Genomic DNA, 144,179 nt, shown 5'->3' with positions numbered 1-144,179 from the left:
AAACAGACAAGACCAATTAGTGCCTCCACAACAGTGATTACTGCCAGAGCAACACACACTTTCTGGCCCTGTCATCCATCTCACGCTCAAAATCACATGTGGCATTTTCACTGATGATTTTTATTGGGTCGCTTACCCAGCTCCATCTGTAAAGTGTACTCTTGTATGTCCACATGGCTGCTGGAGTGCTGTGAAGCAGGCTGCTTAGAATGATTATTGTCCCTTGCCAACAATGACTGAGCAATCAGAGCATGTACTTTTTCTGTGATTGTGAGCGACAACATAAAATCTAGGGCACAGAGGAACTTAATGTCCAAGAAGCGAAAATAACTTTTTAACTTTTCTCTCACAAAACACACAACAACGAAAAATGGTTATGTTAAAGGGACACTCCACCCAAAAATAAAACTTCTGTCATGCATTACTCAACCTCAAGTTGTTCTAAACCTGTGTACATTTATGTGTTCTGTTGAACACAGCGATATTTAGAAGAATATTAGTAACTGATATTTCTGGGGTAGTCAAAAAATGGTGGTCAAAGGTGGCCCAGAACTGTTTGTTTTTCTAAATTCTTCAAAATATCTTCTTTTGTGTTTAACAGAACCAAAAATATACAATACTTTTTCCTACTATAGTAGTTAGGGGTGTAACAATACACTCAGCTCACGATTCGGTACATATCTCGATGCTGGGCTCACGATACGATACACATCTCGATATTTTGAACAAAATTCAAAAATGAAACTGAAATTCAAATAACATTTATTTTCAAAATATTAACAATTTCAGTCATTTATTTTGTTGCACATACAACTTAATAAAGAATTTTCACATTTTAAGGCTTAACTGAAATTAGAATTAAGATCAGTGTAAATTTTGACAGCAAATTTTGATTTAGTTTTAGTCATAGTCTTTTGACTAAAATGCAATTTAGTTTTAGTCATCCCAACTTATCATAGTTTTAGTCTATTTTTAGTCGGCGGAATCTACATTATATTAGTCTACTAAAATCTATCTGGATAAACTCATTCAATTGGTGTAATTAAATGTTCCATACAAAGATTTAACTGTTTCGACATAATTTACTTTACCTTGGAATTAAATTAAACCAGGTCATTACCTTTATTTTTCAGAAAAGTTGAGTAACTACTAGATATTTATACTAGATTTTTTTAGCATGTCATTCGATCTTTTAATATACAGTATACGACTCACTTGCATATCACGTTATGCAGCAGCTCACGTTAGCGGATAAATTAACATTGGCATTTAAAAACGTTTGTGCTGCCTTTGTAATGAGTTTCTGGGTGACTCGCCTGCAGTCACACTTCAAGATTGCTGTGTTTTAACGGCGATTGTGAAGGAAAATATGACTCTTTGTAAACCACTTGGAGACACAGATTGTGTCTTGTGCTTCTCTCTCTACCGCATATGTGAGATAAGCACATGTGATGCGCTGGCGCAGAGTAGGTAGCGTCTTGACCACTGAACGAATAGAATTAAACATATCGTAAAATATCCCCATCTCTCTACGATGCGCATCGTAACATTTTTGCATCGCGAAATATCGTAATATGAAGTATCGTTACACCCCTAATAGTAGTCAATGGTGCCCCAGAAATCTCATTTGCTAACATTTTTCCAAATATCTTTCATTGTGTACCAAAAATGTATACAGGTTTGGAACAACTTGAGGTTGAGCAAATCATGACAGAATTTTCATTTCACTATCCCTTTAACTGCGAAAAACTGTGAAAAACTGTATGTTACGCATGGGTTTCCATAGTTTGGTTAGTAAATTGTCACGTCCATAACAGTATTGTAACATACAAAACGGTCCATATTTCTCCATTCCGCCATTCCATAAATGGGCACATGAAAATTAAAATAACTATTTTGTGGTCTATCAAGAGCCATCGATACCAGTACTTATCAATACTGTTATCGATACTACGCTCTATAATTTAATGCAAAAAGACATGATGTGAAAAGATGTTAAACATTTTAAGTTTCTTTATTACAGATGAGCTTTAGAACTGCAGTTTACAAATGCTTCTGAGCAAACAAAAAATGCCTCATAACAAAACGTGTGTGTGTTCCTTAGCATACCACCTATGGCACTTAGCATGTGCATAGGAGCACATCATTTACATCCCTATGGTTATTTGGCTAGTAGACCATATTTATTTTTTCCTTTCTGGTTTTAGGTCTACATACATTTAAGTACTATTTTCTAAGCAAGTAATATTTTTTAATTATATGTACTATTTTTATAATTTTAATAGCACATAAACTTCAATTTACTAAAGTAAGTAAATATACTCCGTGGCCGAATGATTAAAAACAATGTTATAACTTGTTCGCAAACAAAGGACTTTTATTTTGACGGGTTGCCGCAAAGGGATGTTTGACGGAAGCTTCCTCATTGTGAAACGCGGACGCTGAAAGCTCTACATGCCACTCTTTCGCTCATAAACACGCAAAACAAGCAGATTACAAATACATCGCGGAAATCATATGGCCCTAGCTATCACACATACGTCAAGCAAACTTCGGCCATTCGGACATCATTCAGGGATGGAAAATGACAGGCAGCCGCAGCAGCAGCCTCTAATTTGCCATTTAACACACGAATACACAGATAAAACAACGCAAGTATCGATAACAGTATCGTTTGTCATGAAGCTTATCGACACTCTGGTATCGACCCAATTATGTACCGGTCCAAAAAAGTACTGCTTCTCGGTACCCATCCCTACCTTTGGGTTTGGGTTTTATTGCTTTTGGTTTGTACATTTTAATTCACAGAAATCCAAGTATGTATGCAACTTTTTGTCACATCCACAAGATATACATTTTTTTAGTTCTTTTAAAATAGAAAACCTGTGCATAGACTGATATTTTCCGATGTCTGGACTCCTCATCTGGGGTTTAGAAAAATATAAAGAGATCTATTGGTTCAATATATTGGTAATGAAGAGATTCTCATTTGTGTTTAAGAGTGTATTTTGTAGAATATAATAGTAAATTAATAAATGTAAAGCTACAAATGTGAAAAGTGGAGACTGCCGAGGACATGACATCAAACCCAGGCTAAGTTAAATCAAACAACCGTAAAATGTTTACTATATTTAAAACAAAGCAACATAAATTCACAAAATAAATTTAAGACTTTTGAGAACAAGCAAATCAAGAGAAATTCTGAGCTTATTCCGTGACCTTAAGGTCTGTAAACTATACAAGGTTTTGACACGCCAGTCACAGATTTATTGCAAATAATGACTTTTCATAAACTGAATTACCTCAGGGATGAAAAACCATTCAGCCATTATAGCAGCCTGAATTACAGGACTAATAAAAATAAAAGCTTAATAGTAGCTGAAATGATGGTATTGACGGATTCCTTGGGAATAGTCCAGTAAAAATAACAGTAAAAAATCACATTAGTTTAGGAAACTCCAATGAAAGAGAGGGTTTCCTAAAATAGATTGTGTCCAAAATTTACTTATATTCTTGCAGAAACCATATAAATAACAATTTTAATTTTTATGCTAACAAAAACACATTTCTTGCCCACATTTCTACTTGAACTCATAAGAGCCTTACAATTTTAAAGCTAAAAAATTAAACAAGACAGTAATGTTATGGAACAGTTGCTTGTGTATTAAATACAAACACATCTGTCCCTTGAGGGAGTACACAGTCTGTATTTAAAAAATATTCGTAGATAATGAGTCATGCACTAGCAAGTCAACCTTAATCGTTCTGTTGTTCAGTCTTCAGTCATAAACTTATACATCAATGACTCTGCTCAGAGTGGAATGGATCCTCAAGCACTGGAAAAAGTGCAGCAAAAAGATAATACATGAAGTCCTGGACAACGTATTCAGAATGATTAGTAAACTGCAATGTAGTATATAAGGCTGTAATCTAATACAAATCTGAATTATTTATAATTATTTTAGAGGTTGTGTATTTATTCTCAAGTTGAAAGCGTTGTAAAAACTGTCGCACACTTTTCTGTTTTCTCTGGGGTTTAAGTACCCACAAAACATCGCCCACACAAGTAAATTCCATATTCCCTTTCTTGATATACAAACAGCTCAATGTGTCTCACACGAACACATCTGTGTCCATAAAATTTTTATACTCTCCATATTCGTCCGCCAAACATGGGAGATATGCACAGTTAAGGGCCACGTTACGATCCAGAAACATGCAGTAAATATAGATAACAAGTCCTGGATGCCCAGCACTACAGAGTAATATTCATTCAAATAAAACATAAAAACAGCAGAAACATCCAGAATGTTTCTCTGAATAAAGCTATCCTAATTTAATTGTGCTGTTAACCCTCATATAATCTTAAAACTGGGAGGTGACAGAATATGTATCTGCATCATAAGTGTTCTGTACAAATTTGATGGCTAGACCCCTTACCATAAAAATAGTACATTTGTAAAGTAGTTTTTGTCAAACATTTTAATAGCTAGGATACGCAAATTTCCTGAATACATTTGAGTGACCTTGCAAAGAAAGCTAGCTAAACACTTTTAAGCATATATAGGCTACCCATTATTGTTGTGGGGAAAATATTAAGCTTTATATAAAGACAACATGCTGTTTTCTAAGGACAACGGTTGCGGTAAGAACAAAACTATATACAAATTAGCAAATTTGTTACTGTTCTTAAAGTTAAAAACTATGGCTGGCTGCAGAACACAAATGTTTTGATTAGAGATCATAAAAATGACAGTCAAACTGAATCATGTTAACTTAAAGGACTGATCGGATGAGCACTTTCAACAAGTTGGTATGATTTATTACGGTCTTCGTGAAATGTCTGGAACATATTTTGCTTAAAAACACTCAATGGCTGTGTAAACAAAACCCTTTTTGCCTCGTCCGGCGTGTCAACACAACACACGTGTAGTACTCTCAGTTCAATGGTTTAGCTAAATTATGTTTCCTGAACTCCTTTTCTCACCTGCAGATCTCAGCGGAATTACGTGGATTTTAGCGTTTGTCGTTGACAAGTTATAACGTTACACACGCAACGTAAGAGCATAGTTTGCTGTGACAGATTTTTCAGCCTAAACACGAATTATTTGAGATGTTTAAAATGAAACTAACCCCAGTGTTCGCCCCTGTTCATTAGCAAAACAAACAGCTTGCCGCAGCTAAACATATTAACGCACATGATGTATTAACATACATACAGCTAAACTCCAAGTGTCCATCTGCACTTATATACACAGTAAGTTTAACACTGGCTTTGAATGTTCTATTTAGCCCGTGACTGACTTAGCTCCCTTCGCTATCATATGCTAACGTTATTCTCCTATATATACAGTACATTTACGTCAATTCAGACTGTTGATAAATATTACTTACATCGGCAGCTTTGTCTCGTCCAGTAGGTCTCGATCCTTCTTGAGGAACAACTATGAAGCTAATCCTGCTTGTACCGACCCAGGTTGATAAAGCACTCCGGCTTGAAGTGATTCGCGCAAACAAGCAGGTTTTTATTTATGGTTTCTGAGGGATTTCCACTAAAATAAAATAAATCCACTCTTGTCTCTTCCGAAGTTACGACTCTGTGCAGCGACTACATTGCATGTTGTCCACGAACTTTAGACATGGCATCACGTACACCACTGTCACTTGTGAATACAACAATGTGGCGGCAGCGCCGGGTGGAACTGTGTAAATTAAGGGGCGGTAATATTATAATAAGATCCTGTTTTTTTTTCGTCACAACAGGAGCGAAATCTGAACGGCTCGATTTTTCAAACGCTTGCAGGGAAAGGCTCATCAAAACAAAGTTACTGGGATCTTGTTTTTCACGTTTTCTGTGTTGCTAGATGCACCATGGGACCCGATTATAGCACTTAAAGACAGAAAATGTGGGAATTTCATTCGATGACTCCTTTAAAATGACTACAAATCCCATTCTGAAATGATTTAGGCCAAAACAGAACAGAATTGAACTACTAAAATAAAAACATTATAAAATAAAAACGTTTGCATTTATCAGAGCAATGATAAGATTATGGACAGTAGCTGGCATGTAACATTGCATTGTTGTATCACACCAGGACAATAAAAACATGCTGTTAAATTACATCTGATTACCCATCAACTTCTTCGGAAAAAAATATTTGAAGTGTAATTGGATTTTATAGTTTGGCTCCTGTCCCATTTGTGTACATGGTGAGGAAGGGGTTTATGAGCTGTACTGCAGCCAGCCACCAGGGGACGACCAAAGAGCTGAGGCACCCCTGATCGCACAACAAACTAGAACAGGAAAAAACACTTTGCCTAACTGCACTGGAATTTTAATACACTAGAGGGAGCCATGTTACAAGCATCATTAATCAATCTGACAAAAAACTTTTTCAACAATATTCCAGTTGTAAATAAATGAATTGCTTTTGCCATCAGTGTACTTTGATACATTTTAAAATCATAGAATAACTCATTTGTGAATTTAAACATCGATGTTGGCTTGTTGACACGTATAGCAGTAACTACAATGTGATTTGTACAGACTTTAAATGACCATTTATTTCATCCCATCGGAAAAACACCAAAGCTTTAGCAGTTTAACCAACCTTACGTATGTTGAATTTGGCTGAAAAGTTGCACAGAAGCCTGTCATCCGATGTGATGGTGTGCTGCAGCAGCAGGAGGTAGGCCTACATGCTGCCTTCCCTGACCAAGTCGAAGGTGGAAAACCACAAGTTGAAATATCTAACTTCCAACCTTAAAGCGTTTCAGTCCAGCTACATACCCTGTGGTGTATGTAAGTTTATAGCTAAATTGGTGAAAGCGTAGTCTTCATTGATGCAAAACAAGTCTTATTTACATATTCCCGTGTAAAAAAAATATGTTTACTCATAAGTTGGTGGTCATCATCTTGGAAACCACATCAAATGCAATGTCTGAGCTGATCGATCTGCCTTGACTCAGATCTAGTTGTATTAGTTATTAACGAGTGAAGGAATTGCAGGTTGTCCAAAACGAATAATTAGACATTTATCCACGTGTGTAACCATGTACATCACGTTACAGAAGAGCTGCATCCACCGCACATGTGGTGAAATTGCACTCTGGGTTATAGTTCACCATAAAAAGCTGGCTAGTCTTCATAAATCTCCCTCATTTGTATATTTAAGATAACTTTTTTCTATAAAACAGTGAACTTTTAGAGTGCCCTATGTTTTTTATATTGTTTCTATTCCGTGAACATGAAAACCAGTAACAGTGTCCTAGGGTTAAAGAAATTATAGTGTCTAATTTTTTGTGTGTGGTCATTATGGCCTTGGGAGAATCAATCCAGAGATAAGCTGTCTATCATGTAAAAGCACTTTGTGATCATGGAGAAAAACAGGAGCACCGACCAACATAGCTCGTGTCTAACATGGTGAGTCACGTGGTTAGAAATCTTTTCTTTTAATTTCCATTACCCCAAGAAAACATTATTCATGGTCTTATCAGGGCAAATGACAAATTTATAAAATGTGAACTATCCTTCTGTGCCCTTGACAAAGATACTATAGTTTAAAAACATTACGTAGTGTCAGGGGAAATACTTTGTGGTGATTGATTGAATCAGAACGTTTTAGCAGTATTTACCTCTTTTTGACTTTTACAGTTATCATTGATAAATCAATAATTACACAAATGCAGGCAAATACAACATTGTTTTTTACTTGGGTGCTCTATTCTTGTTTTTTGTGAACTTACACATGCTACTAATGCCAAATAAGTGCTGTACATCATGCTAGGCTTATGTGAAAGGGAAGTACATAAGTCAATTAGACAGTTATCTGAATTTAAATGCAGTTTACTTTGTGTAGTGTGACGATTGCTGGGTTGTTTTACATTTCTTTAGGCTAACAGTCATTCAAATGTGTTGATCCCATCCTTTTTGACGTCTTTACAGCAATTACAGCATACAGCTAAAGTTCATAAGTGTTCCAAAAGAGACAATTCTGAACTAAAGATCTTGTGATTTATTGTTTTTCTGTGATTTTTGGTTCGCTACTTTCTTTCTGAGTAGAAGCTGGTTTCTTTTACTCGCGTGAAAAAATCAAACGTGGGGAAAAGTGTGTTTTTAATGGTTAAAGTTTAATGCTAAAAAACTCATTTGCATCTAAATACAAAGTTTTGTAGCAGATGAGTAAACATTTCCTATTAGTAATAAACACAGATCTTGCTCTGAAAATACAAAAAGTCAAAGAATGAATGAATGCATATGATGGTACAAGCATTCAAAAAATGAACACTTCAGCTCGTTTAAAACGAGAAAAATACAATAAAACGTGTATATGAAATATGCTTGTTTGAATCACGGTCTGTAAGTAAGGTCTGTAAATAAGATGAGCTCCCAACAGGATCAGTGGAGTATCATTTTAGACCACATGGGGGCATTTAACATCTTGTGAAACATGAGGCTCGCTTGCGTACATAAAGGTTTGTTTGTCTAGACTTGTTGAGATTTTAGTTCAGCCTGTAACATAATGTTCTTCGAGCTCCTGTTTAAACAACCTGGAATATCGTGACGTTACTTTGGTGGGAAAAACTACTTTATCGCGCTATCATGGGAACGAGCATCAGCAACAAAGGGATATTTGTACGCTAATGTTCTCTGGCCGAACTAGAGGGCGTCACTTTAGTGCTGGAGCTCCATCCAATCAGCTAGCTGCCTGACCCTTCAATCACGTGAGAACAAACAGATCACGCTTTCTTCTGACCAATCAAATTCGCCGGGATCGTACGTTCATACATATATAAATTAGGCTGACAACAGAAAATCGTAGTCAGAGAATGAAAAAAACACACACACATATTAATCTATCAAGTAACTGGACTTCCCAGTTTGTGATAATACATTTTAAGTTTCTTTGGTGTCCAGGTACGTAACGTTGGCTTTCTTAATTTTTAATTCTGTCGTTTGTGTCTATTGTTCGAGCGAGTTTTTGTCGTTTATAGTCGTCTGATACAACATGTCATTGTTCTGTTTACGGCCTTTCACATTTTAAACGAGACTGGCTTGTTCTTTGACGAGTATTGTTAGTGGATACTTTAAATTGTGATGTGATATTGCCTCGTTGTAACCATGGATGCCGTCTATCAGTGTAACCACGGTTGCACAGATGCTCGGGGGCTACTTTGTGTGATTTCTATTTGTAAAACCGCGATAACACGATATGACCCTCTGATATGAGTGGTCTGTACTGATAGAAGTTATACTGATCTAACGACCTTTGGGAGTTCACAATTGAACGTGAAAAGAATCCCGTAGCACGTGGTTTGATCTAATCAATGTTGTTTTTTACTAACGTTAGTCGGCAACTAAGGGAATAAACCGAATCCGTTGTGATCAGATCATCGCCGTCACATTGCTCTTTTTTTCTCTCCCCATTTTAGCTTTTTTCCTCGCTTTAGCTTTCAACGTGTAATACTAATACTTACGTAATCTCGTCGAAGGAGGCGCAGTGTTTAAATGCCCACATTACGCGGGAGAGCCTGTTGTTGACGGAGCTGTATCTGTTTATTTTTCCTCAGGTGTTTTATAGTAATAATAAAAATGGCCACGTCTGCCAGTGCTCAGTTGAGTAAAGTGGTAAAACGGCAGTATATGGAACTGCCTCAGGGAGATAATGTACAAGCCATGTATATCTGGATAGATGGTACCGGAGAAGGACTGCGCTGCAAGACCAGAACGCTGGATTTTGAGCCTAAGAGCATTGAAGGTGAGCAAGACAAAGCATTGACATTCTACAATGTAGTAACAGAGTCTTGGATTTGAGTTTTACATTTTTTTTATTCAGATCTTCCTGAATGGAACTTTGATGGTTCCAGCACCTACCAGTCTGAAGGTTCCAACAGCGACATGTATCTCATTCCCTCAGCCATATTTAGGGATCCTTTCCGCAAAGACCCCAACAAACTGGTCTTGTGTGAAGTGCTTAAATACAACCGGAAGCCCGCTGGTATGTTTTTGTATCGCTTATGTTTGACAGAAGGTGGTTTGTTTGAAAGCTCACTCATTCCTGACTTTTAATGCAGAAACCAACCATCGTCAAACATGTAAGAAGGTCATGGAAATGGAAACCCATCAAAGCCCTTGGTTTGGCATGGAGCAGGAGTACACTATCCTGGGCACTGATGGTCATCCGTTTGGTTGGCCCTCCAATGGCTTTCCTGGTCCCCAAGGTAAGAATGTGTCCATTTTATGTTGCGCATTCTAATGAAACTCGTCAGCTCTGGTTCATAGTGTGTTCATTTCTTAACTGTAGGACCTTATTACTGTGGAGTTGGTGCAGACAAGGCTTATGGCAGAGACATTGTGGAAGCACACTATAGAGCCTGTCTGTATGCTGGTGTTATGATCTGTGGAACTAATGCTGAAGTCATGCCAGCTCAGGTAAGCTTGGTTCTATTCTACTCAACTTTGGTGCACACACTAGAATCAACTGTTAAATGTATCTACTCCTTTTAAAATGTATCTAATTTTTGTACATTTTTTCTTTGCAGTGGGAATTCCAGGTTGGCCCCTGTGAAGGCATAAACATGGGAGATCATTTGTGGGTAGCTCGTTTTATCTTGCACAGAGTCTGCGAGGACTTTGGTGTGGTAGCTTCATTTGACCCCAAGCCGATCACTGGTAACTGGAATGGTGCTGGTTGCCACACTAACTTTAGCACCAAGGAAATGCGGGAAGATGGTGGGCTGAAGTGAGTACGAATATAGTTTTGAATGAGTAGCCAGTAAAATCACAGGCATTTTATGGATGTGGCTTTATTGCTTGATGCATTATGTATATTTAATTGATTGTTGATTGACATTTGTTTCTCTATAACTAGGTGCATTGAGGAGTGTATTGAAAAGCTTGGAAAGAGACACAACTATCACATCCGTGCTTATGATCCTAAGGGAGGCCTGGACAATGCTCGCAGACTTACCGGTCGCCATGAAACATCCAGCATTCATGAGTTCTCTGCAGGTGTGGCCAACCGTGGCGCTAGTATTCGCATCCCACGATCTGTGGGACAAGAGAAGAAGGGCTACTTTGAGGACCGCCGCCCGTCTGCCAACTGTGACCCCTATGCTGTCACTGAGGCCCTGATTCGCACATGTTTGCTTGATGAAGAGGGTGATGAACCTGTGGAATACTAGATCTCTCTTCTCTAGGACTGAATTTACCTCCCCTTCTGTCATACTCTTCACTCCCTACCCTAATCCCTTCCCCCAATCCCCCCTCTTTTTTTTGGCCATAAAGCCGAATAAGTACTGTATTGTTTTTCTATCAGGGTGGTTCTAACCTGGCATTTTAATATTGCTGAAGTTGACTGGTTAACTTAACATTTTAAGAGTTAATCTGGTTTTACAGGGGGTTAACATGATCTTACAGGTGGACATTGTGTTGCAGGGCAGGTTTTGCCCCTTTTTTCTGTTGGGGAGTGGATGTTTGAACATTAAGTGTTTTTAAAAACTCTGATCTTGTGGACCTACCTTTCTGTTTGTCAAACTGACTGAAATGCATGAGTCAAATTGCACACTAGGAGCCCAAGACTGCCAAGGTTAGAGAACATGTCATTTCTTAAAAACCAATGGCAAGTTTTCGTTTACTTGAATATTCAAGTATGTAATGTTTCATTGTTACTTAATTGGCAGTGTATTAAATGGCAATTTTGATTGTACACTCTGTTCATGTTGTGCGGTACACTTCAGCTGCGGTCCAATAACTGTCCTGTTTTTATACTTGTTGCTCTGTTATTTGTCAACTACTAAGACATAATGGCACCAGTTTTGGTGAAAATCTGAAGTTGCTATAAAAATTTGACTTAAAACATTTTTTACCACAAACTCTGTGTCCTTTTTTTTGTTAATGGTGTGCCTGTGCAATTATTCTAGCTTTTTCTCTACCTTTTGACCTAGCTATACCCAAGTCATTGTTTACAATACGATTAAAGGCAACGCTGTGTGTTTGAGTAAATATTAGTGAACGTAACTCACTCGAACGTCAGGTTTTGCCTGTCGTAATTTGACCGCATGAATACCTCTAGTTTGTGTTGTGGCTCAGTAGTTGCATAACTGAATCGAGCTTCGCAATATCGAATTGTAAGCAAACTGCGATGTAATGACGTGGTCTTACTGTTGAGGATACCCGTTGACTTAAGTTGCCCCGCGCTCAAAAATAACATGCAAGTTTCTTGTAGGCTACTCGTTATGTCTCCGTGCCACTTGTAAGCTAAGTCATAGAGGTTATCTGCTACAAAACGCGCTTATGTAAATCTTTAAACTACGTTGAAGTAAAAAAAACATAATATATTGCATTGCCACTTCGACAAACATCATATTCAAAAAAGCAATCGATTTATCTAGATTAATATGCGTTATATAGTTAATTAACCGTTTTTCTTCATAAGGGAGTGAACAGTTGCGAGTGAAAAATTGCGTTTTCCTCAACATAAATAGTTTTTGTACAAAACATTTCATAACGACACGGCTGCAATAATGCAGAGTGTGCAGCTCAAACATGCATCATCGATATCCTTACATAGACTTCGTAGTTATCTCGTGCTGCGAGACTTACGCACATAAACACGCAGTCATCCAACTCGGATAACATTCACCAACACTGAGGGTACACGTTCTTGGCTCTCAGACGGGAACAAAGGGGCGTCTCTATTTCGTTCTATGAATTGTAACATCCAAGCCTTCTGGGACAAAAATATTTACTTCATAATATGCTTCCTTGTGAGTTGGGGGCAGGGTTAACAAGTTAGTTGTGAGACCTTTTACCTACATTCCCATGCCAGACTTCAAAAAAAGTCGTAACGACGTGTTCAAAGTCACGGATTGGTTCCCAAAACGACTTCCGACCGATCACAAAATAGAACGCTGTTTCTATACAGCCCTCGGGAAAAAAAGAGGTTGCTGGGTGGTGATAGGTTACTTTATCAATCACAACGAAAACAAAACGACTTACTGGCTAACATCTAAATAAATTCATAGAAACAGACAAACAGTGTGGTCCGCAAGATGCTGCTGTTATAAAGTGATTTTATCAACACGTAAAAGTCATCGTTTTTAATCTATACTTTTCATGTTTTTAGCACATTTTGAGTTTGGAACATCTCGAGGAGAGTAGTGGGGTCACTTCTCACAGTGAAGACTGTAAACATTGCCCAAACTTGACTTATGTCACAATTACAAAGTTGCCAAAGCATTTCTTTTTAGAGTAATCATTCTATCTAACTCAAATCATCTGGTATGATTTATCCTAAGAAGAAGTTACATGAAAATGTGTTGCAATAAAAGACACAACAATGTCAGCAAAGTAATTAGGTTAGATGTTAACAGGTGGTGTATATGATCAGCATTGTGCGAGCAATCTTTGTCAAATTTGCAAGCTAAGACAAAAGGGCTCCAGAAAAGCACTCTATTCCACTGCTTATTTCCATTTGAACAGTCTTTAAATAATTCAGAGCATTTTAAATGAGCTCAATATATAACTGAGGTGTTAATAACAACAGGCTTGATAAAAATTGTTTCCAGTTGAGGCAAATAATAATAATACAGTATGTATCGCCTTAAATCATGTAAAGAGATAAACTTTAAGGGATGGTTCACCCTAATATGAAAATTTTGTCATCATTTACCCACCTTCGAGTTGTTCCAAATCTGTATACATTTATTTGTTCTGATCAGGGCTGGACTGGGAAGAAAAATCCACCCTGGCATTTTTAGGCCCGCATTGGCCCTCCACCGAATCTGTCGATGGGGGGGGGGGGGTTGTGGGGGTTGGGGTGCATGCATACGTGTCTTTTGTATTCGCGTTGCGTGCATTCGCATTTATAATACGTCCAGCGGCCAACGCGTCCGTTACGGCCCCATACGTTAGCGGCCAACGCCTTCGTTCCGGCCCCATACGTTAGCGCCCGGTACACCAGATGGCCCGCCGCCCCTGGTTCTGATGAACGCAGAGAAAGATATTTGGGAAGAATGCTTATAACCAAACAGATCTCGCCCCCCATTGACTACCCCCCATATCTTTCTCTGTGTTCATCAGAACAAAGAAATTTATACAGATTTGGAACAACTCGAAGGTGATGAAATGATGACACAATTTTCATTTTTGGGTGAACTATCCCTTTCAGGCAGCTAAACCACTTTTTACTTGCTTCAAAAACAGAAATTTGAAAATGATTCCCAATTTATCTTTCTGCCTGCTGTCTAATGCTGACTCCTTATACAGAACCATGTACTGCAGTGGTCACCAACCTTTTTGAGCCTAAGATCCCCGACGTCAGAATTGTTGAAAGGCAAGATCTACCATTCAAAAAGTTGAAAATAAAAACAGCCCAGATTGAACCTCCTGCTTGAGGCCTTTTATTTAGTCTATAATTGTGGGTCTATTTGAATTACCTGAAATTCTTTGTTCCACTTTTCAGATGCAACTAAGCAAACTCTGTAACATGTAGAGTTGCCACTTTCAGTGTGCCATAACGAGGTGAAAAACACCAATTCAAACACCAGTTCAAGGACTTTAATTCATACATGACAGCTTGACATTAAAACGAGGTTTAGAATAAGTTTAACCAGACCCTAATTATTTAGGTATTTACTGTATAAAGATTTGTTCTTTATGATGCATTTATTTAGTTTACTTTTATTAAGTAAATACATCATATAGATGGAAATGTTATAAATAGGCCCTAATAATAACAACAACGTTAATTATTTATTTTAAATCATTTATCTATTTACTTTTACCCGTCTAATAATGTCTTGGTAATAAGTATCTGTTTCACAAAATAGCTAAAGGTATGGAATGGGCTATCATATTAGGCTAATTGAAAACATAAATAGGATGTTTAGCAGATGTCATCTCCCGCATTAGATAGTACTGGTGCAGTTTACCATCACTGACAGACCCGCGGATCATTCACTATTACAACTTTGTGAATAGACCGATGTTGTCTTTCAGACAAACTCAACATTAAAATGCGCCGCTTTCTCACCATATCCCGTTGCTCACACTCGTAAGTTACATTCGCTGAAGACAGAGAGCCGCGACTCCAGATACGCGGACAGTATGAAACCGCGGCGCTTGCTTGCGCATCCAGTGTAAAAGCACAAAAACGCCAACGAACAAGTGACATTTTTATGTCATATGAATAAACTGTTTTTAAGCGTAATGCACCGCAACAGTATAGTGACCTCCAAATGACAGTTACCCCAGTGCATGCGCGAGTCTCATTTTGCGTTTGATCACTGACCACCGACATTAGAAACACTGAAGAGCGATCACGCGCAGTCGCGCATCACAATGAAATGTGATTAATGATAACGGTCGCATTAAAAACTCACGCAGGCCAGGGAATCATTATTTATACAGCCATGAAAAGATTAATGCAGAACTTAAAAACATACAACCACTGAATGAAGAGAAACAGAGATGCGCTTGCAAAACTGGACATTGTTCAGGCACAATATATTTGTCTCTCCATTTTCCTATTAGCCTACTTTCGGGGATCGACAAGTAACGTCTCAAAGATCGACCAGTCGATCGCGATCGACGGGTTGGCGACCACTGATGTACTGTAATGCTACATGCATTTTATAGATGAGAGCCCATGTCAATTACCTATTTAGTGCTATAGGAACGTCTTGGTTACAGATGTAACCTCAGTTCCCTGATGGAGGGAACGAGACGTTGTGTCGAGCCGACAGATGGGGTTCGTCCCTGAGAACCAATCGCTTCCGACTTCTTAGAAAAGGCCAATGAAATTTGCATGCCGGACTCCGCCCCCGGATATCCGGGAATAAAAGGGAGACGGCGTGCCTCATTCATTCACCTTAGTTCTGAGGAGCCTGAGATCTCTCACGACTGCTGCAGTGGGCAGCACGAAATTGTAACCTACCAGTGGGTAGGTAGGGGGTCCCAGAGCTTTACTTGAAAGGTGGGAAGGCCCCTGCCTTCGGCCTCACGGGCGGCGACCTTGTTTCTCTAACAACGAGAAGCCGCCTGGTACCGTAAGGCCACTGGGTAAGCGCTACTTCCTCAAGCGGGGGATGCGCTACAGAGACCACTTCCTACCGGAGGGAGGAGTTTAGTGGAGATACCAACATGGTCTCACCGATGGGGGAGAACTCATGGGAAGAATGTGCGGACTGAAGGAGTTAACCGCGAGGTGGAGGTCCACCTAGGGAAGGTCATGGGTTACCAAGGTGGGAACCAATCATGAAGATACATCAGATGGAACCGCCCTGCTGGGGGGTTACAACATCCGGTAGCACTAGGTCCGGTTAGAGATATGTTGTGGATAACTCAGTTGGTACCCAGCCTAAGGGGCAGGGCTGCTCTGCCCAGCCCGCCCGCAGGAGGTGCTTGCTTAGTGATGGATGGAGTGCCTGTTCTTCACCCAGTGGGGGAAGAAGGGAGGCTAGTTAGTATGCTGACCCCCTTAGGAGAAAGGGGGGAAGGTACTGTCATAGGCGTACACCCTACCGGCCGCCAGTCTTGCCTGATGCCTGCAAGACTCGAGCCGATACCGGTTTTACGCGGAAGCTGTAGGACCTCGCGAAGGTGATGGGTGTAGCCCAACCCGCAGCTCTGCAGATGTCTGCCCTGAGAGGCGCCTCGAGCCAGTGCCCACGAGGAGGATGTACTCCGTGTGGAGAGAGCTCTCAACCATCTTAGGACAGGTACGCCGTAGTGACGGCGTCCATGATCCAGTGCGCCAATCTCTGTTTGAGACAGCCCTCCCTGCTGATCTCCAAAACAGACAAAGAGCTGCTCAGAGCTCCTGTGGCTCTGCGTGTGGTCCAAGAAAATGCGCGTACTGGACACAACACGGATGGGGTTGGGTCTTCCTCCCCGGTGGGGAGCGCCTGTAAGTTCACCACCTGGTGTAGGGGGAGTGGTGGGAACTTTGGGCACGTAGCCGGGCCGGGATATCAGGGTAGCGTGAGAATCACCGGGCCCGAGTTCTAGGCAATCTGTGGACACGGAGAATGTTTTTAGGTCCGCTACCCTCTTGAGAGCCATCCGGAGAGCCGTCTTCATCATGAGGTGAGAAAGAGCGGCATCTCCGAGGGGCTCCAGGACCGCATCAAGGTCGCAAGAGGGTACGGAGCACGGGTGAGGCAGTGCCTTCCCGCACCCCTTAGGAACCAATTGATCAGGTTGTGCTGTCCTAGAGACTTACCAGCAACTGGGTCGTGATGAGCGGCAATAGCGGCTACATACACATTCAGTGTGGAAGTCTCTGGAAGGACAGCACGTTCCCAATCGAGCAACTCCGCGGGTCTTCTCTTCGAGAAGAGCACCAGGATGAGAAGAGGCACCACTTACAGGCGTATAGCCGCCTAGTGGCCAGGGCCCTAGCCTGAGTGATGGTCCTAACCGCCGCAGGGGATAGGCCACTCAGGATCTCCTCATCTCGTCCAGGGGCCAGACATGGAGGTTCCAGAAGTCTGGCCTGGGATGCCATAACGTGCCGTTCCCCTGGGAAAGCAGGTCCTTCGTCAGGGAAATCGGCCGGGGGGAGCTGTTGTCAAGAGCATTAGCTCCGAGAACCAAGTCCGGTTGGGCCAGTATGGCGCAACTAGTACACTTGATGCTCCTCTTCCCTGACCTTGCACAGGGTCTGTGCAATGAGGCTCACTGGGGTGAAGGCGTACTTCCGCTTGTCCCACGGCCAGCTGTGCGCTAGAGCATCCGTGCCGAGGGGGGCCTCGGATGGGAGTACCCTAGCGGGCAATGGGTGGTGTCCAGGGAGGTGAACAGGTCTACCTGAGCCCGCCCGAACTGTACCCAATGAGCTGGACTGCACGGGGGTGGAGTCGCCACTCTCCTCGAGGCGATAACTGACGAGAGAGCGCACGGCTGTCTGGTTCAGGTCGCCTGGGATATGTGTGGCTCGCAGGGATCTGCTCACCTGCGGACTCCACAGGAGGAGGCGTCGGGCGAGTCGTGTTAGCTGCCGTGAGCGAACGCCACCCTGATGGTTGATATACGCTATGGCAGTTGTGCTGTCCGACCGGACCAGCACGTGCTTGTCCTGCACGAGAGGTTGTAGCCCCTTCAGTGCAAGTAGCACATCCAACAACTCTAGGCAGTTGATATGCCTGCGCTGCACACGGCACCCCAACCTTGCAGGGAGGCGTCTGTCGTCACCACGACGCACCTCGTGACCTGCCCGAGAGGGACCCCCATCCGTAGAAAGGTCATTGAAGACCAAGGGGTTAGGGTGCGTCGGCAGACATGCGTAATCACCATCCGCCTGCTGCCGGTGTGCCACGCTCTCCAGGGAACTCGACTCTGTAGCCAGTGTTGGAGCGGTCTCATGTGCATCAACCCGAGGGGTATCACCACCGCCGAGGATGCCATGTGCCCAGGAGCCTCTGAATTTCAGGGGTACCGCTGACTGCTTGAAATATTCCAGGCAGTTCAACACTGACTGAGCGCTTTCTGTAGGCAGTCGCATTGTAATGGAGTTGCTCTGCACAGGGGAGAGCTCGCTCTTTTCTCGGTTGACCTGTGGTCCCAATCGATCTAGGTGCCGAAGCACTAGGTCCCTGTGTGTACATAACAGGTCTCGCGAGTGTGTCAAATGAGCCAGTCGTCGAGATAGTTTAGAACCCGCACACCTCTCTCCCGCAGTTTAGAACCCGCACATGTCTCGAAGAGGACCAGGGCTGCTGGGAAGCAGACGGTGCACGGGATCTCGGCGGCCAGAGGGCGGTTGAGTCGCGCCTGGGGAGGATATACTTGATATCCTCTGTCTGCTCCTTTACTGTCGAGAACTGTGGCTCGACCGTATCACCAAACAGCCCCCCCTTGCGAGATGGGTGCGTCGAGAAAGCGGACTTTCTCGGCATTACTCATCTGTGCAAGGTTCAGCCAGAGGTGTCTCTCCTGGACCACAGTGTGGACATCGCCCGACCCAGGGCCCGCGCGGTCACCTTGGTCACCCGTAGAGCGAGGTCGGTGATGGCGCGGAGTTCCTGCATAAGCGCTGGGTCGGTCTTACCCTCGTGGAGCTCTCTCAGCACATTGGCCTGATGGACCTGCAAGATGGCCATAGCGTGGAGAGAGGGGACAGCTTGGCACGCAGCAGAGTAAGCTCTCGACACCTCAGATGCCGAAAAGCCTACGTGCTTTGGACGGGAGTCTAGGTCGAGCCCCTGGGGACATTTACGTATCCTCTAGCTGCCCCACCATCGAGGGAAGAAAGGGCGATGGAACTAGTTGCCATGTACGCGCCAAAGGGGGGCGTTCGAGGTCGTACTAAGTTCCTCATGCACTTCCGGGGGCAAGTGCGGCTTGGAGCCACTCTCAAGCCCAAGGTACCGTGTATCCAGCCGCGAGCGTTGGGAGAGGCAGTGCGGTGCACCGACGTCCGCTTCTTCCTGAGCTCGATCCCCCGAGGGAGGGAGCTTCAAGGAATCGTCGGAGTCTGATGCCAGTAAGTCACCCTCCGATGCTGCAACAGACATCTCATCATCACGTACCATTTCCGATACATGGTTGAGGAACAAGACGGTGGGACCGTCTCATGGGGAACGTCAGACAAGCGAGACGAGGTGCGAACGGTCCGCGAGCCAGTGGCTGACGGATTAGCGCTCACAGTAATCCTCATATCACCCTCGCTGCTCGCCGTAGCGGGCGGCAGGGCCGTAGTCCTGCCGTCACGGAACGGGAAGCAGACGAGGTGGTGGCTGAGTCCCGTGGGAACACAGCCTCCCGTGACGCAATGTCTGAATCGTCAACCGCCCGCAGTGCGGGCAGGACGTATCCACAACATCTGCCCCAGCATACTGGAAGCAGACATCGTGTCCGTCCCCCTCCTCGATGAGTGTGTTGCACCCACGAGAACAGCGGGACATGCTACGCTGAAGAAATTTGCTCTTTTAGAGAAAAAACTCGAACACTTCTGGAACCGTCGAGATGCCCAGGGGAAGTCGCCGCAGGAAGGGACAGTCCGCTGCACCACGTCGTAGAACCGGCAGTCTTGTAGTTGCTATTTGTAGCAAAGTCTGTTGATCATGAGCGAAGGCTCCGAAGAACAAAAGGTGAATGAATGAGGCATACCGTCTCCCTTTTATACCCGGATATCCGGGGGCGGAGTCCGGCATGCAAATTTCATTCACCAATTTCATTGGCCTTTCCTAAGAAGTCGGAAGCGATTGGTCCTCAGGGACGAACCCCATCTGTCGGCTTGACACAACGTCGAGAGACCGACAGAAAGGGAACAACATTAGCATAAGATTATTAGCAGTAAGAGTCACTTTACTGAATATCCTTTTCATATGACCCACATCTTTCACAACATTACGTATGACCCTCACATAACATGCTCTCTGAGACGCGCCACTCACTGATGGCTTGGAGAAGAGGGATGATTCTCAGTTGCCATGACGACTACCAGAATCCTCAGGCTCGACCGAGTTGGTTCTAGTGTGGGGAGGAAAACATGGTTATGTAATCATAAAGGGGAAACAATCAGCAGGTACAGCAATCAAAGCAATGAAATTGACCCCAAGCTCCAGAATACTCTTTATTGTGCTAAACAGGTAGTTGTTATCAATGGGATTACCCAATTCTTTAAACAATGCATTTGTTTTATTACACAGTACAATGTGATGCTTTATTGCAAAATAGTTTGGTTGGCAGCAGCTGGCATCAGAACATGGTTTTTGTATAAGAGTATTGGTATTAACCCTTGACAGAATCAGGACATACATTTTTTATTATTATTGTGTGTTCCTTGTGCCATATTTAACAGTCATCATGCTATTAACATGTATGATGGTCACAAGTGTTTTGCAGTATCTGTGCATTCGTAAGTTTAAGTAAATAGATGTAATAAATATGCAAGGCCACAGGCTGAATAAAAAAAGGGGGAAATGATATATGCTGCAGACTACTGACTAGGTTTGCAGACTGGTTGAGACCAGCTCTGTGACTACATGGCTGCGTATAATCCAGTGAAAAGGCAGCGTGAAATTATGAGCGGTAGGGGGGGGTTCTTCTGCTGCAGCTCCTCTTTGGCTGAGGGTTCCTGCTGTATGACTGAGCAGAAACTTTAAGATGTCATTTATAGCATTGACGAGGATGCCTTGGAGGTCTAAATTGGTTTGGTAAACATAGATGAACATTCACGTGCACTCATTACATGTAATGCTGACACATGGAGAAACACAGGCTTCTATGCATCTGTATATCTTAAAGTAAAAATATTTGTTTATTGACTTGAGTGCTAAAACCTATTACAATTTAATATAACACTCAATGGCTTACAGAATAAAAAATATTGCCATTGATAAAAAAGGGTATGCATGCTTGTGGAAGTCTAAAACATGTCCATTACTTTCCCATGCCAAACCCCTACAAAGCCCATGAGCCTGGGGACTTCCATGACTATAGCTGTGTGAAAAGTACAAGCTGCTGGAACAACACCCCAGAGGCAGGAGCAACTGTTGAAATGGCTCATGGGACATAAATGCCCACAGCCACCCAACCAGCTGCTAGCATCTTTAATTACAGCACTGGCTGCTGGTGCCAGTAATGATGGAGAAACATTGGGTGACTTTCCTGTGGGTGCCACAGGGCACAAAAGTCATAGTTTATGGTAAGCATTAAGCAACATCATAAAACTCTACATCCTTCTGGCATACAGGTATAGCATGCTACTCTTACTATTTCTGTAGTATATAGTGTGCATACTGTTCGCATGATTTAATAATGACCTTCTAAATTTGTGAAAATGTGCATTACATAACAGAGCTTATTGCACTGTATAATCAATTAATGATTTATTTTCCGAATGATTACTTAAACAAATGCAGTATTATCCATGATTTTAATGGAGTGCCAAGTGTGTTTACAAATAGATTAAAAACAATAAATAAAAGTTTATATTTCCAAGATATTCCAAGTGGTCATGGTCATGTGACAAATGAAATGTAGCATACTAACAATAGTATACTGTATGGGTCAATGATGTGGCACATTTTTTGTGTCCATATGGTTTAATTAAATGTAAAATAAATAAATTGCATAAAATGTGAGATAATTTGACATTTTTAGGGTACGGTCAGGTATTCTTAGGAATACATGTCAAATGGTTATTATAAAAATGAGTATTACATTTTTTATTTGAAATCAAGGCCATATGTGCTTAAATAGGTGTCCATTCAAGGCTGTCAAATTCGATTTTAAATTGAAATGTCAAATGGTGTAACCAGACACAAAAATTGTCACGTCATTGACCCATATACTACACATACACATAAGTGCTACATATACACTATACTATGTAGTAAGATTGTATTCACTTCAGCAGTCAGGCTTATTTGTAGCATTTGTGCTGTGATTAGTTTAGTCATCAGACTCTCACCTGCTATTTGCTTATGCTCAGGCCTCTATATGACATTCACTCTTATGCATCACCAATGTGAGCTGTTGTAATTTAACAACAGTTGTACTTTCAATGTGCATTATTCATTCATAGCACAACTGAAAACCATTGAAACAGCCATGTCAAAATAACACAGTTTTCGTTTTACTACTTTCACACTTCTTTGTTGCAGAGGTCAAGAAGGGTAGTTTATTCCCGGAGGCAATTTAAGGTATACATTCAAATAATCTGAAAAAAAAACTATGCGAGGCCGTCAAATGGATGACCTTTGACCTGTGGCGAATCAGGACCAGTGAGGCTAATCCTGCACGGATCATCAAGGTAATCAATTGTTTTGATTTACAGATCACTGAGTCATAAGCATGTCTTCTAATAATGTTTGAGGGGGCTAAAATACCAAATCCATAAAGGTAAAACATTGGACCTCCTGGCTTCTGCTTTGACTATGTGGAGGTTTTGTTCAAACAGGGTAGTAATTCAATGCTTTTATAAAAACAAGCATGTGTCTTTCACCTGAGCAAAAAAATAGCAATCAAGTAAACAGGCCTTGACAAAACACTGGTTGTGACTGGTTCTTGTTTAGGAACGTGGGTGTAAAGCTGTGTCTAAGCATGTCAAGGGCCAGACGCTTTGGTTGCAAGACTACAGAAAAATACTGGCACTGAGGAACCAGGCATTTCCTGCCTATCACATGTCAGTCTCAGAGGCCAGCTCCTCCCTCTTTGGTGGAACAGGCCTTTAACAAAACACTGCACAGTCAGAGTCTCCAGAGCCCCTCCCTTTTCCAGAGTTTCCTCAGAGAGAGGTGTATTGTTTTTGCTTGCCATGGTGAACAAAATGTTCTGTCCGTGAAAGCAGCACAGCAGACTAACAACAAACAATAGACAACACAAGAAGAAGAGGGCGGTGTAAATGTATAAAAAGGGGAGTTATATTATATAATTATTATCATATAATCAATGATCAATTCACTGCATAAAGATACTACATGTGCACCAAGTAGTAAAAACAGCAAAGCACATTTAGCATCTGGTTAAATCTTTTATTTTCGATTGCTGGTTGTTTACCTCAGAATCAGAAAGAGCTTTATTACCAAGTATGTTTACACACACAAGGAATTTGACTTGGTGAGAAGAGCTTCTAGTGCAGAAGAAAGTGTACACATGGTGCAAACATAGTGCAAACATACAGTAGATGAAAAAGATGAAATATAACACTAAGATAGAAAGTAGATATATAACTCCCCTTTTTATACATTTACACCACCCTCTTCAATCCTGTGTGGGAACACTCCTTCTAAGCAGAGCACTAACAAAAACCATGCGTGCGAACAATTTTGCATAGGAATTTGGTTACAGAAAAACAATCAGAGGACCAGTGTGTTCTCTTTTTTTTCAAGCAACAGTCTGACCTAAGATCTTACTCTTTTTCTCAAACTCATACATTTTTCAATGTAAAGCGCCTTTAAAAGCGTGTGTCATTTAATGCTGATTTTCAATTATTTGTATTATTTTAGTAGTGTAAATCAGTATAAAACATACAGAACATTACGTCTCTATACGTAGAATCTATTGTGACTCCTATTCCAATAAGATCCATGCTTTGTTTGTGTTAAGAAGAATTAGTTGGTCGCCAGGTTACAATAATCTCCGTGTGGTGGTACATCTTTAACCCTTGAGAAGGAACACATCAGCTGTGTTGCCATGATACGTGGATATATCTTGCTGTACAAATAGACTGAATGTAACAGGGGTAATAACATATGATGTTCCTAAAAAGGAATATAGCTGCTCTTGTTATTTTGATGCATGTATATTTCATATAAATTAATTTGGCAACGTTATTTGATTCACATAATTTTATATTAAAATACTAATAATTTCTGTAATACTCTCTATGGACCCAGATGGTGATGATGACCTAATTCAGAATTATACATAAAGATGAATTTGAATTTCTTCTTAAGAAAATGTAGGTGGTGCTTAGCCGTGGGAAAACCCAATAGGGTCCAGTGGGTGGTTGCATGCCACTGCAGTGTGGTTAAATTGATTAGAGAGAATTTTAGGGCATTACTTTACTTAACTTTTGGGCCAAGTGGTTCACCTAACTCAATTTACTGAGTAATGTCACATGTCGCTCAACTTCATTGAGTAATGTCACATGTCTCTAAAGTTTTAAAGACAAATCAACCAGTTATGATGAATGAAAACAAGACGTCAGGAATGCAATTAATAGAAGAAAATTTACTGAAGAAAAATAGTTAATCCAGTACAGTCCAATAATCCATCAGAAGTCAGCTCCAGCACTCTCAAGGAGTTCCACAGGCAGACCTGCCTTACATCCAAAATGCAGTAGTATTTAAGATAACAGAGTCAACTAACTACGTCATTACTTGGGTAAATCAAGCTCACATAATTGGTTATCAATAGCTAAACAAGAACAGTATGCTCTCAAACACTTCTGGAGTCATGAGACAGGACATATGTCCTCAACACTACACAATTTCAACTGCTACTAGATTATTAATGATAATCTTAAACCTATAATTTAATTTACTAATTTTTTTTTTTTTAGCCTAGTTGTGTAAGCACTGTCGAACTTGTGCAGAGGCTGCAGCTTTTGCCAGAGGGGAACTGGAATCCCCCGGTTGGGCCTGGGTTCTCCTGAGTTTTTTTTTCTTCATTGGAGTTTTGGGTTCCTCGCCACCATTTCCATACTGTTTTGCACTGTTTGCCTGGCCAGGGAGGCTGCTTTATTTATTTTAAAGTTTTACTTAATTAATATTACATATAGGAATTTATAGTCCATTTAATATTTGAACTGTGTTTCTCTCTCCCTTATCTCTCCCTTATGATTAATAATTTATTAATATTTGTCAAAACCACATAAAAGTATTTATATTTGAAGTAAGGTGAAGCCACGGCACCCGGCAACAAGCACACAGATTACCCAACTAGGGATTTAAATCCACCCAATTTAACTTTTATTGAACTTTTATTGAACAGAACAAAGCGATAGTTAGGTAACTGTTTCAACAGTTTGCTGAATTCACCTTCACTAATACAGCATCATGCGCAGACACTCACCAAACATCATAAGACCTCTTAACAGATAACATGCAAAAACAACAGCATACAGTAAATAAAGCTAGCAAACACTAAAACAGTAATTATCTTTAATAATATTTACCACATAATTATACATGCTACAATACATGCTGGGAACTTTCAACCCCTTGCTTAAAGTTGTTTGTTCAGACAAACACAGTTTGTATAAGAGATGTCCAGAAGGCAGGCAGAGACATGGGCAGAGATGGTGGGGTCATCTGACTGAAAAGAGAAATAAAGCTGCGTGTCATCTGCATAAAAATGGTAAGAGAACCCCGCATGTGCCTTAATAATTGGACCCAGGGAGGTGGTATATAGAAAAGAGGAGAGGAGCAAGAACTGATCCCTGAGGAACTCCAGTTGTCAGCTGGTGAGATCTGGATGTCTCGCCTCTCCAGGATACCTTAAAGGATCTGCCTGTGAGATAAGAGTCAAACCAGTTGAGTGCAGTTCCAGAGATGCCCAGTTTAGAGAGACTGGACAGCAGGATCTGGTGGTTCACAGTGTCAAATGCAGCAGAGACATCAAGCAGAATAAGCACAGATGACAAGGATTTAGCCCTTGCCTGCCATAGGTTTTCGACGACAGACAGGAGAGCGGTCTCCTTAGAATGTCCTTTCTTGAAGCCGGATTGTTGACTGTCCAGAAGGTCGTGCTGTGAGAGATAGACAGAGAGTTGGTTAAATACTACCCTTTCGGGGGCCTTGGAAAGGAAAGGCAGGAGTGAGATTGGTCTGTAGTTGCTGACCACTGAGGGGTCGAGTGTTGGTTTCTTGAGTAAGGTGTTACCAGGGCTTGTTTAAATGAGGTGGGGACAGTACCAGTGGTGATGGAGGTGTTCATAATGTGTGTGAGTTGAGGCAGTAGAGACGAAGAGATAGCCTGTAGGAGATGGGAAGGGATCGGGTCGAGGGGACAAGTGGTAGGCCGGGTGGAAAGGAGCATTTTGGAGACATCAGTCTCCGAAAGGGGAGAGAAAGAAGGGAGTTGAGGAAAGCAAGGGGTAAGAGAGAGATCACACTGCAAAAAATGACTTTCTTGCTTAGTCTTTTTTTCTTGTTTTCCAGTAAAAATGTCAAAAAAATTCTTGAATCAAGATCAATTTTCTTGATCAGCAAAATGCCCTAAGAAAATAAGTCTTGTTTTTAGTCAAAACAAGCAAAAAAATCTGCAATTGAGTTACTAAGAAAAAGGTAAACCTTAATTCAAGATTATTTTCCTTACCCCATTGGCAGATTTTTTGCTTGTTTTAAACACAAATTCACTGAAATGTCATATTTTTTAAACAACAACCAGACTTATTTTCTTAGGGCATTTTGCTCATCAAGAAAATGAATCTTGATTCAAGAATTTTTTTACATTTTTACTGGAAAATAAGAAAAAAAGACTAAGAAAGAAAGTCATTTTTTGCAGTGCAGGGATGCGTTGAGCAGAGAATTGTTTGCTGATGGTCTCCACTTCCTCAGTGAATACAAGGTTGAACCACAATAAAAATCTAGGCGGGTCTCAACCACTTAATTAAGTAGAAGGGAAAAATATTTATTCTAGGAAATTATGACAAAATAGGAAGTTCTCAGTTGTCTGTATTGGTAGAGAATTACTCACATTGAACAGACCAGCTGGGTGCTCACTGGGGCGTATAGAACTACGCAAATGGGTCTTTTGACCACAGTAGGAAGGCATTCCTTCTCTGACTCACCTCTGACTCTCTCTTCTGTAGGTCAGATTCCTAGAAGTTGCATAAGCGCTGATCCTTTATCCACAGTTTAGAACAGGGTTTCTACTGAATTTCTGGTTTTGGAAATTACGGTCATGTCTACCAACAAGTTGCAACTACAGATTGTCTTCTCACATAAGGACGACTTCTGTAAACTTGTTTACCTATTTAAGCCAAGACTGTTCAGAGGAAGAAAAGCAAGGTAAGGGAAATTGAAAACACTCCTACAGACCGTTGGCTGAACGTCAAATGCATATGACACACACGCATATGGAAACACTTGAGGATTTCTGAAGTCGAGCTGATTTTCGGGAGATATGCGTGTCTTATTCTTTAACGATCCACCTGGAAACAAAGCGAAACTGCGATTGGTTGCTTTACATGTCAATCAGATCCTTGGCCAGTCTTTAAACTGAAGGTCTAGCTACAGGCTAAGGTCTGTGTGATGTTTTTAATAGTGGCCTCTGCTGATGAGACATTGAGATGACAAGAAATAATGTGTTAGATACTGTATTTGTTTAATGTAGCACTGACATGGTAACAAGTCACACCTGTCCAGCAGATAAAGTTACTGTATACAGGCAATAGTTTCACCCCGTTGGTAGTCAGCAGTAGGACAGGATTATCATGATTAAATGATAAGGTAAAATGACATCACTGCAAATCTGGGTTTATGCCAGTTGAGGTATTTATACAACATATGATGTCATGAAAGTCAGTATTGAACAGTTCAACTGTCTCTGAAATCACAAGAAATCACTTGGTGAAGCATTTCATTTTATTGCTGATTTGTGTATGACATCTAATAATTATTATTATTTTATGTTATTAAATGTTTATTATTATTATATATATTTATTTGATTTAAATAATTACTTCACATTTATTTGTTATGAAACTAGAATTTTTGATACAGTGATGATGAAGTGTTTGTCCCATATTATTGACATGTTTTTATTTGGTTGAAAGGCCTTGTGGAGCAATGTTCTAAATCTGCTCAAGTAAAGACGGCATTTTGTTTTCTAAGACAAAATCAAGCTCAGAGGTTGAAATTAAGTAAATTCCCATGTTTCACGTGCCGTGACTCAATAAACAGTGAATCCCTCTGGCCAGCATGCATGACACACACATCTCCAGACAGTGTCAAGAGAGAGAGAGACTTTAAACATTATTCCATGAAATCTCTAGTGGACTCTACAAAGACACAAGGGTTGTAATTTTCAATGTTTTTTTATCTATTCTTTTTGACAAACTGTAGCCAATTTGTGACATTGAAAGCGAAGACAAATTTTCAAACACATGTTTCTTTTTGTATATTGTGGGGATGTTCTCATATGTTTTCCATTGACATAATAACTTTCATACTGTACAAACTGTGTATTCTATCTCATAACCCTCACCCTACCGCTAAACCTAACCCAAACCAAAACCGAAGCCATTTTGTCTTTTTACATTTTCAAATAAGCATACTTTGGGACCGCATGCCTTATACGATTAGGACTTTTACCAGTAGGCTATAGAATTTTCCATAGAAACCTCCCACAATGTATAGAAACCTGCGTGCACGCACGCACACAAATTTACTTTGACCAAGGCTGTGATACAGAAGGTACAGAAGCACTAGCTCACATATAAGAGTACTGACCTCATTCTCGCACTCTAAATAACAGCTAAAAAATAAAATTTTGTGACCTGAAACTCAGTAATAAATACACCCTGTCTACAACGGATGCGACCGCAGCGAGGCGACACAACACACGGCTTGTTCTAATGGGATTGTTGCGTCACGCCGCATCCAGTGTGGACAAAATGTTAAATTATAATGGGTTCTAATGCGTTCTATTTTCTTTTGTCGCATCGCGTCCAGTGTAGACAAACTGTTATGCTACTGTACAGTCATGTCCCCCTGCCCTTACCCTTCCCTCTAGTGATTACAATTTGAAGGGCGCCAGTAAAGCTGTGTCTTGTGCCTGCTGCTTTGTTCTAATCCTTGGAAATCCTTTATTTTCCTCAGAACAGAGTGGGTGAATTTAAATCTGATATACGCATCTAAATGACACACAACAAAACAGGCTGAAAAGGGCATAGACGGAACACACTGCAGACAAACTGTTGCGTCCCGAAGACTGTGCTCGAATCAGTGGTTTAATCCTGAGCAAGTAATCAAGAAACAGTGATGCATGAAAGACAGGGAGTGACGCAAATGTATAGAAGTTTTATGTTGAACTTGCGTCTTTTTTTCAGTAAACTGATTAAGATGAACATAAAAAAACACGGAGGCCCCAAATTTATGTCCCTCCATTTAATTTTTTACACACGTGGAAAATGTTTGGAGGAAATTCTTCAGAGATCTGTTTTCTGTTAACCATCTATTACAGTAATTATAAGAATCTAGAATATAAAAATAAGAATCACCAGGCAGGCCGGCAAGGTCTATTTACCATTCATGAGTGAAACAAGCATGCACATTTATTGTCTCAGTATAAAAACTACTAGAAAGAAAATCTGTCTGTTTTGTACTGTAAGTATCTGTGGCACAGATCAGAAACCCTTTTTTTTTTTAAATCTTACATTTTTTAGCACTAAATATACTGTATGTGCAAGAGTTTCTATCACATTCAGAATGAAACAAAGTTCATGAAATGACATTTTAATCAGCGTACGTGTCAGATGAACAAAATCTTTTATATAAAGGGAGAGGGCATGACGTCAGTGTTGGTACTTAAGGTTAGTGAAGTAAATATTCAGAGATTACTTCAAATAAAGAAACTCAAATAAAGGACTCTAATCCACCACACAGATGTTATCCCGCTTGTACTTGAAAAAAGCTTTGTGACAAACACACATTAACCATGTGTTTTTAACCACATACAGATAAAATGGTACTACGGCCATATAAAAACAGCAGGCACTTTTAACAGGGAAATTATATAATAAATCAAGCATTAGAGTTACCTGTTTGGTTTTTGACTTATTAGCAAAAAATCTATTGCTAAAATGGTTCTGCATGTAACAGCATTACGCAGGAGGTCAAGAAATCATTAACCCAAAAGACTTTAGAATGATTTGTCACTCAATTTCCCTGAACTGTCATGCAATTTATCCAAACTGTTGTAATTATTTAATTGTCCTTGGAAAGTGATGTTGAGACAATTCTGATGCATGTGGTTAACGTGATGCCACTAAGTGTGATTCCTTATCAGTCTGGGCTCCAGGACGGAGAGAAAGTCTTATAATAAACTCATAACCGCTTTATGCTCTTTCTCTGAGCTCAAAGTTCTGCTGTGCTCTGCTTCTGAGCTGTGACTCAGCTCGAAAAACATCCGTCATCGGTCAGCTGAAGATGTGATAAAATGCTAAAATGTAATTTAAGGTATGATGGTGCTCAAAGCTTTCCTTAATACAAAGCTTTACCCTTAATTCCTTATTTTAATTGAATGTTGATAAAGTAATATGATTTGTGTAGAAAATAGTGTGGTAAAATTGTCAGCTTCTGCAAATGCTTTTGATTTAAGTATGCACTTTCCAACCATGCAAAATCACCACTTCAGGATCAGTTGCACCTATTACATTGCTTGTTAACCTCTAACCTCTCCTAACCTTTAAGTATTTTATAAGAATTGTATCATTTTGCTTTGTGTAATGTACATTTTTAGTACAGGTACATTATAAGCACTCAATGTGAGTCCACTTTGCATATAACTTGCAGCAAATACATAAATTAGTCTGGGTGTGTCCCCAAAAAAGGACAATTCTGTTGGAAATGTCTGCTGCCATCAGCACAGGAAAAGGCAGAAATGCTGAAGCTCAGCATCAGTTCAAAGTCTTTTGTCCTAGCTGAGGAAGCAATAAGTTCCAATGTCAGGCATTCAGAAATAAGGTCACCTAGACAGCAACACATTTTTTCAAGTGAAAAAGACTTTCTGAGATGGAAACACTTTCATTATTTTTGTTTGCAAAATATTTTATGAGTGATCCTTGCACATGGATTACAGCAGTACGCCGTGTCTTCCTGATTACTGCGATGACTATGTTTTACAACAGTTTTATCATCAAAGCTGCCATTTACCACAAGACAGCTGCATGGCCTGAAAGTGCACAGCAGCCATGAGCTTTGTGTATTTTGAGTCAGGCCCAACTATGTACTCTTAGCCAGGAGTTTGTGATTATCAGTGTGATTTTTGGGGGCTTAATCAGACTGTTAGAGGATCAAGTCATGTTCCCGTACGCAGTGAAAAGTAAAAGGTTAGATAAACATGGATTGCCTTATTAAATATTGCCAGATAAGAAACTTTTGTTAGCAGATAAGTGATGTGATTATTAACTATGTCAGTATATACGAATTTATGAGGAAATCATACAATTTATTTCATGGAGAAATGATAAAAAATTATTAACTTGTTTTTTAACATATTGAAAGCTTATATAAGCCATTCTAACTGTTTAGTAGGTTCATTTCAAGGTTTACAGGTTGTGTTTTAAAGCCAAATGCTTTAAAAATCACTGTCCTTCAGGAATCATTGGCTCATGTGGATATCTTTGTGAAATAAACTCTAATGTTGTACACGACTTGCTGTGTGTTCATCTTAAAGGGATAGTAGCCCAAAAATAAAGATTCAGTCATCATTTACTCACCTTTGAGTTGTTCCAAATCTGTATAAATTTCTGTGTTCTGGTGAACACAGTCTGAGAAAGATATTTGGAAGAATGCTTATAACCAAAGTTCTTTGACCCCATTGACTACCATAGTAGAAAAAATAGATAGTACATTTTCTAAATAAACTGTCAGTAATGCTTTCGTGGCAAACCGCGGAACTCGGCACTAGGGTGATGACACTTTAAGTACTAATGAATCTAACCAACCCCCATGACTCTAAGATGTTCTGATACAGAGATATAGGTCTTGCTAAATGGTTGCTAGGCTAATGTGTTTGGTTGCTATGGGCGTGGCTTGGCATCTGCCAACTGATGATGCTTCAAGCCACAAGTGAAACAAACCAACTCCCATGTATCTACGATGTTCCTATGCATAGATATAGGTGTAGCTAAATGGCTGCTAGGCTAACCTGTTTGGTTGCTATGGGCGTGGCTTGGCATCTGCAATTGATAATACTCTAAGCTATGAGTGAAACGAACCAACCCCGTGTCTCTATGATGTTCTGATGCAGAGATATAGGTGTAGCTAAATGCTGCTAGGCTAACCTGTTTGGTTGCTATGGGCGTGGCTTGGCATCTGCAATTGATAATACTCTAACCTGTGAGTGAAACGAACCAAGTCCCGTGTCTCTACGATGTTCTGATGCAGAGATATAGGTTTTGCTAAACGGTTGCTAGGCTAACCTGTTTGGTTGCTATGGGCGTGGCTTGGTATATGCCATTGATGATTCTCTAAGCTATGAGTGAAACGAACCAACTCCTGTGTCTCTACGATGTTCTTATGCAGAGATATAGGTTTTGCTAAATGCTTGCTAGGCTAACCTGTTTGGTTGCTATGGGCGTGGCTTGGTATATGCCAATTGATGATGCTCTAAGCTATGAGTGAAACGAACCAGCCCCAGTGTCTCTATGATGTTCTGATGCAGAGATATACATATTGCTAATCGGTTGCTAGGCTAACATGTTTGGTTGCTATGAGCGTGGCTTGGCATCTGCACTTGATAATACTCTAAGCTATGAGTGAAACGAACCAACCTCCGTGTCTCTATGATGTTCTAATGCAGAGATACATATTGCTAATCGGTTGCTAGGCTAACATGTTTGGTTGCTATGGGCGTGGCTTGGCATCTGCACTTGATAATACTCTAAGCTATGAGTGAAACAGACCAACCCCCGTGTCTCTATGATGTTCTGATGCAGAGATATAGGTGTAGCTAAATGGTTGCTAGGCTAACCTGTTTGGTTGCTATGGGCGTGGCTTGGCATTTGCAATTGATAATACTCTAAGCTATGAATGAAACGAACCAACTCCCGTGTCTCTATGACGTTCTGATGTAGAGATAAAGGTATTGCTAAACGGTTGCTAGGCTAACCTGTTTGGTTGCTATGGGCGTGGCTTAGCATCTGCTATTTGATGATACTCGTCTAAGCTATGAGTGAAACGAACCAACCCCCGTGTCTCTACGATGTTCTGATGCAGAGATATAGGTATTAGGGTTGCACGGTTTACCGGTGCTACGGTAGCATCGCGATGCTAAAGCTTCAAAATATCCGCGATGCCTCTCTATTTTTGAAACGGTAGTATCGCAGTACCGTTAATGTTGCATATGCGCATCAATATTTATTTAACCACTTACATCTGCCTTTTTGCGGTGTTTATCTCCAAAATGAATGTGTGTTTTGAATGTCTTGGACGAGTTAATGATTCAAATTGGCGATTTGAACGAGTTGGTTAAATGATTCACTAACTCAGTGGAAAATTGACGCCACCTACTGGCCATTTTAGTTCTGCATTTAAAGTAAACCTAATATTTCCATTTATAAAGACTGCTGTATCAATTAACTTTGTCCAACATTTGAATTAGTTCCTACGTGAAAAATGATCTAGTGTACTTTAGTATTTACTACAGTAAACTACTAAAACTCATAGATACTAGTGTTTTTGAGTCTTATCAGAGTAAATATTTAAGTATACTACAGTATTTATAGTATTTACAAATGACTAAATGTAAATGTATTTGCTACAATTTATCCAATTACTACAGTTAATACAACAACATATTCTAGTGCAAAGTATAATACAGTTTACTATAGTAAATACAAAATGTTTCATCTAAATCTGTGTTTTTTTAATTATATGGCACAGCATCGTGATACTACTTGGTATCGAGATACTTCAGCTGGTATAGTATCGTAAGACATGTTTATGGTACCATGACAACCCTAATAGGTATTGCTAAATGGTTGCTAGGCTAACCTGTTTTGTTGCTATGGGCGTGGCATCGAAGCTTCATGATGATTCTGGGACACTGATTGGTTGCCTGAGTAAAACAAGCCCACCCCCTTGTCTCTACGACTGTGTTGCAAAGATATCCACCTGGACTTTTTATAATGGGAGTCTATGGGATCGGTTGCTAGGTTGCTGTAAATGGTTGCTATGGGCGTGGCTTAATAACTTAACGTAACGTAAAAAACAACTCACATAATGATCATGTGACACTGATTGGTAGCCTGAGCAAAATGAGCCCACCCCCTTGTCTCTAAGTGGTTGTACTGCGAAGATATTCAACACGGGACGGTTTTACGCCTTATATGGGCATGCTTCCTGTCAATGGGAAAATTTGGGTGGCTCTTACACCCCAGGGGTACAACTTACACCCCAATGTAATGTATGTTCTTATAGAGCCTGATAGCCTCTTCAAATGTGGTAACCCGCACGTTTCTACGAAATCAAAGTTTGGCGCAATGTTAAGTCAATGTTTTTTTTGGGGTGTTTTTTCGCCCCCCCTATCGAGCACCCCTCACCCGATCGCTTCCAAAAGTCATGGTACACCATTTCGCAATGGGCCGCTCGATTTGATGTATACATTCATGGGTCTAATGCGAAAAAAAATCGGTATCTAGGTTTTGAATGGGAGTCAATGGGCCATTATAAGTATACGGGACATTTTGGGTGGCTCTTACACCCCAGGGGTGCAAGTTACACCCATTGTGAGTGATGTTCTTACAGAGCCTGATAGCCTCTTGAAATGGTGTATCATCCAAATGTTTCTACGATGTCCTCGGTCGGAGCTACGACCCCTCAAAGTTGGGCGCAATGTTAAGTCTATGGGATTTTTCGGGTGGTTTTTCGCCCCCCTATCGCCCCCCCCCCACCCGATCGCTTATAAAAGTCATAGCACACCATTCCCGAATAGGCCGGTCGATTTGATGTATTCATTCATGGGTCTACGCCAAAAGCTGCGGGACAAGTAGCGTGCCAAACTTTTGGCGGAACAAGAATAAGAAGTGTTTGAATAACAATAGTAATGCTTTTTCAAAGCATCACTAATTACTTTATATTGTTTTGTTCAGTTGAACACAAAAGAAGATATTTTGAAGAATGTAGTACAGCAAACAGTTCTGGGGAACTATTGCCTAACATTGTCATTTTTCCTGCTATGGTAGTCAATGGGGTCCAAGAACTCTTTAGTTACAAGCATTCGTCCAAATATCGTTCTCTGCCTTCAACCAAGCAAATACGTTTATACAGGGTAGAGAGTGAGTAATTCATGACAGAATTTTCATTTTTGGGTGTGCTATCCCTTTAAACTATAGAAATATTGAAACACTACAGAACCACACTTTAACTTACCGGCATACTAAATAGACAGGAACATTTGATGTTTATGTCAATCTTTATAAACAAATAGATCTGGATCATTTAGTTACTAAACATTTTTGTGAAAATGTTTTAGAAGACTGAGAGCTTTATAACTGGTTTCTGAAGGGAGATGAGAGCTTGGCATGAAAATGAGATGAGATGTGGGATAATTGTTGTGTAAGAGGAAGGTCTTTCACTCCCCACACAGACCATGAAACAAGCATCTTTGTTTCTTTTTGACATTTACTCTGTGGTCATTCCCTTGAGTTTAACGGCCTCTCTTTCTCATTATTCCCATTGAGACGTATCTGTTGTGTACATGGCACCATGACAGCTTTTCCTTACAGACCTCTCTACCCGTGGTAGCAGGATACCCAGTCTAGACCTTTTCCTTTCCTATTATCTTCACCTGCTTCTCACAAAATGTGCCAGTCTTTTTGTCCTCAAATCTACCAGCTGGATAAACTGGAACATTTACCTTTTACCCTAAGTAGGCATCTATTCTGTGGGAACTCTGTGAGGTATCCAGTGCTTTGCTTGTGGTCAGGGGTACTAGAGCGGTCAAAGAGTAACCTTGTATAAAATAGGAATTGTGCTCCGGACGGCTCCTTATTTAAATGCTGGCAGGCCACTGGCTTTTCCATGTTATTCAAGCCCGGTACATGCAAGCTGATGAGGCCATCACTATTCCCAGTGAGGACATATCAAAAGACCTTCATCCTGTTCTCCACTTGTTGTTGATCAGGCTGACCGGTCTTCATTATAATTCTAGTTCAGTGTGAACAATGATCATTTCATAACTCAGAGTTTGTCTTAAAGCCATTTGGATTTAGTCCATGAATAAGCTCTGTGCCAGGGTCTGTTGTGTTGAGAGTACACAAACCCTTCTCAGTTAAAACTGGGCCTTTGTTTTTAGTTGCTCTATTTTCATTTAGCCTCAATCTGAACAGAACTGACATAAATCAATATCCTTTCATAAAATAACTATTAAAGGGATAGTTCACCACAAAAAAATTCTCTTCTCTTATTTATTCACCCTCATGTCATTCAAAACCTATATATGACTCTTTTTTTCTGTGAAATACAAAAAAAGATATTATGAGAAATGTCTCAGTGGTTTTGTGTTTATTCAATGGAAGTCAATGGGGAGCCCAGTGTTGTTTGGTCACCAATGTTCAAAATGTCCTTTTTTGTGTTATGCAGAAGAAAGTCAGTCAAACAGGTTTGGAATGACATGAGGGTAAGTACAGTATATGATGAAAAACGTAGTTGTGGGTGATCCATTCCTTTTAACCTAAATCTTTTATAAAGAACTCAAAATGAACGGTTTGATGCTTTAGGCACAAAGCAGCTTTTAACCTCACCTGTAACCAGCGCACCAAATGTCAACGTTCCTGAAGATGACCATGATAAGGTAGGCTTAATTATATTGCTCACATGAACATTAAATGGAGCTAATTTCGATCTTCAAATATCCGGTCTGAGGTCCAGCTCTTCTAACCCAAGCTCTCCTTTAAACAGAGACTAGATTTACTCTGCTTCAGACGAATTACGTTCAATGGTCAAATCACGGGGTGTGGTGCCTGACTGCTGAAGTCAATGTCACGGAATGCCATTATGGGTGAGATTTCCAAGATGACTGTGACACCATAAAAAGCCATTCAGATGCTTATTGTGTTGTGCTTTGATAATTAGTCCTTCCGACATTAGTCTCTGTTATGTAAGATAGTGCTTGTTCATTCACATAAGACTTAGTTTGCGCAAGACCCCTTGAATTTCAAAAGCCGCATTATCAAGACACGCTACAGCCTGTTCGACACTTGAAACATTGAAAGTCCTGCTCATTCGCATGTGCTAGCTTGCCAAGAAGGCAAGTGTAAAATCAAATGATGCTGAATGTGTGCAAATGCACAGCTTGAAAATAAAGATGTGTGCTGGAAGCTTAACTGTGATCTTACATTTTATAAATGTTTTAGAAAGCAACAGTGACCCCCAGATAGTCACTGATAAACATGTGTTTGATTGACAGGGGTATTCAAAATGCTGAGAATTTATATTTAAATGGAGAGAGTTCACCCAAAGATAGAAATTCTTGTCATAATTTATTCACTCTCATGTCATTACCTTTCTAATCTAATGTCCTTCTATGCATCACAAAAGAAGAAGGTTTTGAAGGACATGAGGGTAAGTGATGAAAGAATTTCACTTTTTTGGCAAACTATTAAAGGATGGTCACTCTGTCATGTTTACTCAATTAAATGTACAGTATCTGTACCATAATGTTTTCACTTTATTGTGTAGAATAACCTTCTTTAAGTTAACTATAATGTAAGCTTTTGTCGTAGCTTTTAAAATTGAGTGATGAAATGACATTTTTTATGCTTTGTTGTCTTGATGCTTTATTTCACAAATTGTGTAATTCAGATGAATCACTAATTTTAAAAAGTGATGCCAGTTGTTGAAGTGACATCATATCCTAAAACTGATGTCACCTAAAATTGAATTGCATAAACTTGAGTTGCAGCTAGTTTCATTGTTTGATACCTGAGGTTTATGTGTTCAAACCATGGATGTACATGTTTAATAACATACTGTATATCACATTCAAAATACGTATTCAAGCATCATTTAGTAGAGTAATGACACTATAGTTCCTGTTTTGATTACATTTGTACAAACATGTGTACCTTCAACACATTCTCACTCTCGACTCGTCACATTTACGCTCGGTCAGCGCCCTTCGGCGTCACTTTTTTTTGAACGCGCAGGGTACTCCTTTGGCGTCGTTTTTCGACGTGAAGGGCACGCGAATTTCACCGTCATTATGAAAATGTATATTAGATATAATTTTCAATGATGATGTTTCGGGGTTTAATTTAAGTTTAATGGCCAGGACAATTTCGTTTACATGACACTATTCTGACAGTTTGAGCAAGTAATGTAACAGTTTATTTATCGTAATATAAAACACATAATACAAGCAGTCACAATGTCGTTCAAAAATACAGATATTCCAATTGTACCAACGCGAAACGATCGATTTGTATGAGGAACAGAACAGATCCGAAAGCGATCACCGTCCGCAAAAAAATCTCAAATCCAGTTAAGAACGACGTTCAAATATTAGGCTTGTTTGAGATGCACCGTCCTTGCCTCGCCTGAAAAGAAGACGAGAGTATGCGGCTGCAGTAAGGGGAGGAGTGAAAACAGCGCAGGCAAGACGGACACTTCCCAAATCGCGCTGTCGAGTCGACTGGAAACGTCAGCAATGGAATAGATCGCGTTCACGTTTTTTATCGCATTTTTCTTGGGCCAACTGAGTTTAAAAGTGAGAAATGTTCTAAATCGTAGACAAACTCTCAACCATGTCAAGGCTGAACGAAAGATTTTAGACATGTTCTTTGACAAACGAATGCTAAAACTTAGAACCTCCTATTTCAAGTTTCCAGTTTATCCCCCCCCCAAAAAAATACATTTCAAAATTGTATGTGATATTTATCCTTCTGGGGAGTTCCTATATTGTGTAAATTCTGTAACTCATTTCCAGAAAACACAGACCCTGTATTTTGGAGCATATTTTTCTTTAATTCCTGGACAAAAGTGCAATAATTGTGGTTAAATGAGTAAAATGTTGTGAATTTAACATGTCGTTTATAAAAAATGTAATATGGAAACTGTGAAGAAGGAGGTCAAACTTTTTTTTAATATTAATAACTTACTTTTATTAGCTAAGAATTTAATTCCCAAATGTATTTTTTTAATTGTTTGTAGTATTTAAGAATTATTTGGGACAATATTTTAAAATGCTGTCAAAAGCAAATAATAAAAAGCTGGAATTTTGTTAGACTTATTCTATAATATAAATTATATTTCTTGTTTTTAATTTATTAATATGGATGGATTGAACATTTTGGGTTTTTTTCTTTCTTTTTTGTCTTTGTTGTTTGGTTTGTATTATCTTTTATATTTTTTTCTCATCTGTTTTTGAATGTAAACTGTATACCATCTTGTTTTGTAATGTTTTGTTATACTTTAATAAAAAAGCGCTTTTTATCGCAGATGAAATCTATGCAATTGAATTGCCACTGCTTTTACATCAAGGTGGTTATGAGGACTATATATTTCACATAGGTGTGTTTTTTCCACATATAAATCTCAACCTACTTCAGTTAATGGATTTATTAATGGAACCTTAAGAAAAAATATATCAGCTGACATTCTCGCCCAATGAACATTTAAGCTGTGTCGTCAGCAAGTTGTATCCCATCGTGCTTTTCATCAGCGCAGTCGGTGGAGACCAACTGCGTCCGACTGAAGAATCCGATACAGCCGCCTGGCCGTCGCGAGAGTTTTTTGACACACGTCAGCATGACATCAGAGCAAGGCGAGCGTAACTCGGACACATTTCTTACCGGCATGCATCTCGCGCTGATCACCGGTGATCGGTTCTGCGCAGAATTTGGCCATCTCAAGCGAGCCTATTGCCTCCAGAGGAAGTTACGTCAGCTTCGATGCCATTGGCTCTCCCGTGTCTCGTGTCCGATCGCGTCATTTCTTTGGCTTTGAACGTGAAACGGTATTGGCTCCCGCAACCGACTGCATCTAGCTGTTCCGGTTTATCTTTTGAATAGGAACCGACTTCATGTATTCACGGACACGCACGGCATCTTCATGTAAAGTTATCGTACGGCTTTGGTGCAAAATGGTCTTCGAAACGAGCTGTTTGTTATATTTTGTAATGCTTTTGGTCAGTTTGTGCAATACATACCTGTGACTGTACTTTTATTCGCGTGTTGTGTTTTATCTGGCTGAGAAGTGGTTAGGGTTAGGTTTAGGGTGAGGTTGGGGTTAGGTGCTACAAAATATTAAAACCATAAATAATTACGAAATGCTAATAATTGCACGCATCTCGGTCTGGAGCATTTAGAAAACAGCAACGCAGTTCTCTGTTCGTCGAAAAACGACGCCAAAAGGGGTACCCCGCGCGTTCAAAAGTGACGCCGAGGGGCGCTGACCGAGCGTAAATATGTGACGAGTCGGGAGTGAGAACGAATTAGACGGCTCTGTTTAAAAAGTAAACAGGACCTGTCTGTGAAGGGCAGTTATATAAGCCTCTTACACTGAACTCACCAAACAACTCAGTTATGGGATAATTTTGCGAAATGTACCAGTTTGTAGATTTGGCACTGGCACAGAAGTGTCAGTCAAACAAGAAGAATCCAGACTGGCTTTGTGTTGCAAAGCTGCAGCGTTCAGCCCTAAGAATGAATAAATTCAGCATCAGCCCTTTTTCTTTGAAACAAAAGATTACTTTGGACTTTATTTGAAATGACAAATGAAATGAAAACAGCTGTGAATGACATGGTATTGTTAGGAGATACTTCAATTACATTTACAATGTTGCTTTTATTTTGAAGCGTAATACAGATTTGTAATACAGAGCAATCTTGTGTCAGGCCTGTGTTAATCTTTTGGATGTACTTTCCTAAAAACAACAGGATAAGCTTTCACAGTCATTGTATGAGGATCTGTATTGAGTATTTCTTTGTGTATAGGCCTACATCATGTCTGTTGCGCAGTTACATAATGCTGTAGTTTTGAGTAACAGATTACCTCTATAAATAATTGTAATCAGCATTTTTGTGTTGTTTACTGTAAACATATAAGAACATTTTTTAAATAAATTCTTCACTGTCACAGTATTCAGCCTTCACACCGGTTAATCTCATACACCTGTTCACATTCAACACTTCATGAAGTTCTTAGTATAAGCTCAGCTCAGCTCACACACTCTTTCTTTGTCTAGATTTCTTTATTAGTCCCACTGTAAAACTCCAACTCTTTTCATTGTGGATTGAAAAGAGTTGGAGTTCAGGTGATGTTCTTACCATCACCTGAAAAAGTGTGCATCTGTGAAGTTATACCTACCAGTTGCATGTTTGTTCACTCACATTTTAGTACTAGCTTACTTAAGTTATTTGAGCTTCTAAAATCAATGTCTGTGCCAAAAATATCTATTTTAAACATGTATCTCACATCTAAGCATGCTTTGTAAGGAATAATGAAGAGTGGCTCTGTGAACGATGACATCACTCTCACACTCTTTGAATCACATGGCAAGAAAGATGTTTGGCACAGGGACAGTGACACGCTCACCAGGCACAACGACATCATCATGTACTGATGCTTTGCTTCCTGTGCAATCAGACAAGCTCTAGCTGAGCAAGAATAACCACAGCTTGATAATTAACATGATAACGTCTGTACTGATTTCACGCTGACCTTTGACTTTTCTGTGTCATCTTCTTCAGCGACATTTTGGTCTGGATAACCGAATCGGAGCCCCCTGCTATTCATCGAGCTGTCTGTGAAGAGATAACAGATCAATTATGTATAGCCAATGCCACTCTGTACAGGTACAGGACAAAACAGGGCAATGCTCCATCACACAAGTAAATGTTTTGCATTAAGACACATTTTGAATGTACATATTAATTACAGTCATATCTACTTATACCTGAATTATTTGAAAACCAAAGCTAAAAAAACGTTGAACCACCATATTTAGAAAGTTAAAAAATCTTGAATAGTGAAATACTGTGAGCTGGGTCATCTCTTTTGTATATGTGCTATTATGTCAGTGCTATTGATTGTTTTGAAGTATTGACAAAGTAAATGGTTATGTGATGTGATGTCACAGGTCAAAAGATAATACCAACATGGCAGATATGCCGTTGTTGCATTCCAGACTCCTCCGATTTTTACGACCTCAATTCGGTGCTGTTTTAATGTCAATAAATACTTTTATTGTAATTAAAGATGTTATTTCCAGGTTTGAGGTGTAAAATGTCCTAAATCTGTGGTGTTTGGAATGCAGCATTAATCCAAGTATACTTATACTGCACACCTGCAGCATCACAAATCCCATAATTCAGTTTGTATTTATTACACACAAAACAACCCCAAGCTGTGCCTTTAATTGGCTCTAAAAAGTATTTGATCATTATCTGATTTTGGTTTCACAACTTTCCACTCTTTTTTCAACCCAATAGGAAGTCAAAGTAAGTAGCTCAATGAAAGGATTAGAAACTCCCAGCAAGAGCTGAACGCGACAGGATAGGGTGACCCGTAACACCCCATGACATCACGCCATCCCTCAGGAAACTTTATATGAAAGGCTATTGTGAACACTAAACCTGAAAAGTCTCTGCAGACCCTGTTGTTCTGTTGCACAAGAGAGTGCTAGAAATCTAAGCGGGTGAACCAGACCTGTGTTGTATGAAGGCAAGGGTGTCTCAGTCAACAAATCCAGGAGGTATTGTTTTGAGCTGCAGCATGAATCAAGAGTTTAGTTATCAAATGAAGGTATTTGAAAAGGAAGAACATTGCTGTCTGATTTGATACAATAAGCTCAATTCAAGTGGATGACTGGGTAATATGCAGTATTTTGAGCTGAATAAAAGTTTATTCATGAAATGTCAAACTTGGGGAGGACCTGTTTACAGCTTTTCTTTGACAAACAGTTTTAACAGGCCGCATTCTCACAAAGGAGTCAAACAATGTTGCAGATATTTTTTCAAGGAGTGACTTTAATGACTTTCGCCTCCAAGTATTATAGAGGGAAATAGTATTATGGGCTCTTGGATTAAAGCTTTAAATGGTTAACCCTAATTTTTGTTGGGGTCATTGGGTTGATGTTTATTTTGTAAATATTATGTGTTTATGCTTTAAACAAATCTGTAGTACAATGCCCAGTTCTGTGTAAAATTAGGACATGCTCTGTTGCCTAGCAACAGTAAGGTTGTCCATGTGACAGTTTTGTGGGCTGTCTTTTGCTGTTAAGAGCTAGACGTTCAGACGTTTTGATTATTTCACTTCTGTAGACAGACACCATCTGCACAACATGTATAGTTATCTGCCACTAAATACAAGTTAAGATATCATTTTATTTCACTGAAAACACAAATGACATGCCACTAATATAAAATGTGGTGTATGTGTATCCAGATTGTTACACTGATATTCAAAGAAAACTGATTTCTCCCACAGTCAACTATGAGACTTTTATCAAGAAAAGAGCTGTCCACCTATCATTTTCTCAATGAGTTATTCACATTTTTAAGACCGAGAGAAATGTTTCTTTCCAAACACAATGTTATGTAACACATTAAAGGTCCAGTGTATGACATTTACCAGCATCTAGCGGTGAGCTTGCGAATTGCAACCAACGGCTCACTCCACCTATCCCACTATGGTGGCTGACACAGAACTAAGATGTCGTCATGTTTTCAATTCTTTGCCGGAGGAGATAACGTATTTACGAAACACGCTATGTAGAGCAGTTTGTGCGTTTAGGGCTGCTGTGGAAACAACACGGCGAATTCCATTCAAAGGGGACACGCGGTGTATGTAAATAGAAATAGCTTATTCTAAGGTTATAAAACATAATGCTTCATTATGTAAGGTTTTTATACACATCTGAAGACATAGTTATGTATATTATATTGCATTTCTGTCAGTAGACCCTCCAAAAATTACACATTGGACCTTTACATTTCAATTTTTACAAGGTTGCAACAACTCATGTGCTATCAGAAAAAAATCAAGGAATATTCAAGGAAGAGCGATGTGCATTTCTCCTGTCAGTAAAATGTCGACTGAATTATTTGAAAGAAGCATTGTGCCCGAGTCACAAGGCGTCAAGAGTTTAACTGTCAACAGCTACACACATAAATCACATCACTTTAAAGCAGTGCCTTCACTCTCTCTCTGGGAGGCCTGGAACAGGCAGGCGCGTCCAAAGCCCTCTGAAACTTGTGGTCTTGTAAAAGACCCTTAACTGAGTTATGTGCCAAGCGCAAAGGGGCTGTTTGTGCTGCCTGTTTTCACCCAGTACATTTACTTAATGACTTGAACAATCTGCTTTTACGGGGGATGCAGATCAGAACCAAAGATTGGTGGGCCAATGTGACTAGAGCCGCCCGTGTAGGCTCAGAGAGTCCACCACCATGGGGACACAAGGGGGAACATAATGAGAAAGCTGTCCCCGGAGGTCCCTGTCCACATAAAGGCATGATTATTCCCCCTCTTGGCAAGGGCCGCTAATGGCAGGGCTGGTCAGACACTGGACTCAGTGTCTTATTAGACAAGCTTCTCTCTCCTATTGGTCCCAGCGTTGGGCTTGTTTGTTTTTTGGAAGCACTGTGGGAAAGTGATTTAAGTGTAAAGCATCCGCTTTTATTTCTTTCTGAGTCATCCTTTAGAAAAGAGTGAGAGAGTGAGATGATGGTATGCCACTGTAATGAAAGGAGACATGCCAGTCTCTCCATGCCCTGTGCTGCAAAGAGCTATTCTTTTAAGAGCTGCACAAGCTTACCAGCACTGTTCAAAGTGGCATTCATTCAGACTTTAACCATTAGCAATAAAAAAGACGCACCACATTGTTTGGTCTGTGCGCCTTTCACTGATATTTTATTACAGAGCCCATCAAATCATCATTTATTTAAGTGGCTCCCATACACACCTGTTGCATCTTGATGAACTAAAGGAGGCTATTATGGGCTTGTCGCATGCTGTTTAGGCTTTACTGTTGGAACAATTGTGAAGGACGTGCTTTTTAAGTGCCAAGCAGGTGAATTCAGGAACTTTTTGCAGAAAGACTCCCCATGCATATCTGTAACAACCAGAGAGAAACGGTGCATGTTAACACAGCAAAGCAGTATTATGATCAACAACATACAGTATTGTCGTTTAAATGGGTAGATGTGTCTGCATTTAGATTAATGCATATTCTTAGAAGATAATATAAGCCCAGAATCATCTTTGCAAAATGCAGTTGTGAACCAGTCTGATGCGGTCACTATTATGAACGCTGCATCATTTCTAATCTGGTTTTGTGGTAGAGACTTCTAGTGGTGAACAATAGTAATGCAACTTGTTTACCATTCCCATTCAATTAAATCTGCCAAACTATCCTGGTGAATGAAGAGCCATTGCTTTATTAAGTTTGTGAGCTAAATATTAAGTGAAACAACACCATTCAACGTACGTATTGCAGCCACGATGTTTTCATTCAATGTTTTTAAGTGCTCTGGCAGTTACGCAGGGTCACTGAACCGAGTACAAAGAAAATACACAAGCTTGTTCCGTTCAAGTGAACTAAAGTTCAAATGATAACTGGGAACATGCCAAATGCATTTACATAAGCGACAACATACCATTACAGAATCTATTTTTGGTTGTACCTACATTGACCTGTTTGAAGAGTCAAAGTTACAGTTAAAGGGGTGGTGCAACGGTGTGTCATGCATTCTGACTTCTTTACAATGTTAAACGTGCTGTCTTCTCATGCTTAACATGGTCAACTTGTTAAAAAAGAGTTGGGCGTATTACGTAGTATTTCTGTGCTCGATACACTCCCCCAGCAATCGTTTCGTAACAATTTTTCTTAGTCCCTTATTAGACAATTCTCCCGGAAAAGCACGCGGCAGCAAGTAGAGCAGGAGAAGGAGCATGCGCAGACGTCACTTTCACTTGTGTGCAAGAGAGAGAGAGAGAGCATACGTTCGTGAAGTTCAGGTGTTTGTTTGTTCACTGCATTTGGGTGATGAATGTTATATAAACGGTGGATATAACGCTGGATTTGGAGATTGTTTGAAACTGATATATGGAGCCGTCCCAGCGCTAAAAGATGCCGGACATGAACCGCATGCGGTGAGTGAAACTGATGTCTGTGTTTTGTTGGCAATGGGTGCGCACGTGCTTTAGTTCAGCCTACCCCTCCCCCCCGCACCCCCCCCGTCCCCCGCACGCGCCGTATGCTTTCGGAAATAATCGTACAGCTGTATCTATCTTTCATAAATGTGATCAAACTAAATACTCTTCGAAGATACGAAGTATGCAATACTACTCTATAGGTACTCAAGATTAATATGAGATTGGCAGAAACCGCGTGTGTTAGGGCCACTTTAAGACAAAAAAAGCCGTGTTTTTTCCTAGAAAAGTAATTACGCCAACATCTACACAACATAAAACATTTTTATATTAGTAAAATGAAATTTCATCAATAGCTTTGGCGACTCAGGGGAAATCCCTTTTGTATGCGTGCGAACGATCAGCAGCCACATTTCAAGCTCAAAAGGTGTGCAGTCGACCCCACTACACCAGCGGTATTTCTAAATGCCTGTGCGCATGCGCTGATTCGTATTGAGGGTGTCTGAATAGAAGCTTATGCAACAGTATGGGTAATTTGTATACACCGTGCTTACTTTTGGTTGGAGGGAGGTCAGTGCTGTTAGTTGCTCTTTGTTAAATCTAGTTTGTATTCCTTATGACTTGGGTGAGCAAAACACACCTTAAACACATTAAACACTTTATATGAAATTCCCCCACTCTCTCTCTTTCTTTTGTGATACCCCTTAACACCACCCATCAGTGTTTCCCAGCAACAGAAGGCTGTGAACTGTAATTTCTGGAGCATTCAGTGGAACATAACTATACCTACAATTTGCACAACTTTGACAAACAGGATATCAAATGCAGCGTGCCAGTTGCATATTGATCTCAAGCAAACATTGAAGTTGTCTCACATTTGCACAAAGGAAAGAAAACATATGGATGATTATATGGATGATTTGAATGTGAATGTTTCACACACATCTCTTGATGCACTGCAAAAAATGACTTTCTTTCTTTCCCGTAAAAATGTCAAAAAATTCTTGAATCAAGATCCATTTTCTTGATGAGCAAAATGCCCTAAGAAAAGAAGTCTTGTTTTTAGTCAAAAAATACGAAATTTCAGTGAATTTGTGCTTAAAACAAGCAAAAAAATCTGCCAATGGGGTAAGAAAAATAATCTTGAATTAAGGTTTACCTTTTTCTTAGTCACTCAATTCAAGATTATTTTTCTTACCCCATTGGAAGATTTTTGTTGCTTGTTTTAAGCACAATTTCACTGAAATTTCATATTTTTTTACTAAAAACAAGACTTATTTTCTTAGGTCAGTTTGCTCATCAAGAAAATACATCTTGATTCAAGAATTCTTAGACATTTTTACTGGAAAACAAGAAAAAAAGTGTGTTTTGCAGTGTGTTAGTTCACTGTAGATGCACCTTGATTCACTGGCATTTGAAATTTATTTTTTTTTCATACTGAGAAAACATCAAATGGGAGTATTGCAAAGATATATAGCTAACAGAGCACTGAGAGCAGGACCTATTTATCATAAAACAACAGGAAAGAAGATAAGGAGTCACATTGTTTTCCAAAGGCATCAGGTGCTCTGTTCCGCTTTGACTGAGGCCGTTCTCATGTGATGTATGTGAGAGCTGTACTCTGGTCTTTTCTCCATAGAACTGGGTTGAATTCGACCACGGTTACATAACAGCTGTCTGCTTGCATAGGTCTCTTGCAGCTCGTCTTTTCTTAATCTCTTCTGCCTGATTACTCACTCCCTTTCTTTATATACGCCCCTCCCTGACTCACTCAAGCTGGGGAGACAGAGGTTGCTTACACACAAGCAGACTATACACACACAACGCACATGCTAGCAGCCGCCATGGTCTGGTTCTGAGCGGATTGAGAGGGCTGAGGACCCTGTTTGTCCCCCAGCAGAGCAAGAGGATTTGAAACATGAGAATCATGCCATACTGTCACACAATCATCCAGAAACACACATCGGCCTACACGCAGTGTATTTGCATCAAGGGAGATTTTAGGGCTTTAAAAAAACAATTGGAACAATTACATTTTGTAATTTACTTGATGTTGCATTAAAGAAATGTTCGAAGTCCAAGTTAGTTGTGACACAGCGTCCAAACATTTAGACTCATCCCACTCTTCATTAATATTCTGCATGTGTAATTATGAGCCTGCTGCATCCCAAATCAGTAACACCATAGAGGCAAGACCATAATATTATTTATTGGTTGATACTAATACATGACCGAAGCAGTAAAAATAAGTGTGTTGTGCTCTATTTGGCAATGTACAGGATGATCAGGCTCTGTTGATTTAATAAAATGCACATACATTGTATATACATGTACATCTCACACCTTTCGCCCTTCAGATATTGTTTATGAATAAATACATTTACAAAATTCTACATAAAATGTACTTTTTTTAAAAATCTAAAAACCTAAAAGTCTAAAACCATGCTAAGGTCTCAAAATCTAATTTGACATAACTTTACTTAGGCAATTTTAAAGATATCAAGGTTCTTTATGCAGGATGATTTTATTTTAAAAACAGACTTAAGCAGGGTTTTCACGCACTGGGTCACATGCAGTCAATGAAGTGATTGTCACGTACATACATTTATTGCTCTTTTCATTGTCTTTGAAATTGCAGCTGCTTAGTCATCGTAGGTCAGGACAGTGGACCTCTGCATTCCACAACATAGCTACATTACTCAGGTACATTTCACCAGCACAGTTTACCGTGAAACCTGCTGTCCCCCTCAAACAGTAACTCATTGTATATTCAGCGTAGGTTATGTATGACAGCGTGAAATGTGACTAGTCATATTTTATTCTTTCATCTGCATTGCAATACGACAGTAACCCTGACATGTGGCAAACATCTGCATCAGCACATGACCACTTTCTAAAAGAGCTCATGCTGCGTATTGTGCTCTATTATAAATATTTGCTAAGAGAATGTGTGAGGACGGACACAAAACTTTACAACAGGATGTTGGTTACGTGTTTCAGAGATTCACAGGAACTTAAAATGACCCAGTATATTTAACTGACCCTGTGTCACTCTGGAATTTTGTCTGGTTTCAGAATTGTGTAGATTTCACACTGCAACACTTCAAAGAGAAGAAGACACTTATCTCAGCTGTCCACTCTGGAACTTAGTCTGGTTTCAGTGGACAGCTGAGATAAGTGTCTTCTTCTCTTTGAAGTGTTGCAGTGTGAAATACACAGCTGCAGTGCATGCGAAAACTAGAGCATTGTCAGGTGACTTTTACACAGAGGTACTTACACTTGCACGTCAAGAGAAATCACTGTTTGCTATTGGTTCATTGATGAGATCATTTGACATTAGAGAGCAGTTTGTTACATCATAAGGTAATACAATGGGTGAGGGAAAACAGAGATTAATGCATGAGTAATCTTTGAATTAATCTAAATGACCTTTCTAGTATTTAGAGTACTGCCCTGGTATATCTGGGTAAAGATATGCGGGTTTACCCACAGAGGTTTTTTTTATCCAAATGTGTAATACTGAGATAAGGGCTCTCTCCATGTTTTCTCCATGTGTGTGTACAGCTGCTACAATTAATGTTGTAAAAAATATGGTTAAATACTTATTTCACTGAAGAGTATAGCGGTCTCAGCCTGACAATCTTTAGATTTATCTGTATGGAAATAAACATATAGGCTAATCCAAGTATTTTGGCTTTATTTGTAGCAAAACCATAGTAACCACAAATCTACTATGATCTCACCACAGTATAACCAAAGTTTAACCATGGTGTTTGTAGTAAAACTATGGTAATGCAAACGGTATTAATCTGCCAAAAACATGGTTTCTACACTTTTACTATTATAAAACCATGTTGACAGATCACCTAATATTCAAATAAAGTTGTAATTATGACTTTCACATTTCAATGAATTCGTTTTGTAAGTCAGAACAAATAGCCTAGATAATGATAATTCATCTACAGTAAATTATTCTTTTTGTCTCTGATGACAAGATTCAGTTTGTCAATTAATGCAAACTACAGGAAAGTAGACATACTTATTCTTAATTGATATGGTTTAATATGGTAATTTAATTTTAAATAAGACACTGTAGCCCATGGACTTGTTATACTAATATCTTCAGTAGGCTAACTATTCAATGGATTTGATGGAATGGAGTTTATTCTAAAAATAATTCACACCTTATAAATTAGAAAATGATTCTTTACTTTGTTGCTATCAAGTAATTTAACAGACTATAAAACACATTACTACTGACAAGAAAAACTGACCTAAACTGAAATAAACCAGTCAAAACCAAGCGATGTGTGAGTTTAGGTGAAGGCATAACAAATGTGCGTCTAGTACCATCTAGTGACGATAACGCGCCACAACATGAAAAGCAAAACGCTTGAAAGAAGCAGAAGCATGAATAAGAAATGCACAGAAAAATTGTAGAGTGTATTACTACAGGCTCTGTAAAAATATTAGTTATGAATTCATCAAATTTAAATATAAAATGACTGTTAGTTATTACTAGTAGTTACATTTTAGACCTGCAATTTTATAAAAAGCCAAATGGGGGTGCTGTTAACCAATGAATTCTACTACAGAACACAACAGTAAAATCCGCTTCTTTTTACTTGTTTTAAATCTCAAGACTCCTAAAACTACATTTAATATTTTCAATGTACCATATACTATAATTTCAATGTGTAGAGTGTTTTTAGAATCCTGCTGTATGATCGGTTCTTTTTCTGATGTTCTTTAAATTCAAGGATCTGTTTTTGAGATGTTACAAATATTCAGTTCTTTCTAATATTAGTTTGGAAGTAAAGTATATACAAAATATAAAACTCAACATATAACACAGCTTTAGAAAAAAGTTTGGTTCCTCCTGTAGTTCTTTGTCTATAAAAGTGTCTCTGTAATGAAAGCTCTATCCAAAACCCTATAGCAAGTAGAGAGACAAAGCAGGCATCCCCATTATATGCCGCTTTTTGTAGGAACTTTTTAGCAACAATGTGAATAAGTATTTATAAACTTGCTTTTAATGTATATCCTGGCATGCCAAATACTTTTTTTAGTCATTTTATATTCTAAAAATAAATTGTCGTAAACTGTAGAGCAGTGGTTCCCAACGCTGGTCCTCGCCACATCCCCCCAGAATGTTTTCCTATATAGAACACCTGATTCAAATCATCAGCTGGTTGGTGTGTTAACAAACTAACCAACATTCGGAGCGGATCTGACGAAAGAGTATATACTTGCAGTAAAAGAACAAAGAGAAATTGTCAAAAAATACAAAGGATGCAGTCAAAATGTGTGGACACAATTCGGTATGTATAATTATAATGTTTACAAAAAAATGTTGTAACTATGTTGTTTCAGTGACAACAAGTCATAGGCCTACATCATTTATAATCAACATGGCCAGATTAATAACCAGATTAATAACAATGCTTTAATCAAACCTTATCATGCTGAATTTCTCTCTCCATTTAAATACCACTTAAATACTTATAAGAACACACATGACAGAAAAATAAACATTACAACATCTCTCTAGGTGCAGTAAAACCACATGACCAAATGTTCTCATTGGACATTTGTATAGCCCTCACTGGTTTGATCCTGAGATCACAGTCATTAAGGCAGAATTCAATTCCTTCAGCTCTGGTACAGCAGATGTGTAAATGCCAAATACTGTAGCAGCGTACAAACAGAGGTGGAAAGAATTATTCCACAGAGTCTGACATTGAGTCTGTAAAAATACCGATGTCTCCAGGCTCCACTGTCCAACATATCTTCTTTCCTAATACTTCATACACGGAAACCTCTCTTTACAAACAATGAAATGTTCTTTTTTCCGTGGCAACATTGCACTGTTTGTAAGCATGCAGTTCATGTTGCACATTGTTCAGTATTAAACAAATATGAAGGCATTTGACAGAATAAATATACTGCACTACATCACAGAGATACATAATAACATTTAAATCACTACAGTGACAGAATAACAAAGGAAACACTACATAATTATATCATTAAACTATCACATTAAGCCGTTTGCTAGTTTTTAGATGATGAAAGTGATAACTGAAGTCAAACTTTAGAGAAGTATAAGTTTAAGTTATCTCTTTTACAAAGAATAATTTAATCATATTCCTTTTCTCAGTGGTATAAGGTAATTGAATGATGTTTTTTTGAGTGTGCTTGCAATTCTGACAGTATCAAAGGCAGTCACTGTTAGCTGAACTCAAGATCAACGTAAGAACTCAAGAACTCAATCAACGTAAGGAAAATTGTTTTACGGTTTGTATTGAACCATCAGCACAGTGATGGAGGGCACGTTTAAGAACAGTGCTGGTTCTTGCTTTCATAGGCCAAAGTAAAAAATTGGGAAACAATAAGATAGAAAAAAAGGAACCATAGCATATTCTAATGTTGTCACAATATTACCAGAAGACTAGCACTGGCATGCACAATGCCTGAAAGACAACAGAACATAGATACTGGGGTGAAACAGCCTTTGGCAATTATAAGAAAAAGGGAGATATTGGATTACTTGGCAGAATTATTAAACAATTCAGTTTTTTAAAGATTAATAAGCTGTCAATTCATTAATGACAAAACTCTAAACAATAAAACAAAATGCAACAATAATTTAATTTAAGGATTCATTTAACTTGGATACGCTGATATGCACCTGCACATTTGCTGACAATTGTGTGTTTTTCCAGACAGATCATAATATAATGATTTTTCATGTGGAAATTGAGTTGTTTTTATTCTGCCCTTCACTGAACTCAAACACAACTATGGCACTGCTTAACAACAACAACAAATTTTTAAGAGTCTTGTGAAAAGAAAATCAAAATTGGCAGAGCTTTTACACAGTGTCACGGCTTATTTGAGCATTCAAAGACAACAAAATCAAAGCACTTGGCCATAGACTATCACCATAATGGCCTGTCCACACCGGGACGATACTCGCATGCGTTTGTCGTCGACGTTTAACACCTCATGACTAAACAAAGAGCGCCAATGTGAGTGTGCGCACCGACGCGCAAAATGCCAGGCGTAAAAGTGTCTTTTTTTAAACGCCTAATGCTGGCTGCACACCAAAAGCTAACAATCATGTTCCACGCTCTTTATTACTCGCGGGAAAAGTTTGTTATTTTCACGTGAGTCACGCGATGAGACAAACATTTTCAACCTTCGCGGAACACGAGATTGACGTGCCGCGAGTTCGTGTCTTTGCATTGACTTTGTATGTAATTTACTAGCGCAAAACGCTTAATTCGCATTTGGTGTGAACCCGCTATAAGGCTCGTTTTCTTTGTTTTAAAAACTGGCTGACCAATGAGATTGCCGCTTTTGTTCACGTGCCTGGAGCTGCTGAAGTTACAGTAAAACACGATTTGGTGGAGCTCACGCACAAAACGGTCTTTCCAAGCACACATTGACGAAGAGGAAGCAAGATGAATTCTTCTTCTGTGTGGCAAGTGAGTGTCAGAAGCATAAAGTTGCGCAGCGCCAACGCAGCGCCAAGAAAGAGTGTTTCTGTTTTTCATTAAGCGCCATCTATGTCAGGGAGTGAATTTGCACGTTCACTTGGCTCATCGCCAGTGAAAACGAACGTTGAAAAACGTCTCGAAATACGCTAGCGATAAACGCGTGCGATTATCATCCCGGTGTGTACGAGCTCTTAAACATACGAATTCCAGCCAAGCAGGCTACATATTAAGAAGAAAACATACAACATTTTAATTTCCGACAGTTTAACAGCTGAATTCAGTTTTGATAAAACACTATAGACAGCACATACAGCAACACTCAGTGTAATGTCTCTCTGCTGAGCTACTGGTTCTGTTTTTTAGGCTCATCTCCAAAGCCATTTTTACACAACAGCTGATTCTATCTCTTTGGAGCGCAGTAACTGTGAATGCTCTGAGTAACAGTGGCACAGTAAGAATATGTGGAACACGCCACAGTGATTCACCTTTCAAAGATGTCTCTCTGTCGCTACGAGAGCACAAGACGATGCAAAGCTCTTCACATGCTTGTCACATAGTCAATTTTATGTCATGGCCATCACAGAAGCCTGAGACCAACCCATTGAAACAATGTCAACATTTCCATGTTTTTGCACCTCGTGCCAACCGTGATAATCAACTAAATTCTTTTCATCTGAAGACATATTTAAACGTAATGCCAGTGCTTCAGTGCTTCTCAGGAGGTCAGCCTTAAGCGTCACCCTTAAGTGGCGACGCAATCTGAAGGCAAGGTGAGCCGGACCGCCCCTCCACCTCCTGTTGAAGCAGAAAATGCTGCCAAAGTTGAGTTGGGTCCATTGGCTTCCATAGTAAAGAGCTTGCAGGATCTTGCAGGAGGAACATACTCCGGGGCAGGAACGGTTGGATTGGCAGTAGTGGCCGGAGCCTCTCTCTCTGGGCTGGAGGAGTGGGAGGAGCAGGGGGAGTTGGTGGGGCTGAGCTGCACGGCCGTAGTGTCCTGAATCGTATGCTCGCTGGTCTCGATCTCAAACGCCGCACCTCCACCCAACCCACCTCCTCCTCGGCCCATGAATCCCAAACCGCCACCTCCTTTAGCCCGACGAGAACTTTGAGGAGGAGGCAACCGACTGCAAATGCAACAAGCCCCAAAGAATGAGAACGCCACCAGCAACAGTATAGGTCCAATGATAATCGGAGGATTGCTTGAGGGCACGAGCGTGCTAAAAGCGAAGGCGCCCACTAAGGTGATGTTGATGCCCGCCAACATAATGCACAATCCACATGCACAGCAGAGGGCCGGAGAGGGCAGACCCTGAGGACGTGATTTCCTCTTCTTGCGGCTCTGGGTGTCCTTTTTGGGCACCGATGTGCCAGAACTCTGTTCACTGCAAACCATATCAACAAGGGCGCTGTCACAACCCCAGTCACACCTGGTGTGTCCTCATCAGCAAACTGTCTTCATGCAGAGTGCTTGCTTCACACTCAATAGGGAGCTACCTGTAGTGCAAAAAGAATGACACTTTTAAAGTCAAGTATGAGGTATGAAACAATATTTCTTTTGCACCAATGGCTCATTACTTACTCAGAAAAAAATTATGATTTTACACAGTTTAGCATTCTTCATATGCTAAAGGCACTAAAGCTTTTCAATTCAGCATGTAATAACCAAGGTCCCACTTCACTTATACACCATACACTTAGAAAGCTAATCATTTAACAACATCTCATTTGTTTCAATTACATACTGTCTGTAAAAATATTACAGAAGCCGCTCGAAGGCTCGTTTTATGAGACGCTAAAGCGACCATTAAAAAGGCTCGAGCTACGATTAACGTCAGCTTACCTAATGAAAACCTGAAGACATGTAGTGATGCTCGGCGTCAAAGGACGAGTCTTGCCGCTAAATCGACGTCCAGAAGAAAGGACACAGACTTGACAAAGGTCTCCCGTTACGCACGAAACGCGTCGTCTCTGTTAACCCAACGCCGTCTTGATAAACACGACACAATGAGGTACAGCGTCTTTCACACGGGTTCCGCTGTCATCTTCCACAGCTGCTCGACTCAGCGCTTCACATCGCGTGTTGTACAACGCTCCTGTCAATCAATACACGTAGTCTTTCGTGGTCCACACGTTGCGCGTGAGTCACGGCGGCATGATTTCTGACTTCTCGTTTTTAAACAGAACAAAAGAGATGAGCATTAGGCGGAGTGTGAGGCGCACCGCTGTCTTTTGTTCAGTAGTGTTTGTAAATCTCTGTAACAGGTTGCACGGGAGGCTGTGTGTTGTAGATAAGTGCAGAAGCACCAGTTAAACACGGTGGGAATAAACTGGGTGGGAATAGCAAAAGTGTAACGTTAGGCATGAGTTCAATGAGTAAGTTTGGAGGAGGGACTCTTTCAGCATCATTACTGTGAGGAGTGTGGACAGCTCCCGGTGCTGAAGCTCACTTTTTCATAGTAGGCCAAACTACTACTTTACATGGACATAGCCGAAGCCAATAAACAGTTAAAGCCTTTAGGGACTGTTGCCATGGTAACCACCATTTCCGTCAATCTATAGACGGTTTCATTTTAACAACATAAACAAAGGTTACTGCGCATGCGCACTTTTTTGACCCCAACTTAACTTCCGGTACACATTCACTAACAATAGAGTGCGTGTAGATTATTTATGAAAACAATCAAAAGAAACCGAGAAGAACCGTTACTTGGCTAAACTTGTCTCTCCAATATTTTGAATTTAGACTCAGATACCAAGCTCAACAACTAGATGTCAATGTTGTACCATACGGTTTGTTTAAATGTGACCAAATTACAGGACCCATTCAACAAATTGTTTATTTACATTTACATTTACGCAATTATCCAAAGCGACTTACATTGCATTATACTAAACAATTGTTTCTAAGTATGTGCAATCCCTGGGATCGAACCATTGAGCCACAGGAAAGCAATACAATGTTTATTTAATAAAATGAACATACAACACAATTCAACAAATCGTTTATTTAATACAATTATTATACACACTGTAAAAAATCCAACTTGCAAAATGTTCTCCCTACAAAGATAAATAAATAACTTGAACATAGAATTATTGTTTTGCATGTACTAAACAAAATGAGCATAAACATGTTTCTAACAAAGATTATTTTGTTGACTGGACTTAGATTCTCAAGTTTTGTGACCAAAATGTGTCAGAAAGTTTGCCCAATTTACAAAACAGAGTATTCTGAACAAACAATATTGCAAGAGTTTGAAAGTTCCCAAGAACTTGCCAAGTTCCTAAGTTTTTGGACAAAAAACACTTCAGAAGCAAATATGGACACTTCAGAAGGTTTCAGAAGGACAGCAACGATATGTAAAATATGCAATAGCGTGTGATATTAGTTAAATACATATAAACATTAAATAATATGAAATGTAATTTCAAATAAATAAAAACTGAAACTGGAAGTGCTTCTGGACCATGTTGCAAAGTGGTCTATAGTGAGTGCAAAATAAATCTTCTTGGTGTACTTTAGACCGGTTCCCAAAGTAGGGATCGTGAAACCCCCCCCCCCCCCGACAATATTAACAATATTAATAACTGCATTAAGTTAGGTGCAGCAAGTCATTTACAGAACAAAGTTAAACATTCCCATATGTGCACGCAGATTCTTTTTCAGGCTTTAAGTTTAGGATATTTTTATTTGTCGAAGCGGAGGAGGGCAGAAAAGCGCCGCAGTCAGAAAGGCTATCGTCCTCAGGTATGAAAAGAGGCCGACGTTTATAAAGAGGACATCCATCAGCACTTGAATCTGTTTGATGAAATTTGACCATCTAGTAATAGTTTATGGTTTATGTATAACAATAAGTAAAGTAATGAGTAAATAACTATAAAATAATATTATGTTAGACTGTGTACTTTTGTGTCATTATGCACATGCTTGGATAGACCTAATAAGTGCATGTGCGCAACGTTTGTATAATTTAACCACCTCCGAGGATAGTGGGGGTCTCGAGTCACTGGCACTGTTATTTTGGGGGTCACGGCCTGAAGAGTTTGGGAACCCCTGCTTTAGACAATCATGCTATTCACTGTAATATCACCCACGTATTATGACTTTTAGGGTTACACAGTTCACTGTGGGTTTAGATTAATCTTTTTATTTAACTGTACAAGATTTGGTGAATGATTTCTTTCACTGTCTAAAAAATCTTAAATGTTTCTTCAGATCATTGCTGTGATGGGAGACACAGAGTACAATGGTGCATAATTCAGTCGTTAGTGCACGTCAGAGAACTTAGCAACGGAAGACAGCGCCTCTCTGTCACCAAGCAGGGACAGAGACTGCATATTCAGTCTTTTATTGTGTCAGTGATGGTCTGTGTGGGATGTACAATGAATGTGTGCTGTGCACGCTTCATGTTCTTTCGTGACAATCTGAGTCACTTCTAGATGGAGCTGCAGAAAGGTGAAAGTGAGTAAAGCTATAGTAAAGCTGTAGTCGTAATCATGTCAGTGTGAAGGTTATATAACCTTTCTATATATATATTAGATATATTTTGTGTTTTGTGTCAGCATTATAAATGTTCCCACTTAGATATTTCTCAATGTAATGTTCTCAGTTTAGGTCTCAAATTTTAAGGCATTTTAAGACCAATTTTCATATGAATTTTCAAATTACATTTAATACAAAGACAGAGTCAATTCAACAACAAATATAGATTACATAAAGAACATGGTATGTAGGTCATAAGCATTTGTCTGTGACTGGTCCCTTATTTTCCTTTAGTGAGCTTTTAAGCTTGAAATTTAAACTGTACAAAAGTATATATTTGTAAATGTTAAAATAATGACCTTAGGTGTAGGTGAAGGTGTAGCCTTATGTAGTTCGTTTGATTCAAACATGTTGAAAACATTTTGGATTTGAATAAAACCAGTTCATCAGAGGATACCTACATTGTTAATCTGCATCAAAACATTTCTGAAGTGTAGTTTCTTTCCTTTCGTCATGCATTGTTTTAATATTACAGCAGACACCATGTCTGATTACACAGTGAAATCAAATAGGATACTGTCATGAACTGTAAGCAGAGTTCAGTCTCGCTTATGGTGAAATAAATACTGTTTGCTCTTTAATGACATGAAGTTGGATTCGAGCATTATGAGGGGTCTTGATCAGAAGATTTAAACTTTCGCCTGCCCAGAATATCTGGAATATCTGTAGAAGGCCTAAGAGAAGTAAGAAAAAAGGTGGTCATCTATTAAGTAGTGTGTGTGTGAGTAAATGCTTTTTAGTTTCACAGTGTAAGTTGAATAGAAAGCGCCATGTCTGGCTCTCTTGCAACATAAAATGACAATATGAGTGAAGGCAGTGGTGTAAGTCACCATGGCAACCACATCCGCAGCAACTTCTTTGTTGGTTTGAGACCAACAAGCTCATAATGGGAAGAGGTCAAGACCTTCCCTTTAAATTCTTTAAATAGAGGCGTATTCACTGCAGTAAGCAGAAAAGAGATTGCATATTACGGATGCACAACATAATCTGAAGCAAACTCTTATACCCTTTCAATAAACATAAAATGTCATAGAGAGCAACAATGAAAATTATGTCCTGGACGTGATTGGATCCTGGCATAGAATACAATGTAACCTCAATAGAGGAGCAAAAAACCTTTGTTGAAGAAAATGGAAACCCCAATCCATCCATACCTCTAGCAAGCCACAAATACATGGGCTGTTTGGCACTGATGACTGCTAGAGGAATTAAATGCCTCTCGGGCCCTAGCGAGATTGCCATATTGAAAGAGGGAATATATTGTCGCAAATGTAATGAAGGGTGTGTGTGTGTGTGTGTGTGCGCGTGTGTGTGCGTGTGTGTGTGTGTGTGTGTGTGTGTGTGTGCGTTCATGTTTGTATATCCCGGTGGGGACCTAAACCTGAATGCACACCAACTCAATGGGGACTTGTGTCACCGTGGGGACCAAAATTGAGGTCCCCATGGGCAAAAAAGCTTATAAATTGTACAGAACAATATTTTTTTTAATCTAAAAATGCAAAAAGTTGCAGTTACAGTCTGTACAGTATACAACTCATTACGCCTATGGACTGGCATGTAATAAACCAGACATGTGCGTGTGTGTGTGTGTGTGTGTGTGTGTGTGTGTGTGCGTGCGTGCATGCGTGCGTGCGCACGCATGCATGCATGTAAAATTATGCATATATGATTGATTAAAAAATTGTTGACACAGGTCAAAAACTGTACCGATTAATTTAATTCCTCGAGTGTTTAAACAGTGTTCAGTTTTACATTAACTTATGCTGTTGTTAAACATGAATGCAGTTTTTTAATGGATTTTTAGGCTGTGAATGAATGTCCCACCCATCATCCTGTGAGCCCTCAGCTGCTGTAGGGATGGTCTCCACAAACGTCCCCATCCGGCTCTTTGAACGCTCTACGTTCAGATGGCTTTGAGTCCCTAAAAAGAGTGACAGAGAAAAAAGCCATAAACTGTTGTTTGTACTCGACACATTCTCTCTGTTGTCTGGTTACATGATGCTCTTTATGACTGCTGTGTGCTTTGAGGGCAGTAAAAAATTAGGTCATAATCATGCTTATTATTGTTTTTCACAGCCAAGCCACATGTTCACATTTCTAAGAGTGAATAGACAGAGGGGGCAAAAAAAATCTGGAATTAAATTTTAAGAGAAAGGGAAATTAAGAGAAAATGTGTGCCACAAACTTATGGAGCTCATGCTGTCATTAAAGAAACACATGCTTAGTAACACTGAAAATGAAACTTTTCACTTAAATTCAACGATGACAACATCATTTTTAATGGGAAAAGTTTTGGAAAAAGACTAAAATAAGACCATTTGAACTAGTTTGGTTCAATAATATACAGCCAGTGAAAAGATAAAGAGACCAAAATAAGTTTTTTTTTTCTGAATTTACTCATTATAAGTATATGTTTATGAAAACGATCATTTTCGTTTCATTCAGTTAACTCGTAACAATATTTCTCGCAAATTCCAAATGAAAATATTGTTGCTGTCCTTCTGAAACCTTGTATCTCCATATTTTGTGATTTTAATTTCTTGCCATAAATCATTATTATTAGTCACTCTTTATGTTTGTCACTTGGTTTCAAAAATATCTAACCAATTAACTTTTTAAATGATTAAATACTGTGTTGTGAGGTCTTTTTCATTTCCTGAAAAACAGTGCATTTGGACATTCAAGGTTTTGGAAGGACGTTGACGATATGTTTTTATTTGCATTTACAAACCCGATTCCAAAAAAGTTGGGACACTACAAATTGTGAATAAAAAAGGAATGCAATAATTTACGAATCTCATAAACTTATATTTTATTCACAATAGAATATAGATAACATATCAAATGTTGAAAGTGAGACATTTTGAAATGTCATGCCAAATATTGGCTCATTTTGGATTTCATGAGAGCTACACATTCCAAAAAAGTTGGGACAGGTAGCAAAAAGAGGCCGGAAAAGTTAAATGTACATATAAGGAACAGCTGGAGGACCAATTTGCAACTTATTAGGTCAATTGGCAACATGATTGGGTATAAAAAGAGCCTCTCAGAGTGGCAGTGTCTCTCAGAAGTCAAGATGGGCAGAGGATCACCAATTCCCCCAACGCTGCGGCGAAAAATAGTGGAGCAATATCAGAAAGGAGTTTCTCAGAGAAAAATTGCAAAGAGTTTGAAGTTATCATCATCTACAGTGCATAATATCATCCAAAGATTCAGAGAATCTGGAACAATCTCTGTGCGTAAGGGTCAAGGCCGGAAAACCATACTGGATGCCCGTGATCTTCGGGCCCTTAGACGGCACTGCATCACATACAGGAATGCTACTGTAATGGAAATCACAACATGGGCTCAGGAATACTTCCAGAAAACATTGTCGGTGAACACAATCCACCGTGCCATTTGCCGTTGCCGGCTAAAACTCTATAGGTCAAAAAAGAAGCCATATCTAAACATGATCCAGAAGCGCAGGCGTTTTCTCTGGGCCAAGGCTCATTTAAAATGGACTGTGGCAAAGTGGAAAACTGTTCTGTGGTCAGACGAATCAAAATTTGAAGTTCTTTTTGGAAAACTGGGAAGCCATGTCATCCGGACTAAAGAGGACAAGGACAACCCAAGTTGTTATCAGCGCTCAGTTCAGAAGCCTGCATCTCTGATGGTATGGGGTTGCATGAGTGCGTGTGGCATGGGCAGCTTACACATCTGGAAAGGAACCATCAATGCTGAAAGGTATATCCAAGTTCTAGAACAACATATGCTCCCATCCAGACGTCGTCTCTTTCAGGGAAGACCTTGCATTTTCCAACATGACAATGCCAGACCACATACTGCATCAATTACAACATCATGGCTGCGTAGAAGAAGGATCCGGGTACTGAAATGGCCAGCCTGCAGTCCAGATCTTTCACCCATAGAAAACATTTGGCGCATCATAAAGAGGAAGATGCGACAAAGAAGACCTAAGACAGTCGAGCAACTAGAAGCCTGTATTAGACAAGAATGGGACAACATTCCTATTCCTAAACTTGAGCAACTTGTCTCCTCAGTCCCCACACGTTTGCAGACTGTTATAAAAAGAAGAGGGGATGCCACACAGTGGTAAACATGGCCTTGTCCCAACTTTTTTGAGATGTGTTGATGCCATGAAATTTAAAATCAACTTATTTTTCCCTTAAAATGATACATTCTCTCAGTTTAAACATTTGATATGTCATCTATGTTGTATTCTGAATAAAATATTGAAATTAGAAACTTCCACATCATTGCATTCTGTTTTTATTCACAATTTGTACAGTGTCCAAACTTTTTTGGAATCGGGTTTGTATTTCCCAGAAAGCAAAACAGGACAAACTGGTCAAAAATATCATAAAAAGATGCATTGTTTGCAGATCTTGAACAAAAATAAGAATGCAATAAGCTTGACTTTTTCACAACTTTCATACATCTTTGCATTCTCTCAGTTGGGTAACTTTATGTCATTGCTGAGGTTTGTTTCAGTTAAAACTCAACAGACAGGCCTGAAATGGCCACAATACATGTACAAAGAAGTGCTATTTTAAGGCAAACCTGGAGTGGTCTCTTAATTATTTCCATGGTTGTAGAAGTGTCATCATCAATGATGTCATTCAGGTAGCTGAAGTGACTTCTGTGAAAACCTATTTAATTTTTAGATAGTTCATTTGCATTTCCAGCAACAATACAATACCCATTTCACGTTAAATTACCTAATGGAAGTGCTCTACTTCGATTACAGCTCAAGATTTTATCACAGCCTCATGTCTTAAATCAGGAATGGCACCGTGTAAATGTGAAGCAAAATACATCTCCACACTGACCCTGAGAAACTATGGCCAATTTAAAATGGTGTCATAGGACATCAGTCTACCACTGTCAGACTCTAGCTGGAGGGAGTGTTTGAGTGGGTTTGTGTGTGCTTATCCACGTGGAACAGCCACTTACCTTCTCGTGTGAGTGTAGCCACAGGCTGTTCTGGGGCTGGATTTGAATTTGTAGCCATTGGGTGCACTCTGAAGTTGCCTGAGAAAATGAGATGTTGTCCTATTAGTCCTATTAAGTGGTGTGACATTGTCTCAAGAGCAAACAAATATCATGTTACACAAAACAACCAAGACTGTATAACTGCTTATTTAGTGAGATTTTATGTAGCATTTAAATGTATCAATACCATGGTACAGTTATTAAATGCTTTGATCTGCTGATGGGTGTCGAGTCATTTTTCATAATGACACAGCTATGAGGTGGTTTATATCCTATTGACCATATTTTATCATTTCCCCTTCATGTAGCCATACAGTCTAAATAGTAAAACATTAACTCACAAAATGACAAGAACTGGTTACATTTATGCCATTGTGCTATTGTACTGAATATGTGAATATCAAAATTTGATAGGCACTTGTAAAAATATTATTAAATAATACAAAATATTATAATTGTAATAAAAACATATTCTGATTTCACCCACACCAAGACACTGAGAGGACACTTGGTTCTCACCTATATTGGGTAGTATGTGATGGAAATTAAACCAAGCTCTTATAAACGGGTAGACTGAAATGAGAAGGCCTGCAGAATATACACAGAGAAAAACAGTTAAGAAAAAACAGTCAACTCAGAATATGCACTGAACTGCCCACTTCGTGTTGTCAGGGAAATATTCAGCTCCAATCTTATAAACTGCACTTTCTCTCTGCTCAATGGATCCCTGAGCTAGAGCTACACACAAGAGCTAAAGACATGCCCCATGCATATTGCATTACACTGCAAACAGATGAACAGCAACTTTAGCTTCATAATAGGAACGTAGCACTGAACAGAGCGCTGATAAGCACTGAATTGTAGCAAAAGGCTTGTTCCTTTCAAGCACTGATGAACACTGAGAATTAATTCTTTCTGATTCCTGTTTGTGCTCAATTACATTCTCGCCATCCACTTTGATTTAACGTGCTTTCCCAAAGACACAGTGGAAACATCTATTAAGTCCGGGCTAATGAAGGCATGCATTCGATTTCTTTCTTTCAGTTTATCTTTTTGTTTTGAGACGTCTGAGGCTGGTTAGGAGACAGCCGTTGACTGCAGGGGCTGTGCTGGATTTTGATTACACACCTACTTGTCATGCTGCGAATCAATTCCCATTTGAAAAGGACAAGGCACCTCTTCTGGCTTTGTGTTTTGGCCAATTTCTGTTAAAAGAGGCCGCTGCCTAGCATGATTGCTGCATGCTGAGGGCTTTTTCATCATGTGACTTGTTTGTGTACCCTCTTCTTTCGTCATTTTTGTCCTCCAGTCTGCTTAACGCTTCCTTTTCTAACTCAAGCCCGATCCATCTCTGTGGTGAAGGTTCTGCAATCGATCTGTTCTGTTTGGCAGGAGAGCAGTTCACACACCAATAAAGAGCTCTACAATGTGTGTGCATCCATGCCAGCAATACAGGATCTCACAAAGATCTCCCTTTCTTTCACGCACACATAGCATAAAATGAGACGGTGTGTATTTAAAGAAATACGTGCCAGACAGACTGATCGTCTGCTAGTGAGACTGAAGAACGTGTGCCTTCAAGATTTCACACATCACTCATAAGGACCTGTGCTGATAATTTCTAGCAGTTAACAACAGATCAAAGGCTAGTGGTGTGTTGTGCAGCTCTATTGTGACAGGGTCTTGTGTAGATTACATACCCACTATCGTGAGCTGGTGGTTTGGATTACAGACTTGGATCAAATGATAGATGTGTCCGTTTTGAACCTCAACCTGAACGACTATGATACGTCATTTAAAATAGCAACCATTGCATTTCCAACAGCCCTCCTTCAAAGTGTGTGTTTTAGTTTCATGAGTGTGTAATGGGAAAGTGCTGATATGAGGCTGATGGAGTGTTAAAAATGCATGATTATGCAAAATAGCCATGCCTGTGGAACGGTGAGGAAATCAGTCAGTGTCTACAAATGGAAAACTGCATGCAAAACCTTAAAAAAACAGAATAAAATAACTTTTGCATACATTTAACATATGATGTGACATTTACCTTTTGGTAGCCTATATACATTTTAAACATACTGTACCAGCAAATACCACGACACCTGAGCATTAAAGAACAGACTTATTGCTAAATACCCGGGTGAACAACTAAATGTACTGTGTTCTATATAGACTGCTGCATGTCCTAAATATTAAGGTTGTAACCACAGATTTAGTATCTAAGCGGATCTAATAATGTAAAAGAATCACCTAAAAATGTTTTCATCATTAACTAATGCCATTTAAAACCCATGTGTTCTTTCAAAAGTCGTTTGTATAATAAATTTGAGTATTTAGTATAGTAGAATGTTCGAGTTGCTCTTTTTCATAAAATAAAATGTCAAGCAAGATTTCTAAGACAATATTTCAAATAAAATAATGTTTCAAGCTGTTCACACAAAGCTATGATACTGCATTGCTTCAGAAGTCTTGACAGCCCAAGTCCTCATCTACATTCATTAGATAAAAGAGAGCAATAAAATAAAATGTAATGATAACAAATTGTAAGAATTAACCATTGATACTCCTATAGGTTGAACATCTAAATGAGAAATGGTACTTACCAAGTCCGCCTGCCCCCAGAAAGATGCCCCCCACAGCATCTGCATCACAGTCCTTTGACACGCCAATGATGATGCAACCTGCTACTATGCTGAGCAGAGCCGAACCCACCCGTAGCCCATGGTACTCCCCAATACTGACCACGTTCATTCGGCAGGTGGAACCCCCACCTGCCCAGTCTGGCCGTCACACACACCTTTCTGAAACCTGTATTCACACAGAGTGCACGATCAGTGTCGAGAGCACGAGAGCTGAATGGAACTTTCACCGTTAGTGAGATGGGTTAACAGAGCCTCTGCTTTCTCCTCAAGGGTCTTCATACATCTTTAAACACAGGCCTCTGGTTACCTTGCTGGATTCATGCTCTTCCCCTTCAACGTAATTTGGGTCTGATTGAAGGTGACTATTCATTTCATTCGGAAGGCCAAGTCAAGCATACCTTACTACTGGAGTGTATGTCATTCTAGAGGCAGAATTACCAACCATGCATGTGCATGGGATCCCATGTGAGACACAAACACTAGGGATCCTCTTTGTTATGTGTTAAGACAAAAGTTACTGCATAAAAGTTATACGTTTGATTTGGTTTCTAGGAGCCGCTTAAGGTAAGAATGAATGATTACGTAAGAGAAAGAAATGTTAAATTTAGAATGTTTTTAATTGAAATGAGACAATCTCAATGATGTTTGCGGTCGGCAAATGCGACCTCCGGAGGATGCAGCCTTTGAATTTACTTCAGTAAGTTGTAGCCTAGTACATGTGCTAGTAAAAAATATTACAACAATTTTGTAGACTGTAAAAGAACAAAATGCACTTGTACAGACAGTGCTTGTTTATGTTAACATAGGTGTACATTATGCCTTATTTTTATGATTTTTTCCTGTAAGGTTAAAAAACTGTGGGCTATTATACAGGTTGGAATTTTATTATAGTTTATGAGGAATAATATAGTGTACTGAAGTTGTTTTTCATCTGGAGATGAAAACACAGAATCCAGAAAAATTAAAACAGAAGAATAAACGTAGGCTAATTAGAGAAAAAATATATTTCATAGGGCCCCATATTAGTAACAACTTGACACAGAACATTTGCTATTTCTCATCTGAAATACTAATTCTAACATAAAAACCAAACACATGTTTTCAAGTGCAGCCTACGCAAGAGTCAGAGTGTCACCGCGGGGACAAAGAAAATCTTAAAAATAAAAACAGGTTGCATAACAAGGGTTGAGGTCATTGTCAGACACTGTGAGGCTGCTTGCTCTATGAATGAAGCTATGGTTTTCATCTAGAACACGTTTTCTGTGTAATGAAAAAGCAAGGCTATAAATAAAGGGCCATGGGTAGAGTTACCAAAAGCATCATTTGACTTTGTTATCAATACAAAAACGGGAAGCCTACGAGTTCAATGGCATGCATTCTTGCTGCTAGTAGCTTAAGCTGGTAAATGATCATGGTGTGGCGAGGGGGGCGTGGTTCAGCGAGGTCCGCAGCGGGAGAGAGAGCGGGAGACGAGCGGTGAGTAAGTGGGTCAAGTACAAATTATAAACACCTGTGTCTCGTGCCAGGGTGGCGTGGAGAGACCGCATATAAAGACCGCGAGTCCAGAGTGACGGTGAGAGAGATGGACTGCTTACGGGCCTTAGTTAGGACGCAACGATCTTGCTGTGAAGCTATCGAAGGACAGTGTTTTATGTTTTCGATTGGAAAGGGCGCTGACTGAGCAACCGCCTATAATTTGATTACTTGAGTGTTTCTTTAGAACTTGAATAAAGCCCGTAACAGTCCAGCCAACCTCGTCCTCTTCCTTCCAGACTACTGATCTCGTTACACATGGTAATATACAGATCTTGCAAAATTTGATTTCTAAGTGGTCTAAACTGATCACCATCAGTACACAATCTCAATAAGATATTTAACATTGGGCCATGCAGACAACATAAATCTTAGAAATAAAAAGGTCACTTTCTTTGTTTAATCTCTTTGATCAAATCTACAAACTGTGCTAATACCTTATTAAACATGCTCTGCGAGATTTTCACAAGGGTCCCTTAACTGTAATTGCTGGCAGATGAGCTTCCATTTTGACTGTTTTGACTTGTAGCTCGAAGGGACTGTGTAATGAATCCTCCGCCGTCAGGACCCAAGACCATCCACAAAGGCCGCGAGTTGCCATAGAGATGGCATGGCAACGGAAGGAGCCCGGGGTGAACGGGATTAACACCAGAGAGTTGGGTAACAAATGACGTTAATGGGTGAATACGAAGTGACACATTTCCTGTTTGTGTACTGGGCCCTTCAATGCCATACAGAGGCTATAAGCATAAGGTTCCATTTGAAATGTATGGTTCCTGATACAGTAACAAGGAGGATCTGATGTAACAACAATTACATTAAGTTAGATAACTCAAATGAAACACAATGGTGGCCCTTCTGTTATGTGAATTCAACGGGCCCAGTTCTACCGTTTATTTCGTCATCTAAACAAAAATAAGTGAGTATAATTAAGTCAGAGTCCCAGACAAAACATCAACAAGGCATCTCATTAAAATTAAATAACAATCTTGATCTAAGATGGCAGTTGGAAGGAACAAAGGAAGAAAAGAATAAAATACAGAGATGGAAAAAGTCCTGCTGCATGTTACAGATTTGGCTGGTTTGGAATAACAATTCATTTCACACATTGCCACATGGCCATTATGCTTATATAAATGTTCATTGTTGTTGATTTGAAATGTGTTCAAATTATGTTTTTAGTAATTATTTTGAAGATGCTGTGTGTAATTTTTTGGAGGATCTATTGACAGAAATGCAATATAATATACATAACAATGTGTTTAGAGGTGTATAAAGACCTTACATAATAAAGTGTTTTTATTTCCTTAGAATGAGCTATTTCTATCTACATACACCGCGGGTCCGCTTGCATGGAATTCACCATGTTGTTTCTACAGTAGCCAAAAATGGACAAACTGCTCTACAGAGTGCGTTTCATAAAAACATTATCTCCTTCAGCAAAGGAGCTAAAATGTGACGACATCTTTGTCCTGTGTCAGCCACATAGTGCTTGGAAAGTGAGGGGTGGAGTGAGCCATTGGTTGCAATTCACTGTTAGATACCGCTTAATTTAATACACCGGACCTTTAATTGTAAAATGCAATGAAAGTAGGCATTGAATACTATGGTTAAAATCTACTAAATGTTTCATATTTAAATCTTTCTAACAAAAAGCTTTTCTCATGCTTCCTAAATCTGGGTGTAAACTTCAACCTTGTTTTTATTCTGTTGATTGTTGGAGATGTGGAGTAATGACCTCCCCAGCATCTCCATCCTCTTCAGTAATCACCTCACATCATCATTGCTGTCAGTCAAACCCTCATGAAGATATACACTATATAGACCAAACCTTATGCTCTTTTTACCCCAAAACAATAATCTTCCGTAAACAAACTAATTTCAAGAAATATTATTGAGTGCTTGATGTACTTGTAGATAGATTTATCTGCTTGTCACGTTTGTTGTACTATAGCATTGCTATGGATATATAAGATTATAAGGTCGTGGGTTGCTTAAAACGGTGTACCCCAAATGCACTGTAAGTTTATTTAGATATAAGTGGCAACACTTGTTGAAATTGAATTTTCTTAATGACTTAAGTGTAAATGATCAATATTTTTAATGAATTGAAATTGAATTATTGAGAGCCGGATATTTTCTACAAGCTGAAAATATTTCCAATGTGTCAAAATCATTAAATGCCCACAACTGCAATTAATATTACTGTCATGGAGGAAATAGGTATCCTGTCAATGAAAATCTGTAGACAGACTATTGCAAAAACATTGGCTCATATGCTCTTTAGACGCTCTGATGACAGAGGGGGATACAGAAGCGCGTTGATAAATATACAGTGTGAGCTGCCATTACTAAAGAGCTTACAGCCCGACAATAATTAGCCTGTTGGACCCGAGGCACGTAATTGCGACATCCATTTAAATCTGTGATATTGATGAGCTACTCTGACCTGCTGCAGAAGAGGTTGGCCTTTGTTTCCTCGGGTTATAAGTCTACTCAGGCAATGCTACCAGAGGTGTACTCAATTACCACAGAGGTTGAGCTACCTGCTCTGTATCCATATCACGGGTCTGCACAGCTGTTCCTTAGGAGGATGAAATCGTGAGAGACAATGAGATTGTGTGAAGCTGAGTGACAAAGCTTTTCATTGTTTTTTATAAATAAAGAAGACATTGCTAAATATAGCTGTAAGCAGCAATGAGATGAACAGATGTATCAGAATTTTAAAAACTTATACACAATGTACTTATATGTAATGTAACTGGCATTTTAACAATTTACAAAAAAATTTTAACATATATATAGTTCAAGCTCCATATATATGTAACTTATAAAATATAGACATATTGGTGAACTTACCACAATGGATACATTTGTATATCTTCACACATTCTCTTTTCAATACTATACTATATCATTTTAATTTCAATTTCATGTGATGGTTTCAATTTCAAACACTCAACTCAACTTTATTTATATAGCGCTTTTTAAAAATGTCTAGTAAAAATGACAAAGCAGCTGTACATGAAACATATTGACTATAAGCAAAACAATTAAAGTTGTACCTGTAAAAACAAGAAAAATGTGAAAACACAGAAGACAGACATACCCACATGCAAAACACTCCACGCACACAATATGCACACGTACTAACACACATAGACATAGACACACACACGGACGCGCAGACACACGGACGCGCACGCACACAGACAAGTACGCACACACACAGACACGCACGCACAGTGAGAGCACACATTGAAGATAAAAGTCAAATATAACAGACTATAAATTCCTATATGCAATATTAATTAAGTAAAACTTTAAAATTCTAATTCTAAAGCAGCCCCCCGGCCAGGCAAATAGTGGAAAAAAAACAGTAGCCTATGCAAACGGTGGCGAGGAACCCAAAACCCTAATCGAGAAAAAAAAGAACACCTCAAAACCTGTTGGGAATTAGTATTATGTTTGTGATTTCGGTCATATTTTTGTAATAGCTTGGTAATGGTTTATAAAAAAAACATGCAAACACAATAAAACCACAATAAGTTACATCAAGGTTGAACTGCATGCTTACAATAAAGTTTTTTTCCCCGTTAATGTCAGGTCAGGCCAGATTGTCACATTTTTATTGGGAATTGTTGTCACAAATGTTTTGTATAGTTTGATAATCACAATCACAGTTACCGAAACATTTACCTCACAAAAAAAGATTTAAAAGTAGTACACATACAATAAAATCATAGAAAATATCTTTATATGACTGTCCAACCGATTGTGATTGTGATGCCTTGTTCTCTGTTCCCTCTGTTGTTCTCTTGTTCTTTGTTCCCTATCACTCCCCAGACTGTAGTTAGGCTGTACGATAAATCATATAACCTCCACAAAACAATAAGTGGAATAATCTAACTTGCATGATAAACTTTTCTTTCATATTTATACATGACATTTTAATTACTTAGTTTAGAATTTCAGTAGGCATATTTCTTCTATTCATGGTTTAATAGCTCTTTTGTTGAAGAACAGCGACATCTTCTGGCACAAGACAAAAAAGCAGCAATGCTACACAGGAGTGCCACTTAAACTCAAAAAGTAGAAGCACGCGTTTTTTCAATAACGCTCATAAATATGTGAAAGTTTTCTCCGCAGAAACATGTATTTTCTATCTGACTTAAAAGATTGCCTGCTACAAACTAACACGTTTCTTTATTTCCGTATTAACAAAGTGACAGTGCAAATCTACAATAGATGGAAGAATCCATTCCTTCCGGGCTTCCGGATCACACCGTTTCCTGCGTCATGACGCACGGTTGATCAGGTAGGAATTTGGTGTTACGCTCAAGTTATTGTGAATCTGTTTGGTTGAAAATGTATTAATTTTATGTTTTGTGTTCATTTCCTGTATGTTGATTCTATTCCTGTTGATTGTTTTACAAAGTTATGAGGTGAAAGTGTCTGTTAAGTTTAAAAGGATAATAATGTGACTTTGGTGCACTTGTAACTGTGTTGTCTTGTTGTGTAGTTTAGTTCAGTTCGTAAACTTCTAGTGTTTCAGTGGTGTGACTTTTGACTTTTTTTGGCTTGCCTATAGGTGAACAGAGAGTTTAAAGTTGTGCTCTGTTGCAGATTTGCACATGATGTCAGTGACTTGAAACACCCATACTTGCATAAATATTTAAGGATATTTCAGCTTTGCATATTTGATGTTTTAGATTTATCATATTGCAAGCAAGTGTTTGAATTGATATTTAAAAGATTACACATGTGATTTCTGCCCATACTCAGTCTGCTGACTCTGCTGTTTATTGTAGTTGTTGTTTCTTAGTACAAAACATGCATATTTATTTTCAGATTGTCCTTGCTTTAAAACTGGTTGATTCATAGCATTTTTCATTACACATTAGTTTTCAATATGTTTCATATTTCTTAATGATTTAATTGTGGGAGTCACACTCTGATATTGCGTGATTGAGTGAGATGTGCTTTAAGTTCTCTATGACTAGGTGCTTTTCATTAATTTGTTGCTTTTATTTTATTCATATTTATATAATTGTATTAACGTATTTAGGCATATACATAAAGGGTGACTATATTAATAATGATGATTTATTGCAAAAAAATAAAAATCACCAAATGAGGAGATACGAGGTTTCAAAGCGTGTTGGCACCCATTGCCAACAAACACAGACATATGACTCAGTTTCACTTACTGCGTGCGGTTCATGTTCGGCATCTTTTAGCGCTGGGACCGCTCCATCTATCAGTTTCAAACGATCTCCAAATACAGCGTTATATCCACCTTTTGTATTACATCCATCACGAAAATGCCGTGAACAAACAAACACACCAACTTCTCTCACTATTGCAAAAGTAACGAGCTGCAGCTGCAGGCCCACAGCGCAGCCAATCTTGACACAGTGCAGACAATCTTGATGGTAAGCAGGCCTTCCTATCGCTCGTCGGTTGACACATGGGTGGGCTATTTCTTTCACCTTGGCGTGGGCGTGCTTTTCCGGGAGAAATGTCCAATAAGGGACTAAGAAAAGTTGTTAAAAACTGGATTTTCATGTTCGAAAAAACTTTCCGAAACCTATACGAATGCTGCGGGAATGTATCGAGCGCAGAAATACTGTCATTTGTCCACTTCGTTTTTTGACAAGTTGACCATGTCAAGCATGAGAAGACAGCACGTTTAACATTGTGTCAGAATGCATGAAACACCGTTGCATACGTGTTTTTAATTGTTTGTAAGGTTCCTTTATTTTCATAGTGTTAAAAGTTACTAGGCGTGAAATATTTTCAAAAGATAAAATACTGATGTTTGACTACCAACGCCCTCAAATCAACTTCTGAAAGAGAGCCAACAGTCCAGTTTCACTGCTTTTCAGAGGGGGCTATTGTCTCTTACCCTGCACATTATCAGCTACAGCAATTTAAAGAAATGTCCTTCTTGTATATTTAGCCCGCCTCATACTAAATTCACTCCAAAGTGGAATACAGCATTTATTTTATTTTCAGAATCTGCCGATGTGTGTTTATTCCAAAGCCAGCTGTTTGCACATGAATGAATCGGCTGATCAGCAGTCTTCATGATAAGCATCTCACAGTCAACACAGGCGTAACTGTGGTGAAAGTCTGTTTGGGTCCTACAAATATGTCTGTTTGAGCAAAATTCCAAGTTGTATAAATTGAGTTTTCATAGTCACGAGGGCTGCGACAGGAAACATAGGTTTATTTAGTGAAGTAATGAATGAAATGGGAGACAGCTGATTTTTTAAATTCAATTACATGGCCTATTAAATTTGGTCTAAAATGTGAGAATTTCCGTATTTTGCTGTGTTTGTTTGCCTTAAACCTCAATATTAAATAATGATTAAATCTTTTTTTAATTAAAATTACACTCCTAAAGGCTAAAAACGTATCAACATTTTCTCATTTCTTTTAACATACAAGATTGGATTAATCCTTAGATGGGCAGTTCTGCTGTATTAGGCTACAATAAACATACATCGTTTGTGTTGTTTGACAACTTTTTTTATGTTGTCTGAATAAATGGCCACTTTTCTCTAAAGATGTAGTTACAGTAATCTACCAGCAGGTGTTAACTGTCTAAACTTTGACAATTAGTAAAATCTATAGGATGGCAGTCAATTCAATTAATCAGCCCATTAATCTGATTCATAGGTATATAAACATGCATCGGATTTAAAGTCATAAACATAATTGAAGTGATGAAAAAGGAAACAAGGTCAAAGTTTACGAAATCATACCAAAACGTCTAGTCATGTCTTGGTTAGTCAGGTGTTGGAAAAAAAACAAACAAAAGCAAACGTATAATCCTCAGGCAAGGTGATGGTGTTAATAAGGAATGTAACATGAGGGTTTGGGAGTGTGGCTGAAGAAGACACATCACACATGGCCAGGTGTGGTAAACAATTGAGTAAACTCTTCCGAATATACTGATTTCCCTATGTCAAATATTTCTGGCTTAAGGGGCCTATGAAATCAAGAGTCCAAGCTTTCAGAAATACATCAACACAGAAACGTTAACGTTAAATAGTATCTTCATTTGTTCCTGTTTACTGTCCCAACAGCTTATTGTGTAAAGATGTTCAAGATCTATAATGTAAATAAATATATACAGTATATAATATATAGAGAGAGAGTTCTTCAAGTCTTCAAAAAGCTACAGAAAGGTGTGATGATATAGAAGATGTCATGTTGAAAATTGTATAAACCGTAAATAAACCCTAACCTAACTGCATTCAAAATCATTTTTCATTTAAATGTGATTGACGTTATTTAGGGTTTGGATACAGCACTTCGTGTATAACTTATGGAACTTTTTGTGTCAGAGAAATATGGCAAGAGTTGAGACATCCCACACATGTCAGGATTTTTGACATTCCTCCCCTCCTCCCGAACTGCTACAAGAGTGAGTCAGTTTGACGGATCCCACACCCTATCCTCAACGTATGATGAACGGGTCAAACCAGTGCTACAGGAATCCAGTGAAACTAACGTAGTGTCCCCGCAGAGAACAAGCACCACATGGTAGCTGATCACTGGAGGACTTTGATATATTATGTCAGTGTGCTTTTGGTGGTGTGATTTATACACATCTCATTGTGATACAACACATAACTTGACAGATAACTTGACAGATGAATAAAAATAGATATTCCTTTATTTAGATATTCAGTTATATATCTGTAGCCACTCTTTTCTGAGTCACATGTATCTTCCCATACTGTATTTGAATCTTTTGCTTTATTCCCAACCAGTGAAACTTTAAATTAGATTTTTTTAGAAATGATAATTGTATTGTATTGATACTGTATCTTGTCTATATTTGATCTGTTTTTTGTTCTCTCACTGGATAAGGCTCGCGCCCATATTCGTGACCCTAGGGAAACAAAAGGCTTTTTCATTGTCGAGCAGTCGCCGCTCAATTCTCGCCTACTTCCACGGCATAATGAAAACCACACTAGGTTCAGAACCAATCGCTGACCAGCTTCACTCTCAAGAGCCAATCGTTGAGCTTTGAGGCAGGTTTCAGAGGGCGGTTTCTGACACATGAATGCAGGTTGCAATCCTGAAACCAGGTGGGTGTTGCCTCTCTTTAGAATGAGCCTCTCCTCAGTTTTATATTGGGCAGCGAGTGACACTTTTCAATGCGGCTTGTCACTGCCTTGCCAAAGCTCTCACTGGAATATATTCTTCCATCCTCTATAACCAATGGAACACAGCTGTGATCAAGGAGAACTGGCTTACTGAGGGAGAAGAAAAAGTTTAGGGACAGTTTTATTTGGTCCGTTCTTCATTCGTTTGCCCCTGTGGGGCAGTATCCTGATCATTTTGTTTATTCATTTGTTTGTGCCTGGAGTGGCTGTATAAAAGAGTCGAAGGATAGACAACAGGTAAGGTTTAACCATAACCTTGTCAGCTCAAGCTATAGCTCTATTTAGGCTTGATGTGTTAGAAAGGGTGAATACATTTTTGTGTTTGTTTTAATGGTTGCTTTTTCTGTGTGTAACTTTTTGTGATTCATTTGCGTTAATGTTTTCATAGCAGTTCCTGTCTAGTCACTTAATCTGATTCTGTGATGGGATGGTGAGATATCTGCCTTTTTCCACCTCACCAGTTTAACTGGCTCTGAACTGTTGAACTATTAGTCATTGGAGGCCTTGTAGTACCAGAGGAGGCAACAGAACAGTTTCATCACTTCCTCACGAGCAATTTTGTGTTTTTGCTCAGCTGATAAGATCATTTGTAATGTGGTGAAATATAGTAAGTTCATGTTTTGAAGGTGCATCGCATGAGATCTATAGGCAGATAGGCGGTAAAGCATCTTTTGTCGTCGTATCTCATTGTGTGTCTGTCAAACATTGACTGACACACAGAAAGCTTTGGAGAAGGACATATCTTTATAATTCTATTATGTTTGTGTGGCTGATGCCATATGTGTCTATGAGCATGGTAACACCTTTATTCATATTAGTCAATTGACTTTAATAAGCTGCTCATTTGGGGTTTGCGTTGATCATTCACACACAAACCAAAAAAAAAAGGTTGTAAAAGGCCTTCTTCTCAACAACTGTGTCTGAAATTGGAGCAAAATGTTTATTTTATTTTATTCATATTATAGCAATTTTATTTTTAGGGAACATACTAACCTTGAATGAATTTGGGTCTGGTTGCAACATCGACATTGTTTAATGTGTAGTGTCACTCAGGTACAGCTTCACTTGGCCAGCTGTTTCATGTTTGCTTTCCTGGGCTGTCATTGTTGACTTTGTAACAAAACGCACTGTTTTGTTACCAAAAGCACATCAGTCCATGCCTAGTTTGTACTGGCTGTATTGCCATTGTCAGCTTGTTTTATCACATTTATCTCTGTTCTCCAGTTTATTAGTTGTCTGAAGATAAAGACAAGATGTTGTCGGAGGTGGTTTCAAACATCTTGACGTTCTACGACTACCTTCTGAAAAGAACAGGTGAGAGTTGTTTCATGGTTTTCGATGATTATGAAAAGAAATCACTGATATAACAATTTTCTTGATAACAGTGTTGGGTGCATAAAAACTATTTACCTCAAAAAGAACAATCTCTTTTTTTTGGGTGTCGTACTGCAGTTCAGGCGCTATTGAATGAAATCTAACAGAATCTACTGTTAAGAGCACCATGGAACTGTAAGAATTATGTCATCATGTTGGTTGATCGGTTTTCTGTGATTTCCTTCAGATGCCAGAGTTCGGGATTATCCTCTAATGCAGAGTCCCATTCAGATGACGTTCATCTTGTTGGGATATGTGTTCTTAGTTCTATATGCAGGACCGCGATACATGACCAATCGCAAACCCTTCCGCCTCAACACAGCCATGGTTTTCTACAATTTCTTAATGGTTTCCTATAATGCCTACGTTGTTTATGAGGTGGGTTACTGTATTATGTATTATTATTATTTTTTACATTAGACTAAACTTATTGGACTTCATGACAATAGTTTCAAAAATAAATTTCTCAGAATTGTTCTGAAAATGAATAGATTTAGCATACAAATCTTTTGAGACATATTCTGACAAATATTTTCGGAAATGAGGTTGGAACAAACAGTCTCCGTTGTGTCACTTTTAGATCAGCCTGACATGTGCTTTTGTTACAGTTCTTGATGTCTGGCTGGGCAACAACATACAGTTGGAGATGTGACCTCTGTGACCCCTCCAGCAGCCCTCAAGCTCTCAGAGTAAGGCCAAATCCCAATTCTATTTTCTACCCCTTCCCCTTGCCCCTTGAAACAAAGTGGCAAGGGGAAGGGTTACAAATTTTCCACTAAGAAATGGGACACCACTACTACAGTGGTATACGTCATCATACGTCGTTGCTAGCTCCTAACGTTACGTAAGAGGACATGCGCCGATGCACCATAAAAATGGTATATGACATAAAAATATATTTTATAATATCGTGCAATCAGTGCTGTCCGCTAGCAAACTTTTTTTGCGAACGTTAAAAGAACATCACCGTAAATACAAACACAAGATTGAATGTAACATACATAAAATGAAAAATTGTCATAAAAATCCTTATTAATGGCAAAAATTACTTACATTTGGGTCTGCTTGCTCGAGTGAGCGGCCATGTTGGAAATTTCTCTTAGCCCTTCGTTTGAAGTGAGGTCCTGAAAAATCTTTGTTTGAAGGGCTATCTGGCCCTTCTGCTTACCCCTACTCCTCCAACCAAAAGAGAATTGAGACACCACTACCTCTTCACGTGAACGTGCCAAACGGGAGGGGTAGGGGAAAGTGTAGGGGTAAGGGGTAGAATTGGGATTGGGCCTAAATTTCGTTCATTCATGTCCTTCTCTGATTCTCAGAAGTACTCATCAATTATGCAAGTAATGATTTAAAGGAGTAGTTCACTTTCAAAAGGAAAATTCTGTCATCATTTACTCGCCGTCTTGTCATTTCAAACCTGCATGAATTTCTTTCTTCACAAAAGAAGATATTTCAAAGAATGTTGTTAACAGCCCCCCATTCACTTGCATTGGTTTTTTGTCCGTACAATAGAAGCGAATGGGGGGGGGCTGTGCTGTCCTGTTACCAACATATTTCAAAATATCTTCTTTTGTGCTCTGCAGAAGAAAGAAAGTCATACAGGTTTGAAATGACAAGAGGGCGTGTAAATGATTGCAGAATTTTCATTTTGAAGGGGAACTACTCCTTTAATTGTTGATTTTTCATTAAAAAATATTTGTAATTGTGTCCTCAGATGGTTCGAGCTGCCTGGTTGTTCTATTTTTCAAAATATGTTGAGCTGCTTGACACGGTAAATAACTTTTTTGTTGTTGTTTGTTATTTGGTCTATGGTGTACACTGTTTTAAAGCAGTTGATTTCTTACCCGAGTTGATGAGAGCTGTGCCTGTGATGCAGGTGTTCTTTGTGTTGAGAAAGAAGCAGAGTCAGGTGACGTTCCTGCATGTATTCCATCATTCTATCTTGCCCTGGACTTGGTGGTGGGGCATCACTCTTACTCCTGGTGAGTCACTTATTTCTGCTTGCAGAGTTACAGTAGCGTCTACAACATTTGTGAACTTTTCTTTAACATGATGTTAAAGGGTAAGTTCATTCCAAAATCAAATTTTGATGTTAAACATGTTTTAAGACCTCCCGGCATCTTCGGAGCACAAATAAAGATATTTAGGTGACATCCGAGAGATTTCCGGGCCTCCTCATAGACATAATGGTTATAGTTGTTGTCAAGGTCCAAAAAAGTAGAAAAGACATCGTTAAATTGGTCCATCTGCTCATAGTGGCTCAATTGAATTTTTTGGAAGCAAAAAGAATGCTTTATGTGTGAAAAACAAACCAAAATAACGACTTTAATCGATATATTCTCCTCTGTCATGTCAGTCTGTGGTGCGCGTTCACGAGAGCACTTCCACGCATGCTGTTGGACTTTTGAGGCAGTCCTGCATGTTCAAAAATTTGCAAGAGACGTTTCTCCAAATTATATAGAAGTTTTATTATCAGATGTAAAAAGGTAACAAAGCTTTNTGGAAAGTTACTGTGGCAGACGAAGTGAGACAGGATGGGTGGGGGTTGGAACCATAAATTATCTAGATACACAAACACACACACACACAAAGAGTGTTTTTCACATAAAAATGTTATGAATCAATCCACTGCATATGTTTTAAGTATAATCATGAGTTGTGATGTGTTTTAATGAATCATAGGATTAAGAAACAACGCTACATAATTAAAAGCATAGATGATTGAGTGTTTTCTTTTTACTAAAAGAATGTTAAGAATGTTGGTATGTTGTCCGGCCACAAGAAACTGTTTCTAGGAGACCACTCCCCAAAAGAAACTGTCCTGGAGAACATTCCTCAGGACTGGCGACTGACCACAGGATATACGTTTTGAATTTTATTTTCAGGAACTAAGAAAAAGGACTTCACGGTGATTGGTGGAAAGGGAGCAGCACTCCTTAAAAGGCAAGGAGGAGTCAGAAGATCGAGCGACGTCACATACTAATAAATATGGGTGTTTTTGAATAATTTGGGTTGTTGGCTTGTGGTGGAGGAGGAGATCGTCTGACAACCCAAGGTCCAAAAAAGTAGAAAAGACATCGTTAAATTGGTCCATCTGCTCATAGTGGCTCAATTGAATTTTTTGGAAGCAAAAAGAATGCTTTATGTCTGAAAAACAAACCAAAATAACGACTTTAATCGATATATTCTCCTCTGTCATGTCAGTCTGTGGTGCGCGTTCACGAGAGCACTTCCACGCATGCGCATTCAGTTGGGCAAAAAAGTGCAACTCTTCCTCAATATCGAAATCATCAGACATTTTGCGAAGATCAGTTTCGGGTTGTCAGTAAGAATGCCGGCTTCTGCCCCCACCGAATGTGCATGCGTCGAAGGGCTCTCGTGAACCCGCACCATAGACTGACATGACAGAGGAGAATATTTCAGAATATTTTGGTTTGTTTTTCACACATAAAGCATTCTCGTCGCTTCAAAAAAATTAAATTGAGCCACTATGAGCGGATGGACCAATTTAACGATGTCTTTTGTCTTTATTTGAGCTCCGAAGACGCCAGGAGGTATCAAAGCATGCATAACGTCATGTGGGCGAGTAAAAAATCACACAAATTTGATTTTGGGATGAACTTACCCTTTAAGATAATAAATATAGCATGTTTTAATTGTGAATATCACCACACAATCTCAGGGGATTACAATTATTTAACCATTTCATGCATCGAGGTCCCTACAGTGGCATATTTATGGGTTTTGATGGCATAGTTGCACATCAACCACTACAGGGGACACTAGTGCATCATCCCATACACGGTCACGTCTTCAGATGTACACTCAAGTAGAAAAATAGAAAGTTCAACATCTTTTTTCCATGTCCTAAGAGCAATAAAAACACAACAACATCCTGTCTGATGGTTTGATCATTTATGCATGAAAGGGTTAAAGTGACATTCTACATAACCAACATGTTTTATTGAAAAATAAGGGAAATTAATAACTGACATCGGTATTATGTTACATGTAATGGACTTGCAGAGATATATATGTAATTAATTATATACTAGAAAATACACTGCCCGTCCAAAAAAAGTCACCACCTGGGCAGTGCTATGATCTGGGGTTGCTGCAGTTGGTCAGGTCTAAGTTCAGCAAAGTTATGTGCCCAAAGAATGAGGTCAGCTGACTACCTGAATATACTAAATGACCAGGTTATTCCATCAATGGATTTTTTCTTCCCTGATGGCAAGGGCATATTCCAAGCCATCATCGGGCTCAAATTGTGAAAGAGTGGTTCAGGGCGCATGAGAAATCATTTTCACACATGGAATAGCCACCACAGAGTCCAGACCTTAACCACATTGAGAATCTTTGGGATGTGCAGGAGAAGACTTGGCGCAGCGGTCCGACTCTCCCATCATCAATACAAGATCTTGGTGAAAAAGTAATACAACTCTGGACGGGAATAAATGTTGTGACATTGCAAAAGCTTATCGAAACAATGCCACGGTGAATGCGAAAGCTAAAGGCGGTCCAACTAAATATTAGAGTGTGACTTTTTTTGGACGGGCAGTGTACTGTATAATCTAAGACTACTTATGTTTCTTTCCTCCATATGTCCTGCAAAAATATATAATTTGGCATATGACATGAAAAGTCAGTATAACTAATGATATGGCTGAGTAACTAACATTTAACTTAAGCCGAGTTTATTATTGGGTTCTTGAGGATTGTTCCAAATATGATGTGGATTCAGTACTCATTCAAGTTTAAGATGCACTGATCTAGTATAAAGATGTCCTGTCTGTTGTCATAAACCAAATTATCCTTTTAATATTTTTGGTTTAATACCATCTAATTGACAGCTGGTGGAATGGGTTCCTTCCAAGCTTTGGTGAACACTTGTGTCCACGTCATCATGTACACATACTACGGTCTGTCAGCTGCAGGACCGCGTTTCCAGAAGTATCTGTGGTGGAAAAAGTACATGACTGCTATTCAGCTGGTTAGTATTGATTCTTAATAAACTTATTGTCTTGACATTCCTATAAAATTACATTAATGCAAAAGCAGATCTCATTGGATATCAGAGTCAGCAAAACTGAATTTATTTTTCATTTCAACAAATCCAATTTAATGAAAATTTCTCTTGAATTTTCCACAGATTCAGTTTGTGCTGGTGTCTGTTCATATCTCTCAGTATTACTTCATCGAAAAGTGTGAATACCAGGTGCCCATGTTCATTCATCTCATCTGGATCTACGGCATGTTTTTCTTTGTCCTTTTCTCTAACTTCTGGATTCAGACCTATGTAAAGGGCAAGCGGCTACCTGTTAGCAATGAAGACAAACCCAAACAGAATGGCATTACCACTGTGATTGAGCCAGTGGTAGTAGCCAACGGTAAACACTTGGAAAATGGCACTGTGCGCTACATTAATGGATTTGCTCACAATGGGAAAGTTAAGGAGGTCTGAAGGAACCAGTGAAAATAAAGCATACAGGACTTCACTGGAGCATCACACTAGTCCAGAGACCATTGTTATTATTGTTTTCTTTGTCAAATGTCATTTTTTATGAATTCACAGGAGATGAAACAGCACATTGGATCTGGCAGTGGGTCCCCCTTTCTTTTGTATTTATTGATGTTGGAGCATCAAGCTGGGTAGCACTATGCATGAAGAGAATTCGTCCGCTAAAATCATCCGTGTTGATGTTGCTCTGAAACCTGACAGTAAATCGAGATCACCTCGGCTTTTGCTGGAATGAGTCTCCCGGTTGTTTGCACAGTGTACAGTTCTCACAGATCTAACCCAAACTTGACTGTAAATAAATATTTCCTTGCAGTTTATTGGATATGTATGAGTTGTCCATTTTTTTATTCTGTTGATAACTTATCAGTTAATAAATGCTTTTTATAAGAACCTTTTTTTGCATGTTGTCTTTGTGAGGTAAAGGTGGCTATATGTTATTCAGAATGAAACCAAACAAAGGTTGTTATATAGTTTCTCAAAACACAGTACTGTTTAAAGGGATATTTCACCCCAAAAGGAAAATTCTGTCATGAATTACTCTCTAGTTGTTACAAATTTCTTTGTTTGGTTGAACACAGAGAAAGATATTTAGACGAATGCTTGTAACCAAACAGTTCTAGGACCCCATTGACTACCATAGTAGGAAAAATGACAATGGTAGTTAAAAGTGCCCCAGAACTTTGCTGTCCTACATTCTTCAAAATATCTTTTTGTGTTCAACAAAACAAAAAATATATAAAGCAATTTTTCCTACTATGGTAATCAATGGGGTTCAAGAACTGTTTGGTTATAAGCATTCTTCCAAATATTTTTCTCTGTATTCATCAGAAAAAAGAAATTTATACAGATTTGGAACAACACGAAGGTGAGGAAATGTAAGATTTTTTATTTTTTGGTTAATTCTCTCTTTAATAATCAAAGGACTGCAGTGCTGTTTTTTTTGGGCAATAGGCCTAAATGGTTTCTGCACTCACCCACAATGTGAGGTTATCAAGAACCTCAACAGCAGCAATGTAACGACTGCATGACATAATGCAGTAGTACAATTCTCAAACACATTTCCTACTTCAAAGTTTATTCTGATATGCATGTTCATGTGAAGTTGTTAACTTGATAACATTCAGTCTCAAATGTGACCCTAAATTTACTCCCTAATATAGTTTGAAGAGTTCTGCACTATTTACTTTGATTCAAAGCAATAAACGTTAATGTATGTCACTTACATGGAATCATCAGAATTTTATATTGAATGGTATGGATATCAAGATGCATATCTTACACAGGAGTTCCCGTTCTCTTGATTCTTTTACATAATGTAATTGTGTAACAAAACTTTGTACTTTTACTGCAGTAATAAATTAAAAAAAACAAAAGATTTCAGTAACCAAAAAGCACAGTTTTGCTCATAAAACAATGACAACTTCCTTACAAAACTTTATTTGAAATTATCATTTCTGTACATAATTTAGGCATCACTTTTAGGGTTAAATAGACATGTCTTGAGTAAGAAAAATTGTACAAGTCGCTAAAACGGTGCTTTAGCTTTCTTTTAGAAATTCCATTCCATAACGTGCCCAAACAGGGAAAATTAAAACTTCATGTAGTGTCACACGTGACAAAGAACACCTAACAACCCAGTTGAGCTCCTCAGTGGTTGTACATGGGATCTCACAGCCCTTTCACAGAGTTATTAAAACTACTACACATCATCCCTCCCCCATCCTCAACTTTGCATAAAAACAATCTCATTTTATATTTATCGAATATGTTGCTGAATGATACTGCTGGTAGGCTTTGGTTTTTTAACAGGATCCTTTTCAAAACTCTCCCAGAGTCGAATGGTTTCGTCGGCAGCTACGGATGCCACAGTAGAAGCATCTGGACTGAGTGCCAAGTTCAGAACTCTGTCTTCATGTCCTGAAACAGAAAAAAAAACATGATGTCCCTCATTCGCTTCAACAGTTCTAAAGACATAAAAATAGAAATGTAAAAAACTTGCCTTCAAGTTCTGCTACTTTAGTAAGTGAGGGGTATTTCCAGATGATAACCTTGTCATGAGCAAAACCATGGCCTGACACCAACTCTTTGTAATTTGGTGCAAACACAAGAGATGATATCTGAAAGAATTAAAAAAAATAGTTTTTCTGCCCGTACAATAACAACAAACATGCAAACAGATGTTGAGTCTACCTGTGAGCATGTATCCAAGGAACTGATACAGGAGCCACTATTTGCATTCCAAATGCGAATATGGCGGTCACTGGTGCCTCCACCAGACGCAAGGATGCTAGGTTGCCATGGGCACCATGCCAAAGCCTTAAAAGAGCATACGAAATTTAAAACGGTGCAGTGGTAAAGGAGGGGTTCATATCCAGCCATGTGAATACAAGTTACCTTGACTGCTCCTTGGTGTTCACTTAGTGCATGGATAGCGTGATAGCCCGAGCCGGTCGTCATTGGCCAGATGTACACCATGTTGTCATTGCCACCACTAGCTAAATATTTGCCATCGGGGGACCAAGTAAGGCCACAGACTTCCTGAGTGTGTCCCCCGAAGGAAAAAATGTGATGTTCTGCTACCCGAACATCATGCTGATGAATTATACCAGATCGAGAACCACTAGGGGAACAAAGAGCACGTTGCTTAACTCTCCATTAAAGACATGCATTATTTTTATATAGTACAAGATGTTTTTGGTCTTACCTAGATAAAACGTGATCGTTCCAACTCAAGCAACCAACTCTTCCTGTATGGCCATCCATGCTGCGAAGACGTTTTTGGTATTGCACATCCCATAGCTACAAAAAGAAATGCAAGAACAGGAAATTTAAGAATTGTAAAATCATAATTTATAGAAATCATGAGAACAGTATCATAAAGGAATATTCTTCCAGTTTTATACAAAGAAGATTGTCATGATTGCAATCCCAAATCATCAGATCAGTAATTACCTCTACTTTACAATCACTAGTCCCAATGGCCAGGAAATTGCCATCTTTGCTCCAAGAGACAGAGCAGATGTGATCGTTCTCATCTTCCATTTTCTTCAATAAAATGATGTCCCCTGCACCAGCATCCCACAAATACACATGGTTGGCAAGACCAACTGCCAACAGGTTTTGCCTTCCCCAATCCATCAGGTTCAGATCTAAAAAAAAATAATAATCGGCCTATAAACAACTAGTTGAGCTTTTTAATAATCTTCAAATTGATAGGTGGTGTTAAACAAAAACATAAGCTCACAGAAGTCATTTCTGATATCAGGGGCATCTAGAATCCGCCCTGGAACAGAGGAAATGTACCGGCTCTTCTTGGTCGAGACAGGTGTGGGCACTTGGCTGTAGAGAACCTTCAAGTTGTTTTGATAACCTGTGAAAAGTGTTCCGTTAACTTCACTCCACTTTTTACATCAATGTTATTATACAAACATGAATAGTACTGCATGTCAGTCACACATGCAGGCACATGTTAAAGAATGGGATGAAATATTTAAAAGGTACAATGCAGTACTTGAATATTTATAACATGCTACCATACCCTCGGGGGCATTTAGTGGTTTGCCTCCTAAATGCAAGATCTTTGCTTCCTCAATGTTGTATCCATTTAGAGTCACAGACCAAGCTTTCTGATTTGGCTGTCAGATCAATAAGATACAGATCAGAAAATGTGTCTGTGATTTCGACATTCAAAACATCACTGAGAAAATCAAACCCTTACTGCAGAGAAGGCTGCAGTCTCTTCAAGCGGCTCATTCTCTTTTGAAATAAGAAAGCTCGCAACATCCATCTGTTTGTTATTTCTTGTGGGGATAAAACGATCTCCTCCTGCCTTGGAAGGTGTGTTTTGAGTCTTTCCTGAAACATTGAATATTTAAGAAGCAATTCAGATACGATTGATCACGTTTACTAAAACTTGCACGCGTGCCCCTTACCTGGTGTTTTACTGGGTGTTTTGGAAAGGCTGATTGATCGGTTTACACTCTTGTTGGGTGAGAGGGAGTTTGATGTGCTAGCTTTTCTCTGCCACCTCGCCATCGGGGCGTTTGTGATAGGCATGTCCAATCTAAGGACGTTGTGGATGTCGTTCTCAAAGCCGAATTGGGCCATTTATATAGTTGTGATCACTCTAGAGAAAAGATGCAGTCTTATCACACGTCGTACACAACATATAAAGAAATGGTGTTTGAAAACATTTGATAATACTACATAAACTTTGATCATGCATAACCCTGTAAGCGACTAACGTTACACATCCGACAAAACACAGAAGCATTCGCGAATTAACCCGAAGACTAAATTACAAAAAAATCACGTTTTAGTTTACCACAAATGCGCAAACTACGTCATGTCGATGCACAATATAACTTACCGATGAAAAGCACTCAGTTAAACCACGTTTGTTATACGTCCTGGCACAAAACCATTCAACTTTCCTCTTACTGGGTGAAGCTGCATAAACGCCTGTTTAAATGGCCTAACGCGCGGTCTGATTGGTGAATTCAAAAAGCAAGCGCATTCACTGTTACCACGGCAGCTAGGCAGAATGCTCCTCGCTGATTGGTCAATCGCATCATGGCGTTTTCCGGAAAGTAATGTACTATTTTTTTAAGTTCTGGATTGGATTCATAATATTGATACGAATTGAATGGCCATTAAACAGCAACAAAACGATAATGCCTAAAAATGTCAACTGTTATGCTACATTATTTCGTCCGTTATTAATGTGTTCTTTCTGTTTATTTAATCAATAATTCTATTAGGGCGGGATACGTTTTCTGATTATTTATTCTGCACGATTTGTAAATTTAGGCATTGTTTGTATCATATGAACTGTTTAAAGGTCATTTTAGCAAGTGGTGGATATATTTAAGATATCATTTTTGTGTATTATGAAAACAGTTATGTAAACGCAAGTTCAACATTTCATGTATTGATTTGTTTGTTATTTTTATTATTGTTTTTTGAAGAATGACTTGATTCATAACAGTGAAATCTATTACATAGGAGGAAACAGACCTGATTAATTTTAAAAGGACTTTTATTTTGAAAACTAGAAAGGTCGTGTGGTTTGGGCGTGTCGTTATTTTTCGTTGGATTGCATTTTGCAAAACAAATATTCTGATGGACAATTTTGTGCGATGCTCTACACAATCTTTGGAAGTTCAGAAAGGTAAATAAATGAATATTCGTTTGCAGTAGTTCTATAGTAGGCCATCACCCATATGTCCGACGCATGTCGAATGGGTCACTTTCAATAGATTTTCGGTTATCATACTTTTTACTACAGTAAGTTTAATAAATAACGTTATGTGTCAAGTCATTCGATCTGACCTCTAACAGCCGTCGAGTGTTGTGTTATTTGTACCACACAAACTGACAGCTTTATTTACTCAGGTTTATGAAGCCACGGGCGGAAGAAGGAAGTGGAGATAGTTAGTTTGCTGCCGCTAAGAAAAAGACAGTAAACAGTCCATAACTGGATTAGTACGGTGAGTCAGCAGTCCACGTGTTAACAAAACATGTGACTTTGTTTGCTCTAAACTTCTGTCATTATACGTTGGGAAACCTTTATGATCTCAGTTCACGCTTATGTGAAAGATTAATACTTTAAAAGGCGATACTAAAAGTGGTTCTGTTGTACACATCCTTTGTAAAAGTCTTAAGTTGAATTATACTTACTCAAATTTTGTGACATTCAGGTGAGTGTCCAGTACGGGGTGGACGAGCAGAAGACCGTGAGATGTTTGGCAGGAAAAACAAGCGACCCGCAGCCCCGAAAGGGCAAGGCGCAGCTGCAGCCAAACAGGTGTGTTGTTTTATGTGGCTGTCAGCAGCATGTTGTTAGATTAAAAACCTTTTAAATAATAGACCAATTCTTTCACTGAAGAGGGTTTAGGAACCGCATATGAACAGTGTATTGGAAACGTTTTTCTTTGTCTGCAGATGGGGTTGTTGCTTGATTTTAAGCCAGATGATATGATGGACATGGACCAGGATCTGAATGATCCAGCTTTAGAAGCTGAATATGCTGCTATTGTTGGGAAGAAACCAGCTGTACCTGCCAGGGGCAAAAAGGCCGGTAAAGGTGGGTATTGGGACTGATAGAATGTAATTTTATTTGAATAGGACCGTTCTCACCGTGCATTGCTGGCTAGGATTGGTATCAGCTTTATTGATTCATCGGTTTTGTTTGTGTACGATTCACTCACTGTAGTTTTATGTGTCAAAGCCCCTTTACCAATGGAGGATATTGAAAAAATGGCAGAGGCGTGCATGAAAGACATTGACGATGATGACGATGAAAATCTGGAAGATGATGAAGATCTCCTGGTAAATTAAAAGTCTCTGGTTTTTATAATAATGAGAGCTGTCTTCAATATGAGAAGCTAATGGATATGTTCTTGCAATCGTGTCACGATGTGTTGCTAGGCTGAGCTACAGGAAGTGGTTGATGAGGATGAAATGGAAGACTCGGGTGCTGCAACCCCGACCTCTCATGTAAGTGCAGACGTTCCTTCAGCAGAGCTGACACCAGTGAAGCAGGTGAGATTTCTTTTACATCTTTCTTTTCGGGATAGTATCATATTATTAGGGTGGAATTATACATGTAGGAATCATTCTATATTTAGGGTTACATTTCATGTCAGTCAGGAAATCAGTATTCTTACTTGATAAATAAACTAGGTGGTTGAATAATATATTCCCTTAATTTTTTGGTAAGCTTAAACTCTAATGACTTTTTATATAATAAATTGACACTGAATTGCCAACATTGTCAACCGTTGATAGGCAACACAGTTGACAGGTAACACAGTGGACATTTCTGCCATTTTAGGGGCTTGTGCAAACTGGTGACCGTGGACTAGTATATACTGTATATATATATATAGTAGTATATATATAAATATAACGTGATGCAAGTTCAACAGAACATGTTGATAAGTTGACGGTCAATTAATCTATTCTAATATTTTATCCATATTATTGTCTACATATAAAGAGAAGTTATGACTTACCAAACTGTCTTCAAATTTCCCTCCAGAAAAGGAAATTACATCACATGATTTTGGACATGTGACTTTGTAACAAACCATTGCTGATTTATAGGGGTTTTGTATGGAGTAACACAGTTGACACTGATTTCTCGGACATACACAAAATAGATGATTTAATGTAGATGCAAGTGCAAAATATTTTTTAAAACACCTTTCTCATAATTTAATGATTATTTTGGACAAATATTTATAATAAATATATACAGAAACATGTATTTTAGAGCTAATCTGAAGAGCAAAACCTCACATTGACCAAATCGGACAGCACAAAAAAGCCATTTTTGCAAGATAAAGATAGGTATTTGTTGCATTTTTGTATAAAATAAATTAGAAATGTCCCCTGATATAAAAGTGGTCATTGCTTGAAGTTTAAAGTTAGTGAAAAATTAGTCAAATTGATAATAGAGTCCATGGACATGACATGTACCCCTAATTATAGAATGACTCATAGAAAGTGATTTGATTTAGAATAAAGCCGATTGTATTTTTACTTTGATGTCTGTAATCCTAAAAAAAAAACGTTTGATGGCTTTTCATGAAAGAGATGTCTCTACTTTCTTTGACAGGAAACTAAGATCATATCGATGCCAGGAAGCATTGAACACACCTTAGAGGAGAGAAGCAACATGTATAGAACAGCTGTGATGAATGCCAAAGCCTCAGGAGAATCTTCGAAAGCTCGGAGATATGAGAGAGGCCTTAATGTGAGTCATTGTAATCTTACAGTTCCAATAAAAAAATTTAGCTAATAAAATAGGATCATATGATAACGATTTGATTTTGATCTAGACACTACAAACTATGCTGGCAACTGTACACAAAGGTGGGAAGATTGATGAAACAGAGATTCCCCCTGCAGTTGCATGTGGAGCCCCCTCTGTTCCCAGTCAGCCACATGCCTCACCTGCAGTATCACCTGATCAGCATGAGTCTGACAGTGCTGTTGACATGTCCCCTGTCTCTGTGGAGACTGCTCCTGTTGTCATGGATCCAGCACCGAACACAAGAGAGGAGTCCTCTGGTATAGCCTCACCAGCTTCCCTGTCATCTCCAGATGAGGAACGTACAGGAAGTGCTGTAGAAACACTCTCAAGTGAGTCAAGTGCTGCCACAGCAACACATTATAGTTTACAAGGTTTACATTAAAGTGAATGAATGAAAAAATATAGCAACAGGTGGTCCAAAAAATCAGAGACCTCATTGAAACTTATAGGATTTTGTTTTTCATTTAAACACGGACGTGGAAACATTTTCTTATAGACATTTGACCACATTTATGCAGTTATGAAATAATAAAGATTTGGTTTCCTGTCTGGTCAGTATTTAGCAGGTAGTATAGACAAATTAACTACAGTAAATAGCACATACAGTCACAGATATAATTAAAAGACCATTTCAAAATTAAGTTCACTTTTTCTGAATTTACTATGTGTTAAGGTGCAATTATCTTTTTTTTTCATTCTGTGAAATACTAACAATATTTCTCCCAAATTACAACATCTATTTGCAGAAAAAGACCTGTTTGTCCAGAACTGGACAAACAGGTCTAAATAACAGAAAACATAGTTCATATTCACTTTTAAAGTCACCATGAAATCAAACAGGAAAATTCTAAGTGTTTTACACAGTGTTGCAGTGATTATTATAAATGATTTATCCGTGCACACCATTTTTTAAATTCATTTGCACTTGTAATCTTTAATCAAAAACATTAAGCTCCCTTTACCCTCTCAACAACTCTTCACCACATGACGTCAGCAACAAAAAAGATTGTTTTTTTTCTGACTGTCCAATGGCCTGGCATTTTTAGCCCTCCCCTCCAGGCCCAACTTACAACAAACCAATCAAAACCTACATTTTTTCTAATTTTAGAAGCCGTTTCACTCGGATATATGTCATGATACGGAAAAGAAGTCAATCGCAACTTCTGTTTCATGGTGACTTTAAGCATTACAACACTAATATTTGTACATGCATTTAGGAAAATGGTATAATCTAGACATTTATCACTGTTTTCATGTGTCTTGTCATGCTGTCAGTCTTTCACATTGCTGTTGGATGACTTTGTCACTCCTGAGGTTTGATGTTGTTGAAATTCAGCAAGCACTAGACTGAAATGGCCACAATACATCTAGAAATGCGGATTAAATGAAAATTTGTAATGGTCTATTATATTTTTCTGTGGCTATATAGTGAATTTGAATTGAGTTTATCTTTGGAACATGTTTAGTTGTTTTTTACTATTTATTTTATTACTAAATTGTATTTATTTAAAAAAATTATAGTAGTAAATATGGAACTCTAAAAAAATAAAACAAAGGGAAAAAAACATTAAAATAATAATAATTAAAAAATCTCCTATATATGTATATATACAGTATAAATGAAGAGTTTGGTTGCAAAATGAGATAAATCCGTTTGAAAAAAATTCAGAAATCATGTTTTTTATTGTGCATTCCAATTAATATCAATCAAACTGCAGTTGGTTTGTTTTGATTTAAGCCATAATAACTAAAACATACAGCTAACTATCACAATAAAAACACGATTTAATGGATTAAATTAAAAAGGTTTTAAATGTAAAAATGACGAGAAATGGAAAATGAGGTCCTTTCCCTTTGAGCTGTGCCTGGGTTGCTTGTTTATTTGGAAGTATGATGTTCTGCTCAGCATTTCTAGTAAACAGCTCATTATGGTTTTCAGACCCTCGAGTTGAACAGCCCACTAAAGATATTCTGCTGGAGAGACAGAGAGACTACAGGATGGCAGCTCTTAAGGCCAAACAAGCAGGAGATATTGAGAAAGCCAAAATGCACTTAAATTCCAGTAAGGTAAGATAGGTTTTGTCTTAGATTGTTACAAGCTTTGTTCTTTTTTCATACAGCAGGATGTTTAACTTACTCTTTAGTAGGGTTGGGTATCGTTTGGGTTTTTTCCGATACCGGGCGGAGCCACATCGATACTTTTAAACCGGTACTGGTGCCTAAACGGTGCCTAAATCGATACTTTTTTTAAAAGAGCCACAAAACACCAGTGGATGACATTAAAGAACAAAATGTTCATTTAAGAATATTTATTAAGTAATAAAAATACACAACAAATTCACAATTAAAGTGAATGTGAAATGAGCATGTACACTAACATTGCTAGAAAGATGTTATAGTACCCTCCAGCTACAACTAAATGCTCACCATAGTTGTATTAAATATGGGCAGAAAATGCGTTGAATATATCAACCAATTAAGTCCATTTACAGAGACCTCTTGGCTACATTATATGTGCATTATTTTAAAAACAGACGTTTTCCCGGTTTCACAGACAAGGTTTAAGGCTAATCCCAGACTAAAATGAATATTTGAGCAGTCTTAACTGAAAATAACTCTCATTAAAACAACTTAAAGGATGTCAGCGCCATTGTTTTGTCTCAAGATGCACACCATGTAATATTTTTTACAAGGGAATTTTTATAAAAATAGCTTAAATATCCTAATTTAACTAAGGGTTAGTCCGGGTTTAAGATAAGCCCTGTCTGTGAAACCGGGGCAGTATGTATAATGAATACGTATAATTATATCCCTATACATGCATTAAGAGTAAAAAGCTTGACAAGACTGCATGTCAATCAGACTGACAGATGCTATAAGGTTTTAGCACTTTCACTGCTGTGTATCGATTGTCTTTCATGTCAAATGCGTTAATGTGTTGAGAACGAGCTCCACGGCACGCAGCACGCTTTTCATTGATTTTAAACGCGCGCAACAGTTTTATTGTGATGGCTTGCATTACAGACGCATCTCAAATTAACGTGAGTTTCAATTTAAAACTTGCCTTATGCTGCGGTTGAAGTTAAAGGCTGCGCCAGGTGATGAATGCTGAACTCGCCGAGATGGATGGATGCATGGAGATGAGAGCGAGAGTAAAAACTGTCTTTCACTATGATGAATCCACGGGTCATGCACGTTCCGATCCGTGCGGATCACAGATCATTTGCGATCCGTTTAACCATTGTATTAGATTGTGATGAATTTGTATTATCAGAGCTTTCCAACTTTCGTTCAAGTGAATGAGGGCAAATGTCTCAATCGACGGCTCAGTCAGCATTTAAGTGGCACCGAAATCTGCATTTTGATTCGGTCCAGTTACATACGGGTTTTGGTACCCAACCCTACTCTTTAGGTCAAAAACATGCTTTATCTTTCGGGTCTTTGCTTTCAGATATATAGTATGTACAAATGTAGTGTTTTAACAGCCCTAAGAGAGTTAGGTTGTTAAATTGTTGAAATATTGAACAAACTTTATTTGAAGAGTTTGGTTCCAAAACGCTATACGCTAATGCATATTGATTAATTTGAGTAAAAATGTGTTTTCTTTACAAAGAAAGTGGCAAGATGAAAACAACTATTTTCTGTTTCACTTAGCATCTTTAGGTTCTTGTAACAAAAAATTCAAATCCAGATTTTGATTTTAAAAGATTTATTATAAAAACGGATTATTTTTTCCCAAAATGCAATAAATCCATGACACTTTTTCCCCCCAAAATGCAATAAATCCATTGAATCAAAATAAAAGTTATTTTTCATATTGAAACTGTTGAAAATACACAACAAAGTGAGTTGATCCACATATGACAGCCTCTGAACTCAATACAATACTAATCATACATACAGGCACTGGACTAAAAATACATTCAATCAGTCATCGCTCCTAAAATGAATTCAACGGGTCATAAATGAGTGCCTCATCTTAATCTCCTCGCATAAATGATTAGATTTCGATGTCTTACGTTTCTTCCCCACTGCAGAAACCAGCACAGGTTCATCAATGCCCTCAAAATTATTCATTTTTTTTGTTTGTTTGTTGAACACAAAGTACAAAATAGATCAGAGAAACTAGGAGCCGACCGTATTCACAGCGCCGCTGTTGTGCCGAAAACACTCCCTGCTAGTGATGTTTCGTTCGTTAACGAATCGTTCATTTTGAACAAATCTTTTAAGTGAACGAATCGTTCTCGTTCATGAAATGCGATGACTCTTATTTCTCGTTCACTGAAATCTCTCCCTCGAGCACAGAGCGTCTTGGCTTAAAAGAGTGTCTAAAGCACGAGCCAATGGCGTTCGAGAGTGAGCTTTGACAGAGCATATGATTGGTTGAATATACTGAACGAATACGCCCTTCACTTGACGAGCCTGCGTTTGAGTCTGAACGAGACCCGCTGATTCTCGTTCATGAACGAGCTGTTACTTCTGCCTTGTAAATTAAATGAAAGATGAGGTCTCTTGTTCAACAAGTACAGAAACGGACACAATGTAAAGATCCTTACGAAAATAATTCAATAATGCAAGCTGATGGTTAAATGTAACAAAGACAAATTAACATTGTCATTTTTATTGCATGGAAAGTCAAGCCCTGTTTACTCAGTTATTGTACTGCAAGCACAGGTGTTTTGGGTGCATTTTGTATCATTTATTGTTCTTTCAAATAAAAACGACTTCATTACGTTTAGTTCATATCATGCACTTCTCTAAAAACTGTAAAACAAAAAAGTATTGGTTAGCTCTCATTCGCGTCACGTCAGCAAATAGCATTCCAGTTCCGGCTGTGAAGGGGCATGTAATTGGTTAGATCTTCCACTGAACGAATACGCCCACACTGACCAAGTCCCTGTTGAGTCTGAACGAGAGAGAGAGAGAGATCTCGTTCGTGAACGAATTGAACGAACTGGTACATGTCGTTCATGAATGAAATTAACGAATTGAACGAGAGTGTACACTGTAGGTCGGTCATTTAGCATGTGAGACTCGTTCAGCAATCAGCAGAAAGCGGATGCAAAGCGCAGTTACAGGTAGGCTACTTTGCACGCTTGTTTATTTAAAATACATAAACTTCACGTTTAACATAATCCCAGATTTATGAATGTGTAAATGACCAAACAATTAACTTTTTAATTATGCAGAAAAACCTTGTGCGTTGGTCATCTGAACCACTTATTTAGACTTATTTTATTTATTTAATGAGTAGATCAGAGACACACATTTTAATAAAGCCTGTAATCAGTTTATACGTCCATTAATACGTTCGTTGACATAACACAACTCTTTTTCGCCACCTGCTGGCGTATTATAGAAATGGTCACTGAACGAATCAGTGAACGAATCTGAACGAATCATTTTGGTGAACGAACTGAAAAAGAATGAATCACTCAAATGAATCATAATTCCCATCACTACTCCCTGCCAAATTATGACTCCCCTATTCCCCACTAACATTAGGTGTTAGGAGTAGGTGTTGGTGGAGGGGTTAGGATTAGCCAATCCCCAGCAAAATCAATGAGGGGAGTCCAAATTCGGCACAACACCGCCATTACTGTTTACAATGCGTGGAATGGTGTGCTGTGATTGGTTGAGCGGATATATCGCATTCTGCAGAGAAGTGAGACTGGTGTATATTGCGGTTTGGGAAAAAAAAGGGAGAAAACATGACAGAATAACACGGCGGATATCGCATTTTGCGTAAAATTAAAAAGTGACTTTCCATACCGACCTGATACAATACTGATTTTGGCGTAAACTCTTTTTTTATAAATGGCGTTTATCGCGTTTTGGAACCAAACTCTTAATTTGTTATCCGTTTTATTTGTGTTTTTTAATTGTACAGATTTGGAATTCTCAGGTATTTGCAGAAAAGTAGTTTATTTGTTTATTGTCCCATAAACTCTTGTGGCTTTATGTTTTGTTTTCTGTAAGAAATTCAGTTGAAAGATTCAACCATATTATCTTAACTTTGTTGTCAAGTAGGGTTGGATCTGACATGAACCAAGTTTCTAGTTTCTGTCAAATGATTTCTAATAATTCACCAGTAGCAAAAATGTGCTAAGTTATCTGAGGTATTCAAGACTTGTAGGAAGTAGACAAAGAGAACTACTATGCTGTTTGCTTGTTTGGCTCAGGGATTCGATGCTGGACTTGAGGCTTTGGAGAAAGGCCAGTCGGTGGACATGAGCTCCCTCCCGCCACCTCTGTCTCAAGGTTAGACCTGAAGTGTCATCTGTGAACACAAACACAGCTATTGTATGCTATTTGCGTGTGACAATAATCAATGGCGCACCGCGCGGAATCCTGTTATTTAAATGTCATGTGGCTGTTCTGCGTGTCTGAATGAATTATGTGCACAGTTTAACATTCAACACGGGTGATGGTCGAGTATTTATCTGTGCTGCACTGTATGAGGATATGAACACATGAACTCATCTCCAGAGTTGCTCTGAAAGTTTATTTTAAGATCGTTTTACTGTTTGAGTGAAGCTATCTGCAAACAAGCGTCTTCACGAAGACCCGTCAAAATAAAAGTCCCGTTAAATTGAACACTCAGACAAAAAAATACTGTAGTGTACTATAGTATTTGCTATTGAAAATTGAAGTACCCTTGTAGTAAATTGATAAACACTGTATACTATAGTAAAGTTCAAAAACAATATAATAAGAACAGTAAATACTATAGTATACTACAGTAAGTTATGTGGACAAATATACCACTATTGTATAGTAAAAGAAAAACACAGAACTTAGAAATATTAAAACAAATTTAGGTAATCTAAAAATGATATGGCCCTAATTTATCCATCTGTATGTAACAATAATGTCTTTTGTCAGTTATCTGCCTATTCATAATGAACTATTCATGTTGAACTACACTTGCACATTTCTGCCTGTGCTACCAAACTTAAACCTCTCTAGCACCAGTGCTATGTGCAAAAAAAGTTAACTTACAGCCTTAACACTAATAATAATTACTGCTTGCCTTTGTTTTATAGCAGTCACGGGAGTAGCGGACACTAGTTAAAATGCTTAGAAGCAAACTTGACCAATCTAAATCCGAAACAATTATATTGATTATATTATATTATAATTCAAATGAAATATAATTTTTTATCTTTGGACAAGTAATTTTTGTACTCGGACAAGTGAATGTCAAATTTACTTGTCCGAAGGACAACCACACGACAATGCTTAATGTCAAGCCCTGTAGTAGTCTTTAACTTTGGTCCTCAAGGATAAATTCTTCTCTTAGCCTCCACAGTTACTCAGGCTGAACCTCAGGCATTTGTTAAAGTCTCGTCTGCTGCTCCTGAAGGTCAAGGTCAGTATCAGGTCAAGGTCAAGTCTTTTCAAAGCACGTGCATGTGTCTCTTTGAATTATTAATATCTGAATTGTTGTATATACAGTATATACCAAGAGCTATCTGAGTTGCTTGCCCTTGTCTTTATGTTTTTGGTTACATCAGCTGACAGTGTTTCTGGTCCAGCTCAGCCCAAGACTGTCCTTGAAGCTCTTGAACAGAGGATGGCAAAGTATAAAGAAGCCTTCACACAATCTAAAGCCAGCGGAGATGATCGCAAGGCCCGCATGCATGACCGCATTGCTAAGGTTTATAAATCTAAGTAAAAACCGAAAATGAACCGCAGCATATATTGAATGTTACCATCAAACATTCAGTTTCTTTTTGTGTTTACCTTTAGATTTTAGATCAGTATTTTGGAAATTCCATCAAGCACACATTGACAAAGCATAGCACACTTGGTTATCTTTTGTCGTCTTTCTCTCATCCACAGCAATACCAGACTGCCATCCGCGCTCATAAAGCAGGTCGAACAGTCGATTACGATGAACTTCCAGTCCCACCAGGTCATACATTTAATCATAAATCTTTTGCATAGTTTATGTGCACTTGAATTTTGCCATAAAATATTTGCTTGTATAATGCCAAAAAACTAGCACATTAATGAAAAGTATCTGTGTCCTGTAGGTTTTCCTCCAATCCCAGGCCAGAAGGCTCCTTCACCTGAGCAGGGATTGGCTGCTGTGCTGGAAACAGCCAATAAACTGACATCAAATGCAGCTGAAGCTGGTGATGAGGATGAAGATGGAGAGGGGGAGGAGAAGGTGGCAGAGGCATAAAAATTTGTCCAAAGTTGTCTCGTTAAAAATGTCACCACTTGAAATGTGTTTGACAAGCATTTTACCTTCCAGATTAAGACTGCAAAAGTAGACAACCAAATAAAACCCACACTTGCAGTACAGCTGACGATACAGGAGCCAAAAAAGACCCCTTCCCCAGACAGGACGTCCAAAAGAGGGAGTCTGACTGACACTGGTTTGTGATTTAGGATGGTCTGTTTCTTGGAATGCTATCCTTATTTGTGACAGATTAAATTCACACTAAATTCCTGTCGAATGGGATTAAATGTAGTTATTGTCTCTTCAGCTCAGCAGCAGCTGGAATTTCTGGAAGGCCGCAAAAAGCAGTACATGAAGGCAGCACTGCAGTCAAAACAGAAGAAAGACCTGGAACAGGCCAAGACTCTCCTGCGCACAGCCAAGGGTCTGGAGCCTTTGATAGAAGCAGCGAGGAGCGGCAAGACGGTAGACATAAGCAAAGTAAGATTAGTTAACTACAGTTTTTTGATGTGATAACCTCAATTTTTATCACAGTGTTCATGTGTCTTGTCATGCTGTCAGTCTTTCACATTGCTGTTGGATGACTTTATGTCACTCCTGAGCAGTGTTGGGTAAGTTACTCTGAAAAAGTAATTAATTACTAGTTACTAATTACACATTCGATATTGTAATTAGATTACTGTACAAGTTACTCTCTTCAAAAAGTATTTAATTACTTATTACAAATTACTTTCTATATCCTATCAACCTTGATTAGTTAAGTGATTCAAGGATAGACATGAAACGGCTCTTTTAATTCATTCAAATAAATTATATAAAAGTACATAAAGTATTATTGTTCATTACAAATGTGAGAATTATACATTAAAGCACGAATTTTAAAGTTAGACTTTGAATTTTGATGTAAATTCCTCTTCTGCACACACACATATTACACAAAGTATTTAGTTTAATTACATCAGAAGTAACTGTAACTAAATTACAGAAAAATAAGAGTAATCCCTTTCTTTACTTTTTCAAGGGAAAAGTAATTAAATTACAGTAACTAATTACTTAGTAACTAGTTACACCCAACACTGCTCCTGAGGGTTGATTTTGTTGAAATTCAACAGACACTGGTCTGGAATGGCCACATATATCTTGGAATTTTCTCTTAATTTTTTAGACGGCTGTAATTATCAAATGTTTTTACCCAAAAATTCAACTGTTTACTAGTTGTTAGAGATGTCCTCCTGGTTTGGTATGTAGTAAAGTATTGTAAAATGTGATGCTAATGTGATGTAAATTACATTGTTTTATACTGTAGGTCCCTTCACCGCCCGGAGATGAAGATGAGGACTTTATCTTAGTCCATCACTGTGATGTTCAGATATCTGAGAAGGCTGAGCAGGTCTACACTCAGCTTACCAAACTACTCAAAGAGCAACACGAGGTAACAGAAAAGCAATATGTTAATGAAGTAACAGATTATATGTGCATATGGAATATGTGAATTTATTTTAGTTTCGCTTACAGAAATGCATGACGTATTCCAAACAATTTACACACATGGGGAATGTTGCAGAGACAACCAAGTATGAACTCAATACCACTTGTCCTGCATACACAGGTTTGTTTGGCTTTTAATTTATTCTCACTTTTCCACTTTCAGGTTTGAGAAGATGGGAGAGCAATGTAAGAAGAGCCTGGAGATCCTTAATCTGGCTCAGAATAGGGGGCTCGAACCTCCTAAACATCACTTTGAGGAGAGAACGTACAGCACCGTCAGGTCAGACTTTTTCTCTGCACATCTAATGAATACATCAAGGAAAGCCGGTTTAAGGTCATCTTTTAGGTATCTGTAGAAGCAATCCACTACTGTGTAACATTGAAATAATCCATTTTTATTTACTAATTTGTAGGATATTTCCAGACCTCAGTAGTACAGACATGGTTGTGATGATTGTAAGGGGAATGAACCTTCCTGCTCCCTCTGGTAAGCCTATTTGCTTAAAACATCTTAGCTTGAAAGAACAACCTCAGCAACCACATTTACTCGTCTGGCAAAAGTTTTTTTTATTGAAAACAACATATTTTTATTAATATGTGTGTCCTGGGAATTGCTTGCTCCATTTTCTACCAGCTGCAGGAATTTGAAACAATAAAATAATATATATCTGTTGAATCATACTTGCAAAGATTTTGTATCTTTCTCCTTTGCTTCTTTTAAAAGGTGTTGCATCCAATGACTTAGACGCATATGTCAAGTTTGAATTTCCTTACCCCAGTACAGTAAGTATCAGTTCCTGTCAAATCTAGACTTTATTTTACCCAGGAAGTCCTATTACAACTACTTACGGCTTTCTGTTTGTGTTAGGATCAACCTCAGAAACATAAAACATCAGTCATCAAAAATACCAACAACCCAGGTACAGTAACAAGGTGTAATTCTATACTATTAAACTAAACGGCAGACGTTTGTTCAACCGTAATATTTGCTGCAACAGTTTACTGTATTTTTTGGCACTTTGACAGAGTTTAACCAAAGCTTCAAGATGAACATCAACCGTAACCACCGTGGCTTCAGGAGGGTGATGCAGTCTAAAGGCCTGAAGCTGGAAGTGCTGCACAAAGGGTCAGCGTTATGTGCTCCACACAACCACTGTCTATATATGTATATCTCCAAAAAAAACAAGTTTCTTTAAAGGGATACTCCACCCAGAAATGAAAATTCTGTCATGAATTACTCAACCTCAAGTTGTTCAAAACCTGTATACATTTCTTTGTTCTGTTGAACACAAAGAAAGAGATTTGGAAGAATGATAGTAACATTTCTGGGGTAGCTAAAAATCAAAATAAAAAGTGGTTGTCAAAGGTCCCCAGAACTGTTTGTTTTCCAAAATTTTTCAAACTATCTTCTTTTGCATTTAACATAGAAATATACAATATTTTTTTCCTACATGGTAGTCAATGGTGCCCCAGAAATGTCAGTTGCTAACATTTTTCCAAATATCTTTCTTTGTGTACAACCTAGCAAAGAAATTTATACAGGTTTGGAACAACTTGAGGGTGAGTAATTTTCATTTTGGGTGGACGATCCCTTTAAAGGAACAGTTCACTCAGTGAATCTCACTTTCCAAGCATGTATAAATACATTTTTCGGAGGACCCACACATTAGAATAAGTTAAACTTCTGTGTTTGCTGTGGTGAATGCTGGGGCAGTATGTGTAGGTGGAGCTGAGCTTCACACTGACTTCTTTGTCGTGTCACAGTGGCTTCCTGAGAAGTGACAAGCCTGTAGGAGCTGCCCACCTCAAACTGGAAAAATTGGAATCTGAAAGCGAAGTGAGGGAAATCATTGAGGTGAGCTCGGCTGTTTTTACCCACAGTCTGTGGTGTTTGTGTTCTTCATGCTGGACTGTTTTGAATAGTATGTGTAGATATGAGACTGCAAATGTTAGCTGTGAAACATAGCACAATTTCAGTGTTTAACCAGTGAACTTGAACTTTACAGTTTCACAGCTCTATGTTTACATTAATGGAGGGAATGTATGTTATTTTTCTATGTAGGTTATGGATGGACGGAAGGCCACTGGTGGGCGTTTGGAGGTGAAAGTGCGTCTCAGAGAGCCGCTGAGTGGGCAGGACCTCCAGACTATAACAGAACGCTGGCTCATGCTGGAAGAGCCACAGGTTTGTGCTGCTGTATTATTATTAGCACAAGTTTTACAAAACTACCAACAAATAACACTGCATTATTATTAAGCATCAGAATGTATGTAACTTTGTCAAGTTACATAGTTTTGGAACATTATACTAAATGTAGGGTCATTGCAATGCTTGTTCTGATATCTGATAATGCTGTATTTTAAAGGGGTGATATGACAGGGCTAAAACAAATATTATCGTTTGTTTTAGATGTAATGCAATGTGTATACACGATTTAAGGTTCAAAAACGCTGTATTTTCCACATACCGTGCATGTTTGTATCTCCTCTTTGCCCCGCCTCTCTGAAACGTGCAGATTTTTACAAAGCTCATCGCTCTGAAAAGCGAGGTGTGCTATGATTGGCCAGTTAACCAGTGTGTAGTGATTGGTTGAATACTGCAAGCGTGTGATGGAAATGTAACGCCTCTTACCATATTTGAAACATCATGTTCCAAAGCAATTGTACTGACAGGTACGCCCACCTGACTTGCGTATTCATTTACTCGGAATTTGTGCTCTGCATTTAACCCATCCAAGTGCACACACACAGCAGTGAGTAACACACACCGTGAACACACACCCAGAGCAGTGAGCAGCCATTGCTGCGGCGCTGGGGAGCAGTTGGGGGTGCCTTGCTCAAGGGTCTCACCTCAGCCGTGGTATTGAAGGTGGAGGAGAGCGCTGATCATTCACTCCCCCCCCATGCATTTGGACGGTCTTACTGTGCATTCAGACCGCCGCCATCGAGAGCGTCAAAAAGCGCTGTGGGCGCCCTGCCAACAACGCTGTAGAAAGATTCGTGGATGCTCTGGCGCTCTGACGTAGACCAAAGTGTACAGGGCTGCATTCTCTGGAATCCTCTCAAGCGGTGGACTTCTACGTTCCGATTGGTTGCCACCGTACTGCGTCATAGCTCATTACCATAAAGTTGACCTGATTTCAACTCTCCTTGACGCCCTCAACGGCCAAGACGCGCCGCGCCGCTGCCGGCTCACATTGAAAATGAATGACTTCCGGCCACTTTGACGCTCTCGACGGCGGCAGTCTGAACGCACATGTAATAAAGTTCAATAGAAGGGAAGGAAGGAGGCGGGAACCGGCATCATTCACAAAACTTTAATCAAAATAAATAAACAATAATCCAACAAATAAAAGGCCGGCAGCCACCTCACGTTCGACTGTCGGCCACACGAACATAAACAAACGTAACTGTTTCCGGGCCCGGGTCCTCTCTCTCGATGGTCCGGTCGCTCGTCCTCTTATGCTCCCGAGCTCCCCCATGAGGCATGCGGGGCCCCGTCTTACCCGCCCCACGGCTCTCGCCCCGCCTTCCTCGCTACAGCACAGTTAGTCAAATCGTACCACGAACTGATGTAGATTTGTGGGGGTGTGGTTACACGAGGCGTTTCAGGCAGGTCTGGGTGAGCATTCGCTTTAGATAGAATGCATCTTTTGTTCCAATACTTTACTTTTTGCAATTTTACGTGTCTAAAGCTCAAGTTATACTCGTGCGTAGGACCTACGCAGAGCCGCGTACCCTACGCCGTAGCCTGATGCGCACCTCTCCAAAAATGTAACAACGCGTCAACTCAACGCGGACCCTACACGGACCGCAAGCGCTGTGATTGGTCGGTTTGGCAGCATCGTACTTCCTTCTACGCATTTCTGGCGTCTTCTTCCGGCAAGTTCAAAGTCCACAAAAGAACAACATGGCGAGCATCGACATCGACCAAGTTACTGAGCGTCTGATTGAAGAGGTTCGGAAATACAGCTCCAACTCCATTAAGATGCGATCAGCTTCCATTGTCGTTTGCAAACACTAGCATACACAAAACATCGGCGAAGAAGAGCAAACCCGTGAAAACACAAAGAGCCAACTAGCGTTTCGGCGGTGTAATTGCAGTACGACGCATACTCTCAACACAGAACCATAAATGTTCACGACGGCGTCGTCTACGTACGTAGGCTACGCCGTAGGTTTACGGCGTAGGTCCTACGCACGAGTATAACTTGAGCTTAATACATGCATGGAGCCATGGGCAATTTATAACACATCAAAGACACAGAAAAACACGTATTCACGCCATATGACCCCTTTAAAGCTCTTGAATTTATATTTTGAACTATCCATTTCATTTCCCACACTGATAAATATGAAATTTACAGAGCTAAGTAGAAACTTGAATTAAAGGGGATAGTTCTCCAAAAAATGAAAATTCTGTCATCATTTACTCACCCTCGTGTCATTTCAAACCTGTGTGACTTCCTTTCTTCTGCAAAACACAAAAAAGATATTTTGAAAAATGTCGGTAAACGAAAACCGTTGGTCCCCATTCACTTCTCTTGTACACAAAACCAATGCAAGTCAATGCCAACCAACAGTTTACCAATATTCGTCAAAATATCTGCAGAAGAAAGAAAGTCATACAGATTTGAAATGACAAGAAGATGAGTAAATGATGACAGAATTTTTGTTTTTGAGTGAACTATCCCTTTAAGTTTTTTGTTCTTACCCATGACAGATATTTTTGTCTATTTTACTCTTTGTCAGAAAACAATACTTAATATATCAAGTCATTTTGCTTCCAAAGTAAATAGATCTTGATATTGGTTTTAACTAATCTTGTTGTTTGTTAGGTACTGCTGTAATTGACACAGATTTACAAAACATCTCCACCAGGTAAGTACATTTTTATATTTGCAATATATCTTACGTCACATTTATACATTCCATTTTACCACTCAGTGTCTTCCCCCCACAGGTCCTGAGGTCTCAACGGCTCTATTAGAGTGGATGAATATGGAAGTTTATAGCGCTACGTTACTGCTGGCCTCGGGCGCTAAAAACAGATATTGCAGGGATATTTCACACACTCCCTGTGCTTTGAGCTGTTCACAGAGAGAGCATCACTGACAGAGGCAGTTCGCTTTGTCCTTTTGCAGGGTGAAACGGGTTTGATGTAACAGTTGGGGTGTCATTAAATATATGGTGGATATTAAGATGAAGCTGGAGACACTTGTGCGAGATTGATATTCCTCTTTGCCCTTTGAGATGGATTACCTGTTGATTTTATAATAACGTTTATCCCAGCTGTTACATGAATGCATTGAACCAATAAGAGCTAACCGTTGCTGCTCTGGGATGCAATTTTGCACTAATGCCAAAGTAATCACTGTTGCTGCAGTAAGATAAATGACTTCATCTGTTCTCCCTCATATGAGGAACTTATTGCTGCCGTGTCATTACTACTAATATATGAGTGCTATGCAAATTAGTCATGCAATTAGCTATGCAAAAAGGGTTGCATTTGAACTCCAAACATTTTGTCAGACAACTTTATGCAATGTAAATCGGCTGCTGGGTTTAAAGCAGGTTTTTTTGTGGATCGGTCATGCCAGAGTGCTGTTCAGTGTTTTTCTTTACAATTATCATTAAAGCCATAGATCAGCGTTTACTAATTGAACAAGATATGAATTATCCATCAGATGTTCTTAGTAATATATTCTTCATTGTCTGCTTACTGCACATGTAAATGAGTGGCTGGTATCACCAGAATTAAAAAAATTAAGTAACATTTTCCACAGTAATTTAAGCTTTAAAAGCTTTTTCGGCACTTTGTTGGTAAGACTGCAATTGGGGTGTTTAGTAGTTGTGAGGTCAGCCGGTGTAGTTGCCAAAGAAACTTAAAGGGATAGTTCACCCAAAAATGAAAATTCAATCCAAATCTTTGACTTTCTTCTACAGCACACAAAAGAAGATATTTTGAAGAATGTTGGTAACCAAACAACAGCGGTACCCATTGACTTGTATATATAGACACAAAACCAATGCAAGTCAATGGGTACTGCTGTTTCTCAGTTACCAATATTCTCCAAAATATTTTCTTTTGTGTTCTGTGGAAGAAAGAAAGTCATACAGGTTTGAAATGACAAGAGGGTGAGTAAATGATATCAGAATTTTTATTTTTGAGTGAACCATCACTTTATGGTAGACCTTTTTGCGTCTTAGAGTTTTTGCATTGTCTTCTGTGTGTGTATGTGTATATATATATAAAAATAAAATCTCCTACATTATTTATAAAAGTTAAAATCTATTAGATAACATCCAGCTGTTCTTACATTTGTATTGCAAATTCCCCTACAAGGTACTTTAGCCATGTTCAGACAATGTTTACATTGCAATCTCATGTGCACATAAATTATTATTGGAAGAACTGATTTCGCATGCCGGAGTGACAACCTTAGAAATAGTCTTAATTATTTATTTAGCGGTTTTAAAAATACCTCATTTGGGTCTGTTGGATTGAACTGACATTTCATTTTTAAGCCTTGACAATGTGAAATATAGGTTAATGAGTCTGATTTCATATTCTGTACAGCTCTGTCCATTCATTTCATTTACAAGTATTGTCGCCTCTTGTGAATTATTTGGTTTTTAATACAGATCTGGCATTTGAAGGGCCCAATATAAGAGTCACAGATTGAGCTTTGTCCTGGCTTAAATTACAGTGTCAGTGTTGATTCTTCACTACATTTGTTTCATCAGTTATACGGTTTATTTTAAAAACAGGACTTTGTACTATATTCATGTATATATTATAGTACAATACTATATATATCATGACAGTTTGGTTTTATTGTTCTAAAGGTAATTTTTCATTTGTGTTTTACACAAGTTTGTAACTTTAAGATGTTTTGTTATTAAATGAGAGAATTTAAGAACTACTTTTTCCTTTCTTTGATTTCTTATTGATGGAAGTGCAACAGGTTTGATAAAGACTGCTTTTATTGACATGTAGTGTACAATAAAAGAAAGGATATATGATGCTTTTCTTTTTGGCTTGTTATACATTGCAAATTTAATTCCATTTCATCCATGTCAGTTTTTACAGCGTTTCATCACAGATCAAAGCAGTCAATAGCATCTGAACGGGATTGTACAAATATGTCCTTCCGACCAGATCCACACCTTTGAAATGGCAGAATGGTTTGAGAGAAATATAAATAGTTCCAGTCTGGATTTCAGTATATACACTCCTGCACTATTGGAAATAAACATACCAAAGGTGAATGCAAAGACTAACAGAGGTGGTTTGAAATGCACAAGTGGTAAGACAATGCAGCCTTCCTGAATGCATTTTAAATAAACAGCCCAAAGATGTCTGCACAACCAGAAACAACGTTCTCATTCAACATCATGAGCTCACAGCATTTCTGCTAAACCATCTGACACTTAAAAGTCAATATGCAAAACATGTTATGTTACCACGGCACCTTTCCTTCCTGTCCGATGCTCTGATTGAAAGATTAGCTACAATTTGATTGTCATACTAGTTTCTTCATTTATGATTCTGACCAGGTAACTAGACAGGGCTTTATGTACGGTTAAAACACCCTGTCACAGTGTTTTTAGCTATGATTGACAATAACTCCATTTGAATTTTGGGCACACGGCTACAAATGAAGTCTATCGATTTTGGGCATTTTCAAGTAAATGCTCTTATTTTAAAAATGTGATCCACAGTGACATACAAACAGCCCCATGTATTGGAATTTTTGGTGATTGCCAATATTATCCAACCGTCCAAAGACAACAGTAAACAATTTCCTCTATGAAAAAGAAACAAGATAAACACAAAACACTGCTTAAAACAAGTAGCGATGCATATAAAGTGAGTGCTCTTCTCATGAAACCTTCTATATGATTTCTATAGCACGTTAGTAAAAGACTGTAAACCAATATGGTGGACAGTTACGGGCCATTTCGCAAGGCAGGACCTGCAGATTTCTGCTCACCTAAAGCATACGAATAAACGTTTAAGCAGCTCTGCAGTTTTAGGACATAACATTATCTAACACTGGGAGATCTCAATTGAGTAAATGATTTAAGTAAATCAAGGGTTCGAAAATCACATGCCAGGCTGTCCTTTCAACATCATCTAAATCTGAAGTCAATCTTTTAAGATTATATGTCAATAAATTCCATTTCCTAATGATGGCTTATCATCCAGCAGTCTATTCATAACATTAGTCTTTCCATAACAACATGTTAAAAACATTGGGAGAACGTTATATAAACATGAGAAGGTTGCAGAAGAAATGAGACGGACCGAGATGTATAGGATGACGAACGCTGTGACAGATCATCCATAGGTCATTCTACTACAAAAAGAACTTAATTCGTGTCAAAATCTGCCATTTTGTAGATCTTGGAGCTGTAGTCGAATTCCTGAAGGCCACTTGATGTTATTGTTGGATCTTATATTAAGTCAATAATCAATTGAGAAGAATGTTTTTGTAACAGAAGTCCGTTCTTAACACGTGTAACAGTTATCACTCCTACTGTGCCACGATCTTTCTGTTGCCTGACAAACAGTCCAACATTGAGGCGGCTACATCCTATTAGCTTTGGAGCATTTTGACTACCTTACAAAATAAAGACAAATAAAACAAAATGAGGTCCATATTGAAATGAAATAAAGCATCTGGTGATTCATAAAGCTTAGAGGCGAGACTGACGCTCGAAGGAATCCGTTCTTTGTTTCGTATCGAGGCCCAGGCACTGTGCACCAGAAACCGAGAGCAAACCTTCCCCTCTAAAACTCCTCTCTTGTCTTTTATTCTCAACTTCATGAGAATCTCCATTAGGGTTGAGAGTGTAGAGCGCCCTCTAGTGGATAATGAATGCTACAACGGGTTCAGCAGAGATCTGATTCCAGGTTGCCAACCCTGCATTTCACTCAACAGGGCCTATGATTTCCACAGTGGAGTTGAGAGGTGAGGAGAAACGGAAAGCACCATATACAGAGGGGCTGGGCAGAGCGTCCCAGTGGAGATGGTGCATAGGTGGTATGGAGGATGTTTTTCCTGCACAGCTTTCAGGCTCTTTTAAGTGCAAATGAGAGAGAAAGAGAAAAGGAACTGGAGCTGGTGGGTGTCATGAGTCTGGACGGACATCGTCCTTTTAGGAGATGATCTCCAGGATGTAGAAAATGAGCTCCATAACCACAGGTCCCTCGCTCAGCTGGCACGCCCCGCTGTGAATCACCGGGATGAGGGCGCTGTCTAGATCGCTCAGGTACTGGGGAATCAGTGGCTGACCGTTACTGCCAGCTAGGTAGCCCACCTGTGATACATTTCAGGGTATATCAGAAGTCTAAACGTCAACTGTTTGATTCTTGGATAACATGAAAAACAGAGCCTGTACCTGATCGGAGTCCAGCGTGACCCGCAGACCCAGTTTTGCCATTCCGTCCTCTTTGAGAAGTTTGAGGTGAGGGCAGAGGGCCAAGCAGAAAGCCCTTGCCACATTTTCAGCGAGTCGGCTGTGATCTGCAGGATCGCTTTGGCCATTAATCTGGTCTTCACTCCGCAGGAAAAACACCTAAGGCGGCAGGTATAAAGGAGTGGACATTAAAGTAAATTAACGATTTGCAAAAAAATTTGAATAATAAATCAACATTAAAAACCTCTGTCCAGCGTATGACCTTCCCATTAGCCTTATACTCTGAGCCATGGAAGATCTTAACGCTGGTGACTGACTCCATGGATTTTCCATCAATTGGGCTGATGACTCTGTCATTACAAACACAAAAATTACATTAATATACACTTATGCATTTGCCAGACGCTTAAAAGCAACTTACATTGCATTATCCTATACATTTGTTCCTAAGTAAATGCAATCCGCTGGAATCGAACCCAACGACCTTTGCGTTGTTAGCTCCATGCTCTTACCACTGAGCTACAGAAAAGCTATACAGTATTGATAATAATTGTACTACAATGCCCTCACACTTTAATATCACTGCAGGACCTGGAATCAAACATCTTTAATTTTGGACGTTTGGATGGCATGTGTACAAACAGGTGAGACCTGCTACCAACGTGTTCTTTGCTAACTGTAAACACTGAATAACTCAGTGAAACTGTAGGCCAATGAAACAAGCGGATCTTCAATTATGAATCATTTTTCATTTTTGGGTGAACTTTCTCTTTAAATACCTGCATATTCCAAAAAGATGTTTTTAATACTTCTTAACACATTAATAATAGGCTAAAATCAGATTTAGGAATTTTGCACAAAATCACAGACGATCACTGCTAAAAGCCACGTTAATGTGCATTTAATTAAGCTCTCAATCCCACACTCAATTAACCTCATCTGTATCATTAGCTGGTGTTCTTAAATGAGCAAATGTTTTGCAAATGCTATCATTAAAACTCGTCATGTAGGAATGACAACAGTTCTCTGAAATTCTGACCTTGTACTGCTACGTGGTAACCAGAGTTTCATCAGTGCTTGTGTGCTCACCCCTTGTTGACATTGTGGTCATCCTCAACCCACTGGATCTGCACATGTTCCTGGTTCTCTTCTTGATCAGCTTTCCCGCAGACAATACTGAAATCTTTCATGTCTTTCAGCGCTTGCCGCAGAGCCTCCATAGTTTCAGCTGTTATCTGCACCATCACGCCATCTGACGCACAAACATTCACTGTTACTTTCTTACATACATGCGTCACATTACATACAGGCTGTGGGTCTGCTGTTGGTAGGGTAGAAACTTTAGTTGTGGTACTCTCAGTCTGAGTGTGACTTTGGTCAGAAAAGTTAAATTGGACATTATGTACAGTGGTTCCAGAGAGATCAGATGTCCTACATTTGCAGAAAGAGGCTGTGAGTATCTTGTGGTACCTTCAACAATGCTGGTCTTAGCCGTGTATCCGGATGAGGCCTTCAGAGCCCCACTGAACACAAAGAATGAAGAACCAGTCACTAAAAGAGAAATGAGAGGAGATTGAAACATCCGGACATTCAAAAACATGTTTTCATAAAGCAATGTTACTACACGCATATCTATTATTCACTCTGCACAAGAAACTTTTGATTACTTTTTGGACTAGACAGTTTATACATTTTAGGCTTAATGCTTTACTTTGAGCAATTTAGTATTTTTACACATTACTTGGGAAACACACAGTACTCCAAGGTTTCAACACTGTTTGACCAAGTTTCCAATGACCCTGGAAACCCTGGTACGCAGAATAAAACCACTAGATAAAACATACTAATGTTTTAAAATTTAAATGTATTTAATGGTGACACACCTTTGCGAGGCTGATGATGAATACTGATGGCCTGCGTCTGGTAGTTACCGTCATCATTCTGAACACACACCAGGTGGGAGTCTGCCCGGTCATTAAAGCACGCTCCCATGGCCAGAACATGCTCATTGGACTTAATCATTGCCTTCATTAGCTGAGAAAGAAGGAAATCCAAAGAAATTGCATTTAATTGAAAATGTATAAATATTATTTTCAAACAAATTTCTCAAACATTCTTCCTGCCTCTTTTGATTGACAGTCCCAAAATCAAATCACTTTTTGAGATAAAACCACATATTGTTAGACCACTCAAAGGAACATGGGTGGTTAACAAATACATCATTTGTGTCTTATGGTGTGACATAAAAACTGTTAATATCAATATTTATTTTGAGCCTATAATATAAAACAGCAAAGACCGATTTAGTTTCATTATCTATATTTCTGCTATCATACAACAGGACACATTTATTTGTCAACTACCCACAAAGCGTCACAGGTCATCTTTTCAGAAATCAACAAGCAAACTGCTTATGGTTTAAAAATAATCTTTAAAACTCCGGCTAAACGAGTCAGTAGCTGCGTTTACATGGACACATCGGATTGAATTTAATCAGATTGTGCAATCTGAATGTAGTGTTTACATGAAATGTAAATTAAGTGATCTGATTGATGTGCGTGTTTACATGACAATCTTAAAATCCGATATAATCTGCTGACATGCGCACACTGCACAAGTGTTCACCTAAATACCCACTAAAACAAGTGTTTTAAAGCACACGTTGTGTATATTTTATTTTACAAACGGCGCAATTTTTTTTACAGTTTATAATGGCAGAGTAAGGTCTCGTGCCAATGAAGCATGAGCACATCCGATGCGGTTTTTCCATGGTAAAACCATGTCAAAGCTACCAAGACCCACCAGAGCATCTGCAGGCAAACAATAATTAAAATAAATGTTTAGCGACAGCTAATACCGAACTTTAGAAGTGATAATATGCGGATTCATATATCAGCATTAATGGTAAACAGAGACGGGCCCGGCGGGTATCATTATAATATTCACAAAACGGCTACTCAAACAATGTTGTAAGCACAGATGTATTTATTTTATGTCACAGACACCAGTATAAGAATGTACAATTCATAAACGCAAAATAATGTCTACATATCAATGAAGCAAGGTCATTACAGCGATTTACCATGGTAAAAACAGTGAATCCTTCCAAAGCACATGTAAGTAAAGGATAAATAAAATAAGTGTTCGGTAGCCTACTACGAATATAAATGAAATTTTAGATTTTCAGATATTTTAGCCTACAGTATGTTTGTACATCTGCAAATGTATCGTGTTTTAAAAAGGAACTGAGAAATTGCGGTTAAAAACTCACTCCAGGGAAACAGTCAAGACATTTTAAATGCATAGAAACATTAGAGATGACAAGCATATGGAAATTTGCACCGCTTTGTCAGATTTATGATTTCTTTAGCAACAGCTGCTCTGTTCCGTGCGTCATACGCCTTTACGTCTGTGCGTGCCAGCGTCGTCTTTGCACATGCACACAACTTCCTACTTCGGTTTTTAATCTGATCAAGTGTTTACATGTCCTATCAAGCGGATTACAAACGGCATAAACCACCCCTTACAATCAGACTGAAATTTCAATCGGCTCGGGCATTTTTAATCTGACTGCCGTGTTTATATGGAGCCATTTTCATTCAGATTGGATTTTTAATCGGATTACATTGATCCGTGTAAATGCAGCTAAAGACAAACAGAAAGTAAACGACAAGGCCGTCTTTAATCCGTGCCTATTAAATGTCTGCACCAAGAAGTTCTGCTTCATCAAACACTGTCCAAGCAAAGCTAAAGACCAAAAGACTCATGAAAAGGATTTTTTGACAAGCTGTCATCAATGCATCACTTGTTCCGTTATTCTATTCTATCCGTGCATTCTATTTTTAATTTGCTGCCTGATGACAACCAACCAAAACAGGTTTTGTGAGATCACATTGTGAAGTCTCTATTCACCTCATTGTAACGGTTGCTGGGTATCTTGATGCATGTCTTCCTCACTTCCATGTCCACCACCAGCCCCTTCACCACTGGCAACGTGTACTGGTAGTTACGGAAATCCTGTAAAAAGCCAAAAGTCTTTAAGAGACTTTTCTGGGGTTCAGGCATGTGCTTATTAAGGGGCTGAAGTAAAAGAAGCAGTCTTACCGCCAATAAGTTCATGATGGTGTGACCGGTCTCTCCAAAAAGAGGTTTTCTAAAACGGACGCTAAACAGCGGACAGGGGTAGACTGTAACACAGGGGAGTCACAATATGATAGGGATTATTAACCCCAAAATGACAATTCTGACATCACGCTGTTCAGTCCCTTTAAGACCATGCAAAGACAGCAATAGACAATTTACAATAATCTCCTTTACAATTCTAATGACAGAAAGATCCTGTAATATATAATATTGCAATTGTAACACAAAAAAAATCTGTTTTACATTTATTTGATCTATCTGCCTCGACAGACCACTTCATGCTCATCCCTGCTAAAAACCACTGCCAAAACCCTCCCCCAGTATACATGAGACTACATTGGGACGTGCTGAGCCCATTGCATGTCAAGACTGAGATTCATGAGTTAGAAAGCTCAGCGGGAAATACCCTGTTAATATATTCCATCTCCACAGGAGGCAGAGCTTACGAATTAGTGCAGAGAACTTCTGTGTGTGTGTGTGTGTGTGTGTGTGTGTGTGCGTGTGCGTGTGCGTGTGTGTGTGTGTGTGTGTGTGTGTGTGTGCGTGTGCGTGCGTGTAGATGTCTCCCTATGCCAGCAGGCATAATAATAACATTGCATATTGACTATTATCATGTAAGTGCACAACTTACTCAAGACGTCACAGCAGTATTACACCATTTAGCCAAATTACAATTTTACTTTGTAATAAGTTTAATAACTGCAGACTTTTTTAATACCACATCTTACCACAAACTTACATCTGTATTCTGCCCCTAGGCGGAGCATGAGCCGGATGGGAAAGACCTTGGCCCAGGGGGTCTCCCACTTCTGCAATAGGATGCCAAAGAGGTAGGGTGGGTTAGGCAATGGCAGGTCCTGCAGGGACTGGAAGGTGGGGCTGATGTAAAGGAATCCGCCATGCTCTTTGCTGCCCAGAAAGCTTTGGGTGAAAAAGGAGTGGCCCAGGTGGCTTAACACATTTCCTGCAGAGAAAAATGTGTCACACATAAAACATTTTACATAAAAATATACATAAAAGCAGCAATCCCAGAATGCACTATGATGAACTCAGTGAAAAAAAGTAAAACGAATTATTAAAAAGTATCCAATTCATCCAATATAGTAACTCGCTAGCTAATTGTGCGCCCGCCATAGTTACTTAACGTTATACACGAAGCAAACGATCAGTGAGTGTCGTGACCGTTAGTCCAAAACAAGACAAGAGTAATCGATCAAATGCTTCAATCTACGCTGAACCAATAGTAGGCAAGACCAACCCATCTAATTATCATACAAGACACAGAAAAGTAAGAATAAATTCAAGAATAAATAAATAAAAGTGGAAATAAATACATGCGATAATAAATAAATATAAAAATAAATAAACATATAAATAAATAAATGTAAAAATAAAAGGAAATGATAAATAAAATAATCTAAAAATAAATAATAATTAAAAATAATTAAAAATAATTAAAAAATGGACACAAAAAATAATAAATCAATTTAAAAAATGAAAAGAAAAGTTAAAGCTAAGATCAATAATAGCTAAAACGAATTATTTTGTTTTATCAAACCATTCATTCCTTTATTTATTTTCATATTATTACATTTATTCGTTTATATATTTATTTATTTATACATTTATTTATTTATAATTTTTGCAGGTTTAGTCCTCCATACGTGCGTGCGGCTTATGCGCATAACACATACAGGAGACTCATAGAAAAACGCAATGGCTATCCACTTATTACATTACTTGACTACCGACACACCTTAGTTTTGCATTTTTCTTTTATAGAAATAAAAAGAAAATTTATTTGAACAATGGACGCAAGAGTTTGCGAGGCGCACGTGAGGCACGATGTTTGACAGGTCAAGGCGGAGGAGAGATTTTATTAGTAAAAGTTTTATTTCTTCGTTTAATATAAGTAGCGTTGTCCTTGTTTTATTGTTGCATTTTCATTTAAAATAATAATAAACCACAAACTGTGCTGAAGTAAGGGGAAAATTCGAAGATCTTTGAATTTATTTACGTTACAAAACAGGTACAATGTTATCAGTCTTATTCGTTTTGTTAATAAACATTCTGTTTCATATAAGCAAGTTTGTCAGTGTACTATTTTTTTGTTGTTTAATTAAAAGTAAAAAATTAATGAATAACTATTGGTATCAAAAGAAAATGTTTTTCCTTTGGATACCATCCGCCTTTGCTAGTAAAAGTTTACCATAAGTGCGTTTGTAATGATACTAGGCTATTTTATGATTGTTGATTTTTTCGTTAAGAATAATAATGAAGAAACATTTTAAGCATTTGTTTTAGTCAAAGAAAAAAGCTGCAGATCAAAATAAGCGCTATATATGCAAAATGCAAATATATTTTCTTTTATAATGTGTGGTATCGGTAACGTATGTTGTCACAAGTTTAATAAATCCTCACCGGCATTCCTAAAGTGTACAGTACCATCAGGGTTTTTAGGTTTGCATTGATCGCATGTGGACAGCTTATTAGTTATTTTATTCGAAATGGTTTAGCACATCATTTAACTGTTATTTTAGCTTCTGCTCATGTAATACAAATAAAGATGTTATTTATGTGAGACCAGTGGCGTAACTTTGTTTTCACAAGTGGTGGGGACAAAATCCGCCCCCACCTGCTGGGGTCGGTCAAATCAATGGAAAACAATACTTTAATAACGAAAATATTTATATAATAACTCTGTGGGAATAGTTAAAAATTACACTTCTTTATTGGTTTACAAATTTTTTGTGCTTGGACAATGGATGCGCAAGCGGCGCGTTCACAGCATGTTTGTTCCACAAGCTTAGTTTTATTCAAATAAGTGCTCGGGACACAATTGACTTGGCAAAAAGTGGTGGCGACATGTGCCCACTCGTCCCATCTGCAAATTATGCCTCAGTGTGAGACAAGTCTCAACTTCAGGACCGCTAAAGGTTGTAACACGTTATGGACATTTGTAAGTTAATAAAGTTAAAATGCCCTTTTTCGAATTCTACAGATTCTCTGTAATACTGTCGATAGTGTCCTATGCACATTTAGAAAGAAAATGACAAAATCAACCTATTCTCTCACGCCGACGCGCACAATGATATGAGTCTGCTTATATGCAATTACCAGAGTGCACATCTGAGGCGGCGACACGTTGTATATTGGTCCATATGTTAATTATCAAATACATAATTTTATTATATTATCAATCATACATATTCATTTTATCAATGCTACTAGGCATTTTTTAAAATTAGAAACCTTTTTATTCAGGTGAGCAAGATGGCGTTTTGCGTGGCTTTTGCGCGCTGTCATGCCTATATGCCACTTCACAGTCATATTTCAGTATTAATGTTAACGTGTAATCGATTAATTGATCGTTAATGTAAATGAAAATCGATTATGGGAATTTGTCTAAATTGACATCCCTACTAATGTTACAATATACTAATGTGACAACAATGAAATGCAGTCAGTGTAACATGACATGGGAACTGATCTGTGTCTGCACCTGAAACTGGAGGACAATTTCTGCTTAAGTGGACCCACAATACCACAGGGGACAGCAGCCACGTTTTACCTTTGAGAGCCCCCGATAGAGCAGTCTAATTTTATCTATATAGGGCTCGGTCTCATTTCGTCTGGATCGGTTTACTAGAACGGCCACCCTTGTGGAGGTGTATCAGTTTACCTGTGAGAGACTCCCGGTAGAGCTGTACAAAGTGGCTGAAGATGTCCTTGGGAATGCTTTTCTCATCAGGAAGGCACTGCAGGAGCACTACAACCTCCGCCTGGCCCACGGCATGCATTCCCTTTGTTGTCATATACCAGCACTTCCTGTTTACATCTGCCAACAAGAAAGACATAGAAATAGAGTTATGGTTCATGAGAATTGTGAGGACATTTCTGGTAGAGGAAAAAAATTCCATTAACTTTCAGTTCCAATAAAGAGTTATAATAGTTACAAAAAAGTAATTGTAAATAGAGTTTATAAGTTAGGGGTTTATTCAAATAATTACAAAAGTTAAACCAAAATTTACATTTACCTTGACACTGAAAATGATAGATTAATAAATGTTACAGTCTTACACATTTTCAACAAATCAGTATATATGGATTTACTCCATAAGCAACTCAAAGCGCTAGTTCACCCAAAAATAAATTCTGTCATAATTTATCTACCCTCATGCCGTTCAACACCTGCACAAGATATTTTGAGAAATGCCTCAGTCCATACAATGGAAGTCAATGGGGCCAATGTTGTTTCGTTAACAGCATTCTTCAAAATATCTTCTTTTGTGTTCTGCAGAAGTCATACAGGTTCAGACTGACTTGACCGTGAGTAACTGAGGATAATTATAAAAATGAATACAATTTTTGGGTGAACTATCCCTTTAAAACACTAAAATACACTGCCCGTCCCAAAAAAAGTCACACACTCTAATATTTAGTTGGACCGCCTTTAGCTTTGATTACAGCACACATTCGTTTTGGCAACGCTTCTGCAATGTCCAGAATGTCCATTTTTTTCCCTGTCCAGAGTTGCATTAATTTTTCGCCAAGATCTTGTATTGATGATGGGAGAGTCGGACCGCTGCGCAAAGTCTTCTCCAGCACATCCCAAAGATTCTCAATGGGGGGTTAAGGTCTGGACTCTGTGGGGGCCAATCCATGTGTGAAAATGATGTCTCATGCTCCCTCAACCACTCTTTCACAATTTGATCCTGATGAATCCTGGCATTGTCATCTTTGAAAATGCCCGTGCCATCAGGGAAGAAAAAAAAACGAATTAATGGACTAACCTGGTCATTCAGTATATTCAGGTAGTCAGCTGACCTCATTCTTTGAGCACATAACCTTGCTGAACCTAGACCTCCAATCCAATGGGAGGCTCTTACCTATTTGCTTAGTTAAATCCAGGTGGTGGCTTTTTTTGGACGGGCAGTGTATATTTCTACAGAGCATGTAAAAATAAGCGTCTGACTCACAGTTGACCAGTTTGACCATGGCCAGCAGGTTTGCATTGAGAACAAACACCAGAGGATCAGGACCCCCCTCCTCCAGCTGCTGCATAAGCAGAATCTCAGAAGGTCTCTCCTCCACTGCATAGTCTGCACATAAGACACCTTACATCAATCATGTGACTGACATTAAACAGATCTATTGTCCATGGCAGGCTGTTCTTATGGTACAACCCTGATGAGGAAAGCCACCCAATGAATGCCCTGTGCATGACTGGTTGAGATGTAAACAAAAACGTAAAGAATACAAGCATAAACACACACACAAGCACAAGCACAAGTACTCATATTTGAGGAGTGGAGACAGCTGAATGGTGAGGATGGGCAAGCACCTGTGACGTGGCCTCCCGTACCTCCTTTAACGCCTGTGGAGATGAGGATGGGAGGAAGCCCGTCCTCTGGGATCAGACTTAGGGAACTGCCCACAGGACTCGTGGTCGGGGCTCTGGCGGCATGTGGCACCTAAGGATGGGACGACAGACATTACACAGTATGCATAAACTACAAATCAGACACTACATACCCTGTTCAAGCAAGGTATTAAAATAAATACGCATCATCTCCTGCCCAATAACAGGTACCGGTCCTTAGATGACCTGCTCAGTTTATGAAGCTTAAATGAAACAACGTAACATCTCACCTCAGAAGCGCTGCCTCCTGAGGACTTGCTTGAATATTGGGACACAGTTGCAGGCTGCGAGGGGTTGGGGTTTGGTGTAGGCCCTTTTGAAGAGTCGGTAGCTTCCCCGTTGGGTAAAATTCCATCAGCAAACCAAACCCTTCTTTGCTCTCGAGGTACAGAACCTGATGGTACACATACAGTAACATACAGTACATCTCTTGCCTTGATAAAAAGCCTGAAAATCTGTGAAATTCACAAATTCGTGATAGTTCACCCAAAAATTAAAATTCTGTCATCATTTGCTCACCCTCATGTCATTTCATACCTGTATAAATAACTTTGTTCTGATGAACACAGAGATATTTGGGAGAATGTTAGAAATTTTCAGTTCTGTGACATCATTGACTACCATAGTAGGAAAAATTAAATGATAGACAAAGGTGCCCCAGAACGGTTTGTGTTACTAAATTCCGAAATATCTCACTGTGTGTTCAACAGAACAAAAAAATATTTAAAAAAAATTCCTACATGGTACTGGATGATGTCACAGAACTGAAAATTGCTAACATTCTTACGCATATCTTTCTTTGTGTTCAACAGAACAAAGAAATGTATATAGGTTTGAAACAACCTGAGGGTGAGTAAAGGATGACAGAATTTTCATTTTTGAGTGAACTGTCCTTTGATTTTCATCAATATCAAGTCAATTTTTACCATCAGTGCCTGGTTGTTTAAGGACTCCAACAGGCACCATGACAGTTGGTGGAGGGGAGCTGAGCGCTCCTGATGCCTGGGCCTGCTGAAGAGGAGGAATGGTGGAGCAGTACTCGGCTGGGTTGTTGGGATTCGGGCTCTGGTTGCAGCCACCTCCCATATTCTCCCATGCTTGAGCTAAGGATGCATGATAAACAGGTTCTGTTACTCACAAAGTAACGTCCATCATTTTAAAGAGTAAACTGTATCCTTCCTGTACTTCTTTATTATTTATTTGTTTACATGTTCAAAACTGCTACAAAAACCACCCAAATCAAAGATGCTGAATCGAAAATTCAACACTACACTTGTTCATTATCATGTTGGTATGTTAAATGGATACTTCACCTGTCATTAAGTACTCCCCCCAAGTTGTTCCAAACCTGTATAAATGTCTTTGTTCCGTTATATTTAGAAAGACATTTGGAAGAATGTTAGCAACTGACATTTCTGGGACATCATTGACTAGTAGAAAATTTTTTAAATGGTAGACAATGGTGCCCCAGAACTGTTTGCTTTCCTACATTCTTCAAAATATCTCATTTTGTGTTCAACAGAACAAAAAAATGCTAAAATAAAATGGTAGTCAATGATGTCCAATCACTCCAATGATGTCCCAGAAATGTCAGTTGCTAACATTTTTCCAAGTATCTTTATCCAAGAAGTGTATACAGGGTTGGAACAACTTGAGGGTGAGTAAATGATGACAGAATTTTCATTTTTGGCAATGACATGATGAACATTATTGACTTCATTAAAGCATTAAATCACCACAACAATCTATCAAAATTTTCAGGAATCTAGAGCTACAGCCAAATGTCATGTAAAAAAGTCATGTAACTTTGACTCATGTTTATTAAGGCTACATAGGAAGTTTGTTGAGGTATAAAAACTCCCAGCATAAACAGGGAAACTTCTTATTATTCTTGAGAACAGTTTTACATTACTCACCATTCATAAGTGCGCGGTGGCAGGTGACACAAACTCTCGCTTCTTTCCTGTCCATGTACATCAGCCTGCTTTTCAGACTACAACAAGCAGCACAGAACACCTGGCCAGACCGACATCAGAGACATATCTTGTGTTTGAAATTAATACAGACAAACTGAAATTAAACAAAATAAATTAGCACAACTAATAATGTAATGCTTCACAACTACAAGAACTGCCCACGATTTTTGAACGAACACCAGACAACAACATGTCTTGAAGAATCCCAGTTCTGTCATGTCAAATTTAGTCAAGAATTACATCACGCACGCACGCACGCACGCACGCACACAGGTTTGTTTGAGTATACTAGTGAGGACATTACATAGACTTCCATTGATTTTATATCAGGCTTATGATATATTCTATCCCCTATCCCTAACCCTAACCCCAACCCTTAACCTAATAATCACACAAACATGTGCACTCTATTACATTTAAAGAAAAACACTATTTGAGCGAATTATGAGCCTTTTTATTTAGTGAGGACCAGTAAAATGTCCTCACAAGTGGGTTCACACGTATTTCACTGTGGTACTGAGGACATTTGGCCCTCACAAATATAGCTAAACCAGTACACAAAGTTTTCACAAATTTTCACTCTGTTTCTTCAAGTCAATTCAGCTCATATCTGTGAAAGTATCATCAACGATGCAGCAGTTTATGACCAAGGGAAATTATGCTGCTATTCCAGCAATCTTGCTATTTTATAGTTATTTTAAGAGCTGCATTGACAATCATTTCTCCCTAAAGACAGTTCCACAATGATTATCCATTCTTCTAAGAAATTCTGCTCTTTCATTTGACAGTGTTACAACTATCAATCCATCACAGCCAATTTTAACAACATTAGACACTAGAGCGACTACAAGCTGGTGATTTAATTGTGGGAAGTGGGACAGACTTAAATTCCCTTTGAGTTTTCATCTCTCATGCAAAAGTTATATTTCTTAAATAGGGCTGGACGATATGGCCAAACTTGATATTGAAATATATTTCTTCATTTCAGTAGATACGATATAATTCCGATAACGATATGAACAATATTACAAAAAGCAAAATGTAAGATATAAGTTGAGAGAGCCCTCTGATATGAACAATAATGCTGATCAAAATCATTCTAAATGCCAGCAGTGTGCAAACCTACATATGATAAGAATAAAATCTTTTTGTATAGGACTGTGCCCTTACCTTGTGTAAGTATCAAATATTAGAATCATGATACCAATAAAAGAGAGAATAACTTCTCTAAATGTGCTTCAAAGCATAATTCCATAGATTCAAAATGTGCTTAAAGCATGGGCGTATCTTCAAAGCTCTACAGGGGCACAGGCCTCCCATTACTTGACACTTTTTTCTTGAAAGCCTGCTTTTGACATATTCATCTAAATTAACAATCTTCAATTATTAATGTCCACTAAATTTTAGGTATGTTTTTCCAGGGTTTTTTTTGTCAAAACTTTATACAAGATTTGCCATGCTCTCCTGCAACTTGACAAAATTAGATGATCCGTTGTAACTTGTGCATCATGGCTGTCGCACACACCATGAACACAACGGCATTTAATCCTTGAATTTGAAGTCAAGACTTTCTTCACAAACACCTCATTATGAATGGAGACTTCAAAGCGGCAGTGGACACCAGACGAGAAGCACAGCGCTGCGCATCACGTCGGACGCGTACCTTATGCATGCATGCGCGTGATCAGGTTCCAAGGGCTCAGACCCGGACGTGTAATGTACAGTATATTGAAATATCGAAAATGTGTTTAAAAACCCTATCACCGTTATTGAAATTAATTCAATTGTGATAGATATTGTTATCTAATTAGGGCGTACTCTCATTTAGCCCGGTTGCTCTCAACTGTGCCCGAGCGCGATTGTCCCCACTCCCCCGCTGGCCTGCGCTCACATTGCTCTTTACCATCCACACCAAGGCACGCTGTCATCATTACAATGCGACTGCTTCGAAGCAAACGTAAACAAAGCGATCCCTCTCAGCACAACGGAATCCATCGCAATGTTCAGTTTGGGGCTTATTAGGTGTTTAACATCTGATCTGCTTAAATGATGTCATTGTCATACGAGAGTAAACGGCTCATTATGCTTTTAAATCACCCTCTCGTACTTTATTATCGTAAAGCCTATCGTTACACACGTTGGATTATGTTTGACAAACCTGGAGTAGTTTTGGCTACGATGACACAAGCCTACACGTGTAAGTGCGCTGTTTATCAGTTTTTTACGGTGACAGTTGAAGCTCAGGGAGGAATTTAAACAGTCGCATAATTTACGTCATGCTTTCAGGTCTGCGCTCACACTAAATGTGTACCATGCCCGAGCCCAACCGCACCGTGCTCTGGCCCACCTCTTCCAAGTGAACCAGGGACTGCTAAACGAACCATGCCTGGGCGCAATACAGATCGATCACACTAGTCAAATGAACCGGGCTTTTGGGGTCAAACGTGCTCGGGCACAGTTCAGATTGCCTAGTGAGAGTACACCCTTATTGTCCAGCCCTATTCTTAAATAAGTATATATAGAGAGGACAGGAACATGAGACATGTTTGCACATTATGTCTGATTTGTTGATTTAAAAGAAGTCCATGTTTAAATCCTCATAATATTTTAGTCCCTATACGTGGTTCTTATAAGGAAAGATCTTTTCATTAATTTTATTGTCTGGCAGGGGAAAACTGAAAGTCAAATTTCTCACAAAGGTAATAGCATGCCTTTCTTCAACAAGACAAGACGTGCACGCAGCGCACCTTAGTTTAATACTGTTCTGTATGAGTAATAGAAAACAAAGCACCACTAACTAAAGAATGCAAAGCCTTACCTTGCCACAAGCCCGACAATGATGCCTTCGTTTAGTGAAAGTGAACTTGACCTCGCACTTCATACAGATGGGTGCTTGAGAGTCAGGAACCCACACGGGTGCCACCTCTCCCAAAGAGCTGAAAGGTTTTCTTGAGAGAACTCCTTGTTGGCCTGCCTGGAGGTCATTGTCAGGACTCTCCGAGGGGATAAGGATACCTAAAGAAGCGTCTCCAGTATCTCCATTCATTCTTACTAGTCCAGACTCAGTACCTCCACAAGATGACTCAGTCCTGCATTGTGGCTCCAGGTTCTTGTTCTTGCCAGTGGAGCCAAAATCACTCTGGACTTGACTCGACAGAGGCTGGGGAAGTTGCAGTTTAAGACTCACAGGCTGTTTTGGTCGGGCTCCACCGTAGGGCACGCTGACAGGTTGCAGTCGGCTGTTGTGTAGTTTGCCTTGTCTGCCAACATCTGAACCTCGAACTGGATCACACTCCTGTTTGCTCTCTTCCATCTCCTTTTCCTCCGTAATGGAGTCTTCCTTTGATGACGCCAGTGGTTGACTGTTTGCATCTCTATTAAGGTCAACAACAAGACCGTTGGATGGGGACATCTCCGTAGTTGGGGATTCAGCAGCTTCAAGTCTGTGCGTCAACTCTGGGTCCTTCTCTAACAATTTGACTTTCTCTTCCTGATTTGATGCCCAGGCATCGGCATCTTCGTGATTTTCTCTCTCACAATCCACTTCTACATCACCATTGGCTTTTTCTTCTTTCTGGGTATTACTTCTCTTCAGATTACAGTCACTCATTCCAACATCCTGGTCACCTACAGGTGAACCACTGACAGTCTTGCTTTCTTCCATCTCAGCATGTGAGACACCATTCTTCAAAACCAACTGCCTATGTCCAGGTCCATCCTTAGGAAGAGCGAACTCACCAGCATCATTTCCTTCATCAGTACCCTTCTGCTTCTTCCTAAGTTCAGAGAGATCACCTTCCACAACACCCTGCTGATCTGCGACAGGCTGATTTGTATCATCCTTGGTTTGCACATCAGAACCACCACTATGATTAGGACTAGATAAATAGCCGTTCTCCAGTGCCACATCCGGCAACTGTCTGTCAGTGCTCACCAACTTGCCAATGTTGGGCTGGGGCAGCGGAGGACTGTGGACATCTGCTGTCCGGTCCTCGCTCTTGCCCTCTGGCTGTTGCCCCAGCCCCTGCTTACTCTCTAACCAGGTGACCTCAGCCAAAGAGGAGCTTTCTGAGGTGTGGGAGTTCAGAAGTGGCTTGAAGCTGAGAGGGCTTTCCTTTGGGCTGAGGTCAGAGTGGGTTAATGCAGGGTTCAGGGAAAGAAGGTGTGACGGTGGGGCCAGGATCTGAGTCCACTTGGCATCCGAGAGAGTTGGTGGATCCGTTTCATCTGAAAGAACGAGGCAAATGGAGAAAGCTCTCATTAGTTTCTATACAAGAATGTGTGTGAAAATTGAAACAAATAGAAGATAAATTGAGAAAGGAGGTCACGCTATATTGGAAAATGTTTGGGAAGTGGGCCAATCTGGTCATTGCCTTGGGATCCATCTGTCAAACTGACACATGAACGCTTTGGAATGTGAGCTAGAATTAACGTTCTCTCTTACACAGACCTAAGCATGATGGAACACACACATACACTTTCTGCCAATTTTTTCTATTCTTGTGGGGCCCAAGGACGGTTGTTTAATGGAGAAAGTCGCCTTTCACCACATTAATCTGTCAAGTCTGTCTAATTAATCTGTCTAATTCCCTCTGCCATTCAATACAAAGAGTATGTGTGTGTGTGAGAGAGAGAGGTAAGCCTTTGTGGTGTTTAATGTTCTTTGATACATACTGGACAAAAGCAATCAATAAATTTCAAACAGTCAATTTAATAAGGCTGTGTACAAGGAGCTGTTGTCTGGATAACCCAGAACCATTATCAAAACAAGCCCCTAATTGCAATATTCTGTTATAACACAAAAACACACAACCTAAACTTTGTAAATTACACGCGCTTGACTATGTGACACCAATTAAACAGTCTTCAGGAAAATCAGTGGGAAGCACAAGTCCTGAGGGGAAATGCTAATTCAATTGACCCCATTTACACTACAGACTGCTGCCACCAGCACAACTACCTTTCCCGTGTGAAGCACGCTGTGTGTCGCTTAACCCCAAGCCGGAGTGGTAAGTGTTTGTTCCACTTATATCAGCACTAGACTTATGCTGAGCTATTCATTATGCTCTAATTCACTGCGAGTTATCTGAAGAGAAGGAAATGTTCTGTCTAACACTACACATGTGCTTCAAAAGATTCTTCGATGCCATAGAAGAACCTTTTGATCCATAAAGAACCTTTAACATCTGAAGAACCTTTCTGTTTCGCAAAAAGTTCTTTGTGGCGAAAAAAGGTTCTTCAGATTATGAACAAGTAAAACAGAGATGGTTCTTTAAAGAACCTTTGACTGAATGGTTCTTTGTGGAACCAAAAATGGTTCTTCTATGGCATCGCTGTAAAGAACCTTTTAAACACCTTTATTTTTAAGAGTGTATGGTAATAGCCAGTCATATTCCATGTTTATTTATCCAAAGTTCTGCAAGATAATAAAATCAAATAGTAGCGTGAGAGTACCTTCATTCTGTTCAAACTCATCCAACACCTTGTCCAGGTTAAACGCCTCAGCCTGGAAATAATTCTCCATGAGTCAAGAAACTCCACCCTGCCAAGCCTCGTGTGAACCTGAATGGAAGGTTGTACTTATATAAATAGACACAATACTGAGTACAGAATTACAAAGATGAAAACAAGTGTGCTAATAAACAGAGTAGCCCCAAGAGGGTTCTCGCAAAGGTAATACAGTTTATTTTTTCTGAACTGTAGGCTGTTTGCTGTTGCTAAGTTTGTTAAGCATTCTGGTGTATTATACAGAATGTGCTAAGAGTGCATGAATAGCCATTTAACAATGGCTTTGAACATAGCTAATCCAGAATTCAGGGCCAGAACAATTTACTCACCTGCCCAGAGGTTCTCTTTAGTAAATGCAGGTAAATCTGCACAAAGGGCTCCTGGGAGAGCCCCTGTTTCATCCAGTCTCACAAACACTGGATAGCCAAACCTAAAACAGAACAGAACTATAATGAATTTATTAAATTCTTCTTGCCATGTTTCATTCAAACTAAGCCTTATGCTAATTAGAGACATCTTGTTAAACCCCTCCATTAACCTCTGTTTGATATGACATTACAATTTGAGTGCAAGTATTTTGCTGTGCTTTCAGTTGTGGCTGAATCTATGGTAAAGATCAATGGACAATACATGATTGAAAAAGTGGGTAACAAAGAAAGCTGGTCACACATAAGAACAAGTGTGCTGAGGATTACACGAGAGACTAGATATTCGGGCAAGCAGAGGCTTCTGAAAGTAGCAGACTCGACACATTTTACGCTTATGCACGTTTGCCACAATGTCAGCAAAAGAAGTAATGGGAGGAAGGGAAAAAGAAACAGTAAGGTGGGCGGAACAGGCCCCATGCCGTTAAAATTTATTTCTAAACAAGTAAAAATAACAGATATCAATTTAGACTAAAAACGTTGAGGAATAGTTCACCCAAAAAGGAAAATGTTGCCATTATTTTCTTTCCCCCCTTCTGTTTTAAACCTATATTCTGTAAATATTTGGAAAACTGCATATTTGGAAAAAAAATTATATAAGCGAAATGAACTAGGAAAGAAAGGAATGACATGAAGGTGTGTAAATGACAACTTTTCAAAAAACTAAAGAAGGTGACCTAAAATGACAAAGGAAACTTTACCTTGGAAAAAGAGTAAGCAATTATTTTTGTTAAATTTTATTTGCTGGTAAAGTCACACTGTATGTGAACACACACAGTGTGAGATGAAGTGCACAGTTTACATTTGTACACTTTGTACATGGAAGACAATATTGCATTATGCTAAATTACACAAACACATTCAAAATGTATTAGTAGTGTTAAGAAAAACAAACAAAGGGATGTAGGTGGTAGGGATGCCACAATACTCAATATAATATTGAACCGTTCGGTACGACCTCCACGGTTCAATACGTGTAAGTGTATTGCGGTTTTCCGGTTTGGCGTTTAAAGGAGAGGTTTCTTTCTACTTTTACACAAATGTAATATAAATCTTAGGGGTCCACAGAATTTGTCTGTGAAGTTTCACCTCAAAATACACCGCAGATCTTTTATTATACCATGCCCTAATTGCCAAGTTTTGCATGTGAGGAGAAACGCGCTGTTTTGGTGTGTGTCTCTTTAAGTGCAAATGAGCTGCTAGTCTCCGCCCCCTTTTCACAGAAAACTCAGCCAGGGCTGTGAGCCTGTGCTTCCATCAACAAAAGAAGGGTCACATAAAGCAAATGAGAAACGCTGTTTCTGTCTTTAAACACCAAACACATTGTTTTCTAAAAGCGAACAGACTCCTAACAAAGGCGTCATGTTTTCTACATGCGAAATTACACATGACAAACCGGTCGCGTGTTTACAGACCATACACACTGCTTTCTATAAGTGAAGATACTCAAGACAAACACATCGAGTGTTTACAGACCATACACACTGCTTTCTATAAGTGAAGATACTCAAGACAAACGCATCACGTTTTCTCTAAGTGAAAGTAACCTTACACAGGACAATCCCGTCGCGTGTTTACAAGCCATACACATTGCTTTCTTTGCGTGAACGGACAAAAGTTTCACAATGACGTTTTACCTACTTTTAAGTTGCCCTGAGGTCTTACTTAAAAAAATAACGGTACTTACAATGTCTTTATTTGCAGCTTTGCCTCGTTCAGTCTGGTGGATTTCCATTGAAAACAAAATAAATCCATTGCTCTCCTGTCAGGCTGGGATCAGTGTTCTGTGCTGCTCTGTGCAGCCAACAACAGAACACTTAGCATGCTTTGCTTACTTTTGCCATGGTGTCAGAACTAATTCACATATGTTGCTTGCGAAAACAAAAATGGCGGCAGCGCCATCGGTGGACACGTTCAGAAAAGGGGGCGGTAATATTATAATAAGAACGACTACCTACGTCAGAAAGCAAGCGAAATCTGAACGGCTCGTTTTCTCACAGGCTTGCAGAGATAGGCTCACGTAAACAAAGTTACTGGATTGTCATTTTTCACGTTTTTTTTCACAAGTTGGTAGATGCACCAGACACCCGATTATAGCAAAGTCCGATTTTCAGGAAGTGTCCCCTTTAAATTATTTCCGTGCGCTCAATTACACTCTGAACTGGCTCTGTCCGTGTTTGTCTGTATCTAATAGCCAGTGGTGGTCGGGCGGTGAAGCGATGCTGCCGGCAACACGAGAAGCAATGTGCTGTTGAGAGATGCGGGCTGGCTTTATTTTATGCCCATTGTACTAAAGTGATAATCTCCGAATTTGGCACATCAAGAATGTATTTTTACACTGCATACGAAAGCAGCACGCTCGCGTTGCTCTCACCCAGCACATGCACAAAGAGCATCTACGGCACCATGCCAAAGTCCATTTAATGAAAGTCATAACACTCGGCGGCCTTTTGGACAGCTATTTATGTCATAGCAAGAGCGCCTCCAGGCAGGTATTTAGCATTGCATTTCTTCCAATTCATTGCAATCGCAGTGGCGCACCTTGTTAGTATATTATCTTTGGCCTTTCCCATTGAACGCTAGTGTTTGCAGTGTTACGCGCACTGCACGTTTACTTCCATTACTGCAATCGCAAGTTTTGCATTATGTTATTTTACCCTGATGTGCAAAACCTCTTCATGAAGCTTATTTTACTGGCATGTTGATGAACAGTAAACCAAAAACTGCTGTGAGCCAGGAATTTGTACAAGTTGATTTTTGCTTAAAGATAATAAAATAAGTCAAGTTAGATAAAGAGAATTTCAGTAAAATATATTTTTTTCTTAACTTTTTACTGTTCCTGTCACATAAGCATAGATCAATGAAAAAAACACTTTAATGTGTCAAGCCATCAGAAACAAACCGAACCGAAAACCGTGGGTGAAAAACCGAGGTTCGTATTGAACAGTGGGTGAGCTGTATTGTTGCATCCCTAGTAGGTGGGAGAGATCATTCTGTTTGTTAAGTATGAAGGGATGCTTACACAAGCACAGCTGATTTACCTAACTAAGGTTGAATGACGGGACATGGAGTGTTACTGAGAACATTACTCTTTATCATTGTTCAGAAAAACAAAGTTCTTCAGCTCATGAACGTCACATTTAAGGGGACTGTCACTGTAATCGATGTCTTGAAACAGCTTTGCCAGTCAGGTGTAACGTGTACTACAATCCAGGTCTAGCCAATTTATGTTTATGTAAAATTTTGATGTTCTAAATAATCTATTATATTTTAGCATATTTCAATTATATTATAATTGTCAATAATGTGTTTAATAAGAAAATAAATCAATTTCAAATACTGACAAAATTAATATTAATATAATTTAAATCCTACCAAGTACCAACCCGTCCATGAAGACTAAAATGCACAACCTCATGATTCATTCTGCTTGTACAAATGTAAGCCTTTAATTAAAATAAAACCGTTGACATAGACAACCGTGGCAGCACAACAAGTTTCCACCAAACCACCCATTTTCATACAAAGTTCTTTTTGTAGGATTTAAAACCAATTTTCAATGTTTGCTGTTTGTTTGCCATAGAGGAACAACCTTCATAATGAGTCACTGGAATACTGTGTTTTTGGAGACAAGATGGTTACGACCCAAGACACCAGGGACCATATCTGATTAACATTTAATTACTCCGCAGATTCCCTAAATAATGCATAAGCGGTCAGACTTAACCAACATGCTGCACTTTTATACTTGTAAACTCAGAACGAGTAATTTTAAGTGCAGACATTAAAGCCAAAATAATATTTGGGCTGCAAAAAGTGGGATAACATTTTAATGCAGTGTGTTTTAAACATGGGCTGTCAATGAGCAGACTAAACAGTTGCAAACTATGTCACAAATAAAGACTAAATGGGCAAACAGAATAAGGATTGTGACAGTGTGCATGAACTGATTCCAATGAGCAAGTGTGCTGTTACATAACAAAGCTGTTAAATAAGAAACACCATATGCCACACCTACTTACACGGTTTTGTAGGTCTGTTACCAAACGTAAAATCGTAAGTAGCTTTTTATGCTCTGTATCGTAATAGCTTGTTCTTTATGTTCTTCACTCACAAATTTAGTATAGTAACATGTATGTAATATATTTCACTGTTCTGTGATGAAGGTTTGCTTACACTTTTAAATGATCATTATAAACTTTTTTCACAATAAATCTCCTAAACATTAAGAATGTCATGTGACTAGATCAGTCTGAACTTAATGCTAACTTGGAATAACTTGACACTGGAATGCTAAAATGTCTTTTTTACCCAAATACGAACTTCCTTCCTGTTATTGTTCATTTTCCAAAGTATCTATCAGCCCCAGTCGGTGCTGTTAGGACCGGTGAGGGGAAGCTCAGTTTGATTACTTCCGCACTCCAGGAATGTTTCACTCTCACTTTCTTACTACCAACTGGATAAAGTCGCTGGCTCTCTGTGGCATTTCACCTATTCATGAAAATGAACATACGGTCACCTCCACAAATGAAGGGAAAAGGTGAAGAAAAAGCTGAAAAAAAAAGAGCTTGCAAAAATGTAGAGGTGTTACTATAAGCATCTCTTATCCATGACAGCAAATGCCTTATATTTACAAGATTATTCAGGGCTCTAGACTGCGACTAAATGGTTACATTTTGCGACTATTTTTACTGCCAGTGCGACAAATTTTTCTTAATGGTCGCACTGGTGCGACTGCCAAACTGATCAATATATAATTTTTGCGTATTATAAATTTAATGCGCAGAAATGTTATATTGCGCAAGCGGTGCATTCAGTCACTCATTTTCATCTCCCCTCCTTCAACCATTCATTTATCTATCAGTGCCCCCGCCCCCAAAGATGTAATTTGCGGGTAAGAGGCAAAGGACCGAAAGAGCAGACGAGTGAAGCGCTCAATCTTGCAACTGAAATAAATATGCAGAATACAAGAATTTCCCCGGCAAAGGTACAAAACAGCAAAGATAACGAAATGTGTTGCGAGTATTGTATGTAGGGCTGAAACGATTCCTCGAGTAACTCGAATACAAAAAAATCATTGAGGCAAATTTTGTTGCCTCGAAGCTTTGTTTAGTCCATTTAACTACAGTACACACGGAGCACTGCATTTCCCCAAAGACCATTATTACTAACGCACAGCCCGCTAAACTCTATTCATGTTACAGGGCTCTCAAGTCTCACGCATTCACCGTGAGACACTAGGGATGGGCGATACCACATTTTTTTTATTCGATACCGATACTTTTTCTTGAAATGTTACCGATACTGATGTTTTTTAAAAATAAAAATCTAATTACAATTAAAAAACAAATTACATACTTGTACTGGCTACTAATAACAAATTTATTAAAAAAGCAATTTAAACAAATAAATAAAATGTTTAAACAACCTTCTTACAAAAATATTGATTAAATAACAAAAATCTTAATACAATTAACAAAATTACAAACAACATAAACTGTGCATACTTTCACTTGTGTTTCACTTCAATTGCCGATTAAGAATTCCTAATCTTTAAAATGTAGATTGGAGTTTAAGAAAAGCAACATGTCAACATCTCTGTTTGATGCGGAAGTGTGCAATGCATGCATGTTGTGTATGTGTACGTGCCTGAATATCACGTGACCACGTCGCTCGCGCTGCACAGCCGGAGACCGATCCGTGTGTGACGTCAAACTGCCGCGAGAGCTACTTTCATAACTTAGCGTCACTGATCGGCATGCGCAGAGCTAACAACATTTAGTTATGCTTAAACTATTAATGTAATTAACAAGATAATCGATACTTTTCAGAAAATATTGATACCTAAATAGCAGCTTTTGAGTATCGATGTATCGATACTGCAGCGTCGATGTGCACATCCCTAAGACACACGCATTTTAGTCTGTTCACACGCTCACACCTATTTCTCATGCTCATTTACTTAGTTTTAATCTATTTTGCAAGTGAAACTTGTTTTCCGGCTGCATTGAGTCTATCAAACAAACTAGATGCGGATGTGGACGCCGAATCCTGTTATTTACACATGTCATCTGGCTGTTCTGCGTGAATGAACTGCACAGTTTAACGTGCTACACGCGTGATGCTCATGAATTTGTCTGCGTCTGCGCTGAATGAGGACACGAACTTCACCTCCAGAGTTGCTCTGAGAGTTTATTTCTCGAACATGTTATTGTTTGAGTGAAGAAACAGAAATACTAAAAAATAAGCGTCTTCCAACAACCTGCCAAAATCAAAGTCATAGGCTATATATTACTATTTAATAGTAAAAAAAAGAAACTACAACTAATTTATATAAACTAAATGCATCATGCATGAGCTGAAGTTAGTTGCTTACCTTTGAAATTATTCTTTCTATTTTTATTCATGTTTCTTATTTATATATTTGTATTGTATTGCATTTTGAATTTAATATGGCAATGGAATGTACTAAATGGGTTTAGTTTTCACAGATATTAATGTATGCAATTTCAGCAATAAAAACTTTAATTGTTCTAAAAAGGAAACAAATTAGTTGTTTTACTCATTTTAAGAGACCTGTCTTATTTTCTCCTGTATATTTACTATTGCTTTTTAATTAAAAAAAAGTACTTATTATCTGAATACCCGATTAATCGATGGAAAAATCGGTAGAATACTCGATTAGTAAAAGAATCGATAGCTGCAGCCCTAATTGTATGCATGTGAAGCTAATGCAGGAAACATGCGTTTAAACTTTAAGCACTAAACTTTTGTATAAAGTAGGGATGTCAATTTAGACAAAGTCCCATAATCGATCTTCATTTAAATTAACGATCAATTAATCGATTACTCGTAAACATCTACCTCTGCAGTGGCATAAAGGCATCAGGGCGCGCAAATGCTATGCAAAACGCCAGCTTCCTCACCTGAATATAAAAGGTTCCTAAGTTTAAATAAAAGCCTAGTAGCATTGTTAAAATTAATCGGTGTGATTGGTAATATAATCATATATAAAATTATGTATTTAATAATTAACATATGGACCAATATACAACGTGTCGCCGCCTCAGATGTGCACTCTGGCAATTGCATATAAGCGATTCATATCATTGCATGCGTCTGCGTGAGAAAATAGGTTGATTGTGCATGGACACTAGGGATGGGCATTTTTCAATAATTTCACATTTTAATATTTGAGCTCATAAAAACGAATATTCGTTTATTTAAATTAAGTTTAAAAAGACACAATGTTATGTTTTTACTTAGTCACAATTTCACATCAAACTTATAATTATAATTAAATATTCATAAAACACTAATATTATATCCAGTTGATATAATATTGAAAAGATTAGCAACGTTGGAAAAAAATAGAAAAATACATTAAAAAAACTGCATTTAAACCTGCGCGAAATCATACAAAAACAAGACACACAAAACAAAACGCAACGTATATTGACAGTCTGTGATATATGGTTATCTTGATTATTTTGTTTAACATGTTCTTGATAAGAAAAACAAGCATATAGCCTATACGTCTATTTTACTCTGGTGAAAGTCTGTTCAACAAGCCGACGGTTAACAAGCCGACAGCGGAGAAAAAGCGCGTCTCTAACTCCCAGAAACAAAATCTAGATCTGACAAGAATATCTGGCTTTATTGTTTATAATGGTGATTATAAATAAAGTAAACAGGCTTGATACCTCCATGCCGACTGTTAATTGATCCTAAAAACAAAGACGGAGCCATTGTGTTGTCCTGTTTATACGTGACCGTCATGTGAGGAAGAATTACTAATCCTGCATATAAATATTGTTTTCGTTGTCGTTTTATGGTCAGTGTCTGTCTTGTTTAGCTTTGTATTGCATTTGCATCAATAAATAAAATCAACTAAGGTAGTCTAACTAAGGAATTACAGCGCGTTTTAAAACAAAACAAAAAAAAACATCTGTGCCAATTTATTTACAGGTGACGACTAGGGCTGCAACGACGCGTCGACGTCGTCGATTACGTCGACTACTAAAATACGTGCGTGAAATGCGTCGACGCGTCGTATTATTTACGTTTATCTGCTGTAATAGCAGTTTCTGTTCCCGGGTGTGTGTAAGTTAATCAGCAGAACAAGAGAAAATATAATACACCCGCCGACTAGACATGTGCCCGGTTAACCGCGGTTACCACTAAATCATGCTGAAACCGAGTTTGCTGCGATAACGCAAAATATCGATTATTTTATTGATGCATCGCTTGTCTGTGAAGCACGGCTCTGGGATCAGTAGGAAATGCTGCTCGATCTAAAAGCAGTGCGAGTTTAAGTCGCTTATAACGTGCATTTAAAAAAGCAACACCCGTCAAACATGATCATTATAAATATACTTTATTATCATGAAAATACCTGAGGAGGCTTGAGGATCAGTGATGAAAACATGTCCTTAGGCATTTCCTAGAACTACTTGTGATATGGTCTTCTTCTGCAGTGCGTATTTGGAGTTTCTGCACGAGAGCACCCTCTGGCTTTCGGATGCAGCAGCATTTTACCGTACTGCACTCACAAATTGGGCATAAATCACGTGATATATATTTTCGGTTAACCGGGCATATGTCTACCACCGACAAACAGCGATCGAGAGCCTCGGACGCAGTAAGTTAGTGAATGGACAGAGGAATTCCCCTTAATGTTACCCCCGGAATGCGATCATCACAGCATGGACACGCAATCACAAACGGACGGAGAGGGGCACGTAGATATAGACTTTCATAATAAATTACTTTATTTTAACACTACGCTTTACATCAATGATTTACATTAACGCTATAGTACTAGTGTAAGTTAGTGTATGTGAACCTTTGCAGATTGTGACCCTGCTTAAATTACTCTTAAGGATTAACTATCATGAAACCACCAATGCACTTTTTATGTCATTCGATAGCTTTATGCGAGGAATAAACCAATATAGCATAATTAAGAAACTCTGACCTCCGCTGGTGCTGTCTGTCAATCTCCAGTCAGCATGCGTGTGTACGGTGACAGTCAGGACGCTATTCTTTCCAAGATGTTCCAATGTTTTCATTATTCTTCATAATGACAAGATGATAGTCTATGGTAGGGCTGTCACGATTATTAAATAATCGTCTCATCGCGATTGTTTCACCTCATCGCGATGATTTCGGATCATCGCAATTATCGCACATCTCTATAGAAGACACTAGGGGGAGCTGTAGTGCATCTGCATATTACATATTTTAGTGTATATATTGTAACTAAAGCATGGTAATACTTGTCAAATGTACCACCACAACACAATCACTTAATAAAAGACTAAAACATATACAAATTACCTGCAGTACAATTTAATATTATTTAAGCAAATCTCAGTGTGAAAACCAGTCTACCAAAACTTCATTAACACACAAGTAAAATTTTCCTGTAGTCTTGCAAGTGAGAAAAAAACAGACTAGAAGCTTTTCTGTGACTGATAGTATTTTAATGGTGGCTTCAATTCACACCTGATCAATTTACTTAATTTACATGTATTTGGTGGTTGTATTATTGACAGCTAAAAGCCTAAACCTTAAATATATGATGACCCAATTTTTTCCGATGTATTTCCAAGAAAAAAACATAGCTTGTATTCAGAACAATATGGTCGTTTCAATCGCTGAATCAAAAATGTATGAGAATTAAATGTCAAAGCTCAAAAACAGACAATTAATCGTCATAATCGCCAAAGCCCCAAAACAGACAATTAATCGCCATAATCGCAATGATTTATTAGACAATTAATCGTCAGTCAAATTTCATAATCGTGACAGCCCTAGTCTATGGTTTTGTTTAAAATGTATTTTGCTAGAGACTGTGAGTTAACGTTACTCGTTGAGTATAGCTTAGCTTATTAGAAGCACTGGAAGCGGTCTGAATATTTTGTGTCTTCATACGAAATAACTCTTTTTAAACCTCTGATTTAACTGTAAACTGTTGGATTGATGCAACACACTATGTGTTAAATAGTGGTGCAACGGATCATCATTGATCCATGATCCGTTCGGATCAATATCTTCGGTTCGGCACACACGTGATCCGCGGATTGATTTATGGAAAAAAAAGTTTTGCGCATGTTCAGTCCACACACAGCGTGGTCATGGCGAGCGGAGGAACGGAGGAGCTTGAACGCCCCGCGTCATTTAAATCCCCTGTATGGGAGCATTTTGGCTTCCCTGTCAAATATAATGATGAAGGAAAGAGGTTAGTGGATAAAACCGTGACGGTGTGTAGGCACTGTGGCACAAGAAAGACATATGACAGTGGAAACACATCAAGCATGGCCACGCATTTGAAGCGACCCCGGTGTTTCACTGACAGGAGTGAAAACGAAGGCTGCTCAACAACCGCTTATCACCGCGGCATTTAAGCAGCCCCTTGTTGCACAATCAGACCAGGCTAAAGCCATCACAAACGCTATCGGTGTGTTTATAGGTGCCGACATGAGGCCATATTCGGTTGTGCAAAACGAGGGCTTTAAACACATGCTGAAAGTGCTTGAGCCACGTTACGACATCCCGTCGCGCACCCACTTCAGCGAAAAGATTGCGAAGTTGATTTTATATATTTTAATTTAATAATTTAAGAGTTAATAAACAAAAAGACAAAACTTATGTTTATTTGTATTGTCTTTTTTTTTTTTGCTGATCCGAAAAATGATCCGATCCGTGACTCTGATCCGAGGAACGATCCGAACCGTGAGTTTTTTGATCCGTTGCACCCCTAGTGTTAAACATGTAACATATCATCTCTTCTTGTTGTGTTATAACTATTATTTACTTTGGGGAGCAAAATGATCCCCGGGACTTCAGAAATAGTAGGTGCTTTAAGCGCATCATTGTGCGTCCGGGATACGCATAACTGTAAATAACGAAGTGAATGCAATGCATTAAGCGCATCATTCTGAGTTCAGGGTGCGCGGGCTCGCTTTAACGCCACTCTGCATTAGAGTCTTTTATACGGTGATAGTTTTGTACAATAAACCGAGACAGATAGTAGTATTTTCACTTTTACTCCATTACATAATGAGACTGAAAATAGAGTCGGATATTGCTTGGAGGAAAAAAATACAGACCACATATCATGCTCTAGTATTTCATAAACACATTTTTAAGCGACCTACAGATGAGGGAAACAATGGAAGCAATTGGAACAACATAAAGACAACAAAAAGCATAAGTGCAATAAAAAAACTGGTCTCATATAGCCTACCACAGTATACAGAGCCAAGTTTATTTTACCTTTAATAACAGTACTTAAGTACATAAAAAATCAGTCTTTTTTTTACTTTTAAAATTAAAACTACTTAATTAAAAGAAGATAGTGATTTTAATGTAAACACAGATTAAAATGTTAAAACAACAATATTTATAAGATGTAGTGGAGTAAAAAGTATGATTTGCTTTATAATGTAAGAAAATACTAGAACTTATTGTTTATTTGAAAAGTTTGCCATTAGGTAATCCAAAAAATCTTTATTAAATAAAAAAATAATCGTTAGATTAGTCAACAGTTAAAATAATCGTTAGTTGCAGCCCTACGACCCTATTTGAAGTTCTTTGGAGGAAAATACAGGCTTTAGGTATGGAAAAGGGTACCAGTCATATGCTAAGGCCAAACGTGAAGTTGCAGTGAAATTGACATTTTAATGTTTCAAGTTGTTGAAATCAGCATTAGTTAGCCTAATATATTTCTAACGAACGAACGACCGCTCCAAAAAAGTTATGGACAACACTACTTATATTAAACGAAGAAATGAAACTTTAATTAACAAAAGCTCTCCTTCACCTTGACCTATCAATCATCAATGGATGCAAGAGTTCGTGAGGCTCACGTCTGTCAGCGCGAGCTGCAGCCGTGAGCCTCATGAACCTCCATTGTCCAAATTAACTTTCTTTTATTTCTATAAAAATGTAAAACGAAGGTGTCGGTAGCCAAGTAATGTAATAAGTGGACAGCCATTGTGGTTTTCCATGATTCTGCTGTAGGTGTTTTGTGTATGAGCCACACACACGTGAATGACCTTGAGCTCGATCGACCTTAAGTTATTTCGAGTAAACTGTTATCGACAATTAATCGATCATCGATTAATCATTAACATCCCTAGTATAAAGCTCTCTAACAATACTGCAAAACATACAAAACGTTATACATCACGCTAAATACTATTTATTTGTAAGTCGCTATTAATAGAAGCCAAACGTGTATCAATGCAGCTTTCATGAAGAATAATCACTAAAAGCCTTCAGGTCTCGCGGGTTGTTTGAGATATGCACGCGCCCAGAGAGTCAGAGCACAAAATACTAAACGGAGTTCTCTTTCACGCCTTCTTACTCTGAAACGGACATATAAACACAAAATAACGTAAAAATTCCCATATTAACAAGAAACCTTGTAAAGGTATTCAGTTTCGTGACCAAAACAGTTGGGAAACAAAACATGTGTGTTCCAGTATATTGCGCAAGCTCTTAAAAGGTGGGGTAACCGATTTCCGAATTACGCTTTAGACAACTGAGTCGGGCCGAGTACCAAAACAACCTCGTAGCCAATCAGCAGTAAGGTGCACAGTGCACAGGACGGATATTAGCCGAGCCGAGCGCTGACGAAAGCGAAAGATGGGGATAGGGGTGTGTCTGTTTTGGTGATTTGAACATCTACAACGGCTAAGAGAAATCGGACACCCCGCCTTTAAAGGGGCAGCAGCATAATAAAGATCTCAGTTTATAATGTTCATCAAACAACAAAGGACGGGCCCAAAAACACTCACTGATATTAAAGGAATTGTGTTCTCTTATGTCGTCTTTACACAGCAAAGGCGGCACAGAAACCGAATCTGAAGCGGCTTAAAACCACGAAAATGAGTGGTTTTAAAGCGGCATAAATGCATTTACACAGGAATTAAAATAATGCGAAATAATGCTGAACATAACCACAAAAACACAGAGCGTTAATGCAGCTCTAAAGCGGCATAAATGCATTTACACAGGAATTAAAATAATGCGAAATAATGCTGAACATAACCACAAAAACACAGAGCGTTAATGCAGCTCTAAAGCGGCATAAATGCATTTACACAGGAATTAAAATAATGCGAAATAATGCTGAACATAACCACAAAAGCACAGTTCTAACAATATGCTGATGAAATAATATCTTAAATTAAACAATATAAACTCAATATATATATATATATATATACTGACACTAATAATAACAACAATGCATACTTTAGGATAAAAGCAATAATAGGCTATAAATGCAACATTTTAAATGATTTTCCTAGCTAACAAACTCTCTCGGGCACCTCACCGCATATTGAAAGACGCCAAAAGTTGTTTTAAAGAGCCACAAATTCACTGTCGACCAGGTAAATGAACAGTTCCGATGTTACAGCAAATGTTACCAGATCGTTTTCGTGTATGAAATACTGTCCTCAATAGGGATGTAACGATTCACCGTGAGCCGGTTGAAAATCGGTTATAATGAGTGACGATTCAATTCGTTTGAGGCTTGAACTGAATCGCAATACATTCTTTGAACAGCAGGGGCCGCTATTTTCACTGCAAACCTAAACGTGGATGCTGATATTTATTAAAAGCAAAAAAATCCAAGAAAAGCACAGACAGTATTAGTTTGTTTATATTAAAGAGACTTTTTCTATTATTAATTTGTTATAAAATCGCAGTTTACTTTTGTTATTTGAAATAAAACATTATTTTATTATGCAAAGAAACGTAAAGCATTTAAGAAATAATGCAAGGGAAGTTGTTCATTTCTAATTTGTTTCAACTCATTTTTTAAAAATAAATTGTGAGTAAATCTTGAATAAATCGCATCGTGAGATCAGAATCGTGAATCGCATCGCATCGTGAGCTGAGTGAATCGTTACATCCCTAGTCCTCAATGAGATGCGTCTGGAAATATAACGACAAAATCCTGCATTTCAATCCTAGCCCGACAAGACCCAAATAATTTACGCTCCTAGCGCCAGGCATCTGTGCACAAGCGCTACTGTCCTCACTTTACAATCTGGACCGAAGCACACTTACATTATTATGATGCGAGTGTTTTGAGGTAAACGGTAAGAAAAGCACACACTCTCACAACACAATGTTAAGTTTGTGATTTATTAAGTGTTCGACTTCATGCGTGTGTTGCGGAGACCCATCTGCTTAAGTAACACGAGAGCTTTTCAAATAACTCTGCGACACTGCATAATGTCCGACAAACCTAATATTTGAAGCAGTTTGAGACGCACAGTAAAACATGTCTGCATGTGATCGTGTCACACGTACCGGAAGTTTTTTTCCACGAAGGAGAGGAGCTTAAGGAGGAATTTAAACAATGTCATGAGTTCAAATAAAAAAATCTGCATGCCGGGCCTGAGTCACAAACAATCATACTCCAAACATTTTTCTAAATTAACTCTAAAAAGAAACTAAACGAAATAAATGTAATTTGCCATTAAAAACTAATCTAAACTATTTTAATGGCTGAAAACGGTCTCAAAATTTACATCCTGCATTCAAACTGTGCCACAGCCTGCCTGAGTAAACAAAAATACTCCCAACATTTTTCCTCATTAAATCAATTTATGAGGAAATGAAACGAAAAATTTGTTTGAATTATTTAAAAAACCTGTGTTGTTATTATTAGCCTAAAACAAATGTGGCTGTGTGTTTTTGGCTTCATCTTAACTCTCTCACTTTCTGCTGACATGACAATGACGTAGTTTAGAGCGGCTTTAATGCGCCTTCATTTACACTAAACCTGAGCTGCATCAGAGTCGCTTTGATACTAGGGTCTGAGGAGGGTCAGAGGCGGCATATTTTAGATCGGCTTTCGTGCGGCATTGCGTCTTTACACAGAAATTTAATCCGCCACAGAGACGCCTTAACTCGCCTGTGTAAAGACGCCTCTATAGGAGTTGTTCACAACAAATAAAGGAAGAAAGTAGCTTTAAGAAAGATGTGCTTTAAATATGGTGATGTGTTGAAAGAGAGTTTACATATACAATAAAAATAATACAATCATAAACAATGATTTGTATTAATTTATAATTGATTTATTAATGTATTAAATACATTTTAATTAAGTTTTAGTGATTATTTTTTCTTATCTCACCCCATAACTCCGGTGCTATCAAATTAAGGGCTGGTGCCACCAACTGAATAACTTGGTAGCACCAGTGCCACCTCTCTCAAGTGTTAGTCTAGAGCCCTGTATTATTACTTTCATCTCCTCTTAAAGAAAGAAAAGGAAAACAACACAAGGACTAACCTCAGTTCTTCTGTCAGTGAGGTGAGGTGCCACATTTATAAGAAACAACATTACAAGCAACTCAGATGTCTGGATAATAGCCGACAGGTTGTACAGTATTGGTTGCTGAAAAAGCGGGATTCTGACAGTCTGTCGCTGGGTTAGCTGGATTTCAAGAGCTTTCTCTGCAGCGTTTCCTATTTTCCCAAATGTAAAAATAAGTCAAGCTGGCTCACTCACACATTAGAAAGTTAATGGTAACTTCTGCATTATGGGAATAGTTTGATTCATTCTGACATTGCAAGTTTCCAGCCGAAATGACTCTCTCCTCCCACCCCACCGCAATATTAATATTGTGAAATGACAATGTTTTAGAAAACACAGTGTGAATAACTGGGTTCTTTACATATTTGTTGTGTCAAATCACTATTCCTATCCTGGACAATTCACAACTGTATGACGTCAGTATTTCCAAATAAGAGAACACTTAATAACTTTCTTATTAACAGTCAATATTTCATTAAACATGCTAGACAAACTAGTAATGCACATCAGAAATATAATAAAACATAAAAGAACATAAATATAACAAAATATATATTATATTATTATATAAAATATTATTATATAAATTACATTGTTAACTGTTTGCTGATGAAAATTATTGTAAAGTGTTAAAGTGTATGAAGTGACAAAAACAAGTTCCAGTGCACATCACTTTAACACATTTCATGACAAAAAATTACAGACTATTAGGAGACTGCACTCACAGATAGATACCTGAGGGTTATTTTGCAGTGTCTACAGACAGACGTTTGCTAACTAACATTAGCTGGTCAACTAACCCGCTACATGTCTGCGTATTGCACGGCATGTGTTTACTAACCTGATTACCAGCTATTTTAAAACGCTTTATAAACAGACTGGGTATAATCTTGTCGCTTGAAAAGTGAAGATAAAACACTTTAGTCTGAATTAACCCATGGAAGACACACATAAACACCAACAGTTTAACAGCTCGCGTGATAATTCCATCCATCAGTCTTGGCTGTTTTTGAGCTAAAGTGCGACATGCTGAACTCGTAGGTTTCATGTAGTAAACATCACATCTGTTATAAGAGACATTTCATGGCTGATCTCTCACTCACCGCTGGATTCCCCATCGTCACGCACGATTCCGCCATGAAACTCCACAAGCTAAATTCAACATACTTCTAGTCATAAGAACAAACGATAACGTCTCTGACAGCTGCAGAATACCTCCAGGCACGACTAGGCCATTTTCCAGTCTTCCACAGAAGTCGGGGAAGAAGTAGTTGCTCGACAGCTTTCGTATATCCCTCCCCCAAAGGTTTAATGGAGAAGGTTACTACGAACTGCAGCGAGGGTGCGACATTTTGGCTCAAGCTACGCCGAAGCGCCGTGACATAACATTCCCTTGCAAGCGACGCACGGTTGAGCCAAAATGGCGTCTGTTTCGTAACCTTGTGTGGTCAGCGCGTTTCTGGATCGAGACTAAAAATGCGGGGCGGCGCTCCAACACACGTGACGTCATTTCAATGCCACGATCCGTCATCTTTTAGGACCACACGCAGACGTTTATTTCTTTAATAAATGTTTATGTTAACCAAGCTATACGCTCTTTATGGAGATTTTAATGCAGTGTATTAAAATAATAGTAAAAAGTATAGTAAACTGAAAGTACTTATTACCAGCCGAGTCGTAATGTGATGCTAATAAAAACAAATCTTCTAAATTTGAAAGCAATATAAACAGAAAACAATGTTGTATTTTATAAGTAATATAGAGAAAAAAATCCTCTGAGGATGTACGAATACTACTGTGGGGTGGATGCCTCGTCTCATGAATATTAATTAGGTTAAGGGATTGGCTCTGGATTGGACAC

At 38.8% G+C, this 144,179-nt stretch overlaps 7 protein-coding genes and 1 long non-coding RNA gene across 11 annotated transcripts; 4 read left to right on the top strand and 4 right to left on the bottom strand.

Moving 5' to 3' along the window:
- Positions 1-8,791: 8,791 nt before the first annotated feature.
- On the top strand, positions 8,792-11,877 carry glula (glutamate-ammonia ligase (glutamine synthase) a). Its single transcript, XM_057334715.1, has 7 exons — positions 8,792-8,920; positions 9,574-9,761; positions 9,840-10,001; positions 10,078-10,224; positions 10,308-10,435; positions 10,546-10,745; positions 10,875-11,877. The coding sequence occupies exons 2-7, from the start codon at positions 9,596-9,598 to the stop codon at positions 11,185-11,187; spliced, it is 1,116 nt and encodes a 371-aa protein (XP_057190698.1). The 5' UTR covers positions 8,792-8,920; positions 9,574-9,595; the 3' UTR covers positions 11,188-11,877.
- Positions 11,878-37,392: 25,515 nt separating this feature from the next.
- LOC130554788 (uncharacterized) lies at positions 37,393-43,254 on the top strand. The gene is made up of 3 exons (XR_008963026.1): positions 37,393-37,752; positions 41,880-41,984; positions 42,621-43,254. It is a non-coding gene; the product is annotated as an uncharacterized LOC130554788 (long non-coding RNA).
- Positions 43,255-46,097: 2,843 nt separating this feature from the next.
- On the top strand, positions 46,098-82,968 carry elovl1a (ELOVL fatty acid elongase 1a). 2 transcript variants are annotated; one of them, XM_057334652.1, is made up of 10 exons: positions 46,099-46,281; positions 71,726-71,817; positions 75,384-75,919; positions 76,907-76,996; positions 77,244-77,434; positions 77,665-77,745; positions 78,771-78,827; positions 78,933-79,038; positions 81,910-82,049; positions 82,209-82,968. In XM_057334652.1, the coding sequence occupies exons 4-10, from the start codon at positions 76,936-76,938 to the stop codon at positions 82,518-82,520; spliced, it is 948 nt and encodes a 315-aa protein (XP_057190635.1). In that variant the 5' UTR covers positions 46,099-46,281; positions 71,726-71,817; positions 75,384-75,919; positions 76,907-76,935; the 3' UTR covers positions 82,521-82,968. The 2 variants fall into 2 exon arrangements, with proteins under 2 accessions (XP_057190636.1, XP_057190635.1); XM_057334653.1 differs by lacking the exon at positions 75,384-75,919 and having other exon boundaries at positions 46,098-46,281.
- Positions 50,489-56,378, bottom strand: tmem275a (transmembrane protein 275a). Its single transcript, XM_057334654.1, has 2 exons — positions 55,627-56,378; positions 50,489-55,280 (listed from the first exon to the last, which is right to left on the bottom strand). Exon 2 carries the CDS (start codon positions 55,177-55,179, stop codon positions 54,526-54,528), a length of 654 nt encoding a protein of 217 aa, XP_057190637.1. The 5' UTR covers positions 55,180-55,280; positions 55,627-56,378; the 3' UTR covers positions 50,489-54,525.
- Positions 58,450-69,606, bottom strand: kncn (kinocilin). The gene is made up of 5 exons (XM_057334655.1): positions 65,928-69,606; positions 63,844-63,912; positions 63,286-63,363; positions 60,154-60,250; positions 58,450-59,003 (listed from the first exon to the last, which is right to left on the bottom strand). The coding sequence occupies exons 1-5, from the start codon at positions 66,073-66,075 to the stop codon at positions 58,934-58,936; spliced, it is 462 nt and encodes a 153-aa protein (XP_057190638.1). The 5' UTR covers positions 66,076-69,606; the 3' UTR covers positions 58,450-58,933.
- A 734-nt stretch (positions 82,969-83,702) lies between the features above and the next one.
- cdc20 (cell division cycle 20 homolog) lies at positions 83,703-87,059 on the bottom strand. The gene is made up of 11 exons (XM_057334651.1): positions 86,947-87,059; positions 86,510-86,703; positions 86,296-86,432; positions 86,116-86,212; positions 85,822-85,947; positions 85,530-85,726; positions 85,282-85,376; positions 84,972-85,197; positions 84,768-84,893; positions 84,577-84,694; positions 83,703-84,494 (listed from the first exon to the last, which is right to left on the bottom strand). Exons 2-11 carry the CDS (start codon positions 86,682-86,684, stop codon positions 84,334-84,336), a joined length of 1,458 nt encoding a protein of 485 aa, XP_057190634.1. The 5' UTR covers positions 86,685-86,703; positions 86,947-87,059; the 3' UTR covers positions 83,703-84,333.
- Positions 87,060-87,640: 581 nt separating this feature from the next.
- On the top strand, positions 87,641-106,921 carry cc2d1b (coiled-coil and C2 domain containing 1B). Of its 2 annotated transcripts, none has more exons than XM_057334650.1 (27): positions 87,641-87,747; positions 87,972-88,066; positions 88,277-88,383; positions 88,521-88,662; positions 88,807-88,907; positions 89,007-89,120; positions 90,199-90,336; positions 90,422-90,725; positions 92,336-92,463; positions 96,579-96,657; positions 97,700-97,768; positions 97,914-98,056; positions 98,242-98,314; positions 98,436-98,572; positions 98,660-98,783; positions 98,895-99,067; positions 99,894-100,019; positions 100,103-100,161; positions 100,239-100,355; positions 100,489-100,562; positions 100,800-100,858; positions 100,944-100,995; positions 101,102-101,201; positions 101,840-101,930; positions 102,138-102,260; positions 104,914-104,956; positions 105,039-106,921. In XM_057334650.1, exons 3-26 carry the CDS (start codon positions 88,318-88,320, stop codon positions 104,923-104,925), a joined length of 2,604 nt encoding a protein of 867 aa, XP_057190633.1. In that variant the 5' UTR covers positions 87,641-87,747; positions 87,972-88,066; positions 88,277-88,317; the 3' UTR covers positions 104,926-104,956; positions 105,039-106,921. The 2 variants fall into 2 exon arrangements, with proteins under 2 accessions (XP_057190633.1, XP_057190632.1); XM_057334649.1 differs by having other exon boundaries at positions 100,091-100,161.
- A 123-nt stretch (positions 106,922-107,044) lies between these two features.
- Positions 107,045-143,729, bottom strand: zfyve9a (zinc finger, FYVE domain containing 9a). Of its 2 annotated transcripts, none has more exons than XM_057334646.1 (19): positions 143,422-143,729; positions 126,880-126,980; positions 126,497-126,604; positions 123,861-125,269; positions 120,983-121,082; positions 119,993-120,169; positions 119,297-119,460; positions 118,989-119,118; positions 118,624-118,746; positions 117,327-117,482; positions 114,384-114,608; positions 113,606-113,688; positions 113,414-113,518; positions 111,385-111,535; positions 110,972-111,052; positions 110,591-110,753; positions 109,746-109,851; positions 109,484-109,660; positions 107,045-109,402 (listed from the first exon to the last, which is right to left on the bottom strand). In XM_057334646.1, exons 3-19 carry the CDS (start codon positions 126,564-126,566, stop codon positions 109,241-109,243), a joined length of 3,582 nt encoding a protein of 1,193 aa, XP_057190629.1. In that variant the 5' UTR covers positions 126,567-126,604; positions 126,880-126,980; positions 143,422-143,729; the 3' UTR covers positions 107,045-109,240. The 2 variants fall into 2 exon arrangements, with proteins under 2 accessions (XP_057190629.1, XP_057190630.1); XM_057334647.1 differs by having other exon boundaries at positions 119,010-119,118.
- Between the last annotated feature and the right edge of the window lie 450 nt (positions 143,730-144,179).

Source organism: Triplophysa rosa, linkage group LG5 (genome assembly GCF_024868665.1).
Source record: "Triplophysa rosa linkage group LG5, Trosa_1v2, whole genome shotgun sequence".
Classification (NCBI taxonomy): Eukaryota; Metazoa; Chordata; class Actinopteri; order Cypriniformes; family Nemacheilidae; genus Triplophysa; species Triplophysa rosa.
This window is presented reverse-complemented; position numbering and strand designations above follow the sequence as displayed.

Coding starts and splice junctions, on each gene's coding strand:
- glula (XM_057334715.1), top strand. CDS start 9,596: ATGGCCACGTCTGCCAGTGCTCAGTTGAGTAAAGTGGTAAAACGGCAG. Junction 10,225..10,307: donor TGGCTTTCCTGGTCCCCAAG/GTAAGAATGTGT, acceptor TCTTAACTGTAG/GACCTTATTACTGTGGAGTT. Junction 10,436..10,545: donor CTGAAGTCATGCCAGCTCAG/GTAAGCTTGGTT, acceptor TTTTCTTTGCAG/TGGGAATTCCAGGTTGGCCC.
- tmem275a (XM_057334654.1), bottom strand. CDS start 55,179: ATGGTTTGCAGTGAACAGAGTTCTGGCACATCGGTGCCCAAAAAGGAC.
- kncn (XM_057334655.1), bottom strand. CDS start 66,075: ATGAACGTGGTCAGTATTGGGGAGTACCATGGGCTACGGGTGGGTTCG. Junction 63,913..65,927: donor TCTGGGGGCAGGCGGACTTG/GTAAGTACCATT, acceptor TATATTCTGCAG/GCCTTCTCATTTCAGTCTAC. Junction 60,251..63,285: donor GGCTACACTCACACGAGAAG/GTAAGTGGCTGT, acceptor CACTCTTTTTAG/GGACTCAAAGCCATCTGAAC.
- elovl1a (XM_057334653.1), top strand. CDS start 76,936: ATGTTGTCGGAGGTGGTTTCAAACATCTTGACGTTCTACGACTACCTT. Junction 77,435..77,664: donor ATGCCTACGTTGTTTATGAG/GTGGGTTACTGT, acceptor CTTTTGTTACAG/TTCTTGATGTCTGGCTGGGC. Junction 82,050..82,208: donor ACATGACTGCTATTCAGCTG/GTTAGTATTGAT, acceptor AATTTTCCACAG/ATTCAGTTTGTGCTGGTGTC.
- cdc20 (XM_057334651.1), bottom strand. CDS start 86,684: ATGGCCCAATTCGGCTTTGAGAACGACATCCACAACGTCCTTAGATTG. Junction 86,213..86,295: donor AGACTGCAGCCTTCTCTGCA/GTAAGGGTTTGA, acceptor TTGATCTGACAG/CCAAATCAGAAAGCTTGGTC. Junction 85,198..85,281: donor AACGATCACGTTTTATCTAG/GTAAGACCAAAA, acceptor TTGTTCCCCTAG/TGGTTCTCGATCTGGTATAA.
- cc2d1b (XM_057334649.1), top strand. CDS start 88,318: ATGTTTGGCAGGAAAAACAAGCGACCCGCAGCCCCGAAAGGGCAAGGC. Junction 98,573..98,659: donor ATGGAGAGGGGGAGGAGAAG/GTGGCAGAGGCA, acceptor TTTACCTTCCAG/ATTAAGACTGCAAAAGTAGA. Junction 100,859..100,943: donor AATTTCCTTACCCCAGTACA/GTAAGTATCAGT, acceptor TGTTTGTGTTAG/GATCAACCTCAGAAACATAA.
- zfyve9a (XM_057334646.1), bottom strand. CDS start 126,566: ATGGAGAATTATTTCCAGGCTGAGGCGTTTAACCTGGACAAGGTGTTG. Junction 125,270..126,496: donor TGAGTTTGAACAGAATGAAG/GTACTCTCACGC, acceptor TCGTTCTTTCAG/ATGAAACGGATCCACCAACT. Junction 114,609..117,326: donor CTACCGGGAGTCTCTCACAG/GTAAACTGATAC, acceptor TTTTCTCTGCAG/GAAATGTGTTAAGCCACCTG.